The sequence below is a fragment of the Phyllobates terribilis genome, unplaced genomic scaffold (assembly GCF_046119375.1).
Source record: "Phyllobates terribilis strain yellow unplaced genomic scaffold, ASM4611937v1 Scaffold_9__5_contigs__length_417890890, whole genome shotgun sequence".
NCBI lineage: Eukaryota > Metazoa > Chordata > Amphibia > Anura > Dendrobatidae > Phyllobates > Phyllobates terribilis.
Window position 1 is genome coordinate 91074437 of NW_027362769.1, and position 144179 is coordinate 91218615.

Genomic DNA, 144179 nt, shown 5'->3' on the forward strand with positions numbered 1-144179 from the left:
GATTCACAGATCATTGCGAATCTTGCACCTGCTCAGGTGCACTTTGCCCTGCCCTACTAAGAACTTTTTGTTTAGCAACAGTCTTGCGTGGTGAGCATGCATACAGGCCGTAGAGGTTGAGTGCATTACTTATCGTTTTCATTGTAGCAACTATACCTGCTGATTCCAGGTCTTTCTGTATCTCTCCACAGATGGTCCTTCGCTCGTGGACAACTCTTCTGATAATTATTTTACTCCACTGTCTGAAATCTTGTGGGGAGCACCTAGTCATGGCCAATTTATGGTGAAATTATGTTCTTTCCACTTGTGGATTATGGCCCCAACAGTGTTCACTGGAGCTTTCAGTAGTTTAGAAATTCTTTTGAAACCAATGCCATCACTATATTTTGCAACAATAAGGTTGTCAAGGTCTTGAGACAGCTCACTGGTTTTATATCCATAATGAGATATTTCTTGTGTGGCACTTTGGTAATGAGATACCTTTTTATAGGCCATCAGTTGAAGCAGCTGATATTATTTTTCACTAAGTGGCAGGTTTGCTTTGTAGTTGCTGATAGATTTCAGCTGGTGTCATGAATTTCCATGGCTTTTTGCACATCTCTTTCTTCATGTGTTCAATAATTTTTCCCTGTGTGATTTCTCATTGTGACACATATCTTCATAAAGTAGTAGTGCCCCTCCATTTGCCTCCACATAGTAATAGCACCCCCTCTGTGGCTCCATATAACATTAGTGCTTCGTCTATACCTTGGCAATTAAAAAATAAAAATAAACTCACATCATCTCGCTCCCATTCTTCATTCTCAACCGCTTTCTGCCATCTGTCTCAGGCTGACTTTAATAGTGTGACATCACCGACACACCACAAGTGGGGGGGCAGTCACATGTGGCGCTTACATTGAAAACTATGCTGGAAAATTTGCTTGCAATTTGTGACTAAAAGTCCAACAAGTTTGGACTTTTTGTGACTATTGTGTTGCAAACGTATCTTGCCGATTCTAGAAATGCAGCCATATTTACAATTACTTGCAATGTCACAGTGCTGCCTTGTGTTCTTGGTGTTGTGTGATGTGTAATCCTACATTGAACAGAATTTTTGCATATAATCGGATTGCCATGCAGCCTTCATTTTTAAAGAAGCACTCCCGTTAGATTTTTATATTCCCTAAACTTGTGTAATTGTATATGTAGTGTAGGTGCATTCATGCAATCACCGATCACCTTCTTCACCAGTGTCCCCACTGCTCCTGTCCTCTACTGAGTCATGGATCACCCTGTGCTCTATGTGTGTCATGGGTGTATCAGGTTTGACAGACAGTCTGGATCCGGCTGTAGAAGATCACTGCACTTGGTCTTGCAAACACCTTCATGATCCTTTCATCATCCCTCCCTCTCTAGGACCCAGCAGTGATCTCCACCTTCTGTTGCTAATTAACACACCCTTGCTGGATCTTTAAATACCCTCACTTTCTTCAGAGAATCGCTGGTGATAGACTAAATTCCTCTGTTCAGGTCTGGAATTCGAGCTAGATTCTTCTTGGAGTTCCTTTGTGGATTGTAGTTGTGATCTCTCTGGTGTCTTCTCAAAGCTAAATGTGCTCACCCCTCCCTTATTAGGGCCTAGATCTAGGGATAGCTAGGGCTAAGGTATCTAGCTCGGTGATAGGTGCGGAACCTATTTAGGGATGATAGGGGAGTCAGGGTGTTGTTAGATCTGCCTAGGGGTCTCCATTCTCCCTTTCCCTAGTTGCTGGCCTTCCCCCCTTTTCCGGTAATCGTACCCTGGGTCCTTCCCATGATTAGCATGACATTGTGTGAGGCAGAAGTAATTTTTACATTGTAAATCTATGAAGCCCCTTTCTGATGCTCCATAGGCTTACACTGTAAAAAACATTTCCTCCTTATGCATTGGCCCCAATTCATCAATGCAATTTTGCCAAAATTCTCATGTAAATTGCTCTGAAAAAAATCGTAAAATGTTTGCGCAACCCAGAGTTGCACGAAAAATTAGCGACTTTTGGCATTTCCACATCAGCCTCTCCCAGCTACCCCAAAATAGGCTGAACTGGGGCATGGCGTGACGCTACAGCTCATCTAATTCATGACAAGCTGTGGCATTCTCTACCCCAGAAATCTTATTGCAGTCCTGGAGTAAGACTTCAAGCTTTGCGCAATAAGGCACCTGAGGAGTGGCCAGTGCCTCCTTGTGCCCAGCCAGAAATCTTACTCCAGTCCCTGACTGGAGTAAGGTTTCTGGAGTAGAGAACGCTACAGCTTGTCATGAATTAGACTTAATGAATCAGAAGGTTCTGACTCCTACTCACCCCATCATCAAGACCGTTGAGAAAATTGCCGGTCTTTATGAATTGGGGCCATAGAGAGCAGTGTGCACCGGCAAGTTGAACCAGAACTCTGATAAACCGGAGAAGACTAATCGGTAAGTATATTAACATACCGACACTATACTGCCCTAACATTTAGATGGGTTTATATGACGACCGGCCGTGGGGTACTCGGTGCCGGGTCGGTCGTTGCTAGGGGAGATGTCACAGTGGCGGTGATCCGGTCCGTGACCCGGGGCGGTCAATAAAAGGGGATATTTACAGGGGAATTAAAGTTCTTATATACAGTTCATGACGGCACCTGTGGTATGCAGCTAAAGGGAGCCGCCGCTGCGGAGCAGGTCCTCTGGAGCTGTTGTTAATGCAGCACAGTTGGTTTAGCTCTCCACAGGTAGAGTTTAGCTGAAGGGCAGTGTAGATGTTGCTATTATGGAAGTAGCACTCGTGGTGCAGTGTAGTGCAGGGGGTGATGGCGCAGCAGTAATAATTGACAGAGACAGTGGGGTGCAGTCTTCCGGATTTACCCACAGTTCTTACTTTGCTCCTGGTTACAACTGCAGATCATAACTTCCCACGTCGTTACTGCGTTCACCGGGCAAGGGCTCAGCCAACCCTCAGATACCTCCGGAGTACATAACGGGACCCCCTTCTGTGTGTTCCTTCTGGTCGTCTCCCTGCACCTCACACCTAGTGTCCCAATCCAGTGACCGCGGACCTTGCCGGGCGACGTCTTCTCTGTCCCCTGGGTCCTCTATGGCCAACTTTTCGGTGAGTTATATGTGGTTTTTGGGATGCAGCACCTGAAATGCTGCACCCTCCGGTTACCTAGTTGAATATTGCAATTCTCACTAGTTAGGGGCCGGTTCCATCTGCGACTTGATCCCTCCACCGCCTGGTAGACCCGGGCGTACTGGTGGCCTCCAGCACTGCCCATATCCCTGGGATCCTTTCGCCACTCCTGGAGCCTTTCTCCTGCTCTTCTCTCTCTTCAGTCTTGGGCCTCTCTGGCTAGGCCCTCCTCCTGAGCAGAGCTCCTACAGAGCTCCTGCTCCTCTCACTGTCCTCCTCTGACTGAACTCTCCTCAGACTGGACTGAACTCCCAAGATGGCTTCCCTCTTTATACTATTCCTAACAAGTGCTCCCCTGATTTACTTCCTCCACCCACACCCACTACATGGTTCCCCCTACTTTGGTTCCCCCCACTCCAGCCAGGGACAGGGCTCAGCAGGGAAGCGACGCATCTTGCGCCTCCTGCTGGTCTGGAGTAGTGGAGCATTGGATGCAGGTGTTAGGGTCCCGGGCAGTACTCCTTCCTTACCTGAGAGTGAGATACCACACCTCTGGGTGAGATGCAGTACCTCTGTGGCGACTGAACCCGCAGGGGTGCCACATTTACAGAGTAAAAAAAATATTGGGAGAGCTTCTTTAAATATCAGTTTCATATACAGTATCGCATAGTAATTACTTGTACAATAAATCATTTGCTTATTGATTTGACAACCACAAAAAAATAATTTGGCTGTTACTGCTCGGTGTTCGCCGAGTATTTCTGAGGTTGCTCGGTGGGAGCTTGGGTCTCCTCCCTGCATGTTTGGCGCTCTTTACAGAGCCAATGAACATGCAGGGATTGCCTGCCACTCACTGTAATGCCGCAGCCATGTTGGTTGTGGCATTACAGTGATTGGCTGGCCGCACAGCGTCATCAGGTCTATATCAGACCTGGCGCTGACATGCTTGTCACAGTCACTCCGGAATCAGACAGTGTAGGGAGAGATGCTGCTGAGCTAGGGAGAGATTTGCTTGTTTCTAGTTAGTGTAGGTGTACCAAACTGTATTAGAGACACTTATCCACCTCAACAAACAGTCCTCCTGAGGACTAATCCATCTGCAGAGATATCTGGCAGGCAGTGTATATAGGCAGGCAGGCAGGGTATATAGCAGACTGCAGTGCACATAGCACAAGAGGCTCCATTCCAGTTTTGTCTGCTGCTGTTAGATATTTCTAGAAATAGGCCCAGGTCCAGGGCCGGCTCCAGGTTTTTCTGGGCCCCGGGCGAAAGAGTCTCAGTGGCCCCTTTAATACATACCACGATTCATGATGCACAGATACCGCAGAGAAATATATATAGTACAATGCAAAGATTTCACTTCTTACATTACATGAATGATATCTATTGTAAATTCCACAATAGCTCAGAAACCGGCGAATCGCTCCACACAGAATACTGGCCCCCATATAAGGCCTGATACGGAATACTGGCCCCCATATAAGGCCCCATACGGAATACTGGCCCCCATATAAGGCTCCATACGGAATACTGGCCCCCATATAAGGCTCCATACGGAATACTGGCCCCCATATAAGGCTCCATACGGAATACTGGCCCCCATATAAGGCTCCATACGGAATACTGGCCCCCATATAAGGCTCCATACGGAATACTGGCCCCCATGTAAGGCTCCATACGGAATACTGGCCTCCATATAAGGCTCCATACGGAATACTGGCCTCCATATAACGCTCCATACGGAATACAGGCCCCCATATAAGGCTCCATACAGAATACTGGCCCCCATATAACGCTCCATACATGATACTGGTCCCCTTATAAAGCTCCATACAGGATACTGGCCCCCTTATAAAGCTCCATACAGGATACTGGTCCCCTTATAAAGCTCCATACAGGATACTGGCCCCCATATAATGCTCCAGACAGGATACTGGTCCCCCTTATAACACTCCATACAGGATACTGGCCCCCATATAATGCTCCATGCAGACTGTTACTCCCCACATAATGCCCCATACAGGCTGTCCCCCCCCCTTATAATGCTCCATGCAGGCTGTTACCCCCCACATAATGCCCCATACAGGCTGTCCCCCCCTTATAATGCTCCATGCAGGCTGTTCCCCCCACATAATGCCCCATACAGGCTGTCACCCCCCTTATAATGCTCCATGCAGGCTGTTACCCCCCACATAATGCCCCATACAGGCTGTCCCCCCCTTATAATGCCCCATGCAGGCTGTTCCCCCCCTTATAATGCCCCATGCAGGCTGTCACCCCTCCTCTTTATAATGCCCCATGCTGGATGTACCCCCCCTCTTTATAAGGCCCCATGCAGGATGTCACCCCCCCTCTTTATAATGCCCCATGCAGGATGCCACCCCCTCTATTTATAATGCCCCATGCAGGATATACCCCCCCCTCTTTATAAGGCCCCATGCAGGATGTCACCCCCTCTCTTTATAATGCCCCATGCAGGATGTCACCCCCCCTCTCTTTATAATGCCCCATGCAGGATGTCAGCCCCCCTCTCTTTATAATGCCCCATGCAGGATGTACCCCCCCCTCTTTATAAGGCCCCATGCAGGCTGTCACCCCCTCTCTCTATAATGCCCCATGCAGGCTGTCACCCTCTCTCTCTATAATGCCCCATGCAGGATGTCACCCCCCCTCTCTTTATAATGCCACATGCAGGATGTCACCCCCCCACTCTCTATAATGCCCCATGCAGGATGTCACCCCCCCTCTCTTTATAATGCCCCATGCAGGATGTAACCCCCCCCATATTATGCCCCATGCAAGATGTCACCCCCCCATATTATGGCCCATGCCTCCATACATTTAAAAAAAAAAAAAAAAATACTCACCTCCCTCCTCCTCACCCGCTGCAGCTGCTCGGGTCCGGACTCCAGCGTCGCTGGCGTCTTTCCGCTCTGCGCTCCCTGTGACGGCTCAGGGGAGCGCGCGGTGGAAAGACATCACCGCACTCTCTGACCTGAGATATCACAGGGAGCGCAGAGCAGGAAGACGGCGGATCTGAGGAGGCACGGGGAGAGGTAAGTATCCGGCTGCTGGGGCCCTGAGCAAGCGGGGGAGAAGGGCGAGCGCTGACACCGCTCTCCTTCGCCCATAGCCCAGCAGGGTGTGCGACCACCAGTGGGCCCCCCTGCCTGCTCAGGGCCCCGGGTGCTGACGCCGGCCATGCCCAGGTCTCAGGGGCCAGGAATAATTTTTTTGGGGATCTTAATCCTCATTATTTGCTTAAAAAGCAATCCAGAGAACACCGTTGTTCTGCGCCATTTGCTTGTTGGCACTGCAGAATACAGCCAGGTCCTTTCCATATTACAGCGCTAAAAATCCAGCTATTTAAAACTGTGGTTTGCCCGTCACACGGAAAATTGCCCTGAAAATACTGCCATTTCTGGCCTCCATTAAAAATTTGTTTCAGTGTGTCAGTGAAGCAATTGACACCAGTTTGCTATTCAAAATAGTTACCTACAGGCCAGGTATTTAAAACTGTGTTTTCTCCGTCACACGGATCACATATGCGTTTTCAGAAAATACTGCCATTTCTGGCCTCCATTAAAAATTTGTTTCAGTGTGTCAGTGAAGCAATTGACACCAGTTTGCTGTTCAAAATAGTTAGCTTCAGGCCAGATATTTAAAACTGTGGTTTGTCTCTCACACGGATCACATATACGTTTTCAGAAAATACTGTCATTTCTGACCTCCATTAAAAATTTGTTTCAGTGTGTCAGTGAAGCAATTCACACCAGTTTGCTGTTCAAAATAGTTACCTACAGGCCAGGTATTTAAAACTGTGTTTTCTCCGTCACACGGATCACATATACGTTTTCAGAAAACACTGCCATTTCTGGCCTCCATTAAAAAAAAATTTCAGTGTGTCAGTGAAGTTTTTGACACCAGTTTGCTGCTCAAAATAGTTACCTACAGGCCAGGTATTTAAAACTGTGGTTTCTCCGTCACACGGATTACATATAACTTTACTCCAAATTCAGCCGTTTGTAGTGAGCGTGAAAGATATTGTGCTCCATTTAAAATGGGCAAGGCGTGTGGCAAGGGACGGGGAACTGGACGTGATGGTGATATTGCATGCCGAGGCCGAGGCCGTGGGCAAGCTGAAATTGTGCCACAACAAACACCCACATCTTCTCGCCTGACCTTCTTGTCCCAATTCCTAGGGGACCGCAGCACACCACTATTGAACTCAGAGCAGTGTCAAAAGGTTGTTGGTTGGATAGCGGATAATGCTTGCAGTCACTTTGCCACCACCACCACCACCCTGTCTTCCACACGGTCAAATCTCAGTACCCGTGAGTCTGGACTGCATATACAGTGGTGGCCAAAAGTATTGGTACCCCTGCAATTCTGTCAGATAATACTCAGTTTCTTCCTGAAAATGATTGCAATCACAAATTCTTTGGTATTATTATCTTCATTTAATTTGCTTGCAAGGAAAAAACACAATAGAGAATGAAGCAAAAATCAAATCATTGATCATTTCACACAAAACTCCAAAAATGGGCCAGACAAAAGTATTGGCACCCTCAGCCTAATACTTGGTTGCACAACCTTTAGCCAAAATAACTGCGAACAACCGCTTCCGGTAACCATCGATGAGTTTTTTACAATGCTCTGCTGGAATTGTAGACCATTCTTCTTTGGCAAACTGCTCCAGGTCCCTGATATTTGAAAGGTGCTTTCTCCAAACTGCCATTTTGAGATCTCTCCACAGGTGTTATATGGGATTCAGGTCTGGACTCATTGCTGGGCACCTTAGAAGTCTCCAGTGCTTTCTCTCAAACCATTTTATAGTGCTTTTGGAAGTGTGTTTTCGGTCATTGTCCTGCTGGAAGACCCATGACCTCTGAGGGAGACCCAGCTTTCTCACACTGGGCCCTACATTATTCTGCAAAATTTGTTGGTAGTCTTCAGACTTCATAATGCCATGCACACGGTCAAGCAGTCCAGTGCCAGAGGCAGCAAAGCAACCCCAAAACATCAGGGAACCTCCACCATGTTTGACCGTTGGGACCGTGTTCTTTTCTTTGAATGCCTCTTTTTTTTTCCTGTACACTCTATGTTGATGCTTTTTCCCAAAAAGCTCTACTTTTGTCTCATCTGACCAGAGAACATTCTTCCAAAACATTTTAGGCTTTCTCAGGTAAGTTTTGGCAAACTCCAGCCTGGCTTTTTTATGTCTTGGGGTAAGAAGTGGGGTCTTCCTGGGTATCCTACCATACAGTCCCTTTTCATTCAGACGCCGACGGATAGTACGGGTTGACACTGTTGTACCCTCGGACTGCAGGGCAGCTTGAACTTGTTTGGATGTTAGTCGAGGTTCTTTATCCACCATCCGCACAATCTTGCGTTGAAATCTCTCGTCAATTTTTCTTTTCCGTCCACATCTAGGGAGGTTAGCCACAGTGCCATGGACTTTAAACTTCTTGATGACACTGCGCACGAAAGACACAGAAACATTCATGTCTTTGGAGATGGACTTGTAGCCTTGAGATTGCTCATGCTTCCTCACAATTTGGTTTCTCAAGTCCTCAGACAGTTCTTTGGTCTTCTTTCTTTTCTCCATGCTCAATGTGGTACACACAAGGACACAGGACAGAGGTTGAGTCAACTTTAATCCATGTTAACTGGCTGCAAGTGTGGTTTAGTTATTGTCAACACCTGTTAGGTGCCACAGGTAAGTTACAGGTGCTGTTAATTACACGAATTAGAGAAGCATCACATGATTTTTCAAACAGTGCCAATACTTTTGTCCACCCCCTTTTTTAGGTTTGGTGTGGAATTATATCCAATTTGGCTTTAGGACAATTCTTTTTGTGTTTTTTCATTGAAGACAAATTAAATGAAGATAATAATACTAAAGAATTTGTGATTGCAATCATTTTCAGGAAGAAACTGAGTATTATCTGACAGAATTGCAGGGGTGCCAATACTTTTGGCCACCACTGTACCTCACCCTGATCCTCCTTCCTCCCACCATGCCGAGTGCCCAGAGACAACTGATCCAACACTTGGACATTCCGAAGAGCTGTTCACTTTTCCATTTATAGATTCGGGCCTCTCGCCCGGTCCACTTGAAGCAGGGCAAGAGGAGATCGCATGTAGCGATGCCCATATATTTGAGCAGCCATGGACGCACGAAGGCGAGGATGGGAAAATGTCACAAGAGGTGGACAATGATGAGACACAATTGCCACAAAGTCAGGAGGAGGACCAGAGTGCGGAAGTGGAAGACGAGGTGGTGGATGATATAGTAACTGACCCAACCTGGCAGGAGGACATGCAGAGCGAGGACAGCAGCACACAGGGGGAGGGAGGCAGAGCACCCCAACAGGCAGGAAGAAGCAGTCTGGTGGCCGCAGACACAAGGCAGGCAACCGTTCCCCGTAACACCAACATGAAGGAAGTTGCCAGTACAACTGTTAGGTCTTCCGAAGTCTGGTTGTTTTTTAAAGACTCTGCCGATAACCCCAAAAAGGCCATTTGCACCACCTGCCAGGCCAGCATCAGCAGGGGTGGCAAAACTACCAGCCTGACCACCACCAGCATGATCAGGCACATGGCAGCAAAGCACCCGACTTTGTGGGCCGAACCCCAGGGTCCAATAACAGTGTCTGAAGGTGGCACCACTGCTTCTTCCGCTGTTGTGCATGCAAGCCAATCCCCTGTCCATGGTGCATGCGAAGATGCCTCCTGCCCTGCACCTGTCATTGCACACTCTCAAGTAGCAGCATCAGGAAGCACGTCCACATCCTTGTCCCAGCGCAGTGTTCAGTTGTCCATACCCCAGTCCTTGGAACGCAAGCGCAAATACGCAGCCAACGCCCACAGGCCACACTACTAAATTCTCACATTTCAAGACTGCTTGCACTCGAAATGTTGCCTTTTAGGCTCGTGGAGACAGAAGCATTCTGCAACCTGATGACGGCGGTCGTCCCTCGGTACTTGGTTCCCAGCCATTACTATTTCTCTCGGTGTGCCGTCCCCGCATTACACAAGCACGTGCCCTCAACAACGCTGTTACTGGGAAAGTCCACCTAACTATGGACACATGGAAAAGTGCTTGTGGGCAGGGACGATACATCTCACTGACGGCACACTGGGTTAACATAGTGGATGCCGGGACCCAGTCGGACCTTGGGATGGAACACGTCCTCCCAACGCCAAGGATTGCAGCCCCTAGGTCAATCAGGGTTTCCCTCAAAGTCTACAGCTCCTGCACCTCATCCTCCTCAGCCTCCTCCTCCTCTTCAGCCTCCAAAATGACCACATCAGTCACAAGCTGGAAGCACTGCAGCACTGCCTCGGCCAAGCGGCAACAGGCTGTGCTGAAGTTAATATGCTTAGGTGACAAACCGCACAATGCTGAAGAGTTGTGGACATCTCTGAAACAGCAGGCAGATCTGTGGCTCACACCACTGAACCTACAGCCAGGCATGGTCATGTGTGACAATGGCCGGAACCTGGTGGTGTCTCTGAGGTGAGGCGAGCTCACACATGTACCATGCCTGGCCCATGTTCTTAACCTCATGATTCAGTGGTTTCTCAAATACTACCCGGAGCTGCCGGATCTGCTTGTTAAAGTACGCCGCCTGTGCGCCCATTTTAGAAAGTCATCTACAGCTTCCGCCGCCCTTGCCATGTTTCAGCAGCGTTTGCCGCTTCCGGCTTACAGACTGGTGTGTGATGTCCCCACGCATTGGAACTCTACATTGCAGATGTTGGGAAGGATTTGTGAGCAGAAGAGGGCAGTTGTTGCGTACCAGCATCAACAAGACCATCGGTATTCAGTTCAGACTCCACACGTAAGACCTCAGGAGTGGACATGGATGTCAGACATCTGTACCATCCTCCAAAACTTTGAGGACTCCATCAAGATGGTGAGCGGCGATGATGCCATAATTAAAGTCGCCATTCCGCTTCTCTGTCTTCGGAAATGCTCTCTGCTCACAATCAAAGAGGATGCATTGCAGGCGGAGCACGATGAGATGGAGCAAGGAACAGTACAGGGTGATTATACACAGCCCAGCCTCATCTCATCCCAACGTGGATTGGGTGACAATGAGGAAGAGGAGGAGGAAGAACAGGAGATAGTTTCATGCGCTATAGACGGTACTATCTGCACAACTATCATACCATCTGTTCAGCATGGATGGCCAGAGGACAGAGAGGAGGAGGAGAAGAGCATGGTCAGTCATCCTCTTGGAGAGGACACGAAAGTCTTGCCTGTTAGCAGTCTGGCACGCATGGCTGAATTTATGTTACGCTGCCTTTCGCATGACCCTCGCGTTCTCAAAATTTTGGATGACAGTCATTACTGGTTGGTGACACTTCTAGACCCACGCTACAAGGAGAACTTTATATTTCTTATTCCTGAGGCGGACAGGTCTACAAAAATTGGGCAATACCAGAAGGCCCTTGTTGCGGAACTATTAAAAAAATTCCCATCTGAGAACGCTGGCGGCAGAGGTCACAGTTCGTTGGACAACCAAGGAGTACAGGCGAGAGAGACACAACTTCAATCCAGCAGAGGCAGGGGAACACTGTCAAAGTTCTGGAAGAATTTTCTCAGCCCCTCCCATCGCACAGGCCCTGAGGCGCGGGGTACTCTCACAAGGAGTGCAAAGTTTGGGAAGATGCTGAGGGAGTACCTTGCCAACCGTACCACCGTCCTCCATGATTCCTCTGTGCCTTATAATTATTGGGTATCCAAGCTGGATACATGGAATGAACTGGCTTTCTACGCCTTGGAGGTCCTGGCCTGCCCTGTCGTCAGCGTTTTATCAGAGCAGGTTTTTAGTGCCGCTGGTGGAATTATAACTGATAAGCGCATCCGCCTGTCAACTGAAAATGCTGACAGGCTGACTCTTATAAAAAATGAACAAGGACTGGATTGGGCCAGACTTCTCAACACCACCGAATGATAGCAGCGTAACATAAACTCAAATCCAGTGTCTTTTTTTGGGAGGTGTATTCCCATGCACCTCTTCACACCCACACATGTGTATACGCTTCCTGATTTGGGCTATTTGCTCTTGTCCTCCTCCTTCTACTCATCCTCATCTTCCACCACCATATCACCAGGGTGACCATGGTCCACGATGCAACACCCACATAATTTTTTAAAGGGTGTTTATGATGCCCATAAAAAAAAATGTTTATACAGTATGTTCATGTATAGCCCCCAGGAGTAAATGTTTGTCAGCCCATACACTTAGTGCACGGGGATTACAAGTATAGGAGACCCGCTCCTTTCTAATGGGAACATTTTTTATGAGGCCCTCCTCCACGTCTCTACCAAGGGGCATTGGAGTGCCTCCCAATTTTTGGCAGCCCTTGCATTCACTGCATAGGCAAACACAATGGGATACCCACTTCCTAATAATGAGAACTTTTTTTTTTTCAGGAGGCCCTCCTCTACGTCTCTTCCAAGGGGCATTGGAGTGCCTCCAAATTTTTGGCAACCCTTGCATTCACTGCATAGGGAAACACAATGTGAGACCTACTTCCTAATAATGGGAACATTGTTTTCAGGAGGCCCTCCTCTAATTGTCTTCAAAGGGGTATTGGGGTGTGTCAACATTTTCAAATTGGTATTGGGGTGCATCCAAATTTTGGGCAGCCCTGCCACTCACTGCATACGCAATAACAGTATAGGAGACCCACTCTTTAGTAATGGGAGCAATAAAACATAGCCTTCTGATGGCTCTCTAAGAATAGTAAAGGCAACCTGATGGCCCTATAAAAATAGGCTTTGTGACTTTCAGAGTCCATCCTTCATAAATGAAACACGATGTGTCTGATGATGTGTCACACACCACATGGCCAGAAAAGGTTGTAAAATGTTAAAATGACATTTCCTGGTGAATGCATTTGTCACGGTTGAAAGCAATGCAAAAGTGCAAAAACGCATCAAAAACGCTAAGTGTGAACATAGCCAAAGGTGTGGAGGAGCATTTTTGTTTTTGGTTATTTATTTTGCTTTATATATAAGTCATTACCGTGGAAAGGATGTTCCTTAACATATTTCCCTGAAAAATCCATTTTGGTTTCGTTATTGTATGTTCTATTGTGAGTCCGTAAAAGTGGCGTAATACCTCTGACAACGTTGTTGAGAGCACTGACCTGGGAGTCAGAAACGCTTCAAGGGGTCTTCCCCATGCTGTTTCCATGTAATTTCAGCACTGTTCCCATCGATTTGGGCAATTTTTAGGCCCTCTGCAGACCGCCAAGGGGAGCCGCCTGAAAAATGCTCGAGTTTCCCATAGACTTACATTGGGATCGTTGCTCGGGTCGAGCACCTGAGTATTCCAATGTGCTCGACCCGAGCATCGAGCACCTGAGCATTTTAGTGCTCGCCCATCACTAGCTGTTACTGTCAAGCATAGAGATACAAGGATTATGTCATCTATACATGATGTAGATATGCCGCCTTACAGCTCCTGACTTACATTGGGAAATTCCACATCTGTATCATACATGTGGTGGCGATCTATGTAATGGGTTGAATCAAGTTTATGAGCAGCAGTATATACTGTATCTGACACTTAAGAGTCAATATACATATAATTATATGTTCCCTGCAGCTTGTAATCTGAAAATGGGTCCTGCATAGTAACTTCTAGGAATTTTAGATTTATTGTAAGCATGCAATTTACTATGAACAGTCCAGCGACTTAAAGGGAAGGTCATACCTAACTTGTTTTTTAATAATTAGAACCAGAAAGTGATACATATTCTTTTTTTTAGATTTGTTTTCATTTTCTTATTGTAGAATTCTTTATTCTTCTTCTGTATTATTAAGTGCGCAGCCATATTGCATGAGCATCTGTTGACCACTGTTTGCAATTAGCGGTATGCCTCACAACACAACCATAGACACAACCATAGACAGCAGTAGACAGGATCGGACTCATTGACTTCTATGGGAGTGCCTTCAAAAATTTGAAGTTTTCTAGGCATTTTTTTGTGAATTGTGCAGGGAGGGAGAGCATGTGAGCTGTAACCATCACTTATTGTAAATCGGGGGATCTTGTGCTTTATATATCCATCTATCTATCTATCTATCTAGAGTGCCTTCAGAAATTATTTATATGATACGTCAGACCCACAAACGTACATGTTTTATATTTTTTAATTTGGATTTTATGTGACATACTAACACAAAGTAACAAGTATTTGTGAAGTATAAATGAAATGATATATGGTTTTCTAATTATTTTTATCAGACTGACCCCTGCAGTCTGATACCCCTAAATAAAATCCCCAGTGACCAATTGCCTCCAGAAGCCACATAATTAGTAAATAACATTCACCTTATAAATAGTGCCAGCCTAATGGGGGCAAAGACGAATTTGTTTGCACTTTTTCATTTATTCAAAGCAGGTATGATTTTTGTATATGGTTAATTCACTGCAGGTATATTTTTATGTATACTGTTTATTCACTGTATATACATACAGTGTTCATAATTAGTGTTGAGCCACCCCCGTAGTGTTCGAGTTCGGTTCGGTTCGTCGAACACCCGTGTGTTTGCCGAACTGTTCGTCGAACTGTTCGTCGAACACCTTCGAACACCGTTAAAACCAATGGCAGGCAAACAAAAACACATAGAAACACATAGAAAACACCTTCAAAGGTGTCCAAAAGCTGACAAACTGCTCTGAAGACACAACTAACACATGGAAAAGTGACAAGTACATATAGTCATGCGAAAAGAAAAGAGGTGGAGGAGTAAAAGGAGGGGGAGACACAGATATAGGCATGTAATGCCCTTCTAAAATCCAAAAAGTGAGAAGCCGACACGTTCAGTCCGCTCCTGCCCGTGCCACCTCCGTGTCGGCGGGTTTGTGCCAGAGCCGCGGTGAACCCTGACGGCCAGCCCCCCTCTCCCAATACTGGTGCCTGTTCGCTGGTGGGTCGAGCGAGCCCCCCTGTGGTGGAGGCAGCTCTTAGCTTTTTAATTTAAATTGTCTCTCTAATTTGAATGAATACACTTTAAATCCATTTACAAGGATCTATTGGAGGGCAAGTCTCATGCCAGCAGCCGCGTAATTCCAGCTCCAGTAGCGTCCACTAAAGCTGCTGCAGTTAAAAAGCTTTTATAAGGATCGAGCTCGGCTGTCCACCGCAAGGCATCCTACTGCCAGTCCCAGCCCCTATGCCTTGGGGTGCCTCCTGATGCTCTTCACTGAGTATCCCGTGGTCCCGAAGCATTTCCTTTGAAAAAATTAAGTGTCAAAACTACAGGTGGTGTAGCTTGCTTAACAGTCGGGATAATCCGCTGACTAGCAGACACTGCTACTAGGCACAAAGTATTTCCTGGGCTAGATGCAGTTAAAAATTTGTAATTAGATACTCTCGTTGGATGCTGAGAAAGCATTCCATAGAGTCTCCTGGCATGCCATATATGATTCTCTTAAAAAGCTTGGGGTAGGGGTCTAGGGGACCCTTTTATAGCCAAAATCACGGCCCTGTATCGCAATACGTCACCTAGGCTGAAGATAAATGGAACTGTATTACCCTGAGGGCTCGGTTGCTACAGAGGTATTGCACCTCACCCAGAGGTGTGATATCTCACTCTCAGGTAAGGATGGAGTGTGGATCAGGACCCGACACCTGCATGCATTACACCACATAGCCGTGGGGCAGGGCGACCAATATGCCCCTGAGATGGGCACGACAGTCCCTGTCCCTGGCTGGAGTGGGGGAAGGGAACACTGAGGAAGGGGAACCCTGTAGTGCAGGAGCAGAGAGGAAGCAGTTCCTGGGTGCATTGAGAAGGGAGTATAAAAGGTGGGCACCATCTTAGTTCAGTGCAGAGAAGTCTGAGCAGAAGTGGCAGGGAGCAGGGGCTCTGCATGAGCTCTGCTCCGGAGGCGGGCCTAGTAACAGAGGCCCAGGCCTGGAAGAGGGAGAAGGAAGGAAGAGGAGCGGAGAAGGCTCCAGGAACGAGGAATGAAGGGATCCCAGGGGTGCGGACGGGCGAGTCGCCACCGCACACCCGAATCCACCTGCGTGGAGGGGTCAGGCCAAAGGGGGAGACCGGTCCCCGAAACTAGTGGAGGCAGGAAACGACCCTCAGCTAGAAACCGGAGGCTGTGACATTTTATGTGGCGCAGCCCCTCGCTACACCCGCTAGGAAGGCACCACATAGGGTCAGGGAAACTGGCGCCAAGTTTACCAAGAGGAGGCCCGAGGCAGCCGGACAGAAGGGTTGGTAAGAAAGGCCAGACAAAGGACACACAAAGGGGGTCCTGTGAAGCGCTCAAAAGTTATCTGGGAGTTGTCTGAGCCCCTCACCTGGTGAGCACAGTACGACGTGGGCAGCCGTTACCTGCAGACGTGGTCTGGATAATAAGAACTGTGAGTAAAGGCCCTGGACTGCATCACTGACTCCGTGTCGTTACTGCTGCTGCCCTGCACCATCACCCCCATCCTCCGCATACACTGCCCTGAGGCTATACTCCTCCCGTGGGGAGTTATGCTACGCTCTGCTGCACCCACAACACCAGCCTCAGCGGTCTGCCCTGGAGCGGCGGTTCACTCTGACCGCAATCCACGGGTGGCGTAGTCGGACATTTAAACATCAAAACCACATAAATAGTTCCGCCACTGGTTTGACCGCCCTGAGCCACGGAACCGGGTCGCCGCCACGGAGACTACAACCACCAGCATCCACCAAAAAGGGTCCGGCTCCGGGTGTCCCAAGGCCCAGGGGGCGCGTCAGAACATTTTCATCACCTTTCACAATCACCAATGGGACAAGGCAGGGATGTTCTCTGTCCCCTCTCTTATACATCCTAGTGACGGAGCACCTGCTCTCATCAATTCGCCATAACCCCAATATTAGGTGGATTGAGGTGGGAGGCACCGAGTACAAGTGCTCTCTATTTGCTGATGATGTCCTAGTATATATCACTCAATCACATATATCCATCCATGCTGTTATGGCTGAAATAGATCACTTTGTTACATGGTCAAATTTTAAAATCAATGCAGCGAAGTCTGAGGCCCTCGATGTCTCCCTCCCCAAATCCATATAGGATTCCATCCAGTCCAACTTTCCCTTTGCCTGGCCCTCACAGGGTATCAAATACTTAGGAATTCCTATTCATAGAGACCTCTCCCATCTATGTTATCTTAATTTTGGGCCCTTTATTGAACAACTCCATACAGACCATGGTTGGCAAGTTAGAACTGTAAGATTCACTACGTGAACCACTGGTGTTTTGTGGAAAAGCACATGTACACTGTGTTCCAAATTATTATGCAAAAAGTGTTTAGGAGTGATAAGGGAAGAATTTGTTTGTTTGTCAGTTAAACTCATTGATGGTGATGTGTGTCAGGGCTCTTTATATCACTGTAAGCAATTGCAGACACCTGTGCTAATTAGTTTGGCAGGTGTGTCCAATGAAAGGCAAGACTACTTAAGAAGGCTGTCTCACATTATTAAGCAGTCTACATTTTCTGCCAAAATGGGAAAGAAAAAGGATGTGTCGGCTGCTGAGAAGCAACAAATTGTGGAGTGTTTAGGTCAAGGCATGACTACAATCAACATTGTGCGATGATCAGGATGAAGTGTCTTGGCAATCAAGAAGTATGTAGCTGATTCACAGTACACACGTGTGCGTGCTGATAAGGGCAAATTGAGGACTCTTTCCTACAAGCAATTACGTCAGGTTAAAAGAGCAGCGGCAAAAAAGCCTTGTCATAGCAGCAGACAAGTTCTTGAAGCTGCTGGTGCCTCCAACGTCCCCCGAACAACAAGATGCAGGGTCCTTCAGAGGTTTGCAGCTGTGCATACGCCATCCTGTCGACCTCCTCTATCCACTTCACACAAGCAGAAACGGCTCCAGTGGGCCAAACATTACATGAAGACTGATTTCAAAACTGTTTTGTTCACGGATGAGTGCCGTGCAGCGCTCGATGGTCCAGATGGATGGAGTGGAGGATGGCTGGTTGATGGACACCCCACGCAAACACGGCTACAGCGCCAACAAGGAGGAGGTGGAGTAATGTTTTGGGCTGGAATCATGGGGAGAGAGATTGTCGGCCCCTTTAGGATCCCTGAAGGCGCTAAAGATGAACTCCATAATGTATGTGGATTTTCTCAAACAGCACTTCCTGCCATGGTTCAAGAAGAAGAACTGTGTATTTCACAGCAAGATCATTTTTTTTGCATGATAATGCACCATCTCATGCTGCACATAAAACATCTGCATCTCTGGCTGATATGGGCATAAAAGGGGACAAACTTATGGTGTGACCCCCATGCTCCCCTGACCTCTACCCCATTCAGAACCTCTGGAGCATCATCAAAAGGAGTGTCTATGATGGCGGGAGGCAGTTCACATCTAAGCAACAGCTCTGGGAGGGTATTCTGTCCTCATGCAAAACAATTGAAGCAGAAACCATCCAAAACCTGACAAATTCAATGGACGAGAGAGTTCAGAAGCTCCTTTCGAACAAGGGGTCCTATGTGAAAATGTAACATCACCTAGAATAAAGTTTTGAGTTGAAAACTGTTTGATTTCAGTTTCTAATAACCTGCTAATGCTTATAATTTCAAAAATGACCATTTTTTTGTCTTTATTAAAATGAAAAGGTTGATCGAAAAGTTTGGCGGATCTAAGAGTGTGGCAACCCAGTAGTCATGATTACTTCGAATTCTGACAATATGAGGGTCATGTTGCAGGTAGTGCAGCAAGAAGGCACTTATGTGTCTTGCGCATCTCGGAGCCCCAAAATTATTTTCCGGGCTAGATGCAGCTAAAAATTATTATTAATTTTAAATCTGGTGGAGCTTAGTATAGATGGCCTAATAGGATCAGTGCTGCACATTGCTACAAAGCCCAAATTATTTTCCAGCCAAGATACAGATAAACATGATTAGTAATTTTAAATCTGGTGGAGCTTATTATAGATGGCCTAATAGAATCAGTGCTGCACACTGCTACAAAGCCCAAATTATTTTCCAGCCAAGATACAGATAAACATGATTAGTAATTTGAAAGCTTAAAACGGTTGGTAGGGTGATTTTAACCAATCATCCATCTTTTACTCTCCCCAGGATGACACAGGGGTAGAAAAGTCGTTTCAGATCCATGATTTGTTCATCTTTATGAACGTGAGTCTGTCTACATTATCAGTGGAGAGCCGCGTGCGCTTATCTGTCAGCACACCACCAGCAGCACTGAACACACGTTCAGACAGAACGCTGGCTGCGGGGCATGACAAGATCTCCAAGGCGTAAGTGGCTAGCTCCGGCCATTTATCCAGATTGGAAGCCCAAAAAGAGCAAGGGTCCAGTGACACAGTCATGGCTTCAATGTTTACTTGGAGATACTCCTGTACCATCGTCTCTAGGCGTTGACTATGTGTCAGACTTCTTGTCTCCTGTGGCCTTGCAAAGGATGGGCTAAAAAAGTGGTGAAATGATTGCGCAAAATTGATGTTACCAGCAGATACTGTGGTTCTGTTATGGTTTGAGTGCTGAACACTTGACGGTCCCACGGTTGGCAAGTTGGAACTGTGAGATTCACTACGTGCACCTCTGGTGTTTTGTGGAAAAGCACATGTAAGATTCTGCAACAGTCTCTGCTGATACTCCTGCATGCGTGCATCCCTTTCTATGGCAGGAATAATTTCTGCAAATTTACTTTTGTACCGGGGATCTAACAGTGTGGCAACCCAGTAGTCAGGATTATTTCTAATTCTCCCAATTCGAGGGTCATGTTGCAGGTAGTGCAGCAAGAAGGCACTCATGTGTGTTGCGCATCCAGGAGCACCAAGTCCCTGTTGTGTTGGTGGCGAGGTAACAATCATGCTTCCTTCCTCTGTCCTCTCCCCCCAACCTCGCACAACAGAAATGTGATCAAGGTCTCCCTCATCTGATGAGTCTTCCATCAGTTCGTCCTCCACTTCTTCCTGGGCTCCTGCACCTTCCTCACTAGTTTGGCTGCTACCATGCGCCCTGGTAAAACCATCTCCCCCACCCTCACATGCCTGCCGCCTTGGTGCTGCCGACCGTCTGGACCTTGCAGATGTTAGCCCTTCCGCAAACAACTCCTCCTCCTCTACTTCCTCCACCTCCTCTTGTGCCACCACCTGACTCCGAATTCTGTTTAACATGTGCTCCAGCATGTAAATCACCGGAATAGTCATGCTGATAATGGCATCGTCAGCACTAAACATCTTTGTCGCCATTTCAAAACTGTGCAGAAGGGTGCATAGGTCCCTGATCTGAGACCACTCCTCCAGCGTGATTTGCCCCACGTCTGGATCTCGTTGGCCCAGGCTATACGTCAGAACGTATTGCACCAGGGCTTGTCGGTGCTGCCACAGTCGCTGCAACATGTGCAGAGTTGAATTCCACCGGGTAGGCACATCGCATTTTAGCCGGTGAAGTGGCAGGCCCAACGACTTCTGTAGAGATGTAAGTCGCTGAGCTGCGGGATGCGAACGGCGGAAGTGAGCACACAGCGACCGTGCCCTCTGCAGAAGGCCATCTAGTCTGGGATAGTGGGCTAAAAATGGCTGGACAACCAGGTTCAACACGTGAGCCATACAAGGCACGTGTGTGACATTGCCCCGGCGAAGGGCCGCACCCAGGTTTGCAGCTGTTAGAACCTTGCTGTTAGGTTTTTTTTCCTTTGCTGGTCACATGACCTTGTTGGCCTATTTAATCCTGCTCCGCCCTTCTGGCTTTGCTGGACTTCATTGTATATCTACTTTCTAGCTAGCCTGTGCTCTGTATCTAACTCTGTTAGTTTGCTTGGTCTACGGACCTCTATGTTCTATCTATTTTGTTTGTTCGTCTGTCTGCTACTATTTCTGTTAGGAGGTGTCCCATATTCCTCCCAGTCCTTAGTACTTGTAGGGATTCCCTCCTCACATCTATAGGTCTCCGTACAGACTAGATTAGGACTTTAGCAGGTCTGATCGCAGGATCAGGTTCCCTGTTACATCGTAGGGATTCAGCTGAGTCTTATAGTAGGGACAGATCTCCTCTCTTTCCTTAGCTTTGGTAGCAGAACATAACAGTAAGTCCAGCCTGCAAATTCTCTAAGGAAAGATTTTTTTTTTTTTTTTTTGTTCCATCATGGTGTCGGTTCAGGATTTGGCTAAACACCTGCAGGGACTCTCTCTGGAAGTGGCCGAGCTCCGTCAGCACGTGAGTAACTGTCCTGGAGCATATTTCTTGGAGCCTAAGGTATGTTTGCCGGATTTATTTTTTGGTGAACATCGAGAATTTTTTTCATTTAAAAATGCTTGCTTATTGTATTTTCGTTTGAGACCCAAGTCCTCTGGGGATGAATCCCAGCGCGTAGGGTTCATAATGTCACTTTTGCGCAAAGAGCCTCAGGAGTGGGCCTTTTCTTTGCAACCTAGTGATACATGCTTCAGATCAGTGGATAGTTTTTTTTCTGCTTTAGGACTATTATATGATGATCCTGACCGTGTGGCATCAGCTGAGACTGAGTTGAGACGTTTAAAACAAGGATCAGGTAATGTCGAAAAATATTGTACTCATTTTCGTCGTTGGTCCACTCAAACAGGGTGGAACGATTCTGCTCTGAAAAGTCTATTTCTTGCTGGGCTCAGTGAAAGGGTTAAAGACCTGCTAATTGCTTATCCTACACCTGAGGATTTGCAACAGGCTATGCAATTAGCTATACGGGTGGATAGAAGACTGCGTGCTAGGGTTAATGAGAGCAAATCCTCTGCTATGTCAGTTTCTGGTTATGATAATGTGTGTACTAACAGTGGTGAACCGATGGAGATTGGATCGGTGGCACCTCGCTCTCAAGAAAAAGACCGTCGTTTTTCAGAAGGCTTGTGTTTCTATTGCGGAAAATCTGGTCATTTGATTAAAGGCTGTGAGCTTCGTATGAAGAAGGAAAAAAAAAATGGTCAGTCACGCCCGTATTGCCTGTTTAAATTCCAAGGGTGTATTTTTAGCTGCTTCCACGATTGCTCAGGAAAAATTAATGGAATTTCGGGTGTTTGTTGATTGCGGGTCTACACTGAATGTAATTGATGGGGGATTCGTGGAAAAACTCAATTTAAAACCTGAACCTTTATCATCCCCCATTGCTGTGGTTTCTGTGGATGGCTCCCCTTTGAAGAATATTACTCTCAAGGTCAGTGAATTTCCACTCACTATTAATGGTGTTCACCATGAGAAATTGGATTTGGTAGTGTTGAATAACTTGCCTTCTCCAGTAATATTGGGTTTGCCCTGGTTAAAATTTCACAATCCTGTACTGGATTGGTCTACCAGTGAAATTAAATCCTGGAGCCATAAATGTTATGACAAGTGTTGTAACGGGCGTATTGCAGCTTTGGATAGGGGAGAATTGCCTGTTCCTATTCAGGATTTTTGGAGAGTTTTCTCTGAGAAGGAATCGCAGGTTTTGCCTCCCCATAGAGACTATGATTGTTCTATTGAATTTGTCCCTGGAGCGACTCTTCCTAAAAGTCGTTTATTTAACCTTACCATTCCTGAGAGGAAGGCTTTGGAGGAATACATACAGACAAGTTTGGCCGCCGGTCACATTAGGCCCTCTAAGTCTCCTGTGGCGGTTGGATTTTTTTTTGTAAAAAAAAAGGAGGGCGGTTTACGTCCTTGTCTGGATTTTCGTGAGATTAACAAAATTACGGTACGCAATCCTTACCCACTGCCATTGATTCCTGATCTGTTTAATCAGTTATTGGGGGCCAAGTGGTTCTCTAAAATTGACCTTAAGGGGGAATACAATCTGTTGCGCATGAAGGAGGGTGATGAATGGAAGACTGCTTTTAACACTCCTGTGGGTCATTTTGAGAATCTGGTTATGCCTTTTGGTCTTACTAATGCTCCTGCATTTTTTCAGAATCTGATTAATGACATCCTTAGACCTTTGATCGGTAAAAATGTGGTTGTGTATTTGGATGACATTTTGATTTATTCGCCAGATCTGGAGTCTCATTGGCGGAGCGTGCGTGAGGTATTACAGTTATTAATGGACAATTCGCTTTTTGCTAAGCTGGAGAAATGTGAGTTCGCTGTACAGAGAATTAGTTTTTTGGGCTACATTATCTCCAGCAAAGGTTTTGAGATGGATCCGGTTAAGGTTCAGGCTGTGCAGGAATGGCCTAGGCCTATTGGTTTGAAATCGATACAGAGGTTTTTGGGTTTCGCCAATTACTACAGAAAATTCATAAAAAAATTTTCTAGTATTGTCAAACCTCTGACTGATCTCACCAGGAAAGGTGCTGATGCGGTTCAGTGGTCTTCTGAGGCCATTGAAGCTTTTGTGTATCTCAAGGAGAGGTTCACCTCTGCTCCCATCCTTATGCAGCCTGATGTTACTAGGCCGTTTTTGGTTGAGGTTGATGCTTCCTCTGTGGGGGTTGGCGCAGTATTGTCTCAGGATAACGGGGATGGATTACATCCCTGTGCCTTTTTTTCAAAAAAATTTTCGGAGACTGAACTGAATTACGATATTGGTAATCGGGAATTATTGGCTATTAAACTCGCATTTGAACACTGGCGCCACTTCTTGGAAGGTGCGGAATTTCCCGTTCAGGTTCTTACGGATCATAAAAATCTGATATATCTTGATGCTGCCAAGCGCCTGAATGCCCGTCAGGCTAGGTGGGCACTGTTTTTCTCGCGGTTTAATTTCTCCGTTACTTACATCCCTGGTACTAAGAATGTTAAGGCGGATGCCTTGTCTCGCAGTTTTTCTCCCATAGTCGGTGCTGAGAAAGAGGAAAACATTTTACAAGAAGGTGTTGTGATAGCTGCTTTAGACTCCGTTTTGGAAGATGAGATTCTTAAAGCTCAGGAGAATGCCCCATCTAACACTCCTCATGGGAGGTTGTTTGTGCCTGGGACCTTTAGGAGAGATTTGTTTGTTGAGTGTCACGAATCTCGGTTGGCAGGTCATCCCGGAATCTCTGAGACCAAGAGACTGGTGGGTCGCAGTTTTTGGTGGCCTGGATGGCAGAAGGAAGTCATTAAGTGGGTGCGCCAATGTACTATATGTGCTAGATCTAAGTCCTCACATACTCCTGCTGCGGGGTTGCTTTGTCCTTTGGAGGTCCCCAGTGCTCCTTGGACACATTTGGCTATGGACTTTATAACTGACCTTCCCTCCTCTGAGGGTTTTACTGTCATCTGGGTGGTCGTGGACCGTTTTAGCAAGATGTGTCACTTGGTTCCCTTCGTCAAACTGCCCTGCGCTAAAACTCTCGCTAAGGCCTTTGTCAAGGAAATTGTCAGACTTCATGGCGTTCCTACTGACATTGTTTCTGATAGGGGTCCTCAGTTCGTGGCTCGTTTTTGGCGTGCCTTTTGTGACAGGTTGGGAATTCATTTGTCGTTTTCGTCCGGATATCATCCTGAATCTAATGGCCAGACAGAAAGGAAAAACCAGGATGTTGAGCAGTTCTTGCGTTGTTTTGTGGCAGACAATCAAGAGGGGTGGTCTGAGTTTCTGCCACTTGCCGAATTTGCTCTGAACAATCATACATCTTCTTCTGCTGGTTGTTCGCCTTTTTTTTGTTGTTCTGGGAGACATCCGTCGTTTGGGTCGTTCTCCAAGTTGGGATCTGCCGTGCCTGAGGAGGAGAATTTTTCCGGTGATTTGGAAAGAGTTTGGACGGATGTGCGTGGTAATCTTCAGGAGGCCAACAGAAAATCTAAAGACTACTTTGATAGGAAACGACAGGAGGTTTTGTTCGCTGTTGGTGACATGGTTTGGTTGTCCTCTAGGAATCTGCGGTTGAGGATTCCTTCTAAGAAATTGGGTCCCAAGTTTGTAGGGCCCTTTAAGGTGCTTCAGGTTGTCAACCAATCTGCTGTTAGGTTGGAGGTTCCTACCTCCTGGAGAATTAATCCGGTCTTTCATGTCTCTCTGTTAAAAAAAGCTGTTGTGTCGGATGGTGACGCCTCTGCCTCTGTTCCTCCGGTGGTGGAGGACGGGGAATATGAAATTTCTCGCATCCTTGACTCTAGACGGTATAGAAGTAGTTTGCAGTATCTTGTGGCCTGGAAAGGTTTCGGACCCGAGGATAACTCTTGGGTGAGGTCAGATGATGTTTCCGCGTCCAGACTTATCAGAGCGTTTCACAGGAGATTTCCTGATAAGCCTGGTCCTAGGGGATCCGGAGGATCCTCTTAGAAGGGGGGGTACTGTTAGAACCTTGCTGTTAGGTTTTTTTTCCTTTGCTGGTCACATGACCTTGTTGGCCTATTTAATCCTGCTCCGCCCTTCTGGCTTTGCTGGACTTCATTGTATATCTACTTTCTAGCTAGCCTGTGCTCTGTATCTAACTCTGTTAGTTTGCTTGGTCTACGGACCTCTATGTTCTATCTATTTTGTTTGTTCGTCTGTCTGCTACTATTTCTGTTAGGAGGTGTCCCATATTCCTCCCAGTCCTTAGTACTTGTAGGGATTCCCTCCTCACATCTATAGGTCTCCGTACAGACTAGATTAGGACTTTAGCAGGTCTGATCGCAGGATCAGGTTCCCTGTTACATCGTAGGGATTCAGCTGAGTCTTATAGTATGGACAGATCTCCTCTCTTTCCTTAGCTTTGGTAGCATAACATAACAGCAGCATTGTCGCACATGGCCTTCCCTGGTTTCAGGTCCAGTGGAGACAACCATTCATGAAATTGGTTCTCCAGAGCTGACCACAACTCCTCAGCTGTGTGACTCACATTTCCCAGACATTTCAAAGTAAAAACCACCTGATGACGTTGAGCCCTACTGCCAGCATAGTAAGGAGGTGTACAGGATCCCTTCTGCGCAGTTAGAAAGCTTGTGGCATGACCAGACAGGCTTTGGGTGCAGGTGGAAGACCGAGAGGAGGTTGAGGAGGCAGAAGCAGTGGAGGAACTTTGACATAAAGAGGATTGACGCACAACTCGTGGGGACGGCAAGACTTGGACAGCAGCCCCTTGTCCTGCTGTCACCATAGTTACCCAGTGCCCAGTCAGCGACATGTAACGCCCCTGTCCATGCCTACTCGTCCAAGTGTCTGTGGTGAAATGCACCCTGTCACACACAGAGTTTCTCAAAGAAGCGGTGATGTTGTGTGCGACATGCTGGTGGAGCGCAGGCACACCTTTCTTTGAGAAGTAGTGCCGACTGGGCATCTGGTACTGGGGCACTGCGACGGACATAAGGTCTCGAAAATCCTCTGTGTCCACCAGGCGGAAAGGCAGCATTTTTGTAGCCAAGAGCTTGCAGATGGTGAAATTCAACCTCTTAGCTTTCTCATGGCTAGGAGGAAATGGTCTTTTACTTGTCCACATCTGAGGGACCGAGGGCTGGCTGTTGTGCTTAGACGGGGTTGATAAGGGTGTTCCCTGCAAACTGCCGGTCTGTGAGGAAGATGCAGGCGGACATGTTAGGTTGCCTTGATCCAAAGGTGGTGCTATCGATGTCGGACTGCGCTCAACACCAGCTGGTGTTACCACCTCCAAAGAAAATGATGACCTGCCAATCACGCTGACTGTTGCGGGTAAAGAGGTGGCAGGTCTGCGCCCCAAAACAGGTGTGACTGCTGTCCCCCCAGTCACAGAGGATGAAGAGGCCGCGGATGCACAAGATATGGCAGACGGTGGTTGGCCCGGCCGGCTAGGCCGCATTGTAGCACACTGAGCTTCCCACTGCAACTTATGCTTCATGTCCATGTGCCGGTTCATGCATGAAGTACTCAAACTATGTATTTTTTGGCCTCTACTTAGCTTTTGCTGACAAATGTTACAGATAACACGAGTTGGGTCATCTTTATCGATCTGAAAAAATGCCCAGGCTATGCAAGGCTTAGCACCCATGTGACCTGAAGAGCCACCACGACTTGTGGTGAGAGGCAGAGTTGTGTTTGAGGATGCAGTTGTTGACGTGCTTCCAGTACTACGTCTCTGTCCAGGAAGGCGCAACCTGACCTCGTCGTCACTAGCATCTTCCTCCACCTCCTCTGCTGACCTCATCTCTTGGCTGACTGTGGGTTGACAGTAAGTGGGATCTCCAACCTCATCATCATCACCCTGTGCGTTATCACACCCGTCGTCCTCAGAGCCAACCTGTTCCTGCCCTGACAAAAAACTAAAGTTGTCGCTCCAATCAGGTATTTGAGTCTCATCATCGTCTTCCTCATTGTCTCCACCAACAGGAGTTACAGTTTGGGAATGAGGGTCTACATTATGGTCAGAACCTTCTGCGTCTGGTCCTGGATCCGACTCATAAAGATTCTGGGCATCAGTGCAGATCATTTCCTCGTCTGGATTCACAGAAGCGCTGGAGTCGACCTCTGATTCCCAGGCTATAGTATGAGTAAATAGCTCTGCAGACTCAACCATCTGTTCTACCTCATACTCAGACGGAGATTTGGGAGCTGTGAGGAAGCAAGTGCGATTGGGGTGACACCTTTGAGGACTGGAGTATTTGTGATATTGAAGTTGATGTGGAGGAGAGCCCACTTAAAGGAGCACTTGATATCCGTTGAAGCACCTGCTGTTTTTGTGCCTCATCTGGAATTTGTAGCGATTGGCGTGGCCGTAAGAAAGGGATCTTATCACATTGTTCGCTAAAAGAAGTAGACATTTTAGTTTGGCTGGAAGATGGTCTTTCTTCTGCAGATGTTACTGTTGCTTTAACACCTACCCCACGGACACAACCTTTTTTCCCCTTCCCAACACGCCTATTCTCCTTTCCACCAGCAGCAGGCCTTTTTCCACTCATTTTGGTGGTTAACTAATTCACAACTCTGGAGTTGTTTGCACAAAAAAACAATGGATGGGAACCGAGCAGAGCTGAGTGGCCAAACTGTGGTATTAGGCCAAAACTATTGGCTGGGTTAGATGCAGAAAAAAATTATATTCAATTTGCAACCTGATGGAGGTCAGTATAGATGGACTAATAGAACAAGTCCCACACACAGCTAGAAGCCCAAATATTTTTTCAGAGGTAGATGCAGAAAAAAAAATATTCAGTTTGCAACCTGATGGAGGTCAGTATAGATGGACTAATAGAGAAAGTCCCACACACTGCTAGAAGGCCAAATATTTTTTCAGAGCTAGATGCAGACAAAAAATTATTTTGAATTTGCAACCTGATGGAGGTCAGTATAGATGGACTAATACAACAAGTCCCACACACTGCTAGAAGGCCAAATATTTTTTCAGAGGTAGATGCAGAAAAAAATTATATTCAGTTTGCAACCTGATGGAGGTCTGTATAGATGGATTAATAGAACAAGTCCCACACACAGCTACAAGCCCAATATTTTTTCAGTGGTAGATGCAGAAAAAAATATATTCAGTTTGCAATCTAATGGAGGTCAGTATAGATGGACTAATAGAGAAAGTCCCACACACAGCTAGAAGGCCAAATATTTTTTCAGAGCTAGATGCAGAAAAAAATTATATTCAATTTGCAACCTGATGGAGGTCAGTATAGATGGACTAATAGAATGATGCTATGCCCAAAAGATTTTACTTCACTAGGTGCAGTAAAAAAATTGGTATTCTATACACAGGTGGTATATCTTGCAACACAGATAGGCTACTCCACTGACTAACACACTCTGCAATAGGCCAAAAAGGATTAGCTTTGCTAGATTCAGCCAAATGCTGTGAAAAAAACTTGCACAGCACTGACACAGACCTGCCTGGCAAAAACTGATAGGAACTGATGTAACCTAGTCCTGAAAAGGACTCCAATTACAATTAGTCTTTACTCCCACAACCTATCTATTTAAGAGCACAGACCTGCCTGATAAAAGTCGCAGGAAATGCTGTAACCTAGTCCTTAAAAGGACTGCAATCACAACTATTCCCTACTCCCAAGCTATCTGTAGATTTGTGCGAAAATTGGCTTGAAATTAACAAGGTATAGCGCACACAGCAACAGCGGTGCCGTCTAACACGCAGCTGCAGCAGTGAGAAAATGGTGGCGACGGGGAAAATGGCTTGGTCTTATAGGGCAAGGACATGTGACATACACTGCCAATGACACATGCCCTTGCTTGTGTGAAAAAAAGCACTTCGCTCCGTGTGTGCGCTGCTGATAGGCTGACAGATTGCACCTCCCCACTGCAAATGCGGGAAAGAGAAAAAAAAATGGAGATCTTCATTATTCCTGCAGAGATCCATCCCCTGCCCCTCCCCCCACCCCACTGTACACTCAAACTGCGTATTAACATTAATTTTCATCATTACTGAGAAAAAATCCAGTTATGATTTTGGTGCACGAACAGTTATCGAACATAACCTCGAACAGCCGAATTTTTCTCAAATCGTTCGTGTTCGCCGAACGGCTCGAACACCGCCCAAAACAGCTCGAATTTGAGATTGGCGAACAGTTCGAGTAGAACAACGCTCATCTCTATTCATAATAAATTACAAATTACTTTACAAAGTAAGATTTTAATCAATATCTCACTGAACACCAGAACAATTGACTGAGTTTCATAGAACATTTTTTTAACCGATAATATTTTACTAAAACTAGTTGATACAAAAATGAAAACACCCAGCAGCAAAATCTAGTATTTTGTATGACCTCCATGTTTTCAGGACATCACCAAGTCTTCTAAGCATGGAATGAACAAGTTGGTGACATATTGCAACATCTATCTTTTTCCAATCTTCAAGAACCACCTCTCTTAGAGCCTAAATGCTGGACGGAGAATGATGCTCAACTTGTCTCTTCAGAATTCCCCATATGTGTTCAATTGCAACAGACTCCTTAAATGTGTGTTTTGATTATTGTCATATTGGAAAAGTGCACATCTACCAAGGGCACGGATTAATGGCAGCATCTTCTCTTTCAATATAGAGCAGTACATCTGTGAGTTCATGATACAATCAATGAAATGTAGCTCCTCGATACCAGCAGCACTCATGCAGCCCCACATAAGACACTGCCATCACCATGATTCACTGTAGGCACCACAAATTTTTGTTTGTACTCCTCACCGTTCTTATTATCTTCATATTTTTCAGCATGGGCTCTGACAAATTGTAAACAGGCTTTTTTGTGCATGGGCTTTAAGATTTGGCTTTCTACTTCTTCAGCTAACTGCAATTAACTTGCATTTCAATTTTCTTCAGCCCTTCTCATCAGGAGATGTTCCTGTTTAGGGGTTAGGCTGTGTGCCCACTATGCGTTTTTTAAGCGTTTCCACAGCGGCAATTCCGCTGCAGAAACGCTTAAAAACGCTTGGTAGAAGGTCTGCCATGTTCCCAAATGATATTCCGCATGTGCCGTGCACATGCTGTGGAAATTTCCGCTGCGGATTATCATTGCGGAAAAATCCACAGCACTACCAATTATTTTGCGGAATCAGGGCGTTTTCGCTGCCATTGACTTGCATTGGACCGCATGGATTCCACATCACTGCATACCTGTACATGCGCATTCCATGTGTTTCAATGTGCGGATGGTACCCGGGTTTGGAGAAGAGGAGACTCTCCTCTGGACCCGGGTACCATAGTACCTGTAAAAAAAAGAATGAAATAAAAAATATACATTATACTTACCTTCTGATGGCCCCCGGTGTCCTTAGCGATGCGTTCTGGCTTGCCGGCAGCTCGCGATAGTCTAAAAAGGACCTGCCATGACGTCATTTAGTCATGTGACGGGTCACGAGACCGCTGACGACGGCAGTCGCGTGATCCATCACATGACTAAATGACGTCATGGCAGGTCCTTTTAGTTCACCGCGAGCGGCCAGCAAGCCAAAATGCATCGGATAAGGACACCGGGGGTCATCAGAAGGTAAGTATAATGTATATTTTTTATTTTTTACTATTCTTTTACGGTCACACTATATAAATCCATGCCGGTTGCATGGATTTATATAGTGTGACCAAGTTGTCAAGCACTTTCCAAGTGATGCTAAAATCGCTTGGAAAGCGCTTGACAAAACGCATGTGGAAATGCATGCAAAAATGCTTCATTTCCGCTTGTCCCTGGCAGGAAAAACGCATGTACAATCCGCATGTACAATCCGCATGCATTTTTTCTGCCAGGGAGATGCAGAAGCGCTCAGGAAAAATCCGGAGCATTTCTGCATCATGGGCACATAGCCTTAACTTCCATGGTCGGCTTGGATGTCTCTGTGAAATGGTTGCAGACCATTTTTGTTAAAAAAAAAAAAGATCACTTTTGCTACAGCATTCTGACTGATAAGTAAAGCTTTGCTGATCTTCATGTAGCCTTCACCTTTCTTGTGCAAAGAAATTATTTTCTATCTCAGATCTTGTGACATTTCTCTTCCATTCGGTGCCATTGCTGGCAGCATGAAATGGGAAGGGGTTTTCTTTAACAAGAAATGCCCTTTTTATATGTACATGACACTCGGCTCAAACTCTGATAAGAGTTTGAGCCGAGTGTCATCTTAGTGTGATCCGAATCTCTCGCATGACAGAATTGAAGCACAGTTGAGAAGAAGATCGAGTACTTAATTTCTCCATCTTCTCCATTGTCTGTGTCTACGTAAATCGGCCTTCACTCACACCCATAGACTTAAATAGGTGTGGGTGCTCCAATTTCGTCGTAGGTGTATATTTATATATACAGTATATATATATAGTTTATTCATGGCTGGTATTTTATATTTATGTACACTGTTTATTTGCTGCTGGTATGTATTTATGTATGCTGTTGATTCACTGGTGGTATAAATTTTCATATACTTTCCATAGTGATGCCCAAACTGAGATTTTTTTTGTGTGGATTACTTACTAATGTTTTTTTTTTATTATTTTTGGGTAGGCACCATTTCAGTTTTTCCCTCAGGCAGCAGGAAAGCTAGAATCAGCTCTGGTCAGAGTCTATCTTGAAATGAAAAATAATCCTACAGTTCAATGTAGCTGTATAGTACATGTAATAAAAATATCTGATTGATTAAACCTGACCTTATATAAACCATATGTTCACCTCTTATGTGCTGTCTTACAAAGACCCCATGCATTTGGATTTCTTCAGCACACCTTTCTATAAATGTAGCAATTGGAATATTATGAATTCAGAAATAATGAAAACGAGCCACAGATGAGCACAGAGTAATATATATTCTCAGACTTTTCAATAAATAATTGCACACACATCAATAATCTCAAAGTATTAAGATGACAACACTATCATACGTAAATGAACTAAGTTTCATTCCACAGTGAAGACATCAGAAGAAGCTAAGGGATCCCCAATGATGAAATAATGAAGCAAGAAATAGTAACTTCAGATGTGTCTGGAGCAGAAGAAAAAATTTGCCTAATGTCTCTGAATATAAGGTAAATAATTTGTGTATAGAGCAAATAGATGATGCATTACATGAACTGAACAAGAAAATCTATATACATACAAACATGGTCCACTCTCAGGTCTTGAGAAGACATTGTACTTAGAGAGATGAAGACGGTGGCTGGAGCAATACATTTTCAGAAAATGAGGATGTCAATGGGGACAAGGTTATACTACATCTCATTAAAGAGAATCTTTCATTAGGTTTTTGCTACCCCGTCTGAGAGCAGCATGATGTAGGATCAGAGACACTGATTCCAGAGATGTGTCATTTACTTCACTGGGTGCTGTAGTTTTTATTAAAAACTTTTTTATCTGCTGCAGATCTAGGAGTTCTCTGAATGCTGAGCTCTGTATAACCCCGCCCACACCACTGATTGGCAGCTTTTTATGGATAAGCAGAAAGAAACCAATCATAGATGGGGGCGGGGTTTAACTACCTGGCAGCAGGCTAAGTAGTACTCTACTGATAATCTCCTGCTGGTAAAAAAAGGGATTATATAAAAAATGTACTGAGCAGCCCAGTAAGTGATACATCGCTGGAATCGGGGTCTCTGCCCCTACATTATGCCTCTCTCAAATTAGGTAAAAAAAAACTACATTTTTTTTTACATAAAAACATTACTTAGCTAGGGTCTTGTCATGTTGAGGTCTTATCGAGTCTCCCTACTCCTTTCTTCCATGACACGATACAGTAATGTCTTGATCCACTTGGTCATCTTTATAATTTGGTCACATGCTTTTTCATGAGGCTCCTCACTTCCAAAACTCCCCAAAAATGTGTCCAAGATTCAGTCATCCCTTCCTGGATCACTACAACTCTCACAGATTGCAATAGACGTGTGATCCTTTCTATTGACGTGTCTTCTTCGGAGCTGACGATTGATATTGGCCCTGTTAGAGATTGATACATTGAAGTGAATACTGATATAGGGAAGCATTGCAGAACAGTGAAGAAAATAAAGGACCACTATTTATATGAACTGTTCTGGGCAGTATATTCGAACCAGTTGTACTCGTAACTATAGCGGGTACTAAATATTAGAACTATTTCATGGACACTACCAGGTGGCTAATTCGACTTTTTGGTTAATTTTGAACGGAGGACCAACACTATACTGATGTTAGCATAGAGTTGAGCAAAAAAGATTTTGCTGCCTTGATTCAGCTTCCAGTCCGCTCATCCGTGGCTGCCGGATCAGGGCAGTCTTCACTTGGTATCCTTGGCCTGGCAAAATGGGTTTCTCTTGTGGCTACTAGGCATGTGATGATGTGATGGGGCCTCGTAAGTGAAGGAGGAACCTAAAATGTTGGGCTGAGAATACTGACGTGAAGACTGATGCCAGACCAGGCAGCATAAATCTTCGTGTTAATGCTGTGGGGGTAATAATATTTGCCCTACTCTACGTCAGAGGCTAAATGGCGGAAAAATAGCAGCACGGTAGCACCCGTGTGTAGGTACTCAGTGGCCTGGTGTGAGTAAATATTGATATTTCAGGATACAATATAGGGTTAATTATAGAGAGGACAGGATGGTTCAAGACACTACTGTGTGCAGATGGAAAGTGTGCATTGCACTGGAGGAAGTAGTCAGGAGAGACCCCTAAAGTTGTGTGACCCCAGAAAAATAAGAATTCGGAAGGAAGACCAATCCATTAGTGTTAGTGAATTTTAAAGGGATTGTCCAGGCAAAGTAGTTTTCAAGAACATTACATGAAACATAAGGAGCACATTCTGTGTGCAGCATTTCAGAAAAGTCTTCTTTGTCTTTGGATGCGTTCTTTGATCACAATCACCGATCCTTAGAGGAATTTAGGGGAATTCTGTAAGAATTTAGTGCAAATGATCTTCAGTACCCCGCAGCAGCCACTGACATACATAGCTCATTGAAACCTATTAATGGATTGTATGCTGTAGACTGTAACAAGAGTTTTACCTTCACTATAGCATCAATTAAATCATAACCCTATTAAATATGATGAGAACATGCTAATTACCTAATCACTAAATCACAAACCCATTTCGGATTCATTTTCACATTATCATTTCATTCAAAACAGCACAATAAATACATGGAACAGCAGCAGCGTAATCCTTCACAGACATATTGACTTGCCATTTTCCTAAAATTACTCTGTTTCCCCTAGGAAAATTGAATGCATAGTCTTTTATCAAAAAATATGGTGCATGCATGTGCTGCTGTATGAACACCAAAAGTTATGTCTATATACTCTGTATACTGAGCCCAGCTAGTATGTTTGTAATGGCCAACTATTGTAACATCATCTCTCAGCATGCATGTACTGCAATACATTAGTTATACATCGGAGCGTATCTGCCTGCTGTAAGCAGATAGTTACGTGACTGTGATGGCTCAAGATGGCGCTACATGGAATAACACGCATGAATCCTTAAGCATTCGTTAAGCAGCTTTGGCAAATCCGGCATGTATCGCACAGGTAGTGGAGTCGGGACGATGACAGAAAATAACAGAATGGATGGCTGTGGGCCGAAGAGTCAGAGAAGGAAGTCATGGGAGGAAATTACAGCGTGCCCATCCCGGTAACCTCAGACGTCAGCCTGGAAAAAAAAGCATGAAAAGAAACAGATGGAGTTAAAAAGATCAGAACACAGACACACCAATTATACCCCTTTAAAGAGGACCTATCACCAGGTCAAAAGTGGCCAACATTTGCTCTTACTTTATTCTCGCTACTCCCCTGAGTTTTTTTTAATCCGCCATATGTTTCCAGAGATATCGGCATTTTTAATTCAGTGCTAATTTTTAGTACTAACCATGGGGGCGGAGTTCACATGATTCCTCGGGGGCGGGTCTTCAGGATGCTCTGCATAATAACTCTGTAAGACACACCCCCTTGGTAATGACCATTAAAAGCAGCACTGAATAAAAAGAAATATATCTCTGTAACCATATGAGGGATTTTTTAAAAAAATACTGAATACTCAGGGGAGCAGAGGAAATAAAATAAGACTCTTCCCCAATAGATATTAGTGGAGATAAGGATCCAGATCCTTTTGTTCTCTAAGAGATAAGCCACCGCCAGAGATGATGATAGCTTACTTACTTCTGCGCGAGAGCTTATATGGAGAATTGCCCTTACAGGCTCTCATTTCCTCCGGATGTACAGTATGTGATACGTCCGAAGGCAAGGAGAGTGAAGCCAGCACTGATTGGCTGCAGGGATCACGTGACATTGCGATGGGAGAGGCAGTGTCGACACTGCTGGAACAGCTCCAGCACTGGAGGTGAATATTCAGTAGGTGTTATTATTTTATATGGGAGAAACATAGGCATTAAGACGTGGTTGTCCAAGTAGTGGACAACCCCTTTAAATAATTCTCTGTACACTGCTGCGTCTCTTCAATAAGAGGCCATGTCCTTCCTTAATAGTGTGTTAGAGTGTAGACTTACCAAATGCTGAGCTGATTTTGAGAAAGTGTTTTGTGTGTTCATGTTTCAGTCTATTGCAAAAACTTAAGAACATCCAACTTACATACAACTTATGCCCGATCCTCTTCTCTCCGCCATTGTGAGCCGCAGATCTGGCCTCTTCACTTCAGCCCAGTCCAAGGCTCAGAGGTCACTGTGTGTGGTAAGGCCGCTACTTTGTGACATCTAGATGTGCATTGCGACCTTATGACGCTCAGTGACCATCTGAGGCATAGATGCATCTGCAAGTCCTGCCCTATAGTGAAGAGGCCGGACCTGTGGAGCATGGGAATAGAAAGAAGAGGACCGGATGGCGGACAGCGAACAGTGGGGTGGCCGGAAAGTTGAGCAATAAGGTTTTTGAGGGTTTTTTTTGCTGGTACTGCTCTACTTGACATACAAATTCAGGTTACGAGCAATCCCGCAGAACTAAACCTATATAGCTCAGGTATTGTCTATAAAAATGAAATGTAAAAACCCTGTATATTTTAGGTCTCTTTTTTGTATATGGTCATTCTCTGTCTCCATGTTTGATGAGTGTGAAGGTTTTCTGAAAATTTTACGGAGAGCCCTACAGTCAAATAAAGGGTTAGTGCATGAAGGAGAGGAAGATTCCACCTTACTCTATTATATACAGAATTATAAAGTTCATGTATTCACATTTACAACTGATTTATGCAGAAAATAAAATGATAATATTACATATTAAAAACAAACATTGTTACTGTCCCACATCTGTGCTTCATTCCAGACGCCTTCTGTTTCCTTTTATTTTTGTTTGTTCCAAATTAGCAGTGATATAATTCAGTAATGAAACATTTATCAGTTCTAGAAAACTAGAAGTTCTTGAGAAAATGACATAACACAACTGTATTGTTTATCAGCAGAAAAATATCTGGATTTAATTAGATTATCTGTTTTGGTCACAGTGTAAAGATTTTATTGTTAAACTCAGCATCACCTTATAACAAGGGGTACTCGCTTGTCCTCATTCTATCACTAAACCTAAAGACAATGGGAGAATATGATACTGGATACCCGTTAGAGAGGATCTGTCACTTACCATAGATATGTAGTTTCACCTGATCTTAAAGAAGCACTCCTCCTTCACCCATCAAAGTTTTTATCCTCTTACTATATTGCAGTCATCATATTATTCAGCATTGTGTACTTACAATTGCTCGTTCTGCCTTTCTACCAGCTAATTCTTCTCTTTTCCATTAGGTCTATGATATCACGCAATTAAAAACTGCCTAGTTGAATCCTTCTAAGCTCTATGGAGAAACAGGAGGTCAATTTTCCCTGTATGAGTCATGAGTCACTGCAAAAGTCCCTGGCAGGGGGAGGAGAGAGTAGCTGGGTCAGGAATTGAAGAGGGGAAATGATAAATGCAAGGACAAGAGACTTCCTGTTTCTACAAAGAGCAGAGAAAAGAGAAGAATTAGCTGGTAGAAAGGCAAAATGAGCAATTGTAAGTACACAGTGATATATAATACGATGATTGCAAAATATTAAGAGGATAAACATCTTTGATGGGAGGAGTGTTTCTTTAATGCCGTTCTTCTGAATTTGGTGTTTTTTAATTCATGTGCCCCTCCAGTCCTGAGATATGGTGCCTTCTTCCTTTTTACACCCTGTATGTAAATATGGTTTTGTTAGCCAAGGGGACGTGATCCTCAAGGAGACGCCCATAGAGAAGAGTTGAGGATGATGTCCCCTTGGCTAACAAAAATATAATTACATGCAGAGACTAACAGGCACATCTCAAATAGATGGGCACAGGGATGCCAGATTCGGGAGAACAGTGGCATTTACACCAGGTAAAAAAAATGACATATTTAAGACAAATGAAACATATGCGGTGGGTTTCTGAATTTTTCCCCACCTGCATGCACTTTCTATGATTCATTTGGTAATTGTTCCAATGATAACTACCATAACTAATTTGGCAAGTGTGCTATCAGGTTTCCCCTACCTTTCTATTCTGATTTTTTTGTGTCTTGTTCTCTTTTCTGATATTTATTTTTAACATGTCTATACTTAATCTTTTACGAGTGAATATTAAATATGTATATTAGATTTGTATTATTTGCCTTGCACTCATTGTATTGTATGTCTTATATATAACCTTATAGGTAGATGTGATAGGTTAAAAGTTATGTTTCATAATTTAAGAATTTAAAGAGGTATTCCCATCTCCAAGATCCTATCCCAATATGTAGTATGTGTAATAAAAATAATATTAGCAAATACCTCCAATTAGAAATGTAGTATAGTATTTTTGATTTGCTATGCCTCATGTGCAGGCATTGCAGGACCTTAGGTATCCATGGTTACGTCCACTGATAAAGTGACAGTTAACTAGCTGCTAGTGGTCGTAACCATGGATACCTAAGGTCCTGCATTGCCTGCACATGAGGTAAGTGGCATAGCAAATCAAAAATACTATACTACATTTCTAATTGGAGGTATTTACTAATATTATTATTATTACACCTACTACATATTGGGATAGGATCTTGGAGATGTGAATACCACTTTAAGTTAACAAGTTTAATCAATTTGCATTTCCAACAAATTGAAACAACTTTTCATGTCCTGGCTGATCTTGTTAATGTTATTTAGAGTTATCCAATATATTGCATTATTTTTAAAGGGAACCTGTCAGTATGAAAATACAGTCCAATCTGCAGGCAGCTTATTATGGAGTAAAGGTAGCTGAATAAAGTAATATATTGTTTTGTGAGAAAAGATTCAGTATAACCTGTGCTTTCTTCATTTAAACCTCTACTCTTTCAGGGATTTTCAGTCCAGTGGATGGTCCTATCAGTGATTGACAGCTTTCTTTGTATAAGTGCATCGAGAGAAAACTGTCAGTCACTGATAGGACCGCCCACTGGACTAAAACGTCACAAAGTGTAGAGGTTTAAAAATCAGGTTATAATGAATTCTTTCTCACAAAACTATATATCAATCTACTCAACTCCACCCTCTCTATAACATGGGGCATGCAGATAGACTGCACTTTCATGGTGACAGGTTCCCTTTAAGCTTAGGTTTAGTTTATAGTAAAAGCATGACTATTTTTCCCTAGTTTTACAAAAATCTTGACACCATGTAAAGGAGTGGAGAAGCTATCGACAGCCCTCCTGAAGATCCTATAGTAATATATTGCATTGTCCTGTTTTATATGTTGTTTAATCTATTTTCTGGCCTGCAACACTTAGTTAGCCTGCGGGGAAGGTTAACAATTGGGCCAGCCCATGGTTGGAGGCGTTATGTGGGCAAAGGAACTCAGTTCCTGTTTGTCAGGCAGTTATTGGAAAGTACAGACCTAGCATTGATTACGGGTGTTGTGTGTGAATAAAGGAAAGGAGACCATAATCAGATAGCACGTTCGGAAGTGATTAAGTATCAAGTGGCAGAAGGATCCTTTATCTCAGGCAAGTGGGGGCTACAGCAAGTGTTATTTATACTAGATAAGAAGGTAATGTGTAGCCAGACCTAAGGATCATAGTGAAGACTGGCCCGGCTGGGACACTTATTCTCCTAAGGGGAATATGAACAGGTGCGAAGATGCAGCCACACACTTAAGGGGCGTGTATCCCATACAATTGGAAAGTTCAGAATATCTCTAAGGGGCCGGAACAACACCCCTCGAGTGAAGTGAGGTCTTCAGTGGCGAATGCTAAAGGTAACAGCACACACACCCAGTCAGGAGACCCCTTCTTCTGTAGTGTATGGGGATACAGAAGAAGCGACCCTTGGCCAGGGTGTCTGCCGGCATTATAACTACATTACACAATACCAGAAATATTACCTGGCATTGATGAGGTACTGAGCAAGGCTGATGTTAGCTGGGCTTCCAGTGATAGTGATCTGACGCTCCGCTGACCCCTCCATGGCGCTGGCTATTTTGATTTGTGCTCCAGACATCTGTCGAATTTCATTGATTTTGGTCCCTTGGCGTCCGATGATGCAGCCTATTAGCTGAAAAATTAGAAAAGCTGCAACATATCCAGGCATGAAAGAGGACGGGAACATAAATTGTCATAATTCATTTTATTACAAGGATTGTACTACTGCATTCAGTACAATACATTATATGGGGGATACATATAATAAAATATAAAATGAAGGAAAATAGAAAGAACGCATACAATGAGTAATTAAGAAAAATCAAGATTGATGTAAATACTGAAACCATCAATTATTCTCAATTGTGTTTTTTATATATATATAATCTGAATTTGTTAACATGGAGAAAGATTAATGGAGTTTAAATCCATGTCACAGATAATATTTTGAAAATGGTCAGATATGACAGCATCAGTTGGCTTATAATATATATCATGTCATCTAACTGTAAAAACAAATGGTAGTGAGCCCTCAAGTCATCAGTCCAATTGGCACATATTGGTGATTTGCCTGATTTCACATGAACTCCCATTTGTTTGGTTACGCAGTAATTATTTTGTGTTAATTCTTAAAATCGTGAAAAAAGGACGTCAGCAATAAGGTGTCATACTCACATCATTTGGTATGGTGAGTTCATGAGTACTTGCCTGGGAACTGGCATCCATACCTAATATGTGAAGAAATGGTATTAGAGTAAAGTCATTATTTCCAAATATCCCAACTACATTGCTCCCATTTGTAGCTCACCTGTTCCTTCTCCTTGCTATCTCCTACTTCAGATCACAATTTCAACTTTGGGCTCTTGTCATTTGTCAAATTTGTTCATATTTTCCAACATTTTTCTAACTTCATTTTCAAGAAAAGTAGCCAAATTCCAAACCAATATTAATTATGTACAATAAAAAATTATATTGTGGTCCCGTGTTAGCCAGAAAAATCGATGTAAATACTTTTTATGCCCAAAGATAAAAAAAAGTATTCTCGGAGTGATCCCTTTATTGGCTAACCAGAACAAAATATATATTTGCAAGCTTTCAGAGTACAAATGCTTCTTCTTCAGGCAGGAGTACAAAAAAATCCTGCGTGAAGAAGAAGCCTCTGTATTCCGAAAGCTTGCAAATATATATTTTGTTCTGATTAGCCAATAAAGGTATCACTCCGAGAATACTTTTGTCATTTTTGAGCATAAAAAAGTATTTAAGCCAATTCTAAGAATGCTCTCATTTTCTCAAGTACTTACCTGAACTAAACATGAGTGTTTGTAGATATTTGAGTCATATTTATGTCATTTTTAAAGAGTACCTGTCATATGTCAAAAGTATGTATTTTTTTTTTACCTGGTGTAAATGTCACCGTTCTCTTAAATCTGGCATGATTTATTTTTTTGTTCCTGTGCCTCTCTCAGAAATTCCTGAGATCCTGGCCCCTCTTCCCTTTATATAAATATAGTCTTTCTAGCCTCCTGGGCATGGTCCTCAGAAAGACTCCAATAGTGAAGAGTTGAGGACCATGCCCACAAGGCTAAAAATACTAGATTTACATACAGAGGAGAGAGGCCATATATCAGGAATGGATAGGTGCAGAAGTAAAAGAAAAACAAAGATTCAGAGGAGCAGATTTTACATCAAGTAAAAAAAAATAACATTGAACCCCTAAACTACTGGTATCTCTACAGTACAGGAGCTGTTGTAGCATTGCACTGAAATTGTAGCATTCCTGTCTTTTCCATAGAGTAATCCAATTGAATATAAATTACTAATTATACTGGAAGAACTTCCATGCCAGAAAGGTCTTCCACAGCTCTATGAACTCTACTTGACCAGTAAAGGGTCTTCAGGAGCACACCGTTCTCCAGCCTTCTGACTTCCTTGTTGCTGGAGGGCAGGCTGATGATAGGTGAGGGCCACGGGCTTGGGGTTTTAAAGGACTGATAATTGCAGATCTGATTCAGGAATGGACAGGCAGGAGGAAGTGAGAAACACTGTCAGACTTATCTTGCACAGCTCAACATCTCATGGGGAAAGTGAGCAGTGATTTACTGCTCAAGCAGATGATGGATGGTGACCAGGGGCTTGGCATTTTGCAGGACTGATAAGAGCAGCTCTGAGTCAGGAGCTGACAGGCAGGAGGAGGTAAGAAACACTGTCAGACTTCACTTGCACAGCTCAACATCTCATGGGGAAAGTGAGCAGTGATTTACTGCTCAAGCAGATGATGGATGGGGACCAGGGGCTTGGGATTTTGCAGGACTGATAAGAGCAGCTCTGGGTCAGGAGCTGACAGGCAGGAGGAGGAGATCAACACTGTCAGACTTCTCTATAGAAATGAATAGACTAGAGAGAGGTGACTGGGATCTCAGGAGTTGACTGTCAGATCCCAGCATTTAATGTAGCTACTGCATATGTTCAGCTATCTTCCGGTGGTCAATCCCCTTGGCAATGAGTTATCAACAATGTACGATTAAAGCTCTCCCGATAGGAGAAGGACAGCAGATAGAAAAGGCAAGTTATTTACAAACTTGCTTAATTTCATGCTTTCAAACCATGTATACCTATTTATTATTATATATATATTATTATATACAGCAGGGGCAGATAGAAATCGAAGATGGTCCTGTGCAAGAACTATATGGGCCCTTTGCAGTCCAATAGTTCTTTAAAATTCACCCCTTTAGGTCTCTGTGACAAAGGCTGATTGCAGATTTGGAGATGGTAGTGGGCCCCCTTATCTCTTGGGCCCTTGTGGACCTGCACAAGTTGCACCAATGGTATGTCCGACCCTAATATACAGTGTATTAGTCAATTGGGTTAACCTATACATTTGACCTTACTTTCAATAAAGGGATTCTCTAAATTAATTATTAAAAATTAATTTAATAATTTTAAATAACCACGTTTCCTCATAGGAGATAACAGAGGGACAACCTTTATTAGCTACATTCAAAAAAGGCTACCGAGAGTGTGTCTTTTTTCAAACTTTGGAAGACTAAGATAAATCTGTGCCTTATACCTACAGTCCATTAATTTATTGGGGAACTCTGTAATGCTGCGTCTTCCATGGTGGTGCTGAAAGGGGAATTGAACACTTGAAAGGTTTCCATGTAGAATTTTACTAATTGCTGGGGATCCCAGCAGTGAGATAACTCCAAATTTGACAAATACTTTATTTAAAGTTAAAGTGGTTGTCCGAAATAGAATTTATTTTTTTTTGGGGGGGGGCATGGATAGGCTTAAAATAAAAATCAGTGGCATACTGACCTTCCAGCGCCCCCTCGGATCCAGCTTAGGCCTCTCTGGAGGTCTGTGCCAGCTCTGGAAGCAATGTCTGCTCTATTTGGGAAGGCAGGGGACTGTTGCAGCCTGCAAATGGCTGCAGCGGTCAGGTGACTACAAGACTATGTCATCTCATGATCTCCTGTGCTTGGAGACCTACTGTACTTAACATATTGAATTATTTCTCATGTTCCTCAAACCAGTCCTGTACATTTTTGCAGTATGGCACCTACTAAAAAAAGACCACTGCCATTAGGGAATACCTTTGCTATGAAGTGGTGTATTTGGTCTGTACAACGTTTATGTAGATTGCACATCCACTTGAATGTCAGAACCCAAGATTTCCTAGCAGAACATTGCCCAGAGCATCATATAGATTACTCATAGTGCACGTGGTACCGTCACATTGTAGCAACCTGAGGATTCGGCTGCTACAGGGGTATTGCACCTCAACCCAGAGGTGTGATATTCCACTCCCGGGTAAGGATGGAGTGTGGAACTGAGCTCAGTTAGCTGCATGCACTACACACATCCCATTTCCGAGGAACAGACCGATGGTACTCCCACTAGATAAATGTGCAGGTACAACAGAGTCTGTTCCTGGCTGGAGTGGGAGGGGGGTGGAACATCCCAGTAGTGTAGGGGCAGATAGGGGGAGCAGTCTGGGTAGTGCTAGGAGCTCATTGGGTGCTGGTCACCTGAGCTCACACATAGAGGGAGTATATAAGGTGGGCACCATCTTAGGACAGGGTCTTTGCAGAGGAAGAGAGCAGAGGAGAAGAGCAGCTCCAAGGCCCAGAGAGAGAGAGGAGAAAGAAGGACCCAGAGGGGGAGAAAGAAGGAACTCCAAGAGCCCAAATTAGACCAGAGGGTGAAGAGTTGGCAACAGGGTACCGGATCCCAAGCTGGCAGAGGCTACAGCACACCTTAGCCAGGAACCGGAGGTCGTGGGCAGGACCGATCTGCCACGATCACCCACCAAATCCACCCGGAAGGCAGACCAGGAATAGGGTCAGGGAACCCAGAGACAAGGGTTTACCACCAAGAGGCCCGAGGGAGCCGGACATAGGTGGATCCCTGGTGGGGAAGGCCAGAGAAGAGGACAGGACAGAAAGGGAGCTCAGGACCACGCTCCAGAATCACCTGGGGGTTGGCCGAGTCCAGGACCTGGTGGACGCAGCACGGCTCGGGTGGTCACTTAAGGCCGGAGTGACCAGAACAACTGCAGTAAGTAAACAAACCCTGAACTGCACAGCCCGACTCTGAGTCTCATTTCCATCCCCGCTGCACCACCACAACCCCCATCCTCTGCAACTGACCCCCTGAGGCTATACCCCTCCCGTTGGGGGTTATACTACCTGGGCTGCACAAACACCATCAGCCTCAGCGGACCCTGCTGCAGCGGCGGCCGTAGTGACCGCAATTCAACGGGTGGCGTAGTCGACATAAAGAACTTTAGTAACATCAGTAAGGACTGCCACACACTGAGCTTGACACCCTGGGCACGGACCGGGTCACAGCCACTCGGAGACTACAACCCCCATCTGATCCGGCTCCGGGTATCTCTAACAGCACTGGCCCAGGGGGCGCGTCAACTTTGGCGTAGTCGGCAGGATTACGTGCCCGCAACAACCGGGTACTGCGTGCCTGAAGAAAAGTACATCGTTACCTTAAAAAGAAGTCTCCTGCCGGTTCCAGAGGGTCCCCGCCATCGGGCCCCATCACAGGTCGTTTCCCGCCGGTTGTCCGCCATTTGCAGCTTTTTCCCGCCATCCATGGAGTTTCCCGCCACTGGGAGACGATTCCCGCCATTTCCGATGATTTCCCGCCTTGGAAGAGCGGACGCCATTATGGGCGTGCCAGAGGGTGGCAAGAGACCACCTCCCATCGTGGGCCAGGTCGAAGAATGGCGCCAAAAGCGGAAACTGCGCCCACCAACAGAGACTGTGATGCTGGAAGTGTCCATCAGCGTAAGAGAACTGCCCCTGGAACTGACAATCACTAAGTTGCCCCGGGACCACCCTCGATGTGGGCGGAGACAGAAGAAGAGAACAAAGATGGGTGTCGCCTGGAGCAGTCTGGAGAGAGCGCACCCGGAGACAAGACGTCTGGAAGAGAGTCCAGAGAGAGCCTCCCCGGAGATGGAGGGAGAGCCAGGCAGCACCGACCCAGCGGTCAGGAGCCTGATGCGGGCCGCCACTCCAGGCAGCACCGACCCAGTGGTCAGGAGCCTGTTGCAGGTCGCCACTCCAGAAGGCCTGCTGGAGATCCTAACACAGCTCCCCCGAGACCGGGAGTGTGTACAGACCGCGCTGGAGGGCCTCGCACAGAGGATGGCCCGGGTACAGCGGGAGACGTTGGCGGAGTGGAGCCGAGAGATGGCCCAGCAGACCGAGACTCGTCAGCGGAGCACGCCACCCGAGACGAGGAGACAGATCGCCTCTGAGGATGGCGCAGGAGGACTGAAGGCCGGAGACGGCGCCGAGAAGGGAGCCGAACGAATGGAGGCAGGTAAAGGGGACGTCACTACCCCGAGCCGGGAAACCGCGTGCCTGCCCCAGCTCCCCGTCGCAGAGCCCGAAGTACCCCCTGCCGTGCCCGTCGCTGCAACGTCACCGCCGCAGACTAGGCCTCAAACGGAAGCCGCGACCCCTGTGACGTCACACGCCTCGACCCCGAGCGTGGCCAAGCAGGAAGTACCATCGGCCTGGTCGCAAGGCCTAGTACCCCCGGGCGCCGCAATACCAACAGCGCCCCCTACCTCCGCGGAGCCCCCGGCCTGGTCGCAGGGCCGAGTAACCACGGGCGTCGCCGTTCTTACGGTGCCCTTTTCCTTTCGCGTGCCCCAAGCCTGGTCGCAAGGCCTGGTCAACCCGGGCGCCGCTACCACCACGGCGCCCATAACACCTAAAGTACCGCACCTGGGTGAGGACCTGTTCGCCCAGCATACGTGCCCGGATGGGCAGCCCTTCGTATGGCCCCAGGAATACATCCAGCTGGAGCTGCAAAAAGCAAGGGCCATGTGCGAACCCCTGATCCCGGCTCCAAAGCCCATGAAGAGGATCTCGCCCCCGCTGGAGGAGGCACAGTTCGAGTGGGATCCCACCGGAGAAGACCTCATGGGGTTCACTCAGGAGACTCGGGCAGCCGCAGCGGAGCGTGCAGAGTGCTGCCGCCAGCAGCTCAAGGTCTTTGAGAGGGAGCGGAGAGAGAGGCGGGTCCGGGAACAACAAGCCCAAATAAGGAGCGCGGAGCAGAAGAGCCGGACCAGGAGAAACCCCCGTGCAGCGCATGGTCCCCGTACCATCGGGACTGTGATAAAGTTCAATCTGCAGCATGGGTGGGGTTTCATCAGGGATCACCGCACCCCAGGCGACGTCTTCGTGACCAGGAGAGACGTTGAGTCCCACCTACCGGAGGGACACAGAGGTCGTGACCTGTATGTAGGGGACGAGGTCACCTTCACCCGGCACAAGTGTGCCAAAGGACCCTACGCCCTCCATGTGCATCGCCTGACGGAGGAGGAGCTGCGGTGTGTGGAGGAGCAAGAGGACCCGGACGGGTCTGAAACTGAAACTGTCCACAAAGAAAGAGCAGGAGGACGCCGTCGTTGAGTACGGTAGAGAGAGACTGTATAAAGTTGCCCGTCGGGGTACCAAGAACTGTTACTTAGTTAAAATATAGTCCCCGTTGGGACCAGCCAAGAGTGAACTGTTAACCCCGTGTGTCCCTATTCTCACTGACCGAGGACTGAGAGCGGTCAATCCTCCCTAATACCTGGCCGAGGACTGAGAGCGGCCATATCCCCTTGTATATAGTTGCGCTTCCTAAAGCGCCCCCTACCGGTTTTATAGGAAACTGTTTTATTCCAAAAGAGACTGTCGCACTTTACCCGGTCACAAGTTGCACCGTGACCGGAGGAGCCAGAAGCAAGAAAAGTCTACGAGAGTGTTATTTATGAAAAGCTTTATATGAAAAGTTTATGCTGATAATATATGATGTTTGATATGTTGATGTTTTATGAAAAATAATTGTATGTTTTGGATGTTTATATCTTACAGCCCGAGGACGTGCTGTGATTTACCAGGGGGGAATGTAGCACCCTGAGGATTCGGCTGCTACAGGGGTATTGCACCTCAACCCAGAGGTGTGATATTCCACTCCCGGGTAAGGATGGAGTGTGGAACTGAGCTCAGTTAGCTGCATGCACTACACACATCCCATTTCCGAGGAACAGACCGATGGTACTCCCACTAGATAAATGTGCAGGTACAACAGAGTCTGTTCCTGGCTGGAGTGGGAGGGGGGTGGAACATCCCAGTAGTGTAGGGGCAGATAGGGGGAGCAGTCTGGGTAGTGCTAGGAGCTCATTGGGTGCTGGTCACCTGAGCTCACACATAGAGGGAGTATATAAGGTGGGCACCATCTTAGGACAGGGTCTTTGCAGAGGAAGAGAGCAGAGGAGAAGAGCAGCTCCAAGGCCCAGAGAGAGAGAGGAGAAAGAAGGACCCAGAGGGGGAGAAAGAAGGAACTCCAAGAGCCCAAATTAGACCAGAGGGTGAAGAGTTGGCAACAGGGTACCGGATCCCAAGCTGGCAGAGGCTACAGCACACCTTAGCCAGGAACCGGAGGTCGTGGGCAGGACCGATCTGCCACGATCACCCACCAAATCCACCCGGAAGGCAGACCAGGAATAGGGTCAGGGAACCCAGAGACAAGGGTTTACCACCAAGAGGCCCGAGGGAGCCGGACATAGGTGGATCCCTGGTGGGGAAGGCCAGAGAAGAGGACAGGACAGAAAGGGAGCTCAGGACCACGCTCCAGAATCACCTGGGGGTTGGCCGAGTCCAGGACCTGGTGGACGCAGCACGGCTCGGGTGGTCACTTAAGGCCGGAGTGACCAGAACAACTGCAGTAAGTAAACAAACCCTGAACTGCACAGCCCGACTCTGAGTCTCATTTCCATCCCCGCTGCACCACCACAACCCCCATCCTCTGCAACTGACCCCCTGAGGCTATACCCCTCCCGTTGGGGGTTATACTACCTGGGCTGCACAAACACCATCAGCCTCAGCGGACCCTGCTGCAGCGGCGGCCGTAGTGACCGCAATTCAACGGGTGGCGTAGTCGACATAAAGAACTTTAGTAACATCAGTAAGGACTGCCACACACTGAGCTTGACACCCTGGGCACGGACCGGGTCACAGCCACTCGGAGACTACAACCCCCATCTGATCCGGCTCCGGGTATCCCTAACAGCACTGGCCCAGGGGGCGCGTCAACATCACCTGTCCATCCACAGACCAGTATCAGTAGAGGCCGCCTTTTCCATCGCTCAATGGTCCAGTTCAGAAGCTCCTTTACTAATTTTAGGTACATTTGGTTGCAAACATTGTTCACTACGGGAACTCTGACTAATCTGCGGCTACTCAGCTTCTTAGACAACAAGGTGTTTTGCAATTTGCCTTCTAACACGTCTCTATTGTAGCCATCATTGCCTTTGTGAGCAATTTGTGCTACATTAACTCTTCTGTGTGATTGGACGAGGTGGGCTAGCTTGTGTTCCCCAAAAGCATCAATGAGCCTTCAGTACCCATGACCTTGCTGTTGGTTCACCAGTTTTTTTTAATCTACTACCGATTTCATAATTAAAACCAATCAATTTTAAAGGGGACCTGTCATGTCCCCAAACACTATTAAACTGCAGATATATAGGGTAAATCTGCAGGTTATGCGCTCCAATGCTGTCCGTCTGCTTTAATGAAGGTGTGGCTACAGGAAGGAAATTAACATTATTCCTCCCAGGAGCCACCGGCTTTCAGTCATAGAGGCGTGCCTATGCAGCTTCAGTCACTGCACAGTACATAGTGAGTGGTGGCTGTATTCACGGCCTAGAACTTTGATTGACAGCTCTGCTGGTTATCTGTGAAGAGTTGCAATGCTGTGATCGGTGACTGAAGCCATTACGGCACACCTGTATGACTGAAAGATGGTGGCTCCCACAATAAATAAGCTTATTTTTCTCCTGGTAGCTTTCAGTTATTCACCTGCAGATTAACCCTACATCTGCAAGTTAATAGTATTTTGGGATATGACAGGTTCCCTTTAAGAACTGAATTTCTACTTTCTGCCTCATGTATGCCACCCATTGACAGGTACCATTGTCACAAGATAATCCATGGTATTCATTTAGTTTTCATGTTATGACTGATTGATATACAGGTGCTTCTCACTAAATTAGAATATCATCAAAAAGTTAACTCATTTCAGTTCTTCAATACAAAAAGTGAAACTGATATATTATATAGAGTCATTACAAACAGAGTGATCTATTTCAAGTGTTTATTTCTGTTAATGTTGATGATCATGGCTTTCAGCCAATGAAAACACAAAAGTCATTATCTCAGTAAATTAGAATACTTTATAACAACAGCTTGAAAAATGTTTTTAAAATCCGAAATGTTGGCCTACTGAAATGTATGTTCAGTAAATGCACTCAATACTTGTCCCGGGCTCCTTTTGCATCAATTACTGCATCAATGTGGCAATGTGGCATGGAGGCGATCAGCCTGTGGCACTGCTGAGGTGTTATGGAAGCCCAGATTGCTTTGATAGCAGCCTTCAGCTCGTCTGCATTGTTGGGTCTGGTGTCTCTCATCTTCCTCTTGACAATACCCCATAGTTTGCTGGGCAATCAATCACAGTGATACTGTTGTTTTAAAACCAGGTATTGGTACTTTTGGCAGTGTGGACAGGTGCCAAGTCCTGCTGGGGAATGAAATTTCCATCTCCAAAAAGCTTGTCGGCAGAGGGAAGCATGAAGTGCTCTAAAATTTCCTGGTAGACGGCTGCACTGACTTTGGTCTTGATAAAACACAGTGGACCTACACCAGCAGATGACATGGCTCCCCAAACCATCACTGATTGTGGAAACTTCACACTAGACCTCAAGCAGCTTGGATTGTGGCCTCTCCACTCATCCTCCAGACTCTGGGACATTGATTTCCAAATGAAATGCAAAATTACCTCTCATCTGAAAACAACACCTTGGACCACAGAGCAACAGTCCAGGTCTTTTTCTCCTTGGCCCAGGTAAGACGCTTCTGGTGTTGTCTATTGGTCATGAGTGACTTGACACAAGGAATGCGACACTTGTACCCCATGTCCTGGATACGTCTGTGTGTGGTGGTTCTTGAAGCAATGACTCCAGCAGCAGTCCACTCCTTGTGAATTTCCCTCAAATTTTTGAATGGCCTTTTCTTAACAATCCTTTCAAGGCTGCGGTTATCCCGGTTGCTTGTGCACCTTTTTCTACTACACTTTTTCCTTCCACTCAACTTTCCATTAATATGCTTGGATACAGCACTCTGTGAACAGACAGCTTCGTTAGCAATGACCTTTTGTGGCTTATCCTCCTTGTGGAGTGTGTCAAAGACTGCCTTATGGACATCTGTCAAGTCAGCAGTCTTCCCCATGATTGTGGAGCATACTGAAACAGACTAAGGGACCTTTTTAAATGATTAGGAAGCCTTTGCAGGTGTTTTTTGTTAATCATTCTAATTTACTGAAATAATGGCTTTCGTGTTTTCATTGTCTGCAAGATATAATCATCAACATTAACAGAAATAAACACTTGAAATAGATCACTCTGTTTGTAATGACTATATAATATATGAGTTTCACTTTTTGTATTGAAGTACTGAAATAAATTAACTTTTTGATGATATTCTAATGTAGTGAGAAGAACTAGTATGTGTGTATAGTTCATAGAGTCAGGGCCCTGGGAATGCTAAGCAAGCCAGCAATCACACAACGAAGGAGCAAATCGCTTATTAGGTGTATCATTGTTCTAGGCAATGCATTCTCATGTCAGTCTGTCTAAACAGGTTATTAAACAATTTAGCGCCTATGTCATTTAAGGGTTGCGATCAAGCTGCCTACATGCAGCCCTGCTTTTGTGCCGCCTTATCTTGGCTTTGAGTAGTACAGCATAGCTGCACTTAAGATCCTTTAAGGGAAGAAATGTATATATAAATAGCTATATAGTCATGTAGGGGATTTAAGCCCTATAAAATCATAATAGCACTTTTAATTCAAATGCAAATAAGATGTTTTGGTGCACCATAACGCTTCTCAATTTGCACTTTGAGGACTTCCCCCACTTCTTATTGACAGCACTTGCTTGCCACGAGCAAGTGCTGCCTGACCTCAGCCCGTGCATCTGCATGTGTGCACTGACACTGCCTGAGCACAGCCGTGCACACAGCTCCTCAGTGCTGATGCATCCACAGTGTGAGCGGGTGTGTCCTCCGTGATGGCTTCTCTCTCTTCCGCTTGCTACACTGATACACCCAGAAGCGTAACGAGGTGCTTCAGAGAGGAGAAGAAGAAATGTTATGCATGCGGCTCTTGACTTCATTTATTCTGACCTCTCTTACACTCTGAAGCCGCTTGCTCACTACACTTCCAGAAATCTAAGTGTAGCAAGCTAAATCAGTATGTGTATGCCAACACTGACACTGTGTCAGTGCTCGCCTACGGACATGCAGATTAAGTTCAGATAGTGCTGGCTCTCGGCAAGAGAGCTCTGTCAATCAGAAGCGGGGTAAGTCCCCAGAATACCAATTGAGGGGGCGTAGCGGTGCATTGTGCCCTTGATCATGCCAGTCGTGCACTGGAGCACCCTTATTTGCACTTAAACTAAAAGTAATTTTCACAGGCACTATACCACTAAAATCCACAGTGCTAGTATGATTTCTATTAGGGCTGAGTTCCCTACATCACTGTTTAATTTCATATGCATTTTGAGGGTGACAGACTCGCCTTAAAGGGAATCTGTAATCAGGTTTTTTATACCTCATCTGAGAGCTGCCTGATGTAGGCAAAGAGAAGCTGAATCCAATGATGTATCACTTATATTACTGGGTGCAGCCATTTCCACACAATCTGAGGTTTTAGATTTAGAATCAAGCAGAGCTGAGAAAGCTAACCCCACCCACACCACAGCTTACCCCGTCCTCACTAGGCTCTGTATATACAATGTCCATAGACCGTGATAATCTCTTAGTGATAAATCCTTCACAGCTAGTAAATAACAGCACACACTTTCACAAGTGACACATCCCTGAACTCTGTGGTTCAGCCTCTATCTCTTACTGTCTTCAGATTACATACAGTGGGTACGGAAAGTATTCAGACCCCTTTAAATTTTTCGCTCTTTGTTTCATTGCAACCATTTGGTAAATTCAAAAAAGTTCATTTTTTTCTCATTAAAGTACACTCAGCACCCCATTTTGATTGAAAAAAAAATAAAAATGTAGAAATTTTTGCAAATTTATTAAAAAAGAAAAACTGAAATACCACATGGTCATAAGTATTCAGACCATTTGCTCAGACACTCATATTTAAGTCAGATGCTGTCCATTTCCTTGTGATCCTCCTTGAGAAGGTTCTACTCCTTCATTGGAGTCCAGCTGTGTTTAATTAAACTGATAGGACTTGATTTGTAAAGGCACACACCTGTCTATATAAAACCTCACAGCTCACAGTGCATGTCAGACCAAATGAGAATCATGAGTTCAAAGGAACTGCCCAAGAAGCTCAGAGACAGAATTGTGGCAAGACACAGATCTGGCCAAGGTTATAAAAGAATTTCTGCATTACTCACGGTTCCTAAGAGCACAGTGGCCTTCATAATCCTTAAATGGAAGAAGTTTGGGACCACCAGAAGTCTTCCTAGACCTGGCCATCCAGCCAAACTGAGCAATCCTGGGAGAAGAGCCTTGGTGAGAGAGGTAAAGAAGAACCCCAAGATCACTGTGGCTAAGCTCCAGAGATGCAGTAGGGAGATGAGAGAAAGTTCCACAAAGTCAACTATCACTGCAGCCCTCCACCTGTCGGGCCTTTATGGCAGAGTGGCCCAACGGAAGCCTCTCCTCAGTGCAAGACATATGAAAGCCCGCATAGAGTTTGCTCAAAAACACATGAAGGACTGGCAGACTATGAGAAATAAGATTCTCTGGTCTGATGAGACAAAGATAGAACTTTTTGGTGATAATTCTGAGTGGTATGTGTGGAGAAAACCAGGCACTGCTCATCACCTGCCCAATACAATCCCAACAGTGAAACATGGTGGTGGCAGCATCATGCTATGGAGGTGTTTTTCAGCTGCAGTGACAGCACGACTGGTTGCAATTGAAGGAAACATGAATGTAGCCAAGTACAGAGATATCCTGGATGAAAACTCTTCCAGAGTGCTCTGGACCTCAGACTTGTCCAAAGGTTCACCTTCCAACAAGACAATGACCTTAAGCACACAGCTAAAATAACAAAAGAGTGGCTTCAGAACAACTCTGTGCCCATTCTTGACTGGCCCAGCCAGAGCCCTGACCTAAACCCAATTGAACATCTCTGGAGAGACCTGAAAATGACTGTCCACCAACGTTCACCATCCAACCTGACGGAACTGGAGAGGATCTGCAAGGAAGAATGGCAGAGGATCCCCAAATCCAGGTGTGAAAAACTTGTTGCATCATTCCCAAGAAGACTCATGGCTGTACTAGCTCAAAAGGGTAGTTCTACTCAGTACTGAGCAAAGGGTCTGAATACTTGTCACCATGTGATATTTCAGTTTTTCTTTTTTAATAAATTTGCAAAAAGTTCTACATTTCTGTTTTTTTTTTTGCAGTCAAGATGGGGTGCAGAGTGTGCTTTAATGAGAAAGAAAATTAACTTTTTAGAATTTACCAAATGGCTGCAATGAAACAAAGAGTGGAAAATTTAAAGGCGTCTGAATACTTTCCGTACCTATTGTAGCAAAAGCCTGCTGACAGATTCCCTTTAACCTATTTTTTAGTCCACTGTATGCGATTTATCGTCTAGTAAGAAACTGGAATATTTCACTTTCAGTATTACCATTTTCTGATGATTCAGTGCGTTTCTTATCAATAAATTTGTTATATGATTACAGAAACAATATCTTGTTCTCATTCAGCAAATGCTAAATCCTGATTTTTACAGATTGGGTCAAATTCCTAACATTTTAGGGTATGTGCACATGTTCAGGAAAATTCTACTGCAAATCCTAATGTGTTGGCAGGAAAAACTATGTGTAAAATACCCTTGTTTTTGTCGCATTTTTTACATGCATTTTTGTTGCAGATTTTTCCCCATTTATTAGTATGGATGAAGTTTGCATAAAAAATGCTCCAGATTTAAATCTGCAAGTAAAAAATTGGCAACATGTGCATGAGACCTTAGGAATCGCATTCACTTTGCTGGCACTAGGAGATCGTTCCGGTTTTGTGACAAAACTGCGCAGAAAAAATGAAACAAAAATGCATCGTGTGCACAGACCCTTTTAACTAAAATGAATGATTCACCTTAATTAGACCATTCATTTCTGACTTAATTTTCTATCTAAGCAAAATAACGAGATGATTCTCATACGAACCATATCGGATAGCAAAAAGCACAATAAGTCACTCACAATAACCAGAGACCTAACCAGAGACTCTATACACTGCCAAATTCTATTCTCTAATGATCACATTTTGTCCAGTCACTTCCAAGCTGAGTTTCTGCTGAAAAATACCACTAACAAATAATCAGATTTCACATCTGGAATCTCCACAATAGGACGTATCTGATGCTGATTCTGCGGGAACATGATCATGACTGTTTTGAATTGTAGAGAAAAAAAACTTATTTATGGAAAAAAAAACAATGAAGTGAAGTTGAATTGTTGAAATATTTTACTGTGAAATGGTCAGGCTATTTATTAATAAAAAAAACTTTTTTTTAATAAAAACTGAAAGAGGACTCGTCACTTGCCATCAATATGTATTTTTTTTTTACCTGGTTTAAATGTCTTAATTTTGAATATGGGGTTGTTTTTCTTTTGTTTCTGTGCCTCTCTGCTCCTGAGATATGGACCTCTCTTCCCTATATGAAAATCTAGTCTTTTCAGACAAGGGGGTGTAGTCCTTAACTCTATATGGGAGTCTTAACACCCAGTTGGCTAAAAAAACAAAAACAAACTAGATTTATATTCAGGGAAGATGGGCCATATCTCAGGAATAGAAAAGGCACCGGACCAAAAGTGAAATAATGCCATAATTCTGGAGAACAGAGGCATTTACACCAGATTAAAATATTATATATTTATGGCAAGTGACAGGGCCTCTTTAGAGAGTAACCGTCATTTAAATTTTTATTTTATAAATCAATAGTACACATGAAACTTTGGAATATATCTTATCAGAGAAATCTGCTTCTTTCATCTGCAGGACTGATCTTTCATTCTCTATTAATGGGTAAAAGGTGTAAAATCTGTATTCGTTGAAGACAGACTTTCCCATTACTGAGTTAGGAGATGGCAGTTGGTGCTTTTAAAATTCTACGGAGAGGGTAGGAGGGAGGAGCTAGAAGCAGATACAGACATTCTGCTGCAAGTTCTCCTGTGTAAGGGATCATCAGGTGAAGTAGATCTGCTAAGCCTCTGGTCCGGGTGGGCACACGAGCCCCAGGCGTTGGTGCAGCTTCCAGAGGACACCGTGGGGACTAGGACTAACTAGAAACTCAGGAGCAGATGGACAAATGGAGGGGAACCCAGCAAGGATGGATGCAAGTTGAAAAACAGTAGTACAGATAATGGAGCATACCAGACAATGAACACTAGAGTCTCAATGATAAGACACAGTTGTGTGTGTCAATGGGCTTTAAGGCCCCGTCACACTAAGCGACGCTACAGCGATCCCGACAATGATACGACCTGTCAGGGATCGTTGCTGCGTCGCTATGTGGTCGCTGGTGAGATGTCAAACAGTCAGACCTTCCCAACGACGCAGCAGCGATGCAGCGACCCTTAACGATCTGTATAACGATGCACGCCTATGTGTTTCTGTGTCTGAGTCGTTAACAAGGTCGTTGGTAAGGTGTCAAACAAACCGATACATGCTACCCAGCGGGGCTTCAACGATCAAAGAAATGTCCAGACCATTCCGACACGACCAGCGATCTCACAGCAGGGGCCTGGTCGCTGCCAAGTGTCAAACGTAGCGAGATCGCGCTGAGGTCACTGTTGCGTCACAAAACTTGTGACTCAGCAGCGATCTCGCTAGCAATCTCGCTTAGTGTGATGGGGGCTTTAGATAGGTCTAGGGAGACAATGTCATAGATCTTCACTGGATCACAATCTGCAAAACTCAACATGGAGCACTACAGAGAGCAGCAGACCCAAGAGAAGGAAGCAGAGCCCGCGGTACTCAGGACAGGTGTGTAACATCCTGAAAGTACAGTTTCCAGTTCTCTATAGAACTTTATGAGCACCAACTGTCATCTCCTATCTCAGTTATAGGAAAATTTGTATTCACTAAACACACATTTTACCCGTGAATTTAGAATTTTGAGAGTGAATGATCAGTCCAGGAGGAGAAAGAAGCAGAATCCTCTGATAAGATATATTACAAAGTTTCTTATTTATATATACAGTTAGGTCCATATATATTTGGACAGAGACAACATTTTTCTAATTTTGGTTCTAGACATTACCACAATGAATTTTAAACAAAACAATTCAGATGCAGTTGAAGTTCAGACTTTCAGCTTTCATTTGAGGGTATCCACATTAAAATTGGATGAAGGGTTTAGGAGTTTCAGCTCTTTAACATGTGACACCCTGTTTTTAAAGGGACCAAAAGTAATTGGACAATTGACTCCAAGGCTATTTCATGGACAGTTGTGGGCAATCCCTTCGTTATGTCATTCTCAATTAAGCAGATAAAAGGCCTGGAGTTAATTTGAGGTGTGGTGCTTGCATTTGGAAGGTTTTGCTGTGAAGTAAACATGCGGTCAAAGGAGCTCTCCATGCAGGTGAAACAAGCCATCCTTAAGCTGCAAAAACAGAAAAAAAACATCCGAGAAATTGGTACAATATTAGGAGTGGCAAAATCTACAGTTTGGTACATCCTGAGCAAGAAAGAAAGCACTGGTGAACTCATCAATGCAAAAAGACCTGGGCGCCCACGGAAGACAACAGTGGTGGATGATCGCAGAATAATCTCCATGGTGAAGAGAAACCCCTTCACAACAGCCAACCAAGTGAACAACACTCTCCAAGAGGTAGGCGTATCAATATCCAAATCTACCATAAAGAGAAGACTACAAGAAAGTAAATACAGAGGGTTCACTGCACGGTGCAAGCCACTCATAAGCATCAAGAATAAAAAGGCTAGACTGGACTTTGCTAAAAAACATCTAAAAACGCCAGCACAGTTCTGGAAGAACATTCTTTGGACAGATGAAACCAAGATCAACCTCTACCAGAATGATGGAAAAAGAAAAGTATGGCGAAGGCGTGGTACAGCTCATGATCCAAAGCATACCACATCACCTGTAAAACACGGTGGAGGCAGTGTGATGGCTTGGGCATGCATGGCTGCCAGTGGCACTGGGTCACTAGTGTTTATTGATGATGTGACACAGGACAGAAGCAGCCGAATGAATTCTGATGTATTCAGAGCCATACTGTGTGCTCAGATGTAGTTTCATACTACAGATGGACAATGACCTAAAACATAAAGCCAAAGCAACCCAGGAGTTTATTAAATCAAAGAAGTGGAATATTCTTGAATGGCCAAGTCAGTCACCTGATCTCAACCCAATTGAGCATGCATTTCACTTGTTAAAGACTAAACTTCAGACAGAAAGGCCCACAAACAAACAGCAACTGAAAACCACCGCAGTGAAGGCCTGGCAGAGCATCAAAAAGGAGGAAACACAGCGTCTGGTGATGTCCATGAGTTGAAGACTTCAGGCAGTCATTTCCAACAAAGGGTTTTCAACCAAGTACTAGAAATGAACATTTTATTTACAATTATTTATTCTGTCCAATTACTTTTGGTCCCTTTAAAAACAGGGTGGCACATGTTAAGGAGCTGAAACTCCTAAACCCTCCATCCAATTTTAATGTGGATACCCTCAAATGAAAGCTGAAAGTCTGAACTTCAACTGCATCTGAATTGTTTTGTTTAAAATTCATTGTGGTAATGTCTAGAACCAAAATTAGAAAAATTTTGTCTCTGTCCAAATATATATGGACCTAACTGTATATGCATATATATATATATATATATATATATATATATATATATATATATACATATATATATATATAAAATCAAAATGATGGTTACTCTTTAAGTAAATATAGGATTCTTAGGATGGATCATTATTGAATGTGTGATTGATACGAGAATGATATGTAAAATGTGTCTCCACCACCTTCCAACCCTTTATATTTGGTCCACAATCTTCCAGTGTTCTCCTAACTTAATTAAGGTGCAGATTTTACATGAAGGTCATCCACCCAATGAACTTTAGGTTAAATAGTGGAGACTCCTACTGTATGAAATATATCTATTTCTGATATGAATGTTTTACCTGCTGACTGGCCCATCAAGTTTTGAGCTTCTTCAGAGGAATGTAAGGGCAGCTTTTCTCCTAAGGAGAAAGAAGAGATATATTGAACGTTCTTGCCCTTGAGGATATTAATCTTTTGCATCATCTAAAAAAGCTCATAAATTGATGAGAAAATGGAATAAATCCGGCAATACTTCTAAATACAGATGACTATGTCTATCAAAGAACCACCAGAAGTTATCTAAGCCCAACCACTTATTATTAGAGTGCAAGCTGATGGAGTTATCAGAACGTTACTACGTACAGTGTATTAAAAAAAAAAGAAATTAGTGCATAAAAAAATAATAAATGAACAAAAAAGTGAAATGCCTGAGACGTGAGAAGAGAAAAGAAGGAAGACTCTAGAACGGGAAAGTTGGGTACGTACCAGGGAAAGCAGGGGTGGTCTGTCCGAGGGGAGTAAAGGGGGTTTGCTGCATGGCCAACTGGTGGAGCTTGGTCAACTGCTGAGGGGTAGGAGGGACATTAGAACTAAGAAGGTTATTGTTAGAGAGTACAAGAAGTCACAGGCACAAGAAAACAGAGTCAAATAATAAAAGAAAACAAATCACCAGGTTGCCATGGGACATACACACACAATGTAGAGAAGAAAAGAGCTTGGCCCGAAATGGCAAGAAGCATATGACCTGACAAGCCCTCCTTAAAGGGGTTGTCCATTGAAAACAAGTTATCACCTGTCCACAAAATAAGTGATTACTTACATTGGTGGGGATTGAAGGGGGAATTTTTATCCCCAATGGGACACTTTTATTCTTGCTAGCAGCAGGTGGGATGCCCGACTATCGCTCTATTCGTTCTCTTTGGAGCTGCTGGAAAAAGTCAAGTACAAAGCTAAGCAGCTCGATAAAGAATGAGTAGAGCAAAAATCACATATAGGCACCGCTGCTTCATTCTAATGGGGATAAAACGACTCTGTTCTGCCGATTGGTGCAGGTCCCATAGCTCAGACCCCCACCGATCAACAAGTTATCACCTACCCAATGGATAGCAGATAACTTTTTTTTTTTCATTGGACAACCCCTTTAAAACTTTGACGAAATTGACATATATTTCTGTGATGGAGCATATATTCTTCATGTTAATATCATGGGGCATTCTTTTTTTATGTTCATTTGTGTTGAATTTATTTATTTTTTTTGTCATTTGTTGGAAAGTCATTTTTCCTTTTAACCATTCATGCATTTTTGGCAAGTCTATGATTTCTATCTACATAATATCTATTGATGCCAAGCAATATAGGCTACCATAGAATGGCATCACGGCAACTAATCTGTACATATTTAAAACAGCAAAAAATAGAAGAATTCTGCATGTCCTTATGGAAGGCTGAAGTATTCAGTATTGTTATCATGCATTAGAAGATGTCAATCCTTTATGGGATGTGTACACATTATACGCATTGGCTTCACCATACAGGTTAATTATGACATTTTTGTTCAGAATTTGGATTGTGTTTCTCTTTTAATCTGTGTAAATTTTTCAACCATATGAGAAAAAAATAATAAAGTTATGAAGCGTAAACCTGATGGAGCCAAGTCCTCTTTCCATTGTGACGCACGTTCCATGGCCGCCCATCGAGTAACAAATACAGAGCTCCCATCTCAGACATATTAATATTATGAGCTAATATTAATTATCAGTAACATCAGCATGCTGGGGAAGAAAGTGTGAGGAAGAGGAGGGTGATAGAAAATGAGAGATAAAAACTCACATCAGGGTGGGGGATTGCGTACTGTCCTTGGATAGAATAGGCCTGAAACAGAAGGGGAAATAAAGTCAGAGTGGTATATAGATATGGAAATATAGTCATAGCCAAAGAGAAGAAGACCATGGATGAGTCCTACATGACCCCGGGAACTACAATGAAACATTTCACATCTATTTCCTAATGTAGAATCAAGCATGCTCATACTGGTCCAGAAAATCTAAGAATAAGACTATGTTCACACATCATGTTGTTTTCAGCATTTTTTGATGCAGTTTTTTTATGCAAATTTTCAGCTTCCTTTTGCAGTACCAGCAAAGTCTATGAGAAACCAGAATTCTCTGTTCACACATCATGGGTTTTTTTTGTTCAGGATTTTGTGCCGTGCATCGTTTTTTTGGAAAATAGAGCATGTCACTTATTTCAGCGATTTTTCAGCATTTTTTTTCACCCATAGAAAGTAATGGGTGGTGAAGAAAACGCATCAAAAACGCACCAAAATTTGTATCAGCGTTTTTACAGTGTTTTTTTCAGCGTTTTTGATGCCAAAATAGAATGGAGTTCTTTTTTTTTCACAGAACTTTATGTACATGCATAAAAAGAGACAGAAGGACAGTGAAAAAAAACGCATCAAAAACACATAAAAAAGCACCAAAACTGCAATACAAATCCTGAACAAAATGCCCTTGAAGATCAGGTTTTGCTACAGAAAACCGACGCAAAAAAAAACATGATGTGTGACCATAGCCTAAGACAATGTGAGAATGACAAATGTTATCAGTAAGACTGCCAATCACATGCACAATATGTGCGGCTCAGTATGGCCACAACTTGGCTAAAAGTTGCCACTGATTGCAGTCATTGAGGGATTCAATGCTATTGTGCAATGTCATGCAAGAAATAGTCAAACTCCAATGGAAAGCAATGTACACTCAAAATGAATACAACTTTTCCAATGATGAGAAAAGAAAGTTGCACAACTCCATGACCATGCAAAAGTTGTCATGTTTGTGGAGTCCCACAAGTTCTAAATGAAAAGATCTTCCATGAAGCTGAATGGGACAGTAATAAATGTTTTAAGAGATTTCTACAAGTTAAATCTAGATTTATATATCTATAATAGAATAAAGAAAATGTGATCTTGATGAAAGAAGGTAGAGCTAACAGAGTGCTCTATAATTACGCTCATTCCAGGGAGTATACTGTACTGTAGTGACATCTAGTGTTTACTATAGTGTATTACAGTTTTCTGTTTGTCAGAAAAGTGACAAAATATAGAGTTGGGGGAATCTTTACATGGATTGCGTCATCAAAAATTGACCCATTGTCAAAATCAGGTTATGATAAGTGTATTTCTAAAAAAAATAAAATAGAAATATATACATATATGTGTGTTTGTTTTTTTCCGGTTATTTTACATATAATATGTATTAAAAAAAATCTTACAGTTTTCACATTGGCCTCTGGAGCTATTCTAGACTCACACTTCCTGTTATTTTAGGTAATTCATATATACATTAGCAGCAATAAGGTGACTCAGATCATATCTTTTGTATTGATGCATCTAATGAGCGAGTGCAAAGGTCATTGTGAAAGGAGGGGGAGCAGGTGAGCTGTGACATTGTTTATTGTGATTGGAGAATAGTGTCTTATCAGCTGTGTATGGGAAGTGTCACCTGTCATTCTAATCCTACCTCTGATGATAATGAGACTTCTGAAAACTGTTCAGTAAAGAATAGAAAGTAGGAGTCTAAAATAGCCCCATTGATCAGTGTGAAAATTGCAAGATTTCCATTGTGTTTAATATAGATTGAAATATGAAAAATAATCATTGTCAAAAAATATTTAAAAAAGACATTTAACACAAAACCTGATTTAAACAATAGGTCATTGTTTGATTATACATTTCATTTCAGTTCTATAGGGATAATGTTTGTTCACTTTAATGCAAACTATTTTATATATTATTTTTTTTAAAAAGACAAATACTTTATACCCACTAATAAATTTGTCATTCCTCTTTTTTTTCCCTATGGGAATGTTGTTACTATGTAAGTAATTAGTAATAAATAATTCATGAATATATCTTTGATCCATCAGTAAAATAAAGACTCTGCTAGACTCGATTCTTTCTACTTCACACATTGCTCATGAGTTGAACTGTTCTAAACATCTGCGGATAGTTACAATCTAGATGTCATTAAGATAACAAAACTATTAAGATTAGTCCCATTAGTTCCCTAATTATTTTGCATGCAACCATGGCACTAAATTTACCCAACCATTCATGCAGAGGATGAGGGATCATTAACTTTAAGTCACACGGCCAGACCATTTTAGCAAAATACGGTATGCTGTATAAGGCCCCATGTACATGGGAAAGTCAAAAATTGATAGAGATCATTCCAATATCTTACTGGAATCATTCTCATTCTCTACTTTATAGACATCACATTAAACAAATTTTTCTGTTGTCTGCATTATGTATAGTCATAGAGCTAATGATCCAGTCTTGATGAGTGATAACTTGAAGGATGAGAAAACATGCAAGAAAATTTTTGCAAACTAACGGGCAGAGGCTGGTGCTGCAGCAATAGGCTGAGGTTGGCAGTGGAGGCACCCAGCGGATCCGCTCTTACCTGACCACCTGCAAAAATGACAGGGGCGGAGGCGGGTTTTGGACGGTAAGGGATGGTGGCACCTTTTGGTGGGGACTAGGAAAAGGGATAGGAGAGGGAGAGATAATATTAGAGTACCCCTCTTATAAAAATAAACAACAATAGCCACTTGGTGAAAAATAACATAAAACTACAGATCCTAAAATAATGTAACTATCGATGTACCAAGTGTAAACACTGTTTATATCCGTCTGAAATTAAAGGGCTGATCGGTGGGGATGTTGAGTGTTGGACCATCACCAATTTTATATGATCATATGATTACTTTTCCTAAGGATAGGTCATCAATATAAAAGTCCTTTAATTTTTCTTCAACTACCACTTTAGGATTGCTTGGTCGAGCATTGATATTTTTTTGATAAAGAAAGTTCAACTTGTTTCATTAATTGTGTTATCACTAGTGATGAGCGAGTATGTTTTGTTAACCCTTTCGCCGCGTATACTCGACCGAGCACCGAGTATTTATAGCGTGCTCGGGCTTTAAGTTTTCCTCGCTCCGTGAACATGATTTGCGACTGTTTGACAGATTTAATACATGTGAAGAATGCTGGAAAAACAGGCATTCCTCACATGTATTAAATCTGTCAAACAGTCGCAAATCATGATCACGGAGCAACGAAAACTTAAAGCCCAAGCACGCTATAAATACTTGGTGCTAAGCCAAGTATACTCGGCGAAAGGGTTAACAAAACATACTCGCTCATCACTAGTTATCACTCATGATATATGTGTCCTATATTGCTTCCATGAATGTAGCCACCATATGAGCTGCTGGAGTCGTTTTGTAGCCAAGAGGTTCATAATCTGTAACGGGTCTGGGAGGCGGAACCTCTGAGCTACTATACAAGGGGGCGGTCCTTGTAAGGGAGCGGGTGGCGACCAGGGTAGACGGGCAGGCAGTCACAGCAGGTGACTGGGACAGTCTCTGAATGAACGGACAGGAGGTCACGGCAAGTGACCGGAGCAGTCTCTGGATGAACGGGCAGGAGGTCACGGCAAGTGACCGGGGCAGTCTCTGGAAGAACGGGCAGGAGGTCACGGCAAGTGACCGGGGCAGTCTCTGGATGAACGGGCAGGAGGTCACGGCAAGTGACCGGGGCAGTCTCTGGGTAAAGGATTGGTACGACCTGTGGCGGCAGATGATAGACGTGAGCTCCCAGGTGAGCAGGCGAGAGTCTCTGGATAAACGGGTGGTCACAGCATGTGATGGCGGAACCTCCAGGAAGACCAACAGACAGGTAGCAGATGAGCGCTCCCAGGTGAGCGGGCAGGAGTCTCTGGACAGGCGGGTGGTCACAGCACGTGACGGCAGAGCCTCCTGGTAGGCTAGCAGACAGGCAGCAGATGAGCGCTCCCAGGTGAGCGGGCAAACTGGTCCTTAGACAGACTGACAGGAGTTGGAAGGCAGACCGTCGGACCTCAGGCAAGCAGGCAGGTAGAAGATGTGCGCTCCCAGGTGAGCGGGCAAGCTGGTCCTTAGACAGACTGACAGAAGTTGGAAGGCAGACCGTCGGACCTCAGGCTAGCAGGCAGGTAGCAGGATATCAGGCAGGAATTAGACAGCAGACTGGCAGGAATCTGGCAGGTATCTGGCAGGTAACTGGCAACGGGACCTGAAGGCTGAAGCAGAGTAGTGAACAGTGCTACAACATTGCTCGGGCACCTCCATTTTGGAGGAGGTGCCTTTTATATGGGAGGTCCTCCGGCAATTGGCCGGGGACTCCTTAGGAAGGCGCGCGCGGTCCCTTTAAGAGAGGGGGAGCGCGCGCGCGCCCTAAGCACACTGCCGGGGAAGGAGCGTGTGCCGGAAGCAGCGGGGAGAGAAGCGCTGGAGGACGCCGCGCCAGGAGCGGGGAGGTGAGAGGGATGGCGTCTCTGCCTAGAACGGGGCAGAGACGCCGATGCTACAGTACCCCCCCTTTAGGCCCCCTCTTTTTTTGGCCAGAAAGAAATTTCTGAAGGAGAAGCGGGGCGTTGATGTTCTCCCTGGGTTCCCAAGTTCTCTCCTCAGGACCAAACCCCTTCCAATCTACCAGAAAAAAGGTTTTTCCTCTTACCCTCTTGGAGGCCAGAATACTCTCTACCTCAAAGATGTCATCAGCGGAAACCGGAGCAGGAGGGGCACCTGGATTTTTGGAAAAAAAGTTAAAGACAACAGGTTTGAGGAGAGATACGTGGAAGGAGTTGGGGATCCGTAGGGTGGCCGGGAGTTTTAATTTGTAGGCCACAGGGTTAATTTGCCTGAGGACTTCGAAGGGGCTGATGAATCGAGGACCCAACTTGTAGGAGGGTACTTTGAGCCGCACATGTTTGGATAAGAGCCAAACCTTGTCTCCCGGACGGAATTGGGGCGGATCCAGACGTCTCTTATCAGCATATCTCTTCATCCGCTCAGAGGAGAGAAGAAGAGCGGACCTGGTGCTCTCCCAAATAGTAGAAAATTCGCTGACAAGAGACTCCGCAGCAGGGTTGTCCACAGAAACGGAGACAGGAAGTGGAATCCGGGGATGTTGGCCACCGACTATAAAGAACGGGGATTTGGAAGAGGACTCGCTCTCATGGTTGTTATAAGAGAACTCGGCCCATGGTAAGAGATCCACCCAGTCCGAGTGGTGAGCATCAACGAAGTGCCGGAGGTAGCTGGACAAGATCTGATTGATCCGCTCCACTTGACCATTGGACTGAGGGTGGTAAGCGGAGGAGAAATCCAGGGTAATGTCCAGCAGCTTACATGTGGCTCTCCAGAAGCGAGAGGTGAACTGAACCCCACGATCCGACACGATGTGGAGGGGCAGACCATGGAGACGGAAGATGTGGCGGATAAAGTCTTTAGCCAGCTCGGGTGCAGACGGAAGACCAGGCAGGGGAATGAAGTGGGCCATCTTAGAAAAACGGTCAGCGACAACCCAAATGACAGTACAACCGGCAGAAACTGGAAGGTCGGTGATAAAGTCCATAGCGATGTGTTGCCAAGGAGCAGCAGGTACGGGAAGGGGCAGGAGATGGCCGGCAGGTAGATGTCGGGGAACTTTGTTACGGGCACAGGATGAACAGGCCGCGACGAAGTCTACCACGTCCTTACGCAGGGTAGGCCACCAGTAATGCCGGGTAATAAGTTGGAAGGTCTTCTTTTGGCCAGCATGGCCAGCTAGTTTAGAAGAATGTCCCCAGCGAAGAACCCTCTCCCGATCTGGCACAGCTACGAACGTCTTACCGGGTGGAAGACGAGTCAGATCCAAGGGGGCCACATTCATCACCTTGGAGGAGTCGATGATGTGCGTAGGTTCCTCCTCTTGATCGGAGGACAGGAAGGACCGGGACAAGGCATCAGCTTTGACGTTCTTGTCCGCCGGACGGAAATGAAGAATGAAGTCGAAGCGGGCAAAAAACAACGACCACCGGGCCTGGCGAGGATTGAGTCTCTGGGCATTTTGGAGATATGCCAGGTTTTTGTGATCCGTGTAGATAATTACCGGGTAGAGAGCCCCTTCAAGCAGATAGCGCCACTCTCCCAGTGCCAATTTGATGGCTAGCAATTCCCGGTCTCCAATGGAGTAGTTGCGCTCCGACGAGGAGAAGATTTTGGAGAAGAAGCTGCACGTTACCATTCTCCCGGTAGAAGACTTCTGGGTGAGCACCGCTCCGGCTCCGGAGGAGGAGGCATCAACCTCCAGGTAGAATTGTTTATTACAGTCCGGACGGTGCAGGACGGGAGCAGAGGCGAAGGCTTTCTTTAGGGAAAGGAAGGCCTCCTCGGCTTCAGGCGACCATGTCCTGGGGTTAGCCCCCTTACGGGTAAGTGCAGATATGGGAGCAGTCCGAGACGAGAAGTGTGGGATGAAAAGACGATAATAATTAGCGAAGCCCAGGAATCGCTGTATCGCCTTCAAACCTTCAGGACGAGGCCATTTTAGAACGGAAGAGAGCTTCTCGGGATCCATTTGCAGACCTGTTTGGGAGATGACATAGCCCAAGAACGGAAGGGAGGTCTGATCGAAGAGGCACTTCTCGTATTTGGCGTAAAGGTGGTTCTGCCGAAGCCTAAGCAGGACCTGACGAACATCCCTCCGGTGTGTGGGGAGATCCGGAGAGAAGACCAAGATATCGTCCAGGTATACCACTACGCAGGAGTACAGGAGGTCACGGAAGATGTCGTTGACTAGTTCCTGAAAGACCGCGGGAGCATTACAGAGACCGAAGGGCATCACAAGGTACTCGTAGTGACCGTCCCGGGTATTGAATGCCGTCTTCCACTCGTCTCCTTGACGGATACGGACCAGATTATACGCTCCTCATAGATCCAGCTTGGAGAAGATCCTGGCGCCTTTGAGACGGTCAAACAATTCGGAGATGAGTGGCAGGGGATATTTGTTTTTTACCGTGATGAGATTGAGTCCTCTGTAGTCAATACAGGGACGTAGCGAGCCGTCTTTCTTTTTGACAAAGAAGAATCCGGCTCCAGCCGGGGAGGTAGATTTTCGGATAAATCCCCTAGCCAGATTCTCTTCAATGTACTCAGACATGGCTCGGGTCTCGGCTGCAGACAACGGGTAGATACGCCCACGGGGAGGAGTGGTGCCAGGTACCAGGTCGATCGGGCAATCGTATGGCCTATGGGGTGGCAACTTCTCAGCTTCCTTCTTACCGAAGACGTCCGCATAGGGCCAGTAGGGAGCCGGGAGACCAGGTAAGTTAGCTGGAGTAGGCTGAGGGCGAAGTGGACGGACCGGGACCAGGCAGGTCCTATGGCAGTCAGGGCCCCATCAGAGTACTTCACCGGACCGCCAGTTCAATACGGGTTCATGTGTCTGGAGCCAAGGTAGACCTAGCAACAGGGAGTGAGAAAGTCCGGACAGCACATGGAATGAGATCTCCTCAGAGTGCAGCATTCCCACCTGCAGGGTTATGGGTTCGGTGACGAGCAGGATGGTCTCCGAGAGAAGTCTTCCATCCACGGAGGCGACTGACAATGGTTCAGCCAAGGACTTGGTGGGAATATGGTATCTCTCTACCAGAGACTGGGAGATGAGGTTTCCAGCAGCTCCAGAATCCAGATGGGCGAGTTCAAAGAGACGGTTTTCTCCCCAAGCAATAGAGACCGGTAAGGTCAGAGACGGAGAGGGCTTACTTTTGTCTAGGACGACCTCTCCGAGTGGTCCTAGACACTGGCGTTTCCCGGTTTTTCCGGGCAGGAACGGATGAAGTGCTTCATACTGCCACAATAGAAACAGCTTCCCTCGGCTCAGCGAGATTCTTGGCGAGAACCGACCATCTTGGTCTGGTCGACCTGCATAGGCTCAGGAGAGTGTAGCTGAGGAGAGACGGAGGGAGTGACGGGTTTCTGAAAAGTAGGAGCTAGACGTGGAACCCTCCTCTCACGGGTGACCTCTTTGGCATGCTCCTGGAACCGCAGGTCAATCCGGGTGGCAAGAGTTATAAGGTCATCGAGAGTGGTAGGAATGTCCCGACCGGCAAGTTCATCTTTAATACGGCCGGACAGACCCTCCCAGAAGACGGAAACCAGAGCGTCATTATCCCAGGCCAGCTCCGAGGCAAGGGTACGGAACCGTATGGCATATTGGCCCACGGTGAGACTTCCCTGACGGAGGCGTAGCAGAGATGATGCGGATGAGGTCTTCCGTCCGGGTTCGTCGAAGACTTTCCGGAAAGCCGTGAGAAAGGCAGGCAAGTCGGACACCAGGGGGTCTCCTCTCTCCCATAGAGGATTTAGCCAGGCCAGGGCCTCCCCGGTGAGATGGGACATGATGAAGGCAATTTTGGCCCGGTCGGAGTTAAACTGGTGAGACAGGAGTTCAAAGTGCAGGGTGCACTGATTTATGAAGCCCCGAGCCTGGGCGGAGTCGCCTCCGAAACGAGGAGGTGCAGAAAGCCGGGGTCCGGGGTAGGATACCATGTTATTAGTGGGCAGTGGAGCTGCCGGATTGCGAGTCATGGCACTGGCGGTGGTTGCAGGCAGAGCAGTCAGAGTGTCCAGGCGAGAATTGACATTTCGCAGGTGACCCAGGATGGACTCCTGTTGGGACCTCTGACGGGACAGTTCATGACACAGGTCCGAGAGCGAGGGAGCTTGGGTGCCACTGGGTTCCATGGCCCGAGCAAACTGTAACGGGTCTGGGAGGCGGAACCTCTGAGCTACTATACAAGGGGGCGGTCCTTGTAAGGGAGCGGGTGGCGACCAGGGTAGACGGGCAGGCAGTCACAGCAGGTGACTGGGACAGTCTCTGAATGAACGGACAGGAGGTCACGGCAAGTGACCGGGGCAGTCTCTGGATGAACGGGCAGGAGGTCACGGCAAGTGACCGGGGCAGTCTCTGGAAGAACGGGCAGGAGGTCACGGCAAGTGACCGGGGCAGTCTCTGGATGAACGGGCAGGAGGTCACGGCAAGTGACCGGGGCAGTCTCTGGGTAAAGGATTGGTACGACCTGTGGCGGCAGATGATAGACGTGAGCTCCCAGGTGAGCAGGCGAGAGTCTCTGGATAAACGGGTGGTCACAGCATGTGACGGCGGAACCTCCAGGAAGACCAACAGACAGGTAGCAGATGAGCGCTCCCAGGTGAGCGGGCAGGAGTCTCTGGACAGGCGGGTGGTCACAGCACGTGACAGCAGAGCCTCCTGGTAGGCTAGCAGACAGGCAGCAGATGAGCGCTCCCAGGTGAGCGGGCAAACTGGTCCTTAGACAGACTGACAGGAGTTGGAAGGCAGACCGTCGGACCTCAGGCAAGCAGGCAGGTAGAAGATGTGCGCTCCCAGGTGAGCGGGCAAGCTGGTCCTTAGACAGACTGACAGAAGTTGGAAGGCAGACCGTCGGACCTCAGGCTAGCAGGCAGGTAGCAGGATATCAGGCAGGAATTAGACAGCAGACTGGCAGGAATCTGGCAGGTATCTGGCAGGTAACTGGCAACGGGACCTGAAGGCTGAAGCAGAGTAGTGAACAGTGCTACAACATTGCTCGGGCACCTCCATTTTGGAGGAGGTGCCTTTTATATGGGAGGTCCTCCGGCAATTGGCCGGGGACTCCTTAGGACGGCGCGCGCGGTCCCTTTAAGAGAGGGGGAGCGCGCGCGCACACGCCCTAAGCACACTGCCGGGGAAGAAGCGCGTGCCGGAAGCAGCGGGGAGAGAATCGCTGGAGGACGCCGCGCCAGGAGCGGGGAGGTGAGAGGGACGGCGTCTCTGCCTAGAACGGGGCAGAGACGCCGATGCTACATAATCACATCCAAGTGCCCCTTCTAGTTATGCCTCTGGCTGCAATGCAATGGTTTTCTTCCATTTGGATACTAGTGTCACGGGTTTACTGTGACAGAGAGGAGCCAGAAGACCGCAGCCTCTGAGTTCACGTATTCCTACATTGAATAGAAGCAGTCCTCCCTCTTACTAAATGCTGCTGGTTTCTTTCAGCATTGATGACTTAAACTTCTTAGCTTTGAGTCTCTGTAGCTTCCTTCTTGGAAGTTCTCAGCTGTGCAGTAGCCGCCACTTCCCTTTCCTATATAGTCTCTGCTCTGGCAATCTGGATTCGGTGTCTGGTAGAGGCATTTAAGGAGAGTTGTTCTGTGACTGTTGCTTGTTGTTTTGGCTTTGTGCATAGTCCCATCTTCTTCCATTTTTGTTTACCTTCCTTTAGCTTCCTTCCTTTTTACCTTCGGTGTTTTCCCTCTGTTGTCTGTGAGTGCATATTTTGTATGCTTGGTATTTTCATTTATCCCTGTACGTCCTTTCCTTGTTTGTCTGGTTTGTGTATTTACATACACTATTCTTCCCCACTGCCATGGGTGGAAGAGGGAACAGATAAGGGCTGATTCAGAAGAACAGCAAGGTACATGGCCCCAGCATCTTCACCATCAAAAGTAACCTGGAGAGCAGGGATAGGTAGGGCGCCCCTAGCGTTAGGGACACGGCAGGACCCCTGGTCCTGTGTTTTCAGTCAACAGTATCATGACAACTAGTGTGGCCCTTGGAATCTTTTATAACCAAAACAGCAACAAATCTTAAGAATTCCTACAGGACTTTTAGGATGTGAGGTAAATTTATATCAGTCAGTTCTGTATATAGAATAAACTTTGACACTTGGTAACTGAGTACAACATTTCTGTTTTTATGACCATGTCAGATCAATATTCTTTAACAGAAATGTTCAGAAAGGAGATTATAGCATAAAACCCCCCAAAAATGTGTATATTATGGAAATTCTTTATGGGGAAGACAATGAATTGCAGATTAACTGGGCATCCGCTTCTGTATAGATGCTTTTGCTTTAGGAATACCGTCTGTGATTGACTTACTAAAGCTGACAATGTAAAGTCGGTTTACTTGAAAAGATGATATTTCAACTGAAGATATAACTGAATGTTGTCACAATGAATTCTCAATGGCCATGATAAAAAACTAAGCAGCAATGTGTTATTTCCCAGTACCTTAGGGATCCTGAGTCAGGGTACTTGAGGTACTGAGAAATAACACATTGCTGCTTAGAAGGAACAATTTAATGTAAGAACATCACCTTTAACACTACATTGTAGTATTTGTAGTCATTTATTAAGATACATATTTTAAGGAGAAGTTCTCATGAAATCTAAACATCTTTTAATAAATTCGAAAGGCAAGTGACTTGTAGCATCAGACTGGGGGGTGTGACACCGGAGGTAACAGCTTTCACAGCTAGTAGTTTGGGAAAGTATGACTGTGACAATTCATGCTCTTGCAGTTCTGTGCACTTGTCCACGTCACAGATGATTGCATGAACCATGACCCGTTGAAACTAGCACTGTCCGGTTCAAAAAATGGAAAGCACTAGTGCGTGCAGCAATTTCCAATGGATTTAAAATTTCTCATGTGAACTACGACTTATATTGATCAACGTTGTGCACACTGACCAGAAATGTTTTTGTCTGATGTAGCTTTCATCTAATCCCTGCCTCCGTTTCTTTGCACTGATCATTTTGCTTCTGCTACGTAGCGAATATATTACTTGTGGTCCAGATAAATAGACTGCTGTTATACACCTGCAGATCCTGCTTGGTTGACGCTATACTGTAACTACATTATTACAGGGGCACTGTCCCTCAGGATGATAAATCTGAGGGACATAGTTTAGTGTTTTTCTATTAAGACTGGTGTTGGATATGTGTGGATTGGTGTGTATACATTACCGCTACTCCGACACACTGTACCTCCAACATCACTACACAAATCTGCTTCACACATTGGATAATAGCATCAGGGGTCCCCGAAATTGTAACTGCGCGCTCTGTGGAGTTAGGCAGCATGTCCCCAGCCACCTGCACCTGAGCTCCTGTAGACTGCACAGAAAAAGAGAATGAATTATAACATAAGACTGGCGGGATCACTTTCCTATATTGATCCTTCTGCCTTCACGATCATGATGTCCCATTCTAATCCTAATGTCTTTTTAAAGGGAATCTGTCAGCGGGTTTTTGCTACCTCATCTGAGAGCAGCATAATGTAGGCAAAGAGAAGCTGAATCCAAGGATGTATCACTTAGATTACTGGGTTCAGCCATTCTGACACAATCAGAGCTTTTGGATTTAGAATGAAGCAGAGCTGAGAAAGCTAACCCTGCCCACATCACAGCTAACCCCGCCCTCACCAGGCTCTCCATATACAAAGTCCATAATTAATCTCTTACTGATAAATCCATCACAGTTAGTAAAACAACAGCACACACTTTGACAAGTAACACATTCCTGAACGCTGTGTTTCAGCCTCTATCTTCTGCTGTGTTCAGATTACATAGGGAAAACCTGCCGACAAATTCCCTTTAATTACTTTAAAGAGGACCTCTCACCAAGTCAAAAGTGGCAACTCTTTGCTTTTGTTTTATTCCCGCTTCTTGTTTTTTGTTTTTTTTATAAATCCACATACAGTACAAGAGACAAGGATCTTTTTATTTAGTGCTGCTTTTCAAGGTCTTTACTAGTGTTGAGCGAATTTGTTCGCCATTTCAAATTTGTGTTCGTGTTCAGGGTTCCGACTTGTTCGCGCCAAAAAATCGGCTCCTCCCATGAACATCCCTGATTTGCCACGCTGTCAGGCCGATAACATCTGCGTGACAGCGTGGCAAATCAGGAATGTTCATGGGTGGAGACGATTTTTTGGCGCGAACAAGTCGCAACCCCGAACAAATTTGCTCAACACTAGTCTTTACGAAGGGGGCATTGGTCAAAATATTCTGTGGGGTGTTTCTTTCGACTCTTCTGCATTACTGCCTTGTGAGAACCTCCCCCTTGGAAAAGACCATAAAAATTAGCACTAAATAAAAAGGCCCATATCTATGGAATTGTACCGTAAATTTAAAAAATACAATTCTATCGAGCAGAGGGAGTAAGATAACAGCAAAAACTGGCCACTTTTGACCTGGTGACAGGTCCTCTTTACACAATTGATTAATAGTTTAGAAGAGCAAATAATACAATTAACATCCTAAAATGAGACTTGATGAACTAGCTCAGCATTCCCTCTGCACATACCTCTCTAATTTCTTTGATCTTGGAACCACCTTTTCCAATCAGAGATCCACACTGACTTGCCGGAACTACAAGTCTTAAAGTGACAGGAGGTTTGCTGGTTGCAGTACTGTTACTCATGGAATTTATGATGTCCTAAAAAGAAAGAAAACATCTAAAACTGTAGAGTACTAAATAATTATCAGAATACATAATTTCTTGATCATGAATATATTGTTGTTAATTTTTTAGAAGATATATAATGTAAAAAAAAAATACTTAATTTCATATATAGCTCAATGTGCTACACTCAATATTACTCTTTTAAGCCTAATCCCCAGACTGACGTTTTCTGAGGGTTCACTTACTTCTGCATATAAAATCGGAGAGTGCAATGTGAGAAAAAAATCGCATTGCACTCACACCAATGTTATTCAATGAGGCAGTGTTCAACTGTGAGTTTCTCCTCACCTAGAATTGGAGTAAGGAAAAAATTGCAGCATGCTGCGTATGGCCACGTAAAATGGCCAAGACTCATCAATGCAAGTCAATGAGTGTGAGAAAAAAAATTGCGCGGCACACAGGGGCCAATATCCGTGCATCTTCCCAGCCCATTAATATCAGCCTGCAGCTGTCTGATTAGCCTTTGCTGGTTATTAAAAATAGGGGGAATAAACGTAATTTTTTGGGGAGTCCCCCCGTTTTAATAACCAGTAAAGGCTAAGCAGACAGATGTGATCTAATATTAATAGCCTGGGAAAATGCATGGATATTGGCCCCTTCCCATACTATTAAAACTAGCCCCAAGCTGTCTTCTTTCCCTTAGCTGGTTATTAAAATTAAGGGGGACCCCACGCTATTTTTTCTTTTATTTATTTATTAGCTAAAAACAAGTGCACAAAACTACACACTCAAAGCACAGATTACATATTAAAAGCTACTAATACTAATGTAAAATTCTTACCTCTTCAAACTTATAAGCAATCATAGCGAAAGCCTTGAAAATAGCATCAGTTGGTCCAGTGATGGTAACAATCCTTTCAGGGCAATTCCCTTCTGAAATGTTAATCCGTGCTCCACTCTAGGTTATAAGAATTTATTTTTAATAATGACATAAAAAATGATGGAATCTAAAAAGTGATTTAGGATCACTGAATAATGAACCTAAACAATGGACTGGATGTTCGTGTCTACAAGCGATTAATAAAGAGAATTATCCAAGGCTTGTAACAATAAGGTGGAGTCAGCTCAATACCACAAATAGAATTAAGATCGTCCTTCTTTCCCTGATGCTCTGTAATCTCTAGCTGGTATCATCGAGTGAACTTATCAAATAGGGAAAAAACTCAATGCGGCATTATGGGAAAGGTTCAAAACTTTGCCTTTATTGTACAACCATCTCAATAAAAATTCAAAAACCAACTAGGGAATGAAAAAACATACCTATAGCATCCCTACGCATTTCAGACTCCTAAGAGTCCTTAATCTACTGATTCTGAGGATTAATCCTCAGATTAAGAACTCTTAGGAGTCCGAAATGCGTAGGTAAGCTATATGTATGTTTTTTAATTCCCTATTCGTTTTTTTTATGAATTTTATTGAGATGGTGTAGCATCGGCGTCTCTGCCCCCTGCCAGGCAGAGACGCCGTCCCACTCACCTCCTCGCTCCCCGCTCTGCGTTCTCCAGCGCTCCTCTTCCTGCTGCCGGTGCGCGCAGCTCCCCGGGCACTGTGCTTAGGGCACGCCATCCTAAGGAGTCCACGGCCAATAGCCGAGGATCCTCCCATATATAAGGCACCTCCTCCAAAATGGAGGTGCCCGAGCAAAAGTTGTTGCACAGTGTTTCTGACCTCTGCTTCAGCCCTCAGGTCCCGCTGCTAGCCTGACTACCAGTCTTGCCCGCCGCCTGTTACCTGACTGTTACCTGCCTGTTACCTGCCGTGCCTGACAGCCCGCTCACCTGGGAGCACTTGCCTGTTTCCTGCCTGTTACCTGCCGTGTCTGCCAGCCCGCTCACCTAGGAGCACTTGCCTGTGACCTGCCTGTTACCTGCTTGTTACCTGCCGTGACTTCCCGGAGGCTCCTGCCGTCACTTGCCGTGACCACCTGGAGACTCCAGCCGTCACTTGCCGTGACCACCTGCCAGCCCACCTAGAGACTTCTGCCGTCACTTGCCGTGTCTACCTGATAGCCTACCTGGAGGCTTCTGCTCGCCAGCCTGCCTGCTGTGCCTACCTGCTATTCCGGTCAGTCCCTGCCATCTGTACCGTGGGAGTCACCTGCTCCCTTACAAGGTCGTCCCCAGAGTAGTACCTGGTCCCTGAGCTCGGTCCCTCCCTGGTCACGGAGTCGTTAGCCGCTGTACGACCAGGGTCAGTCCGAGTTGATACTTAGTTACGCCCCTCTGGGTCCCTCCTTGCACCGCAGCACAGAGGTTCCACCTCCCGGACCCGTAACAGATGATTATTCAATAAAGACAAAGCTTTTATTAGCGGATTAAAGACTCTTAGGCTACTTTCCCACGATGAGTTTTTGGTAAGTTTTTGATGTTGCAGGTTTTCTGCAGCATTTCTGCACCCATTTAGTAAGATAGGTTACTAACATTTTTTCATAAATATGCAACGTCAAAACTCATTGTGGAAACATAGTCTTAGAAATCCAAAACACGTAAGGCTGCAATGTGTGTTTTTTCATTCCCTATTTGGTTGTTATTAATTTTTATTGACATGATTATTCAATAACGACAAAGTTTTTACTTTTTCCCAAGGTACCAGATTGCAGCTTTTTTTCTCTGTCTAAGGCTGCATTCACATATGTCCATTGCAACCGGCTCAATTTTTGAAGCCTGATACAATTCAGCTGGTTTACATGTGATGCAAAAATGCATTAGTTGCTTTTTGACCATTTATTCCCAGACAACAGTACATGAGACACTGTGATCTGGCCTCCAGGCCCGCACCTGTATCGGGCACCAGGTAGGAATGATCCCATTGCAAACAAAGGGATCAATTCCCTCATCAGTTTCCCTCTGCCATTTTTGTTAAATGCTGGATGGAAATGAGGGCGCAGCAGCAGGTATACTTGTCCTGGCCTTATATAAACATCTTTTCTGAATGAGGGGATGTCCCACTGGCAATCAGCTGATCACGGTGGGTTGGCAGCTAAAATATCTCGCAGTAAGACTTGATTGAAAGAGCACATTTCTAGTGCAAACATTTCTCTGTCTAATAGGTGACGTCCGTCTTGGGAAAAACTCACCTCTGTGATGTACATAAATCCTAATAGGTTTCTTATTTTCATCTGAAAAGCTACATATTTACATTTCTCTTATTTCATTCATATCGAAATACTGTACATCCTCCTTCTTAATTGCTAAAACACTCAACAGTTACAGTGCCTACAAGTAGTATTCAACCCCCTGCAGATTTAGCTGGTTTGATAAGATGCAAATAAGTTAGAGCCTTCAAACTGCAAACGAGAGTAGGTTTTATGAACAGAAGCATAAATCTTACAAACCAAAAAGTTATGTTGCTCAGTTGAATTTTATTAAATTTTAAACATAAAAGTGTGGGTCAATTATTATACAACCCCTATGTTTAATATTTTGTGGAATAACCCTTGTTTGCAATTACAGCTAATAATCGTCTTTTATAAGACCTGATCAGGCCGGCACAGGTCTGTGGAGTTATCTTTGCCCACTCCTCCATGCAGATCTTCTCCAAGTTATCTAGGTTCTTTGGGTGTCTCATGTGGACTTTATTCTTGAGCTCCTTCCACAAGTTTTCAATTGGGTTAAGGTCAGGAGACTGACTAGGCCACTCCAACACCTTGACTTTTTCCCTATTGAACCAGGCCTTGGTTTTCTTGGCTGTGTGCTTTGGGTCGTTGTCTTGTTGGAAGATGAAATTACGACCCATCTTAAGATCCTTGATGGAGGAGCGGAGGTTCTTGGCCAAAATCTCCAGGTAGGCCGTGCTATCCATCTTCCCATGGATGCGGACCAGATGGCCAGGCCCCTTGGCAGAGAAACAGCCCCACAGCATGATGCTGCCACCACCATGCTTGACTGTAGGGATGGTATTCTTGGGGTCGTATGCAGTGCCATCCAGTCTCCAAACGTCACGTGTGTGGTTGGCACCAAAGATCTCGATCTTGGTCTCATCAGACCATAGAACCTTGAACCAGTCTGTCTCAGAGTCCTCCAAGTGATCATGAGCAAACTGTAGACGAGCCTTGACATGACGCTTTGAAAGTAAAGGTACCTTACGGGCTCGTCTGGAATGGAGACCATTGCGGTGGATTACGTTACTTATGGTATTGACTGAAACCAATGTCCCCACTGCCATGAGATCTTCCCGGAGCTCCTTCCTTGTTGTCCTTGGGTTAGCCTTGACTCTTCGGACAAGCCTGGCCTCGGCACGGAAGGACACTTTCAAAGGCTGTCCTGGCCGTGGAAGGCTAACAGTAGTTCCATAAGCCTTCCACTTACGGATGATGCTCCCAACAGTGGAGACAGGTAGGCCCAACTCCTTGGAAAGGGTTTTGTACCCCTTGCCAGCCTTGTGACCCTCCACGATCTTGTCTCTGATGGCCTTGGAATGCTCCTTTGTCTTTCCCATGTTGACCATGTCTGAGTGCTGTTCACAAGTTTGGGGAGGGTCTTAAATAGTCAGAAAAGGCTGGCAAAAGAGATCTTTAATCCACACATGTGAAGCTCATTATTCTTGGTTCCTGAACTACTTCTTAATACTTTAGGGGGACCAAACAGAATTCTTGTGGTTTGAGGGGTTGAATAATAAATGACACTCTGAATTAACTTTTTACGTTTTTTAAAAAAAAAAAAAAAATTTGCTGCAGTGCATTTCCCACTTCCAGGCTGATCTACAGTACAAATGTGACAATGCCAAGTTAATTCCGCATGTGTCAACCAGCTAAATCTGCAGGGGGTTGAATACTACTTGTAGGCACTGTACATATTATACAACATCAAATTCCAAAGCTATAAACTAGACTCCTCTGGTGCTGCACATATCTTCTGGAATGCTCTTCCTCTGCAGTTCTGCTTGCTTGATTCTTTCCGTAATCCTACAGACTTTAATGGACAGGACACTGTGCTTAGAGAGGTTGTCCACTACTTTTACATTGATGGCTTACCCGTAGGATAGGTCATCAATATCTGATCGGTGGGGGTCCGACACTTGGCATCTTGTCCGATCAGCTCCTAACATTGGCGGCGGCCACCGTCCGGAAGTACTTACTTGCGGAGCTGGCCGTCTATTTGTAGTGGCTACCGCAGGGTACTACACATCCACCTTCTATTGATTTGAATAGGAGACGGATGTGCAGTACCAAGCCTTGGCCACTACAAGTAGACGGTCAGCTCCGCAAATAAGTACTCCCGGCCACCCTTAACAGCTGATCGGACGGGGTGCAAGGTGTCAGACCCTGGCCAATCAGAATTTGATGGCCTATCCTAAGGGTAGGCCATCAATGTAAAAATGGTGGACAACCTCTCTAATAACATTTATACTAATTTGTTTCATAATAAAGATGAACAGTCCTATCACAGTGTGGCGCCCCTGAGGGTTCGACCGCCACAGGGATGCTGCACTTCTCTAATGGAGTGTAGTGTTCCTCCTCTGAGGTAAGAACAGTGTGATGGTCAGGACCCCACCTCCACATCCAACACCACACTTCTCCCACCAGAGGGAGCTAGAATGCACTAGGTGCTGCCCCTGCTGGAAGTGGGAGACTGGGGAACCAAGAGATAGGGGAACTATTTAGTGGGTGAGGGTGGAGGACTCACATTTTAGTGACACTTAATAATTCATATTTAATACACAGCCATCTTGGTTCATGGTCTTTTGATGTCTTTTGATGTATTTTGATGTCTTTTGATGTCCTTTTGATGGTTCTTTGACTGTTCCTCATCGTGACCTCCCTCCCTGAGCGTGGATCCTGTGAGGAACGGCGACACGGCCCTCGTACCCCGGCCTTTGGGTCGAGGGGCAGGCTGCAGATAATGTATGTCTCAGCCCAGTCAAGGACCATGACCAAGAAGGCCCGGAGCTTAGGAGTGTAGCTCCACCGCAAATGGATCCCAGGGAGGATGCAGACGGAGCGGTATACGCCACCTGTCCTCGCCAACCTGATATATTCAGAGGGATTCCGGCTTCAAGAGGGGTACCGGCCCCCGACACCCGACCTTGCTACTCCACGTCCTGGTCGGGAAAGTCCGGTAGGCCCTGAGGATCCCACCGGGTATCGGAAGGAGCGGAGCTGCCACTCGTACCCTTTTTCTGAGAGAAGTTCAGAGGGAGACCCGGCCTATCTACACACACACAGACAGGAAAGGACCCGGTCTGAAGTCTAGGAACTCTCTGGTGCAGGGTCCTGATTGAACGCTGGACTTACTCGAAGGTTGTCGGACCCCCCGTCTCTGGTGACCGCAGAACTCTGTGAGGAGCAGGGAGACGCCTTCCTAAATGCCATCTCCATCGTGAGTAAAAACCCTGGAAGTTAACCCCTATGGCCTCCGCACTCTTTATTCTGCATTACACCGCGCTACGCAGCACCAGACCTCTTAGACTACTATCCCCCCATCCTGTCCCTCTGCCCTGAGGCCCTGCTCCACCTGTGGGGAGTAGTAACAACGACGGCTGCCATAAAACAATGCCTCGGCGGACTGCAGCAGCGCTGGTGGCCTTCAGCAGGTGCCACAGGTGGCGTAGTCGAGATCCGCCACTCAACCCGGATAAGCCCATACCATCCTTTTTAAAGTGCGACGGCTCTGGGCACGGAGCGGGTCCAGGCCACTGCTGCACCCCATCGACAACAACAGGACCCGGCTCCGAGTCCCCATCTCCCAGGGTATGGCTTTCGAGTGTCACACAACTTGGCGTAGTCGGCAGGATCGTGTGCCCGCAGCAAAGGAAGGATTTACCCATTGCTACCGGGTACTGTGTGCCTTACACCTTAGACTGTCGTTTTCACTCAAAATGGCGCCTGCCCAAGAAGAACAGGCGCCATAATGCTGTGGAAAGATGGCCTTCTAATACCTCCCATCGTGGGCTGGGCTCCCGCATGGCGCCAAAAGTGCGGACCGCCCCTTCCATCAGAGACTGTCCGCGGGGTAATGCCCGTCAAACCGGATGGGCTGAAAGAAGGCGGGCCTGTCAGCATACCGCCCAGGAACCGCCCCAAAAGAGGAGGAAGAAGAAAAACAACAAGGTGCGGCCATTGCGGTTGGAGTTTGGCGACCTTCAGGAGCGGACATGGACGCTGCTGGAGCGCAACAAACGGAGCCTTCCGTACCCAGTCCAGGTCCTTCCCTTGGCAGGGAGCGAAGCGGCACCAGACTCACAGCGGGAGATTTAGCATTTCTCCACTAGGAAGCCCCGGGTCTTGCACGGAGACTGGATGAGGCCCAGAAGGCGGCGTCTGCTGCGTGGCGGGAAGACATGCTGCTGCGCATCCGGACCCGCTGCCAAGGAGCTGAAGCTCAGGGGCAAGCAGTGACTGAGGTCGCGAGTGGCATTGAGGCGGGTGAGTGTACTACCCCTGCCACGGCTGCTGAGCTTACCGTACCCATAGTGGACCTCATGGCCGAATATCTCCTGCCCGGCGCGGTCACCTGGGAGCAGGTCTTTGCCCCGGAACTGCCAGCTTCAGCTATAGGCGGAGACCTGCACTGCCGCCCAACTCCCGAATCGGAAGTGCCTGAGGCTGCTGGGGTGTCCACCGACCCCAACCCGGACTGGTCCACGCTTCAGAGGACCCGCAGCAACCCCTTATGACACCGCTACCCGCATTGACAGTCACCTGGCCGGATGCTGAAGAGTGGGCCTGGGACAACCAGAGGGGGGATCTGATGGGTTTCCCCCGGGAGACCCGGGCTGAAGCGCAGAGGAGGAGCGAGCGGTGACGTGAGCAGATTCTCCAACTCACTCGGGAGCAACGCCAGAGGGAGATCCGCTGCGAGTGCCTCGAGGTGCCGGCCAAGGCTTCAAAGTCCCGGGCCCGACAGGAAGAGGCAACCCGTCCAAGTCCCCGAGTGGAAGGGCAAGTCGTCCGCTTCCACCATGAGGCGGGGTGGGGGTTCATAAGGAGTTCCCATTTTCAGGACGATGTCTTCGTCAGCAGGCGGGACGTCAAGCCGCGTCTGAAAAAGGGACACCCTGGCTGGAACCTCTTCCCGGGTGACGTAGTTACCTACACCCGCCACCATGGGGTGCGGGGGTGGTACGCCCTGGATGTCCACAAGGTGTCTGGGAGCGATGCCCCCTCGCGCTCAGCCTCAGAGGACCGGTCAGCCTCCGTCGGGAGGAACGAGCCTTTTCCCAGGAGGGAACCCGAGAGTTAAGCAGCCCCGGCGGTTGTAACCTGTTCAAAGTTACCATGTTGATGTTTATGTTTTGATTTGTTTTACCCCGGTTTTAAGAGAAATTGGTCCCTGCGGACTTGCAGCAGACAGACTCTTACCCTGTAAATAGTTTGCATCTGTTTTGGTGCTCCTTATTGGTTTTATATAAAACCGCGGATATTTCTACCTCAGACCTCAGAAGAAAAACCTGTCAGGGTGGCTCTCCTGAAGGTCCAACTCGGGATCTTCATGCCCTGCAGCCACCCCAGGGCCCACGTTGGGGGTTTGGGACAGGTCCCTTGCGCTTCTGAACTAATTCTTCGTCCTTGCACTTTAACCCGTCTGTCTGTGCATAAATGTCTTTGGATAATGCTAGCACTTTTAGAATTTTATACTTTTATACCTTTGTACTTTTATATTATGCAATCTGTTTGTAACGTTTAAGAAGAAGTGCCTCCCATAAAGGGAAGATGGTTTACTGTTATATGAAAAGAAAACTTTCCTAGGTGTTACTCTTTTGCAGCCCGCGGACGTGCTGTGTTTCACCAGGGGAGAATGTGGCGCCCCTGAGAGTTCGACCGCCACAGGGATGCTGCACTTCTCTAATGGAGTGTACTGTTCCTCCTCTGAGGTAAGAACAGTGTGATGGTCAGGACCCCACCTCCACATCCAACACCACACTTCTCCCACCAGAGGGAGCTAGAATGCACTAGGTGCTGCCCCTGCTGGAAGTGGGAGACTGGGGAACCAAGAGATAGGGGAACCATTTAGTGGGTGAGGGTGGAGGACTCACATTTTAGTGACACTTAATAATTCATATTTAATACACAGCCATCTTGGTTCATGGTCTTTTGATGTCTTTTGATGTCTTTTGATGTCCTTTTGATGGTTCTTTGACTGTTCCTTATCGTGACCTCCCTCCCTGAGCGTGGATCCTGTGTGGACCTGCAGAGGACGGGGACACGGCCCTCGTACCACGGCCTTTGGATCGAGGGGCAGGCTGCAGATAATGTATGTCTCAGCCCGGTCAAGGACCATGACCAAGAAGGCCCAGAGCTTAGGAGTGTAGCTCCACTGCAAATGGATTCCAGGGAGGATGCAGACGGAGCGGTATACGCCACCTGTCCTCGCCAACCTGATATATTCAGAGGGATTCCGGCTTCAAGAGGGGTACCGGACCCCGACACCTGACCTTGCTACTCCACGTCCTGGTCAGGAAAGTTCGGTAGGCCCTGAGGATCCCACTGGGTATCGGAAGGAGTGGAGCTGCCACCCGTACCCTTTTTCTGAGTGAAGTTCAGAGGGAGACCCGGCCTATCTACACACACACAAACAGGAAAGGACCCGGTCTGAAGTCTAGGAACACTCTGGTGCGGGGTCCTGATTGAACGCTGGACTTACTCGGAGGTTGTCGGACCCCCCAGTCTCTGGTGACCGCAGAACTCCGTGAGGAGCAGGGCTGGTGGCCTTCACCAGGTGCCACAGGTGGCATAGTCGAGATCAGCCACTCAACCCGGATAAGCCCATAACATCCTTTTTAAAGTGCGACGGCCCTGAGCACGGAGCGGGTCCGGGCCACGGCTGCACCCCATCGACAACAACAGGACCCGGCTCCGAGTCCCCATCTCCCAGGGTAGGGCTTTCGAGCGTCACACAACTGCTTCTTGCTGCTCTAAGAAATGGCAACATGAAATCGGTGAAGGTGACAGAATTAAAGGTGAATCGAAAAATGTTTCTTTTCCCAAATTTTTTTCTACAGATTTTGATCAATTACAATTTGGCAAAGTACAGTACCTGCATGTCAATTTCATAAAAGAGAAAATAGAAGATTAGACCCTGAAAAAGCTCTCACTTGAAGTAGATCCAAATACTGGGATTGTTGTACACTTTGCTCTCTCATCCATTGGAGCATTTCGATGTAAGACACAACAGATGTCCTCACATTTTTTCACTGGCTCCAGGCAGATTTTAATATGTAAATTACTGCAGATATATGCATTTTCTTTTTGCATTCATTTGCATTAAAGATTTATTTCATTATCCACCACTGTAAGACTCAAAATAAAATATAGAAAAAAATATGAATAGAGAATTTTGTGCTCAATGTAGGCAAAACCCAAAAAACATGTCAGATCTATATCCAGCCAGGCAAAATTATTTTGATAGCACTACTTTACTGATCCGCCAACCAGTCTGCGTGAGAATCTCCCAGGGTTTCCTGCAGGTCTCTTTTTTCTGTACTTTCTTCTTAACCATAAATGTAACTGCTTCAGCCAATGACTGACTGTCACAGGTCAACGCTGCAGCCAGACACTAGCTGCAGACGTGCAGTCACCTATGTAGAGCAAGAAGTGGAGACTAGCGGGGGACCCTGGAAACATCAGAACCAGTACAGCTAGGGATTGGGGGAACCGAGATTTTCTGATACTACTTACCTCTTCCCTCATTTTTTTTACAGTTTCGCCTTTCTAAAGAAAACAAAAAAAGATTGATATTACCAATTTTTATAAAGTTTCACTCTTACACATGGTTGATCAATCTTAGAGGCAAAGTATTTGCTTTTCATCAAGGACTGTTAAATCATATACGTTTTGTATTATGTAGGGTAAAACCAAGTCCGAAAATTTGAATCCTCATTAAATTCAGTCTTTTACTTTACAGAATTGTTTTTCTTCAGTGTAGATCTGTAGCTTTTTACTATTATTTTTTACATTAGTGTAATATGGAATATATCAATAGATACGACTGTGCTATAATAGGATGGAATTTTTTTAAACTAAATTGTCAATTTCACCACCTGAACTAAAATCCCAAGAAGTAGCTCATTGAAGCAGACCCTTAAAGTAAAGGTTTAAGGTTTGGAGACACACTTAAGCTGGCCTGACACATTAGATTAATGCCACCCAAACCAGCTGATTATGGTGGGACCGGTCATCTAATGTGTATGAGGGCCTCCTAACCTCCAACAGATGGGAGATGTCAAGGGAGAGAAGGATTAGGCAGTTGGATTTCAACATGTCCAATCCTTTTATTCTCAGTGAAGTTAAAGTCAAGGGCTTACTTTCCTTTCAGAGGAAAATGCTGTTCATTTCTGGATATTTTGCAGCATCCTTCTTGTTCTTAACAAGTAAGTGTTTATTTCCATTCATTTGCAGTGGTCATTTCAAGGGCTGACATTCCACTGGTGCAACCTGTGTAGCTGCACAGGGGCCCAAGATATAAGGGGGCCACTATCACCTCCAAAGCAGCAAACATCTTATTTTGCAGACACATTATTGGACTGCAAAGGGCCCATATACTGTTCTTGCACAGGAGCTTCTTCTGTCTGTGTCCACCTCTGCATCATTTAGTATACTGCACTTATCTAATGATCCGAATGAGAGTGTTTATATGGACTTTTTCACTTATTTTTCAACCTTGTAATTACCCTACATTTTCTGTGCATTTTTTAATACAAACATAGATACATAAAGAAATATTTCTAAATGCATTTTTTTCAATACACAGATACATAAATAAATGTTATTTGAAATGTTACATGAAATGGTTCTTACCTTGCCAATTATGCTTCCAACTTCCTGTATCAAATAAAAATTAATATTAGTTCATTTTAAAGATAAGTATTGTAAATATCTTGAATTAATTATGCCTATATCATATGTAATTACAACTAAGTCATGGCATATATAATAGGACTGCTAATAACCAGGGGTACATGGACTCATAACTTTCCTTGCTAGATGGCAATAAGCCAGCAAATTAGTTAATTAGTGCCTTAGTTGCACAAATGCCATAGATTATCCCATTCAAATAAGCAAAATTTATTAAAATGGTTAAAATGGGGGACTTTTTTTTTCAGATAACCAAATATCTGTAATGATGTATGCAATCTGTAGAATGGCTTTCTGGTGGCGGCTGCGATACTTAGACTTTTACTGTTGGACAATTATAAGAGATGATCTGATGCAGGAGTACAAGAGACAAGCAGAAAAGAGTTGTCACTGAATAAGGACCAAATTTTGTAGTGCAATTTCTGTAGCTGTTTATAATTCGCAATAGTGTTTAAACATGTTTTAGTGATTTGAATTGTTGTTAAGTTTCCGCTAAATAAATATCAGAAAATTGGCGTAACAAAATATTCTGCATCTTCATATTTGCAAAACTAATAATGTTTCAAAGTACTGAAACATTTATGCATTAATTACAATACAGACCAAAAGTTTGGACACACCTTCTCATTTAAAGATTTTTCTGTATTTTCATGACTATGAAAATTGTACATTCACACTGAAGGCATCAAAACTATCAATTAACACATGTGGAATTATATACTTAACAAAAAAGTGTGAAACAACTGAAAATATGTCTTATATTCTAGGTTCTTCAAAGTAGCCACCTTTTGCTTTGATGACTGCTTTGCACACTCTTGGCATTCTCTTGATGAGTTTCAAGAGGTAGTCACAAGAAATGGTCTTCCAACAATCTTGAAGGAGTTCCCAGAGATGCTTAGCACTTGTTGGCCCTTTTGCCTTCACTCTGAAGTCCAGCTCACCCCAAACCATCTCGATTGGGTTCAGGTCTGGTGACTGTGGAGGCCAGGTCATCTGGCGTAGCACCCCATCACTCTCCTTCTTGGTCAAATAGCCCTTACATAGCTTGGAGGTGTGTTTGGGGTCATTGTCTTGTTGAAAAATAAAAGATGGTCCAACTAAACGCAAACCGGATGGAATAGCATGCCGCTGCAAGATGCTGTGGTAGCCATGCTGGTTCAGTATGCCTTCAATTTTGAATAAATTCCCAACAGTGTCACCAGAAAAGCACCCCCACACCATCACACCTCCTCCTCCTTGCTTCACGGTGGGAGCCAGGCATGTAGAGTCCATCCGTTCACCTTTTCTGCGTCGCACAAAGACACGGTGGTTGGAACCAAAGATCTCAAATTTGAACTCATCAGACAAAGCACAGATTTCCACTGGTCTAATGTCCATTCCTTGTGTTATTTAGCACAAACAAGTCTCTTCTGCTTGTTGCCTGTCCTTAGCAGTGGTTTCCTAGCAGCTATTTTACCATGAAGGCCTGCTGCACAAAGTCTTCTCTTAACAGTTGTTGAAGAGATGTGTCTACTGCTAGAACTCTGTGTGGCATTGACCTGGTCTCTAATCTGAGCTGCTGCTAACTTGTGATTTCTGAGGCTGGTGACTCGGATAAACTTATCCTCAGAAGCAGAGGTGAATCTTGGTCTTCCTTTCCTGGGGCGGTTCTCATGTGAGCCAGTTTCTTTGTAGCGCTTCATGGTTTTTGCAACTGCACTTGGGGACACTTTCAAAGTTTTCCCAATTTTTTGGACTGACTGACCTTCATTTCTTAAAGTAATGATGCCCACTAGTTTTTCTTTACTTAGCTGCTTTTTTCTTGCCATAATACAAATTCTAACAGTCTATTCAGTAGGACTATAAGCTGTGTATCCACCAGACTTCTGCATAACACAACTGATGGTCCCAACCCCATTTATAAGGCAAGAAATAGCACTTAGGAAGTGAAAACCATTTCCGGTGACTAGACTCTTGAAGCTCATCAAGAGAATGCCAAGAGTGTGCAAAGCAGTCATCAAAGCAAAAGGTGGCTACTTTGAAGAACCTAGAATATAAGACATATTTTCAGTTGTTTCACACTTTTTTGTTAAGTATATAATTCCACATGTGTTAATTGATAGTTTTGATGCCTTCAGTGTGAATGTACAATTTTCATAGTCATGAAAATACAGAAAAATCTTTAAATGAGAAGGTGTGTCCAAACTTTTGGTCTGTACTGTATATGTAGCAGTAAAAGGAAAACTCTTTGATACCAGAGAAATAAGAGCAAACTAAAAATGTTCATTGTCAGATTTTAATTCATCAGGTCAAAATCATTCAGAAACGGCTCATTTCTTAACTGAACCTGACAACTTTTGAAAATATATAGAACAGAGTAATCAGTATGTATTATATGTTTTGGAGCTCGCAGAACTATGTCAATTTGGTATTTTAACTCCCTGGGTTATAGTAGGCTGATAATTGTGATAACCACAATAAAACATTAAGGTCTCAATTTATCAAACCAATTTCACCAGAATTTCTGGAAAAAGTCGTAAAATCTTAGCGCTACTCGGAGTCGTGCAAAAATTTTGCAACAGTTGACATTTTCTCCCAGATTCGCTAAAATGGGAGGAGCTGGGGCGGACTGGGGAAAGGTAGAAGTGTGACTGCCACAACTGTGTCATTTCCTATGGCAGAAATCTTACTCCAGTCACTGACTGGAGTAAGATTTGTGGTGAGGTGCAAGCGAGAGCATGACATTCGTCGGACACTCCAGATTCATGAACATTCATGCACCACTTCATTAATCAGGAGCATCTGACTCCACCAGACCCCCTCATCAAGACCAGTGGAGAAAATTGGAGGTCTTGATGAAACGGCGCCTTAGTACCTATAGTGTAGTTGTCAGAAATGCAACAGAGAGCAGTATGAGGGATAAACATGATGCAGTAAAATTCACTTGAAGGATTGTCCTTAGCAGATGTTTTAACCACTTACTTTTCCGTGCATTAAAAGACGAATTGTCAAGGTGACATTTAAACCTCCTTCTGAGACTTTAGACTCCATTATGTATGTGAGGAATTGCAGTTCTTTGGGTCACCTGCATCGGAAAAAGTACAAATGAATAATATACAGCGAAACAAAGCTAAAATTAAGACTAAGATATCTGTATAGTATGGTATACGACTTGTTCACTATACAAAACTATTGGTTTCGCCAATAGTTCACAAAATGTGCACATTGCTTTCCATTAAAGAAGCACTCCTCCCATCAAAGTTTTTATCCTCTTAATATATTGCAATCATCATATTATATGGCACAGTGTACTTACAATTGCTCATTTTATTATTATTCATTATACATTGCTTTTATTCTGCAGCACTTTACAGACATTAATCATCATTGGCGCTCACAATGTAGTTTCCCTATCAGTATGTCTTTGGAGTGTGGGAGGAAACCGGAGAACCCGGAGGAAACCCATGCAAACACGGGGAGAACATACAAACTCCTTGCAGATGTTGTCCTTGGTGGGATTTGTACCCAGGACCCCAGTGCTGCAATGCAACTGTGCTAACCACTGAGCCACTGTACTGCCCTTCATTGGGATCAGTCATCAATACCAGACACCCCGCCGACCAGACATTCCATGAACCTGTGGCAGCCGGATATGCTTATTGGTGGAGCAGAAAAGAACAGATCTGTCACCTACTGTACTTGTTGGCCGCAATGGGGTTTTACAGACCCACCCCTATTCATTTGAATAGGTGCGGATGTGCAGTACCAGCATCGAAAACAGCTGTTTGTCAGGTGTACTGGGTGTCGCATATCCACTGATCTGCAATTGATGCCCTAAAGACAGCTCATCAATGCTAAAGCACCAGACAACCAATTTAAGGGATTTAGTAACTCTAATGTTCCACTGAGTCTGCTCTTTAGCCTGAATAATACTGGAGAAGTCTTTTGTGGTTTGGCTCTCACACCCTGTTTGTGTATTATTCGAGGAAATTTTGTAAATCAGTTTTCGGCTTCTCCTAGAACTACAGTAAGAAGTATGATTAGCAAAAATAGCAAAATTAAAGGAAGAAAAACCCACAGCAATACAATACAAATGAATACAATTTAGGACTTCTGACATTAATTTGGCAAATAAGACAAAACTTAAAGGGCTTTTCCCACAAACAAAAGTTGATTTTAATCAATAGATTTTGGAATAATAATAAGTTCCACAATTGGATGTGTTTAAATAAAATGTTCTTGTGCTGAGATAATCTTATAAATGTGTCCCTGCTGTGTACTGTGTAATGGCTGTGTCTGACTGTACAGGAACATAGTCTATCATACCACATCTCCTGGGCAGGGGAGAAGCAAAAGAGTATACAGACAGGACAGCACGGGATCACAGCTGATTCTTTTTGTGAGGTAAAGCATTTCCCTGACTGTTTTTAAACAATGTTTTACTTCAAAGAAAGAATCAGCTGTGATCCCGTGCTGTAATGTCTGTATACTCTTTTGCTTCCCCCCTGCCCAGGAGATGTGGCACGGTCAGACACAACCATTACACAGTACACAGCAGGGGCACATTTATAAGATTATCTCAGCACAGGGACATTTTATATAAACACATCCAATTGTGGAAGTTATTACTATTCCAAGATCTATTGATTAAAAAGAACTTTTGTTCATGGGAAAACCCTTTTAACTTACCTAGCATTTAACTCAGCTGCTAAAATCTACAGAACTATTAGCATTCAAAAGCTGAATTTGTGGTTGTTCTCTGTCTTTTCTCTGGTTAGCGTCTGTCATTTGTCATTACTACAGCATGAAAATGACCAAGCGTAAGCGAAGGCATTTTTAGGGTTGCCACTCTGCTTCCATGTACAGCACAGCACAGGGACTTTTTAGACAAGACGACTGTAGCAAATCTACTGCTTCAATTAACAGACTGCAGAAATACGTTTGGGACATCTTCACAAATACAGTAACAGATTTGTTACAGAAATTTATGTGATTTTTTTTTTTTTTTACAAATCTTAATCAGTTTACTAAAACTCTACCGAAATGAAGCTTTATAGAATGGATTTTGAGAACTTGATGATAGTTTTCCTCCAAAGAAGCCGATTGAGAAAAATTCTACAAAGTAACAAAGTATATTCAGTGTTTATAAATATGTTTCAAAGCGATACTTCTTTTTCCAGAACAGGTTTATAAACCCCTGTTTGCTGACCTAATTCACACTGCTTCTAAAGAATCAAGCAATGTTAGTACCTCCGGCCTTGGAGGTTTCTGTCATACTTTTGGGATCATCTCAATTTGCCTGTCAAGTCTTTTGTTCGGTTCTCCTTTTCTACTTGTTTTGTGATTGCTTGCATCCTTATTTTGTGTCCTTTCCTAAGCCCCTGGCTATCAATCGCGTTATTGGGCTTTTCTAAAGAGAAGTCCTAGATAAATTAGGATATCAAAAGCCACAAACTCAATAGGAAGCCAGATAGTTTTAGGTGTAAAAAAAAAATTAGGATGTCAAATCCTTTTACCTTCCACCCTGTGCCCTTATTGTATGTGAAGATATGTCAGGACTGTAACATGATTGGACTTGACACTGACTCTGTAATTCTGACCTGTGATCCATTTAAATACCCATCACAGGTTTGGTGGTCTGTGCTATGGTCATGATCATGGCTTACGTGATTAGCTTTTTATCCTGAGAAATAAGCCTTAGATCTCGGGTTTTTTGATACACATTGTTCTCTAATCTTCTGCCGTAAATTTCTGCTAAAAGGGGGCAACCAGAATTTCTATATATAAGCCCATTGACAATGGCATATTATGACTAATGCAGCTGTCAAATTACATATATCCCATTTTGTTGAAATAGTTACTATTGAGATAAAGCATTATATTGTGTTATTGAAGGTTGTTGTACCAGTCCTTTGACTTAAATCTATCTTGACTGTCTACATGGTTATAGAAAATAATCTGAAAATAATGGACAAATAAATAGGTTTTCTGGCATATGTTGGCCTTCAAACTCCACGATTGCCACCAAGGAGAGCAGAGGTGCTTTTGTGACCTCCATTTTGTGACCCCCATTTGCATTGTGCTCTTTTTAATAAGGCCCAATATCATGTATTCTTTGGGTCCCAATATGTTTATACTTTGTTGACATAGAAAGGAAACCAAATGATGCGGAACTATGAACAGTTTACATTGTTTGGAAAAATCAGACTAAAATAGATCTTACAAAAACTGGAGGAAACTGAGTACACGGCATAAATAGAAAAAGCTTTATTGAGAATAGAAAAGTCACATTAAAAAGCGTACATTTCTCAAATACATGTGAGTTGCAGAACATGTCAGAGTAGAAAAATAAATAGGAAAATGGCCATGGTCACACTGCAGCAAAGGAGAGGAAGGTACCCATAAAAATAAGTAGTCAGGAAAAAGTCCTAATACAGACTACAAATAAATAGGTCCTCCCAAAGCACAGGGCTAACAAGACCTATATAAATAGTAAAGCACTAAGTTAGGAGCAATGAGTATATTACTCAAAAAGCCAATGGCAATCTGGATATACAATGTATACATGTATAAACAGCTTAAAGCATCAGACATTGAAAAGATATCCAAGATATATATTACATTAGATGTGAGTAACTCACCAGTTGCGGGCCCCACACTTGCTCGCTCCTGCTCTGTCGGTTCACTCCCTTACCTCTCCCTACGGCTCTTTCTTTCCCCCCTGTTTAGAGCAATTGTTGGTGTTCACACTGGTGAGTTACTCACATCTAATGTAATATATATCTTGGATATCTTTTCAATGTCTGATGGTTTAAGCTGTTTATACATGTATACATTGTATATCCAGATTGCCATTGGCTTTTTGAGTAATATACTCATTGCTCCTAACTTAGTGCTTTACTATTTATATAGGTCTTGTTAGCCCTGTGCTTTGGGAGGACCTATTTATTTGTAGTCTGTATTAGGACTTTTTCCTGACTACTTATTTTTATGGGTACCTTCCTCTCCTTTGCTGCAGTGTGACCATGGCCATTTTCCTATTTATTTTTCTACTCTGACATGTTCTGCAACTCACATGTATTTGAGACATGTACGCTTTTTAATGTGACTTTCTGTTCTCAATAAAGCTTTTTCTATTTATGCCGTGTACTCAGTTTTCTCCAGTTTTTGTATTTACCTTTGAGTAGGCAATCTCTCATGGTTATGGAGTATAAGTTGTATCTCTTCTATATCTCCTATCCATGATGTTGTGTATGTTGGCCGATGTGTTTATAATAAAATAGATCTTAAAGCAATAAATCAATCAGGAAAGAGATATCACATAGGCATTAATCAATAAGAGAAGAGATATCACAAAGGACGCAGATTACATCCAGCACACCACACGCTGACAAAGACATCATTAATTCCCATGTCTGCATCTCCTGAGTAAATGTTTCCAATTGACTGAAAAAGTGGGTCATGTGCTGGAGCGGTGAGATCTATCAGGGTTATTGGATTACTCACGCTTCACGTTCCCCGGTACTGCCGGGAACACAAGTCTCTTCTTACCCATCTAAGAAGAAAGCGAGATGTAGAAACTAGCCTGCACTTATTTTATCCATGAAAGATAATTTAATATTAATTCAATAATTGTAGAACACAAACAGACAAGGTGGACGAGAGAATAACAATATCTTCTCTTAATTAAGGACTAAAATTAAAAGCCTTGTTTGGGAACACCAACTTTATTATAATATATATTTAGTAAAACTATATCAACAATGCTCCATAAAATATCAAAAGATTATTCACCTGAGGACTGACAATTTATCTTACAGTTGACTTTTAACTTTTGAAAATGAATTAATTTTGTAAATTCGTAAAAAAAGGAACCGGTGTATATATATATATATATATATATATATATATATATATATATATATATATGTATATATATACATATATATATATATATATATATATACACTGCTCAAAAAAATAAAGGGAACACTTAAACAACAGAATATAACTCCAAGTAAATCAAACTTCTGTGGAATCAAACTGTCCGCTTAGGAAGCAACACTGATTGACAATCAATTTCACATGCTGTTGTGCAAATGGAATAGACAATAGATGGAAATTATTGGCAATTATCAAGACACCCTCAATAAAGGAGTGGTTCTGCAGGTGGGGACCACAAACCACATCTCAGTACCAATGCTTTCTGGCTGATGTTTTGGTCACTTTTGAATGTTGGTTGTGCTTTCACACTTGTGGTAGCATGAGACAGACTCTACAACCCACAGAAGTTGCTCAGGTAGTACAGCTCATCCAGGATGGCACATCAATGCGAGCTGTGGCAAGAAGGTTTCCTGTGTCTATCAGCATAGTGTCCAGAGGCTGGAGGCGCTACCAGGAGACAGGCCAGTACACCAGGAGATGTGGAGGGGGGCGTAGGAGGGCAACAACCCAGCAGCAGGACCGCTACCTTCGCCTTTGTGCAAGGATGAACAGGAGGAGTGACTCGCCCCCTGGGCCATGGGGCACTCGGAGCCGGGCAATAGGGAGACGATGGGGGTAGTAGTGGCGACCCGGTCCCGTGGCTCAGGGTGGTCAGACCAGTGGTAGTCTATGATGTGCTGTAGGTAATGTCCGACTACGCCACCCGTGGATTGCGGCTACTATGAACCGCCGCTGCAAGGCAGACTGCTGAGGCTGATGGTGTTTGCAGCTGAGGTAGTGTTACTCCCCACGGGAAGAGTGCAGCCCCAGGGCAGTGTAGAGGATGGTGGGGGTGATGGTGCAGAGAGTCCCAGTGCCGGTAGTGCTGGAGGAGCAAGGAGTACACAGACAACGTACTGCAGTCCAATGTCTTTTACTCACAGTTCATATGCTCCGGGTCACTTCAGCGCAAGCAGTGACCACCCAAGCCGTGCGGTGTCCACCAGGTGAGGGACTCGGTCAACCCCCAGGCACTTCAGGAGTATGGTTCAGAGCTCCTTCCTATCCTTCCTTCGGCTCATGCCCCGCCAGTGACCAAGCTTTTGTCCAGCTCCCGTGGGTCTATGCGGGCAAACGTGGGCCCCGTTTCCTGCTACCCTATATGGTATGTCTTCCTAGCAAGGTTTAGCAAGGGGTCGCACCAAGTGATGGTCACGACCTCCGGCTCTTGGCTGAAGATTATTAGCTTCCACCAAATTGGGATCCGGTACCCTCTTCTTGCCTGACCCGTGACCCGATTCACGTTGGTCCTTAGGGTCCCTTCCACCTTTTTGTTCCTGAGCCCTTCTGTTTCTTGGCCACTTCTTTCCCTTTCCTGTTCCTTCTCTTCTCCTCCGTTCCTTCTCCTCTCAGGCCCCGGCCTTTTCTCTACGCTTGCCTCTGAGCAGAGCTCCTACAGAGCCTCTGCTCCCTGTCTTCTCTTCTGCGTTCTCCACTGAACAGACTGAACCTGAACTGACCCTCGATCTAAGATGGTGCCCACCTTTTATACTTCCCTCTAGAACATGAGCCCAGGTGACCAGCAACCAATGAGCTCCTACCTACGCTCAGGAACCGTCCCCTCCTGCTACTACATCACCGGGTTTTCCTCCCCCCTCTCCACTCCAGCCAGGGACATGGTCTGTCGTGCCTGCATTACTGTCTAATGGGAGCACCGTTGAGCTGTCCCTCGGAAATGGGGTGTGTGTGTGCTGCATGCAGCTACCTGAGCCCTGGTCCATACTCCATCCTTACCCGGGAGTGGAATATCACACCTCTGGCAGAGGTGCAATACCTCTGTAGCGACCGAGCCCTCGGGGCGCTACAGGAGCACTGCCAGAGCCCTGCAAAATGACCTCCAGTAGGCCACAAATGTGCATGTGTCTGCACAAACGGTTAGAAACCGACTCCATGAGGGTGGTATGAGGGCCCGACGTCCACAGATGGGGGTTGTGCTCACAGCCCAACACCGTGCAGGACTCTTGGCATTTGCCACAGAACACCAGGATTGGCAATGCCGCCACTGGCGCCCTGTGCTCTTCACAGATGAAAGCAGGTTAACACTGAGCACATGTGACAGACGTGACAGAGTCTGGCGACGCCGTGGAGAGCGATCTGCTGCCTGCAACATCTTTCAGCATGACCGGTTTGGCAGTGGGTCAGTAATGGTGTGGGGCGGCAGTTCTTTGGAGGGCCGCACAGCCCTCCATATGCTCGCCAGAGGTAGCCTGACTGCCATTAGGTACCGAGATGAGATCCTCAGACCCCTTGTGAGACCATATGCCAGTGCGGTTGGCCCTGGGTTCCTCCTAATGCAGGACAATGCCAGACCTCATGTGGCTGGAGTGTGTCAGCAGTTCCTGCAAGATGATGGCATTGAAGCTATGGACTGGCCCGCCCGTTCCCTAGACCTGAATCCGATTGAGCACATCTGGGTCATCATGTCTCTCTCCATCCACCAACGTCACGTTGCATCACAGACTGTCCAGGAGTTGGCGGATGCTTTAGTCCAGGTCTGGGAGGAGAACCCACAGGAGACCATCCACAACCTCATCGGGAGCATGCCCAGGTGTTGTAGGGAGGTCATATAGGCACGTGGAGGCCACACACAATACTGAGCCTTATTTTGACTTGTTTTAAGGACATTACATCAAAGTTGGATCAGCCTGTAGTGTGTTTTTCCACTTTAATTTTTGGGGTGACTCCAAATCCAGGCCTCCATTGGTTAATAAATTTGATTTCCCTTGATGATTTTTGTGTGATTTTGTTGTCAGCACATTCAACTTTGTAGAGAACAAAGTATTCAATGAATCAATGAATTTCATTCATTCAGATCTAGGATGTGTTATTTTAGTGTTCACTTTATTTTTTTGAGCAGTATGTATATATATAGTACAGACCAAAAGTTTGGACACACCTTCTCATTTAAAGATTTTTCTGTATTTTCATGACTATGAAAATTGTACATTCACACTGAAGGCATCAAAACTATGAATTAACACATGTGGAATAATATACTTTACAAAAAAGTGTGAAACAACTGAAAATATGTCTTATAGTCTAGGTTCTTCAAAGTAGCCACCTTTTGCTTTGATGACTGCTTTGCACACTCTTGGCATTCTCTTGATGAGCTTCAAGAGGTAGTCACCGGAAATGGTCTTCCAACAATCTTGAAGGAGTTCCCAGAGATGCTTATCACTTGTTGGCCCTTTTGCCTTCACTCTGCGGTCCAGCTCACCCTAAGCCAACTCGATTGGGTTCAGGTCTGGTGACTGTGGAGGCCAGGTCATCGGGCGTAGCACCCCATCACTCTCCTTCTTGGTAAAATAGCCCTTACACAGCCTGGAGGTGTGTTTGTGGTCATTGTCTTGTTGAAAAATAAATGATGGTCCAACTAAACGTAAATCGGATGGAATAGCATGCCGCTGCAAGATGCTGTGGTAGCCATGCTGGTTCAGTATGCCTTCAATTTTGAATACATTCCCAACAGTGTCACCAGCAAAGCACCCCCACACCATCACACCTCCTCCTCCATGCTTCACGGTGGGAACCAGGCATGTAGAGTCCATCCGTTCACCTTTTCTGCGTCGCACAAAGACACGGAGGTTGGAACCAAAGATCTCAAATTTGGACTCATCAGACCAAAGCACAGATTTCCACTAGTCTAATGTCCATTCCTTGTGTTCTTTAGCCCAAACAAGTCTCTTGTTGCCTGTCCTTAGCTGTGGTTTCCTTGCAGCTATTTTACCATGAAGGCCTGCTGCACAAAGTCTCCTCTTAACAGTTGTTGTAGAGATGTGTCTGCTGCTAGAACTCTGTGTGGCATTGACCTGGTCTCTAATCTGAGCTGCTGTTAACCTGCGATTTCTGAGGCTGGTGACTCGAATAAACTTATCCTCAGAAGCAGAGGTGACTCTTGGGCTTCCTTTCCTGGGGCAGTCCTCATGTGAGCCAGTTTCTTTGTAGCACTTGATGGTTTTTGCAACTGCACTTGGGGACACTTTCATAGTTTTCCCAATTTTTCGCACTGACTGACCTTCATTTCTTAAAGAAATGATGGCCACTCGTTTTTCTTTACTTAGCTGCTTTTTTCTTGCCATAACACAAATTCTAACAGTCTATTCAGTAGGACTATCAGCTGTGTATCCACCAGACTTCTGCACAACACAACTGATGGTCCCAACCCCATTTATAAGGCAAGAAATCCCACTTATGAAACCTGACAAGGCACACCTGTGACGTGAAAACCATTTCCGGTGACTACCTCTTGAAGCTCATCAAGAGAATTCCAAGAGTGTGCAAAGCAGTCATCAAAGCAAAAGGTGGCTACTTTGAAGAACCAAGAATATAAGACATATTTTCAGTTGTTTCACACTTTTTTGTTAAGTATATAATTCCACATTTGTTAATTCATAGTTTTGATGCCTTCAGTGTGAATGTACAATTTTCATAGTCAGGAAAATAGAGAAAAATCTTTAAATGAGAAGGTGTGTCCAAACTTTTGGTCTGTACTATATATATATATATATATATATATATATATATATATATATATATATATATATATAGGGTGGTCCAAAAGTAGGTGAACAGAACGTGTAATAAGGTTATGAAGGTTATGGAACAGTCACAGGAGATAAGCATCTCGAAATTCTAATGAATCACATTGTTCCCCAGTTACAGCAACAGCCTAATTCAAATTACCTTTATTTACATCAAGATGGGGCCCGTCCACATTATTCAAGAGTAGTCCGCAAGTATCTTGATGAAAAATTTCCTAATAAATGGATTGGCCGAAGAGGCCCACTTGATTTGCCGGCACTTTCACCAGACTTGACCCCAATGGATTTTTTCTTTTGGGGAGTAGTCAAGGACAAAGTTTATAGTCGAAAACCAAAAAGTGTCAGTGATTTGAAAAATTACATGAGAGATGCATTTCAAAAAATTAATAGCCAAAGAGACCTGTGCAAAAAAGTTTGTTGAAATGTAAGAGGCAGACTTCAAAGCTGTGCAAATTGTAATGGAAAACAGTTTGAGCACCTGCGTTGATAAAATTTAATGGCTTTTGTATTATTGTTCAGAATAAAATTTAATTGTCAATCTTATGCTTGTAGTAAATATAATTTTAGATATAAATCAAAATAAATGTTATAATTTTCTGGCCACCTACTTTTGGACCACCCTGTATATATATACAGTGCAGACCAAAAGTTTGAACACACCTTCTCATTTTAAGATTTTTCTGTATTTTCATGGCAATGAAAATTGTACATTCACACTGAAGGCATCAAAACTATGAATTAACACATGTGGAATTATATACTTAACAAAAAAGTGTGAAACAACTGAAAATATGTCTTATGTTCTAGGTTCTTCAAAGTAGCCACCTTTTGCTTTGATGACTGCTTTGCAGACTCTTGGCATTCTCTTGATGAGCTTCAAGAAGTAGTCACCGAAAATGGTCTTTCAACAATCTTGAAGGAGTTCCCAGAGATGCTTAGCACTTGTTGGCCCTTTTTCCTTCACTCTGCGGTCCAGCTCACCCTAAACCATCTCGATTGGGTTCAGGTCTGGTGACTGTGGAGGCCAGGTCATCTGGCGTAGCACCCCATCACTCTCTTTCTTGGTCAAATAGCCCTTACACAGCCTGGAGGTGTGTTCGGGGTCATTATCCTGTTGAAAAATAAATGATGGTCCAACTAAACGCAAACCGGATGGAATAGCATGCCACTGCAAGATGCTGTGATAGCCATGCTGCTTCAATTTTGAATAAATCCCCAACAGTGTCACCAGCAAAGCACCCCCTCACCATCACACCTCCTCCTCCATGCTTCACGGTGGGAACCAGGTATGTAGAGTCCATCCGTTCACCTTTTCTGGTCCCCACAAAGACACGGTGGTTGGAACCAAAGATCTCAAATTTGGACTCATCTGACCAAAGCACAGATTTCCACTGGTCTAATGTCCATTCCTTGTGTTCTTTAGCCCAAACAAGTCTCTTTTGCTTGTTGCCTGTCCTTAGCAGTGGTTTCCTAGCAGCTATTTTACCATGAAGGCCTGCTGCACAAAGTATCCTCTTAACAGTTGTTGTAGAGATGTGTCTGCTGCTAGAACTCTGTGTGGCATTGACCTGGTCTCTAATCTGAGCTGCTGTTAACCTTCGATTTCTGAGGCTGGTGACTCGGATAAACTTATCCTCAGAAGCAGAGGTGACTCTTGGTCTTCCTTTCCTGGGGCGGTCCTCATGTGAGCCAGTTTCTTTGTAGCGCTTGATGGTTTTTTCAACTGCACTTGGGGACACTTTTAACGTTTGCTCAATTTTTCGGACTGACTGACCTTCATTTCTTAAAGTAATGATGGCCACTCGTTTTTCTTTACTTAGCTGCTTTTTTCTTGCCGTAATACAAATTCTAACAGTCTATTCAGTAGGACTATCAGCTGTGTATCCACCTGACTTCTGCACAATACAACTGATGGTCCCAACCCCATTTATAAGGCAAGAAATCCCACTTATTAAACCTGACAGGGCACACCTGTGAAGTGAAAACCATTTCCGGTGACTACCTCTTGAAGCTCATCAAGAGAATGCCAAGAGTGTGCAAAGCAGTCATCAAAGCAAAAGGTGGCTACTTTGAAGAACCTATAATATAAGACATATTTTCAGTTGTTTCACACTTTTTTGTTAAGTATATAATTCCACATGTGTTAATTCATAGTTTTGATGCATCTCACTAAATTAGAATATAATCAAAAGGATAATTTATTTCAGTTCTTCAATACAAAAAGTGAAACTCATATATATAGTCATTACAAACAGAGTGATCTATTACAAGTGTTTATTTCTGTTATTTTTGATGATTATGGCTTACAGCCAATGAAAACACGAAAGTCATTATCTCAGTAAATTAAAATAATTAACAAAAAACACCTGCAAAGGCTTCCAAAGCGTTTAAAAAGGTTCCGTAGTCTGTTTCAGTAGGCTCCACAATCATGGGGAAGACTGCTGACTCGACAGATGTCCAGAAGGCAGTCATTGACACACTCCACAAGGTCCCAGAGTTCTAATTTTCATTTGGAAGTCAGGGTCCCAGAGTCTGGAGGAAGAGTGGAGAGGCCACAATCCAAGCTGCTTGAGATCTAATGTGAAGTTTCCACAATCAGTGATGGTTTGGGGAGCCATGTCATCTGCTGGTGTAGGTCCACTGTGTTTTATCAATACCAAAGTCAGTGCAGCCGTCTACCAGGAAATTTTAGAGCACTTCATGCTTCCCTCTGCCGACAAGCTTTATGAAGTTGGAAATTTCATTCTCCAGCAGGACTTGGCACCTGTCCACACTGCCAAAAGTACCAATACCTAGATTAAAAACAACAGTATCACGGTGCTTGATTGGCCAGCAAACTCGCCTGACCTTAACCCCAAGAGGAAGATGAGAGACACCAGACCCAACAATGTAGACGAGCTAAAGGCTGCTATCAAAGCAACTCGGGCTTCCATAACACCTCAGCAGTGCCACAGGCTGATCGCCTCCATGCCATGCCGCATTGATGCAGTAATTGATGCAAAAGGAGCCCCGACCAAGTATTGAGTGCATTTACTGAACATACATTTCCGTAGGCCAACATTTCGGATTTTAAAAACATTTTTCAAGCTGGTGTCATAAAGTATTCTAATTTATTGAGATAATGACTTTTGTGTTTTCATTGGCTGTAAGCCATAATCATCAACATTAACAGAAATAAACACTTGAAATAGATCACTCTGTTTGTAATGACTCTATATAATATATGAGTTTCACTTTTTGTATTGAAGAACTGAAATAAATTAACTTTTTGATGATATTCTAATTTACACTGTGTTCCAAATTATTATGCAAATAATATTTTCTCAGATTTTCCCAAATTACCTATATGAATTGCAGTCATTGTAATTTTCCAGTCAAATAACTATTAGAGTACAATTGAAAGGTTTTTGTACAAACTGCCTATGATAACAGTATATTTTAAAAAAAATAAAAAACTCAAACTGCACTCAAAATGCATGTTCCAAATTATTATGCACAGCAGAGTTTTCAACCTTTTCATTTTAATAAAGAACAAAAAAATGGTCATTTTTGAAATTATAAGCATTAGCAGGTTATTACAAACTGAAATCAAACAGTTTTCAACTCAAAACTTTATTCTAGGTGATGTTACATTTGTACATAGGACCCCTTGTTCGAAAGGAGCTTCTGAACTCTCTCGTCCATTGAATTTGTCAGGTTTTGGATGGTTTCTGCTTTAATTGTTTTGCATGAGGACAGAATACCCTCCCAGAGCTGTTGCTTAGATGTGAACTGCCTCCCGCCATCATAGACACTCCTTTTGATGATGCTCCAGAGGTTCTCAATGGGGTTGAGGTCAGGGGAGCATGGGTGCCACACCATAAGTTTGTTCCCTTTTATGCCCATAGCAGCCAGAGATGCAGATGTGTTATGTGCAGCATGAGACGGGGCATTATCATGCATGAAATGATCTCGATGGTCCAGATGGATGGAGTGGAGGATGGCGGGTTGATGGACACCCCATGCAAACACGGCTACGGCGCTAACAAGGAGGAGGTGGAGTAATGTTTTGGGCTGGAATCATGGGGAGAGAGATTGTCGGCCCTTTTAGGATCCCTGAAGGGGTAAAGATGAACTCCATAATGTATGTTGAGTTTCTCAAACAGCACTTCCTTCCATGGTTCAAGAAGAAGATCTGTGCATTCCGCAGCAAGATCATTTTCATGCATGATAATGCCCCGTCTCATGCTGCACATAACACATCTGCATATCTGGCTGCTATGGGCTTAAAAGGGGACAAACTTATGGTGTGGTACTCATGCTCCCCTGACCTCAACCCCATTGAGAACCTCTGGAGCATCATCAAAAGGAGTGTCTATGATGGCGGGAGGCAGTTCACATCTAAGCAACAGCTCTGGGAGGGTATTCTGTCCTCATGCAAAACAATTGAAAGCAGAAACCATCCAAAACCTGACAAATTCAATGGACGAGAGAGTTCAGAAGCTCCTTTCGAACAAGGGGTCCTATGTACAAAAGTAACATCACCTAGAATAAAGTTTTGAGTTGAAAACTGTTTGATTTCAGTTTGTAATAACCTGCTAATGCTTATAATTTCAAAAATTACCATTTTTTTGTTTTTTATTAAAATGAAAAGGTTGAAAACTCTGCTGTGCATAATAATTTGGAACATGCATTTTGAGTGCAGTTTGAGTTTTTTATTTTTTTTAAACTATACTGTTATCATAGGCAGTTTGTACAAAAACCTTTCAATTGTACTCTAATAGTTATTTGACTGGAAAATTACAATGACTGCAATTCATATAGGTAATTTGGGAAAATCTGAGAAAATATTATTTGCATAATAATTTGGAACACAGTGTAGTGAGATGCACCTGTATATATACATATATATATTAGCTCCCTATTTTTTCTATATTCTGTATATAAATAATTTTTAAACTCAAAATAAATGCAAAAAAAGAGAAAAAAACGTTGTCCACATCTGTGTCCTGGCTTCTGCTTGTAACTGTTACGGATCCGGGTGGTGGAACCTCTGTGCTACGGTGGAAGGAGGGACCAGAGGGGCGTGACTAGGTATCAACTAGGACCGACCAAGGTTGTACGGCGGCTCAATCGACTCCGTGACCAGGGAAGGACCGAGCAGAGGGACCAGGTGCTACTCTGGGGACCGACCTTGTATGAGAGCAGGTGACTTCCACGGGTCAGAAGGCAGGGACTGACTGGTACAGCAGATGAGCACGGCAGGCAGGCTGACAGGTGATCCGGGCAGACGGACAGGCAGGCACGGCAGGTAACAAGCTGGAGCCTCCAGGTAGGCTGACAGGTAGGCACGGCAGGTAACAAGCAGGAGCCTCCAGGTAGGCTGGCTGGTAGGTACGGCAGGTAACAAGCAGGAGCCTCCAGGTAGGCTGGCTGGTAGGCACAGCAGGTAACAGGCAGATGCTTCCAGGCAAGCAGGCGGGTTGAGCCCATAGACGGACTGGCGGACTGGACCGTAGGCAGACTGTCGGGCTGGAGAGTAGTCAAGCTGGCGTACAGGACTGGTAGTCAGGCTGGCTGACTGGACTGGTAGTCAAGCTGGCGGACAGGACTGGTAGTCAAGCTGGCGGACAGGAGTGGTAGTCAATCTGGTGGGCAGGCAGGACTTGTAGTCAGGCTAACAGCGGGACCTGAGGGCTGAAGCAGAGTTTAACACACAAAGCTACAACCTTGCACGGGCACCTCCATATTGGAGGAGGTGCCTTTTATAAGGGAAGTCCTCCGGCCATTGGCCGGGGACTTTTTAGGACAGTGCGCGCGGCCCCTTTAAGAGGGAGGGAGCTCGCGCGTGCCCTAAGCACAGAGCCGGGGAAGCTGCATGCACCAGCAGCAGCTGCAGGGAGGCCAGAAGACGCCGGAGCAGGACTGCGGTGGTAAGGGGGATGGCATCTCTGCCGGGCAGGAGACAGAAACTCCGATGCTACAGTAACGGAAGCAACGATGCAGTGCCAGATCCGACAGACCCTATTTTTTTGTAAATTTGAGCTTAAATAAAGATAATAGAGCCTAAATAAAAAAAAATCCTTTATACTTATTCTTCCTTTAGGATATATTACTAACTTTAGGTAAACAAAGGTATGTGTCATGCGTCTGAGTTCGAATCCTTGAGCCTATGCTTTGTGGTCGGCTTCTGTGTTCACTGAGCCACAGGAGATACACTTTTTCTCCAGGTGTTTAGTTTCTGTTATCCTTGCTTCAGTCTTATTTAAGGTAACAAGTGTTTTAATTTACTAATTTGTCTGCACTATCACCTTTTGGGTGCGGCTTTATATACTTTCCCCACCTGGTATTTCCTGCTGGTGATAGTCTCATTTGGATCTCCAGCCATGCTGCTGTAGGTTAAGCCAGTTAGTGAAAGACCAGCTAGGTTTATCTCTCTGCTGTTTATGTTCTTTACCCTGCACCAGTAGGGTATCTATCAGGGGGAAGGGTGTGGCCGCCCTGGGCCCCACGCTGTGAGCTGCCCACCCAGAGCTATGATACTTTTAAATGTATCAGCCTGCACCGATAGAGTTGAACTCTGTGGCAGAGCAGGGAGACACAATCTCCCTGCACTGCCGCTGGGGGGCCCCACAAGGTCAACTGTGTCGGCATCGGCCGATACAGTTTAAAGCGATGGAAGAGGGAGCGTCAGCTTCCTCGGCGCCTGATGTCTCAGCGCAATGACGTCACTACGTGGCGTCATCTACGCTGGGATGTGCGACGCTTAGAACTCAAGCTGCGGATACCGGATCAGTGGGTAACAAGGAAGAGAGGTGAGTATTGTATTTTGTTATTTTTTTAGAACATTGCGGTGGCCATTAAATTGTATTGAGGACTATGGGGGTACATTATACTATATGGGGGTGCATTATACCATATGGGGGTGCGTTATACCCTATGAGGGTGCATTATACTATATGGGGATGCATTATACTATATGGGGGTGCATTATACCATATGGGGGTGCATTATACTATATGGGGGTGCATTATACTGAATGGGCTATGAGGAAGCATTATACTCTATGGGGGTGCATTATACTGAATGGGCTATGGGGGTGCATTATTCTATATGGGGGTGCATTTTGCCATATGGGGGTGCATTGTACTATACGGGGGTGCATTATTCTGAATGGTCTATGGGGTGCTTTATACTATATGGGGGTGCATTATACTGAATGGGCTATGGGGGTGCGTTATACTATATGGGGGTGCATTATACTGAATGGTCTTTGGGGGTGCTTTATACCATATGGGGGTGTATAATACTATACGGGGGTGCATTATTCTGAATGGTCTATGGGGGTGCTTTATACTATATAGGGGTGCATTATACTGAATGGACTATGGGGGTGCATTATTATAAATGGGGGTGCATTATACTGAATGGGCTATGGGGATGCACTATACTGTATTGGCTATGGGGGTGCATTATACTATATGGGGGTGCATTATGCTGTATGGGCTATGGGGGTGCATTATACTGTATGGGCTATTGGGGTGCATTATGCTGTATGGAGGACTATGTGGGGGCTTTTAAACTATATGCAAGCAATTACACATTGTGAAGGTTTGTGTGGGGTCCATCATGATGTGTGGGGGCCATTATACAGTGTGGAGAGGTATGTGGCAACTATATTGTATGTAGGCCCATTATACTGTATGGAGGGCTGTGTGGGGATCACAGTTGGGCGACCATACTGTTTTGGAGTCACCATACTTTTCCGGGACAGTTGTGGGGTGGGATACAGTAGGGCCATTATACTTTACAAATGTAATGAAAGAGGAATCTAGGGCTCCAGTAGGAGGAAAATTAGAGGGCAGACAGGAGGTGTAGTAATAGGGCCACATACGGCAGCAGCGGATCAGCATTGGGGTATGATAACTGTACTGTAATATCTTATATGTTCTGCAGTACTGGTATCTACCACTCTCCCTGGCACACCAACCTGACTAAAGAACTGAGGCGGGCCTCCAGGGTTGCTGAGCGTAGATGGAAAAGGTCCCACTCCAATGAGCGCTTCATCATATTCAAACAGTCCCTCACTACTTTCAGGTCCACACTGCAGCAAAACAAACATACTTCTCATCTCTCATATCTTTCCTGTCTCACAACCCTAAACACCTATTTAACACTTTAATTTAATTCTCTCCTCCATCCCCCAGCGCCTCCTCCCTCTCCTCTTATCTCTGCCAAAGACTTTGCCTCATTCTTCAAGCAGAAGATTGACACCATCAGACAAAGATTTTGCCTAAAGTCCCCCCAGCCCCTCCTCACATCTACTCAATCCTCCTTCTCCAAAACCAGCTTCTCCACCATTACGGAAGATCAACTTTCCTCATTACTCTCCAAATCACACCTCACCACCTGTGAACTTGACCCTATCCCGTCCCACCTCATCCCCAACCTTACCTCTATCTTCATCCGAACCCTAACCCAACTTTTTAACCTCTCACTAACAACTGGTGTCTTCCCCTCATGCTTCAAACATGCCTCGATCACACCCATCCTCAAAAAGCCCTCCCTTGACCCATCCTGTCTGACAAGCTACCGCCCCATATCACACATCCCCTATGCCTAAAAACTACTGGAACAACATGTCCACTTTGAACTGTCCTCCCACCTCTCCTCCTGCACTCTCTTTGACCGCCTCCAATCTGGCTTCCGACCGCACCATTTTACTGAAACTGCCCTGACTAAAGTCACCAACGACCATCTAACCGCCAAATTCAAGCAACACTACTCTGTCCTCCTCCTCCTGGACCTGTCATCTGCCTTCGACACAGTGGACCATTCCCTCTTACTACAGACTCTCTCATCTCTCGGCATCACAGACTTGGCCCTATCTTGGATCTCTTCATACCTAACAGACAGGACATTCAGTGTTTCCCATTCACACACCACCTCCTCATCTTGCCCCCTATGTGTCGGTGTCCCCCAAGGTTCAGTTCTAGGACTCCTGCTCTTCTCCATCTACACCTTTGGCCTAGGACAGCTCATAGAGTCTCACGGCTTTCAGTATCACCTCTATGCTGATGACACACAGATCTACCGCTCTGGACCCGATATCTCCTCCCTACTAACCAAAATCCAACAATGTTTGTCCACTATCTCATCCTTCTCTGCTATATTTCTAAAACTTAACATTGATAAAACAGAATTCATCATCTTTCCACGATCTCATTCATCCCCCCATCTGACCTTTCTATCAACGTCAATGGCTGTTCACTCTCCCCAGTCCCGCAAGCTCACTGCCTTGGGGTAACCCTGGACTCTGATCTCTCCTTCAAACCACATATCCAAGCCCTTTCCACTTCCTGCTGACTCCAACTCAAAAATATCTCCAGGATCCGCACAGTCCTCAACCACGAATCTGCAAAAACACTAGTGCACGCCCTCATCATCTCCCGCCTCGACTACTGCAACCTCCTGCTCTGTGGCCTCCCTACTAACACTATCGCACCCCTCCAATCTATCCTAAACTCTGCTGCCCGACTAATCCACCTGTTCCCACCCTATTACCCGGCCTCTCCTCTCTGTCAATCCCTTTACTGGCTCCTCATTTGTCAGAAACTCCAGTTCAAAACCCTAATCACGGCATATAAAGCCATCTACAACCTGTCTCCTCCTTATATCTGTGACCTAGTCTCCCGGTACGTACCTGCACGCAATCTCCGATCCTCACACGATCTCCTGCTCTACTCCCCTCTTATCTCCTCTTCCTACAATCGCATACAAGATTTCTCTCGTGCGTCCCCCCTATTCTGGAACTCTCTACACCAACATATCAGACTCTCGCCTACCGTGGAAACCTTCAAAAGGAACCTGAAGACCCACCTCTTCCGACAAGCTTACAACCGGCAGTAACCATTGCTCCACCATACTGCTGCATGACCAGCTCTACCCCCACCTACTGTATCCCATCCATCCCTTGTAGACAGTGAGTCCTTGCAGGCAGGGTCCTCTCTCCTCCTGTACCAGTCGCCATCACATTTTGTTAAAGATCATTGTAATTGTTTTTGCATATTATACCTCTTTTTTTCATGGAATAAATGGCGCTATAATAATGTATAATAATATGTCCCCATATGGCGGTAATATCCGTGTTGGTCTTTGTATAGAGATTTCTTTTAGCAACAGCGAGGTCATCTGCTGAGGTTATTCTACATCCACTATTAGGGTGCGCCACCAAAGCTTTAATCAGGGTTATGTAAGGGGGAAGACCGGGGTGTAAGTACTTTCAGAACAAGGGATCCGGAACTGCCGGGGCCGTGCCTCTTGTTGCAGGGGGAAGACAGACTGCAAGATAGGAGTCAGGTGACCGGGAAGATGGGGGTGTGTCCAGGGAGGGAGCTGAGGAGCCAGGTGACCGGGAAGGTGAGCTTGTGTCTAGGAAGAGGGTGGAAAAGGAGTTTTTGCACGGGAAAAGCGGCAGTGGACAGTGGGAGTCAAGCCCGACTAGAGGGAGAAGAGACGCAGGGTCTGTGGAGCCGAGCAAGTGAGGTGCACTGTTATGGACTAGGGTCTCAGTGGGTCAAACCGGAGACCGCCCTCTGCCGCAGAAGACGGAGCATTGTTTAGGCGGGTAGGCCGGAAAAAAGCCACACCGGCACCAGCCGGCAACTGCCTTGTCAGGAGCAAGAGTCAGCTAAGTGTAAAACTGCTGAATACAACCGTGTTCACTCTGCTACATCTAGCCCAACTGTGGATTGTCAGTTATCGCATATTACCTGCTACTTCCTTGTTGTCCCCATATTTCCCCTGTTACTCCCTTCGTGGAGATTGACCCTGTTACAATAAATCCCCCTTGTTTATTAACCCTGTACTGGCTGCTCTGTGTTTCTGTGTCACTGCATCTAAAGTACCTGTGTTACATTTACATGGTTAGAGGTTCCCCCCTGAACCAAACCCCTAGCTACGAGTCTGGTCTGCACCTATCTTCTGTTTCTTTTTAGGAAGTAGACAGCATAAATTTTAACGGTGCATACTTAATCCTTTATTTTGTATTCCGTAGTTTGTTTTACTCACTTTCTATTTCAGCACACTTTCCCTTCTGTAGGTAATTTACACTCTTCTCTGCCCTCCGCTTCTTTAGGAGGAACATGAAGTGCTTGACAGCATAGATACGAGTTGTCATCATCTAGTCTGAGGTTAGCACTATCTCAGCTCACGCAGGAATCACTAGGGACTGTGGGGTCAGGATCTCTAGTCTATACAGTAACCGGCAGCGTCAGTAGCAGTTTTTAGTGTGTTACACTAGTATGTATGTTCACATGTGGCAGATCTATTGTAGAAGTATTTCAGACTATCACATTAGTCTGAATAGGGTTGGTTGATATTTATGCAAATGCTACAAAAACAAGCCCATTTAAACATATGAACAGATGTAAAGTCATGAAATTTCTACATCAAACCTGCATTCATAAATGTCTGAACGTGTTCTAACTGAGTGAATTTGCGTTCCCTTGACATCCATGCACTAATTACTGAAGTTATTGAAGTAATTCCAAGATAAAGATGATACAGAGGAATCCATACTGCATAGTGTTGTGGCACCCCAGTGGTCCGGTTGCCACAGTGGCATTGCCTCCCTCAAAAGAGGTAATGCCATGCCTGGAAGCAAGCAGGGGTCCCCTAGTCAGGGATACTAAACATGCAACACTTTCCTGGCTCCAGACCAGCAAGGGGAGCTCCTCCCCTTGGCAACTGGTATCTGGGGGCGGGGTTAGTTAGTCTTAGTGTAAGGAGTTGAAGCGAGGACGTCGAGGAGAGAGGAGCTGGGGACTGGAGCTGCACGGCAGCTCACCCCAGAAGTAACGCACAGAAGAACCAGACACCGGAGTCCGAGGCTGTGGGGCACTGAAGGCCCAGCCGCAGAAACCAGAGGGCAGGAGATTGCTGGTCTCCTGGCCCCATCAGACGCCCAGAGGCTCAGCAGCACCGCAGTGTCCAGCACCGCCACGTAGGAGCGACGCACCAGCAAGGCCCGAGCTGCCAGCCATACGGGTGAGCACAGAAACGCCGCACTCAGGGACGAGGGCCACCGCACAGCTACAAGTAGCAGGGCCAAAAAGTTTAGTGGAAAGGGAAGGCCTCCAACTTCACCTGGCAAGGAGGATTCTTGACTTGCTTCCAGGCTGCCCGGACTCCCACTTCTAGCCAGTACTCTAGTCCCGACTTGTCTAATCAGCACCAGTAAAGACCCTGGGACTGCACTTCCTTGTCTCTGTGTTTCTTGCTGCACCATCAACCCCTGCACTACAACACCCAGCACAATCTGCAACATCATCTACACTGCCCTGAAGCTAGCTCTTCCTGTGGAGAGCCACACCATCCCTGCTGCAGTAACATCAGCTTCAGAGGACTGCTCCGCAGCGACGGCTCCCTTTAGCCGCATTCCACAGGTGGCGTCACAAACTCTATAAAAACTCTATAAATCCCCTATATATAACCCCTTTTATTGACCGCCCTGGGTCACGGACCGGGTCACCGCCACTGTGACATTCCCCCAGCATCCACCGGCCCGGCACCGGGTACCCCACGGCCCCGGGGGCGCGTCAACTTGGCGTCACGAACAGGATTCACGAAGCCCGGTATGACCGGGTCCTGTGTGCCATACACTTTATTGAACTGTGATATCACGTGGTTTGCCGCCCGCCGAGGGGGAAGAAAGAAGCCCCGATCCGGAACCGCCGGGTAAGAGATCCTTCCGCCTGCAGAGCAGCATACTGGTACGTCAGCAGACGCCCAGGACCTGGCTGAGGTTCACTAGGGGGGAGGAAGATGCCCAACATGGAGGAGGGTTCGGCCGCAGGCGCAGCCGCTGCCACTGTAATGCCGTTATCAATGCCATACATACCGGGGGCGGCGTGGTTGCCCCAGTACTCAGGGGAGTCGCACACCCTGAATGACTTTGAGAAAAGATTTGTTTAAAGTATACCCCCTGTCTGAGGAGCAAAAAGTCAGCATCCTCATAGGACAGCTAATCGGTGCAGCCCAGAGAGAGCTGAAGTCCTGGCCAGGCAGAGACAAAGGCACTGTAAAAGAAATACTGGCCCGGTTGAAGGAGACCTTTGACACCCGCACCGCAGCAGAAATTAAAATGAAGTTTTACGGGTGCAAACAATGGGTGCAGGACAGTGTACGGGACTATGCTCTAAACCTGCAGGAGGCGCTGCGGGCCATCAAACAGGTAGACCCTGACAGTGTGCATGATGAGGACAGATTGCTAACTGAGCAGTTTATTGAGGGGCTCCTGTCCAGCGCTCACAGGACACAGCTGCGCATTACGGCTCTGCAAAACCCTGATCTGGACTTTGTACAATTTAAAGACAGAGCCATCCGGCTCCAGGAGGTGCTGCATCCCACCGGCGCCCAGCTATCACCTACCACCAGGAGGTGGCATCCTTTTCCCCAGAACCTGTGGGGGCTGACGCGCAGACTCTGGACAATGACCCGTCTGCCGACCTGCGCCTTCAGGTCCAGGAGCTTGCCAAAAGTATGGCCACGTTAACCAAAACCGTGCAGGCCATGCAAGAGTCTCCAAAGGAAAAGATCCAGCTGGCTTCCAGTCCAGATGACGTCCCGTGGCGACGACAGAACAGAATTCCACCAATCAGAGGGAGGAACAGCGATTGCTACGACCAGGACGGACAACCCATCTGCTGCCGCTGTAAAAAGGCGGGACACTACTCAAGATTCTGCAATTTAAACGGGCAACACCTGGGGCAGAGGGCCAACCCCCAGGAGTAAGACGACCGGGCCCACAAAGCTGGCGAGACAAATACGTGGGAGGACGAGCGATCCTACCTGTCGTGCTTGATGGCATCCCAATGAATGCGTTGCTGGACACTGAGTCCCAGATGACCACGATGCCATATGTCCTTTATAAACAATACTGGACTGACTCAGACATTACCCACAGTCCAGATGAACATCTTAACATCTATGCCAGCAATGGTCAGCCCTTGCCTCAGGTGGGGTATAAAGAGGTGACCATAAAAGTTGGCAAAGTAGAATTGCTATCACAAGGAATGATTATTGTTGATAATGATCGCCGAGAAAGTCATCCCTTGATAACCTTAGGCACTAATGTGATAGAAAATTGTCTTGGAGAAATTATTGTTTTGTTACAACAGGTCACAGAGACTGCCAGTTCCAGTCAGCAGCGGGTTCTACAGAAAGAAATCAGAGCCCTGGTGAAAAGACAACAGGTAGAACTGTCTGGTGGAGAAATTGGCAGTGTCAGGATGAGTGATCCATTCTCCATTGCAATGCCCCCTAGGAGCGAAATGTTAATATGGTGTCGGGCAGCAATTGGTCTCAGGGGTCAAGATTATCAGGCCCTGGTAGAACCTGTATACTCTGACAGTAGGCCCACCATCTTGACAGCCAGGGGGGTAGTCGATGTCCGCAAGGGGAGAGTGCCGATCCGCATCCGCATCCTGAATTGTGGGGAGAAAGAGGTCCATTTACCCCGGTATGCTACCCTTGCTAAGCTATTTACTGTCAGTAACAACTCAATAAAGACAGTGGAAACCTTGCCTCCATCCAAACCGGCGGAGGATAATGGCTCCAAGGGGCAGATGGAGGATTGGTGTCAGAAGATACAAGTGGGCACTGACTCCACCCCTTTGCACCAAAAGCATGGAGTATACCGGGTGGTCCAAGAGTATGAGCGGGTCTTCAGTAAACACCCATTAGACTTTGGGCAGGTAAAAGGGGTCCAACATCATATCCCCACGGGAGATCATCCTCCCATTAAAGAGAGGTACCGGTCTGTACCCCCAGCTCACTATCAATGTGCCAAAGGAATGTTACGGGAGATGAAGGAGGCTGGGGTGATAAGGGATAGTTGTAGCCCCTGGGCAGCTCCATTAGTTCTCGCGAGAAAGAAGGATGGTACAATGAGGATGTGTGTTGACTACAGGCAGATTAACCGCATTACACATAAGGATGCCTACCCATTACCCAGAATTGAGGAGTCACTAGCTGCATTAAGATCTGCTAATTATTTCTCTACTTTGGATCTCACCAGTGGGTATTGGCAGGTTCCTGTGGCAGAGGCGGACAAAGAAAAGACCGCGTTTACAACACCAATGGGCCTCAGCAAGTTCAACTGCATGCCATTCGGGCTCTGCAACGCCCCAGGGACCTTCCAGTGGTTAATTGAGTGCTGCCTAGGACACAAGAACTTCAAAACTGTCCTGCTGTACCTGGACGATGTAATTGTCTACTCGAAGACATATGAAGACCACCTGGAGCACCTGGCCGAGGTGTTCGAAGCCCTATCTGGTTTTGGCCTGAAGGTAAAGCCATCCAAATGCCACCTGTTGAAGTCCAAGGTGCAGTACCTAGGTCATGTGGTAAGCGCTGAAGGTGTAGCGCCAGACCCTGAAAAAGTCACCGTAATCAAGGACTGGCCAAGACCCTCCACTATCAAGGAAGTGTGGCAGTTCCTCGGGCTGGTAGGCTACTACTGAAGATTTATCAAGGGTTTCACCAAGATAGCAGCACCCATGCAGGATCTCCTGGTAGGCCAGTCCAAGAAGGCCAAGAACCCGAAACCTCCGTTCAAATGGGGTAAACCAGAAGACGAATCCTTCACCCGACTGAAGATGGCTCTGACCGGAGACGAAGTCCTGGCCTACCCCGACTATGGCCAACCCTTTATACTCCATACAGATGCCAGCAACGTGGGATTAGGAGCAGTGCTGTCCCAGGTACAGCAAGGCAGAGAGCGAGTCATTGTGACGCGCCCCCGGGGCCGTGGGGGACTCCCGGAGCCGGGCCTTGTAGACGTTGGGGTAGTAGTCACCGTGGCGGCGACCCGGTCCGTGACCCAGGGCGGTCAAACCAGGGTAGTCTATGTGTATTTGGTTTAAATAGTCCGACTACGCCACCTGTGGATTGCGGTCATTTGGAACCGCCGCTGCGGAGCAGTCCACTAAAGCTGGTGATATGCGCAGCAAGGTAGTGTAACTCCCCACAGGAAGAGTGTAGCTTCTGGGCAGCGTGAGTGGATGATGGTGGTGATAGTGCAGTGTGTCGCGGTGTAAGAAGAATCACAGAGTCCAGATGATGCAGTCCCAGATCTTTTACTCACGGTTAAGCAGTTCCACTTACAGGGCCAGTGTAAGAGCCCACGGCGTCCTGTGCTCACGCAGTAAGGGGCTCGGTCGACCCTCAGGTATCTCTGGAGCATTTAGCAGGACCCCCTTCAGTGTGTCCTCTCTGGCCTCTCTCCTTGTACCTCACACCTAGCGGCACCTCTGTCCAGTGTCCTCGGGCCTTGGCGGGCGACGTGTGTTCCGTCCCCTGGCCCTATGTGGCTACTTTCCTAGTGGCTGGTGTGGACGGCTTGCTGTACTTGAAGTGCTGCAGCCTCCGGTTCCCAGTTGAGCCCTGTAGTCTCTGCTGGTTGAGGGATCCGGTTCCCTTCTTCTGGCCTGACCCCCCTACCTCCTGGCAGCGGCAGGCGTACGGGTGGCAGCTGCACGGCCCGTACCCCTAGGGTCCCCTCTCTCCTCATTCCTGGAGCCGTCCTGCTCCCTCTCCTTTCCAGGCTCAAGCCTCTTGGCAGGCCTGCCTGTGGAGCAGAGCTCATACAGAGCCTCTGCCCCCTGCCTGCACCTCAGTCTGACTGACTGGAACTCTACCACTGACTACTCCTCACTAATCTAAGATGGTCCCTACTTTTATACCTCCTACTCAGTGCTCCCAGGATCTACGTCCTCCACCCATCCACTACCTAGTTCCCCCTCTCTAGGTGGTCCCCCCCACTCCAGCCAAGGATCAGGGACAGTTGCGCTCTCCCGAAGGAGCATTGTCACCCTGTCCCCCGGAAATGTGGTGTAGTGGATGTAGTGTTAGGGTCCTGAGCCATACTCCTTCCTTACCTGAGAGTGGGGTACCACACCTCTGGGTGAGATGCAATACCTCTGTGGCAACCGAACCCTCAGGGGCGCCACAATTGCATACGCCAGCAGGAAGCTCCGGCCCACGGAAAGGAACCCCGACAACTACAATTCCTTCAAGGTGGAGTTTCTCGCCATAGTCTGGGCTGTAACGGAGCGCTTCAAGCACTATCTCGCCTCCTCCAAATTTACAGTCTTCACAGATAATAACCATCTGACGCACCTGGAGACTGCGAAGCTTGGTGCCCTAGAGCAACGATGGATGGCCCGACTGTCTAACTACGAGTTCACCATCAAGTATCGGGCGGGGCATAAAAATGCAAATGCTGATGCGCTGTCCAGAATGCCCAACTTGCCATATTGGGGAGAAGACCCGGAAGAGCTGGAAGAGATAGAGATACCCGCTTTCCATCATCATGGGGTGACCCAGTGCTCCCACTGTGTAAGGGACAAGTGCTCCACCAACAGATAGGCCACGTTCAACCCATTGCCCCACCATGGATGGGCAGAAACGCAGGATAGCGACCCGGCTGTCCGCCTAGTCAAGGAGTTGCTGACGCAAGCTGACTCATACCCTGACCCAGATGCTCCACAGGAGACCCAACAGATGTGGAAGGAGAAGGGCAAACTGTTCATCTACGAAGGAAAGCTGTGTCGAAGAAGCATCAACTCCTGGACACACAAACTGGTCAGGCAGGTGGTAGTCCCGAGGCGGGATGTATCCATGGTCTTAGCAGAGTATCACGATGTAGCAGGACACTTCGGGTGGAAGGCAATCGAGAGATGGTGTCGAGAATGTGGTCCATGCAACCTGAGACGAAAAGACCGTGACAGCCAGAGGGCTCCCCTGCATCCCATCATCACCAAACAGCCAATAGAACTGGTAGCCTTGGACCACGTGAAGCTAGCCCCAAGCAGGTCAGGCTATGTCTGCGCTCTAACCATAGTAGACCACTACTCCCGGTTCCTGGTAGTAGTGCCAGTAAAAGACCAGACGGCTCAGACGGCAGCCAAAGCGTTCCAACAGCACTTTTGTCGCCCGCACGGTTACCCTGAACGGGTGCTTACCGACCAAGGTCCAGCCTTTGAAGCAGAGGTGTTCCAGGAATTATGTAACTTGTACGGCTGCAAGAAAATAAGGACAACGCTGTATCATCCCCAGACCAACGGGTCGTGTGAGAAGATGAACCAGGTGGTAATAGACCTGTTGAAGACGTTGCCCCTTGAAGAACGAAGCCTGTGGCCAGAGAAGTTACCAGATTTGGTGGACCTCTATAATCACATCCCGGTGAACTCCACCAACTGTACACCCGCTTACCTGATGAGAGCAAGACCTGGTAAGCTACCCATTGACTTGGACATGGGAGTCCTAACACCAGAGACGACTTCACCAGATGCGGATTGGGATACAGAGTGGCAGCAACAATACCGCAAAGTGCAAGAGTGTGTTGAAAGAAGTTTGTCCCAGACAAGACAGAAGCAAGAAAAGACTTACAATCAGCACGCACCTGCCGTTCCCTTGTCACCTGGAGAACAGGTACTTAAAAGAAAAAGACGACTGCACAAATTAGATGACCAGTGGGAGGTTGAGCCATACACCGTCCTACCCTCGAACTACGATAACACCAAAGTGTGCCTCATCAGCAAAGATGGAGGGGAAACTTTAGTGGCAGTCTCCAGAGATCACTTGAAGATATGTCCTGAACAGCTGAAACCCACAGCAGAAGATCAAGACAACTCTCAGCCCACAGAAGGAGTGGAGGAAGTGGTCCAAACAGTACTCGGAGAATTTCATCAGCAGCAGATCAGGAGAATCAACCCTTTGCTAGCAGTGAACCTGTCGTACCCATGGTGAGCCAAAGAATTCGTAGGAAATTACCCAGCCTACCAGTGTTACCTCAGACTACCTGTAGTGTAGTTCACACTGAACCCACCACACCAGTGGTAGACACAAGGGACCAGGGTAGAGCAGTAACTACCAATGTACTACGTAGATCGACCCGGAGTACAAAAGGGCAGCTCCCTGCCCGTTGGAGAAACTAAAATGTAAAGAATTAAAGTATAAGAGAACTAAAATGTTTGCTGTATATAGCTACCCGTAAGGGTAAAGCAGAAAAGTTGTGTTTTCAAAGTGAATTGCAAAAGTTGGTCATGTGTGCATTTAGTTACCCGGTAAGGGTATAAAGACTTGTGGGTTATGGACGGTGAATAACCAAAGAACTTTCCATTGTAAATAGTTGCACTTATTAGAGTGCTCCCTATTAGTTTTATGATTACAACAAATGACCTCAGATCAAAAACCCGTTTGGCGTGGCCAAAGACGTGGTCCAACACCTGGATCATCTATGCCCTGCAGCCACGCCCAGGGCCTACGTTGAGGGTTTTCGGACGGGTCCCTCATGTTGCTCAAAATTGCACCTCACTAAAGAAGAATGTTATTAACAGTGTTTTAAAATATTTTGATAACCAGTAACGTTCAAGAAATGTTAAATTCATAATCTTGTAATGTGAACTGTTATTATTATTTGTTAATTTTGAAAAGCATCCTCAGTCCGGGAGTACTGAAATTAACTAGGGGGGAATGTGGCACAACAGGGGTCCGGTTGCCACAGTGGCATTGCCTCCCTCAAAAGAGGTAATGCCATGCCTGGAAGCAAGCAGGGGTCCCCTAGTCAGGTATACTAACATGCAACACTTTCTTGGCTCCAGACCAGCAAGGGGAGCTCCTCCCCTTGGCAACTGGTATCTGGGGGTGGGGTTAGTTAGTCTTAGTGTAAGGAGTTGAAGCGAGGACGTCGAGGAGAGAGGAGCTGGGGACTGGAGCTGCGCGGCAGCTCACCCCAGAAGTAACGCACAGAAGAACCGGACACCGGAGTCCGGGGCTGTGGGGCTCTGAAGGCCCAGCCGCAGAAACCGGAGGGCAGGAGATTGCAGGTCTCCTGGTCCCATCAGACGCCCGGAGGCTCAGCAGCACCGCAGGGTCCAGCACCGCCACGTAGGAGCGACGCGCCAGCACTCCTGCACTACAACGCCCAGCACAACCTGCAACATCATCTACACTGCCCTGGAGCTAGCTCTTCCTGTGGAGAGCCACACCATCCCTGCTGCAGTAACATCAGCTTCAGAGGGCTGCTCCGCAGCGGCAGCTCCCCTTAGCCGCATTCCACAGGTGGCGTCACGAACTCTATAAAAACTCCATAAATCCCCTATATATAACCCCTTTTATTGACCGCCCTGGGTCACGGACCAGGTCACCGCCACTGTGACATTCCCCCAGCATCCACCGGCCCGGCCCCGGGGGCGCGTCAGTGTGCAAAGGCACTTTAAAGGGAACTAAGGGTAGGGTCACATGGGTGGGATTTCATGTATATTTAGCACTTAGACCACTTAATGCTAAAAAACAAAAGCTAAATACTAAACAAGAAAACTAAAATTACACAGAATCCATCATTTTATTAATACAAAAATGACTTAAAAAACAATTACAAAGCCATGATAAAAATAGTTCGGGAGAGCACAAGAAGAAAATAATATATAATAATAAAATATAGAATAATAGAGGAAATGGATATATAATAATAGAATATATTACAAATAACTAACACCATAAATAGTTACATAAAGGTACACATCTACAAAAGAGATGCAGTAAATCATAAAGATATACTATAGGAATAATCTATATTGATAATGAGATACAGTTTAATGCCGACCGAGAAATCTATTTTAAAAGGGCACATACATAATGTGAAGACCAGCCCAAAATTGGCCTGTAAATGTAACCTGTCTAATAATGTCTGACTAAACTCAATTAAATAGATTTTACTGAATAGACAAGTACCTATGGACTGATCATATCGGTAGGTGTCATCTTGATCCCCAGCCATGCACTCTGACGTGCGTTTCGCGTGATGCTTTCTCAGGGAGTATTGCTTTTCGTTTTTGGGTGCCTGAGTATTTGAACGTTTTGTTCCTCATTGCATGTGACGCACCCCTGGGCCTTCGTCGCGCGGCATCGCGCGCACGGGAGCTTACCCGGAGCCGGATCTGTTGAGGGTTGTAGTCTCGTGGCGGTGACCCGGTCCGTGCCCAGGGAGTCAAACTGAGCGGCGATGTATTAGCGGTAGATGTTGGACGACTACGCCACCCGTTGAATGCAGCGAAGGAGCTGCCGCTGCAGGGCAGACTGCTGAGGCCGGTGGTAGGATTGTGCAGCGTGATAGTATCACCCCCAACGGGAGGGGTATGGCCTCAGGGCAGCCGACGTGGATGATGGGGGTAGCAGGAATCACTCAGAGACGATGCGGTGTAATTCAGGGTCTTTACTGGTGATAAAGATAGACCCTCCCGGAGTACTGGCTAGCGATCGGGGCCTGGTCAGTCCTTGAGCAGATGGGATCTCCCCTGGCCAGGCGGAGTTGTAGGCCTCCCAAACTGACTGTACTCTTCTGGCTACCTTGCTAGAGGCGGGTATAAGTAGCCCACGTCCCTGAGTGTACCGTGTGGTGCTCACCCGTATGGCCGGTGACTCGGGGCCTTCTAGTGGCGTCCGCTCCACGACGGCGGTGCTGGTCCCACGCGTGTGACCATGCCTTCGGGTTTCTTGGCCAGAGGACCTGAAATCCCCTGCCGGGCGGTTTCTGCTGCTGGGTAAAGATTAGTCCCCACAGCCTCGGACTCCGGGTCCGGTGATAGCTTCTCAGTCAGGGCGAGCTCTGCAGCTGCCAGCCCCTGACTCCTTATAGCACTGCTCCCACAGAGCTCCTGATGTTCTTTTCCTAGATCTGCTTCTCTTCTCTGTCTCTACTTCTTCTCTACTCTCTAACCCTGCCTCAGCCCTAGGTTTATATAGGGGAAGTTCTTCCCCTCCCAGGACTGGGCAGGAGGTGTGGCATGCACAGGATCCCTGACCAAGAGACCTCCCACCTGCTCTCAGACATAACATTGCTGTTACTGTGGAAACCAGACCCCTGGGGTGCCACATTCCCCCCTAGTGAAATTTAGTACTCCGGGACTAAACATATTTTTAGAAAAACATAACAAGGTATAAACAATAATAATACAATAAGAAAAACACATAAAGATGGTTACGGCGTGTCCGCAACCGGGTGCAGTCTTTGAAGAAAACAAAGGTGTCCATTTCACCAAAACAGGGAGACGTAACCAGGTAGGGGTCTGTCCTGCCCCGAGTCCTTAACAGTCTTTTAGTCCATTCCTGGGTTACGCTCCAACCAATTGTACAAGGATTCCCGGTAAATCCACCAAGGACTCCTAAAAATAACTAGAAACACATAATTATTTACAAGTAACAGACAGGTGACCACAAATAAAACAATTTAAACACTTCAAATCCTCCAACGTGCGGGTAACTGGCCTCTAGTGGCCCTAGTGGACCTACGGTGTTGACTGTCTGGCCCTGAACTACAGGGTGTAGGAGCTGTCAAGGGTAAACTGGGCAGCTGTCTACGGGCTCTTTGGCTCACTAGGGGTACGGCAGGCTCACTATGAGCAGAGGGTTGATCCTCCTGTTCTGCTTGTGTGGAGTCTGCTGCCTCCTGGACCGGCTGCTCTTCCAGCTCTACCTGTTGCTCCGTAGGCACTTGGGATGCTGGTTGGAGGAACGTGAGGACGGGTACCACAACTGCACCATTGACTTGAGTCCAGGATCGAGGGAAGTCTCCGAGCACAGTACTAACCATATCTTCCCTTTCCTCTACGGGTCGAGGGTCTTCTTGCTCTCCTTCTGGGTTCCGTAGCTGTTCGGGACACTTCTTCAGGTGATCCCGGGATACAATGGCTGTGGTTTCCCCTCCGTCTTTACTGATGGTACAAACCTTTGGGTTGTCGTGGCTTGAGGGCAGTACGGTGTACGGGTCCTTCTCCCACTGGTCGTCCAACTTGTGGAGCCGTCTCTTCCTCTTCAAGACCTGCTCTCCGGGTACCAGGAGAACAGCGGGAGCATACTGGTTGTAATTTTTCTCTTGTCTTTCCCTAGCGAGACAGAGACTTCGCTCCACGCTCTCCTGTACTTTCCGGTACTGCTGCTGCCTCTCTGTGTCCCAGTCTGCTTCCGGTGAAGTGTCCTCGGGTGTCAGGACTCCCATCTCCAGGTCAACAGGTAGCTTACCAGGCCTTGCCCTCATTAGGTAAGCCGGGGTACAGTTGGTGGAACCTACAGGGATGTAGTTATATAGGTCCACCAGGTCGGGCAGCTTCTCAGGCCACAGACTGCGTTCTTCCAGGGGCAACGTTTTCAGAAGATCCATTACCACCTGGTTCATTTTCTCACAAAGTCCATTAGTTTGCGGATGATAGGGTGTCGTCCTTATCTTCCGGCAGCCATACAGATTGCAGAATTCCTGGAAGACCTCCGCTTCAAAGGCAGGTCCCTGGTCCGTCAGCACTTGGTCCGGGTACCCGTGTGGACGGCAGAAGTGCTGCTGGAAGGCTCTAGCTGCTGTTTGAGCTGTTAAGTCCTTAACGGGGACGACAACCAAGAACCGGGAGTAATGATCCACAATGGTTAACGCGTAGACGTAGCCACTTCTGCTTGGGGTCAGTTTTACATGATCCAAGGCTACCAGTTCCAACGGCTGCTTGGTGACAATGGACTGAAGGGGGGTCTTCTGACTGGCACGGTCCTTCCTTCTTAGGTTGCACGGGCCACAGTCTCTGCACCACCTCTCGATGGTTCCCCTCATGCCTACCCAGTGGAACCGCCCGCGCAGCAGGAACTCCAGCTTCTTCCATCCGAAGTGTCCAGCCCCGTCGTGGTATGCCTCCATCACCATGGCTGCGTCTCTTCGTGGCACCACTACTTGCCAGATTAGTTCATGCGTCCGGGAGTTAACCATTCTGTGGCACAACTTCCCCTTGTAAAGGAACAGTCGACTCTTCTCAGCCCACAGTTGTTTGGCTTCCTCCGGAGCGTCTGGGTCAAGGCGGGCATCTGGCTGAGTGAGCATCTCCTTCACCAGTCGGACGGCAGGGTCACTGTCTTGCGTTTCCTCCCAGTTGTAGTGAGGCAAGGGGTTAAACGTAGCGGCTTGCTTACTCCTTACCCGATGGGAATACTGGATAGTCCCATGACGGTGGAACGCGGGGAGTTCGACTTCTTCCAATCCCTCTGGATCTTCTCCTACGTCCGGTAGGTTTGGCATCCTGGACAGGGCGTCCGCGTTGGTATTGGAGCGTCCTGCCCGGTATTTGATTGTGAACTCGTAGTTGGACAGACGGGCCATCCATCTCTGCTCTAGGTCACCGAGTCTTGCCGTGTCCAGGTGTGTCAACGGGTTGTTATCCATGTACATGGTGAACTGGGAAGAAGCGAGGTAGTGCTTAAAGCGTTCGGTGACTGCCCACACCACTGCCAGGAACTCTAGCTTAAATGAGCTGTAATTCTCAGGGTTTCTTTCGGTGGGTCGCAGTTTTCGACTGGCGTAAGCGATTACTCGTTCTTTCCCCTGCTGGATCTGGGACAGTACGGCTCCTAGCCCGATGTTACTTGCGTCGGTGTAGAGGATAAAGGGCTGGCTGTAATCAGGGTACGCCAGGATTTCATCCCCCGTGAGGGCCATCTTCAGCTGGCGGAAGGACTCTTCTTCTAACTTCTCCCATTTGAAGGGCGCCTTCTGGTTCTTGGCCTTCCGGGACTGGCCTATCAGGAGGTCCTGCATAGGAGCTGCCTTTTTGGTGAAACCGGGGATGAATCTGCGGTAATAGCCTACCAACCCGAGGAACTGCCGCACTTCCTTTACACTGGAGGGACTTGGCCATTCCTTAATTGCGGTGATCTTATCAGGGTCGGGAGCCACTCCGTCAGCGCTCACCACGTGTCCCAGGTACTGCACCTTTGGTTTTAGGAGGTGACACTTGGAGGGTTTTACCTTTAGGCCGTAGTTTGCCAGAGCTTCGAACACTTCCGCCAGGTGTTTCAGGTGGTCCTCATAAGTCTTGGAATATACGATGACATCGTCCAGGTACAACAGGACCGTCTCGAAGTTTCTGTGGCCCAGACAGCACTCCATTAATCGTTGAAAGGTTCCTGGTGCGTTACAGAGTCTGAACGGCATGCAGGTAAACTCGCTAAGTCCCATCGGGGTGGTGAATGCGGTCTTCTCCCGGTCCGCCTCTGCTACAGGAACCTGCCAGTACCCGCTAGTGAGATCCAAGGTAGAGAAGAAGTTAGCAGATCTTAAAGCAGCCAAAGACTCCTCTATCCTTGGTAAGGGGTACGCATCCTTGTGTGTGATACGGTTGATTTTCCGGTAATCTACACACATCCTCATGGTGTTGTCTTTCTTTTTGACTAAGACTAGTGGAGCTGCCCAGGGGCTACAGCTATCCCTGATCACCCCAGCCTCCTTCATGTCCCTAAGCATCCCCTTGGCGTGTTGGTAGTGTGCAGGGGGTACGGGTCGATACCTCTCTTTTATGGGAAGATGGTCTCCCGTGGGGATGTGGTGTTCTACCCCCTTGACTCGCCCGAAGTCTAACGGGTGTTTACTAAACACTCTCTCGTACTCTTGAACCACCCGATAGACTCCCTGTCTCTGGTGTGAGGGAGTGGAGTCAGTACCCAAATGTAGTTGCTGACACCAGTCCTCCATTGTTTCCTTAGAGCCGTTACTTTCCTCCGGGGAAGATGGAGGCAAGGGTTCTACGGACTGTATGGAATTTTGATTGATGGTATACAATTTGGCTAGCGTGGCATACCGGGGCAGGTACACTTCCCTCTTCCCGATATTTATTATGCGAACGGGCACCCTCCCATGGCGTACATTGACCACCCCCCGTGCTGTCAAAATGGTGGGCCTACTGTCTGAGTAAACTGGTTCTACCATTGCCTGGTAATCTCTACCTCTCAGACCAATAGCTGCCCGGCACCAAATCATCATTTCACTTTTTGGGGGCATGGCAATAGGAAAAGGGTCACACATTCTTACGCTACCAATCTCACCACCGGAGAGTTCTATCTGTTGCCGTCGCATCAGTGCCCGGATCTCTTTCTGGAGCACTCGCTGCTGGCCGGAGCTGGCGTTCTTGGCAACCTGCTGTAAAAGGAAAATCACCTCTGCAAGACAATTTTCAATTACATTAGTTCCTAGAGTTATCTTTGGGTGACTCTCGCGCTTGTCAATGTCTACAATGATCAGTCCCTGTGCCGCCAATTCGACTCTACCGATTTTAATGGTCACCTCTTTAAATCCAATCTGTGGCACGGGCTGACCATTGCTGGCGATGATACTCAAGTCGTCGTCAGGGTAGCGGGTGATATCCGAGTCATTCCAGTACTGCTTGAAGAGCACGTACGGGATAGTGGTAACCTGTGACCCGGTGTCCAGTAGGGCACTCATGGGGATGCCATCCAGTACCACGGGCAAGACTGGACGTCCTCCCACATATTTGTCGCGCCAGTTCGATGGGCCTGATGATCTTTTTCCTGGGGTTTGGCCCTCTACCCCAGGTTGTGCCAGTTTAAAGGACAGTACCTTGCCATATGTCCGGGTTGATTGCAGCGGCGGCAGATGGGTTGTCCGTCCTCGTTGTATCGGTCGCTGGGTCTTCCTCTGGCCGGTGGGGTCCTCCTTGGTCGACGCCACGGGATGTCCTCCGGTCCGGATGCCAGCTGGATCTTCCCTGGAGTGGAAACCTGTAAAGACTGCACAGTTCGGGTTAGCGCGGCAACGCTTTTAGCTAGCTCTTGGACCTGATGGTGCAGGTCTGGAGCCGGGTCATTGTTCAAAGCCTGCGCATCAGCTCCCACAGGCCCTGCCGACAAGGGTGCCGCCTCCTGGTGGTAAGTGGTAGTGGGGCGTCTGTGGGTCACAACGCCACCTGGTGCCGGTTCTCGGAGCACCCGGATGGCTCTGTCCTTGAACTGTGCAAATCCCAGATGAGGGTCCTGTAAGGCCATTGCCCGCAACTGGGTTCGGTGGGCATTGCAATATAAACCCTCTATAAATTGTTCAGTCAACAGCCTGTCCTCGTCTCCCACGCCGTCAGGGTCGGTCTGCTTAATGGCTCTCAGGGCCTCTTGTAGGTTCAGGGCATAGTCCCTTATACTCTCGTGTGCTCGCTGCTTGCACCCGTAGAATCCAAGCTTGATCTCGGCTGAGGTGCGGGTATCAAAGGTGTCCCTCAGCCGGGTTAGTATCCCTGCAACAGTCCTTCCCCCAGGTGGCCAGGACTTTACCTCCCTTTGGGCTGCCCCGGTTAATTGGGCCACCAGGATGCTCACTTTTTGCTCTTTTGTGAGGGGATACACCTGGAAGAGGCTATCCAGCTTTTCTCTAAAGTCATGCAGGGTATGTGACTCCCCTGAGTACTGGGGTAGCCAGGCCGCTCCCGGGATATAGGGCATGGTGAAAGGCATGACTGCAGCAGCGGTGGCGCTGGCGGGGGTTGAGGCAGTGAAGCTCTCCTCCGTATCCGACATCTTCCTCCCCCCTAGTGGACCGTGGCCTACCTTGCGATGATCCTCTTCCGTAGGCCGCGGCTCCGCAGTGGATTGTCAGGGTTGAGGACCTTCCGTCGCGCTCCTGTGACGTCGGCGTCTGCTGGGCTCCTTCCAGGACCTTACGCAACGTCCGGACGTGAGGCGGGGCTTCAGTTCTCGCGCGCTTTCGGAGTCCACGCCCCTCTTCTTCCCGCGCGGCGTCTTCAAGATGGCGTCCAACGGCGGGAAAACTCCACGGATGGCGGGAAGAAGGCAGAAGATGGCGCCGGATGGCGGGAAAACTTCGCGGATGGCGGGAAGAAGACAGAAGATGGCGCCGGATGGCGGGAATCTTCACCACTGGTAAGTTTGAACAGTCTTTTTCAGGCACGCAGTACCCGGTGGTTGCGGGCACGAGATCCTGCCGACTACGCCAAAAGTTGACGCACCCCTGGGCCTTCGTCGCGCGGCATCGCGCGCACGGGAGCTTACCCGGAGCCGGATCTGTTGAGGGTTGTAGTCTCGTGGCGGTGACCCGGTCCGTGCCCAGGGAGTCAAACTGAGCGGCGATGTATTAGCGGTAGATGTTGGACGACTACGCCACCCGTTGAATGCAGCGAAGGAGCTGCCGCTGCAGGGCAGACCGCTGAGGCCGGTGGTAGGATTGTGCAGCGTGATAGTATCACCCCCAACGGGAGGGGTATGGCCTCAGGGCAGCCGACGTGGATGATGGGGGTAGCAGGAATCACTCAGAGACAATGCGGTGTAATTCAGGGTCTTTACTGGTGATAAAGATAGACCCTCCCGGAGTACTGGCTAGCGATTGGGGCCTGGTCAGTCCTTGAGCAGATGGGATCTCCCCTGGCCAGGCGGAGTTGTAGGCCTCCCAAACTGACTGTACTCTTCTGGCTACCTTGCTAGAGGCGGGTATAAGTAGCCCACGTCCCTGAGTGTACCGTGTGGTGCTCACCCGTATGGCCGGTGACTCGGGGCCTTCTAGTGGCGTCCGCTCCACGACGGCGGTGCTGGTCCCACGCGTGTGACCGTGCCTTCGGGTTTCTTGGCCAGAGGACCTGAAATCCCCTGCCGGGCGGTTTCTGCTGCTGGGTAAAGATTAGTCCCCACAGCCTCGGACTCCGGGTCCGGTGATAGCTTCTCAGTCAGGGCGAGCTCTGCAGCTGCCAGCCCCTGACTCCTTATAGCACTGCTCCCACAGAGCTCCTGATGTTCTTTTCCTAGATCTGCTTCTCTTCTCTGTCTCTACTTCTTCTCTACTCTCTAACCCTGCCTCAGCCCTAGGTTTATATAGGGGAAGTTCTTCCCCTCCCAGGACTGGGCAGGAGGTGTGGCATGCACAGGATCCCTGACCAAGAGACCTCCCACCTGCTCTCAGACATAACATTGCTGTTACTGTGGAAACCAGACCCCTGGGGTGCCACACATGTGCCTTGGTATTTTTAGAGCTTGGTTTTATATCTGCTTTTAATATTTTCTTTTCAGATAGGTTATCTGCATTTTGTACCTATATCCGCATAAATTTGTATCCATTGAATGTAAATGTGGTTTCTGCAACCTGGATCAAATGCATCAGGAAAAAAAAATCCTGCAGATTCTACACAAAAAATAAAATTTTAACCGTATTGATCGACAATGGGTGCAAGTTCTTGGATGCATCTGCAGCAGTTAAAATGCAAGTGTACAGCACATCAGTCAGCCTTGGATGTTTGGTTCCAGAAAATAAAAATTTGACACATGAACATAACCTGATATTTCAGCACACATTTCAGATACCAACATGAGGATCTCCAAACTTTTAAACACTTTGCACTTCATTTTTTTGCAGTTCATTTCTGTTGTATCGTCTCTTTACAATTCCTTGTATTCGTGAATAGTAGTGTTCATTGTTCTGGTTAAATCCCCAATGATCAGCGCAGGAAACATTCCTGCTTTATAAATAAATAATTGTAACAAATTGTTCTGTTCACAACCATATGACATTGTAAATGGAGATTATATTTTACATGATACATAAATAATTTAAAAAGCCAGCAGTAAAGGTTCCCTGCACACATGAGATAAAAAAAAGGACAAACTGAGTGGATATACGGCCGAATGTTTGTGTAAAGCGCAACCCCAAGAGCATTATCATGATTGCCAATGGCAAGTGACCACAAACAGTAATAGATGACCTATTCTTTAGAGATTAGCTCCTGGGAGTCAGAGACATGTATAGCTGCTTGGATGATTATATTGCATCCAACCATTGACAAAAACAGTCACAATTTTTTGTTTTTAGTTGAGCATAAATATAATTAAGCTAATTAAATATCTAACCATAAAATATAATTTAGAACAATAAACATTGACAATGTTTTAAAATTAAAGGTTCCTACTAGTCGAAATTTGATGCTTCATATCATTCTCTGCCATTTCTTATTAAATTGAGCCTAAACCACGGGCAGCATGAATAAGAGCCTGGCTGCATAGTTTGAAGAGTTGAACTCTGTGTGTACATCGGGAGAGATGCCAATCACCTGGAGAGGGGCAGGGGAAGGTGGTGCCAGACTAGTCTTGTCTTTCCATATAGTCCCTGGCTGGCTTCACAATATATGTTTTCTCTGAAATGCAGGAGCGATTCAGAGAAAAATATGCCTGACTGCATTCATGCAGCCAAGTTCAGATTCCTGCTACTTGTGGTTTGGGCGGCATGAATCGACTGATAGGTTCTCTTTAAATTCTTTTCTAATGACTTGTGGTATAGGGGAGCTTAAATGGTATGGATCAAGATTAGAAGTTACCCCCTTTTCATAGGATAGAGGATATTTCGCAATCCTTGACTGTCTGACCACTTAGCCTGCCTACTAATCAGAAGAGGAGCCAGAGATGTAGCTAAGAGAAGGTCACTGCCATAGACTACCTTCAGCCATGGACTACCTTCAGCCATGGACTACCTTCGGCCATGGGCTACCTTCAGACATGGACTACCTTCAGCCATGGACTACCAAAGTGACCTTTGGGGACCAAGTTCCTGTGAATAATTTTGCTCAACTTTACTAGACTGAAAAGTAGACAGATTCATCAAACAGCATAAACCATTATCTGTAAAACCTACAACTATGACACATGGTCAGACGTAAAAAATCATTTATTCAATAGAAAAATCATAGAAACATTTTTTATTTTTTACAAAATGAATAGACAAAGAGGAAAAAAGTCTAGAGAAATGGATATTCTGAGGGCAGGCAGAAAAATTGTAAAGTATCAAAATCTATGCAAGACATACTACTAAATGCCATACTAGGGTCAAAAAGCTTCAATCATAGAGGAATAACAGTTAGATTTAAAGTGCATAGTGCAATAAATATACTCCCAAATACATATACATATATATATAAATAGTAAACTCATAAAGATGAGAAAATAATAGAGACACAGCAGCTAGGTAAAGAGGTATGTCAAAAAGTAATGTCACAATGTGAGAAATGTAGATAGATAATGAACTACCTGTGAGTCCCTCAGAATCCACGCAGATCCGACGCGCGTTTCGCCGTTTAGCTTTAACCAGGATATGGTGAGAGAAAGGAAGTAGGGTATATATATTCACTTTATTAGAGATGTATCACTTATTTTTTCTTTTTTTTTTTTCTTCTTCTTTTTTTGTTCACTATTTCATACGTATCAGTCACAGCAGCAGTCTTTGCGTCCCAGGGTGGCACGCACTAGTCACATTTACATACCTATTATCCAATCCCTGGCCAGCTTCCACTACGTATTTCTGTATACATCACTTCTGGTATTTGCGTTTCAGGGTGGCACGCATCTGTCACACCGACATGTCTACTATTCAGTCCCTCGGCCCGTTTCTGTTTCTATTTCTGGGTGTTCCGCATACGTCACTTCCTGGCCTGCGTTCCCGCATGACACGCACGCCAATACCGTCGCTTCTGGCAGACCGCGCTCCACGGAGACGCAATCCCCCGATGTGGCGGTGATTGGCTTATTAGGGCATAGCGCTATGTCAGCACACATTGTCATCTTCCTCCTCATTGGCCAATTCTCTTATATATACCCTGCTTCCTTTCTCTCACCATATCCTGGTTAAAGCTAAACGGCGAAACGCGCGTCGGATCTGAGTGGATTCTGAGGGACTCACAGGTAGTTCATTATCTATCTACATTTCTCACATTGTGACATAACTTTTTGACATACCTCTTTACCTAGCTGCTGTGTCTCTATTATTTTCTCATCTTTATGAGTTTACTATTTATATATATGTATATGTATTTGGGAGTATATTTATTGCACTATGCACTTTAAATCTAACTGTTATTCCTCTATGATTGAAGCTTTTTGACCCTAGTATGGCATTTAGTAGTATGTCTTGCATAGATTTTGATACTTTACAATTTTTCTGCCTGCCCTCAGAATATCCATTTCTCTGGACTTTTTTCCTCTTTGTCTATTCATTTTGTAAAAAAAAAATTTCTGTGATTTTTCTATTGAATAAATGATTTTTTATGTCTGACCATGTGTCATAGTTGTAGGTTTTACAGATATTGAGGGACACATAGTCACTAGTATTTGTTATTTTTGGATTTAGCATAAACCATTATGATAAATTTGGCGTATTGTAAGTGTATCTAATCTAAGATTGTACTGTCTACAAAGTAAACAGTATTGATAAATATGGCAAATTGTATTTAGTCTTTTCAGCCTGTTCTATCTGTACTTATTTAAAATAAATAGTTTCTCTAATGGGTGCTGCTCCGCTGATTTTGGAACAGCTTTTCTTTTTCTTCTCTGCGCCTCCATTTCAAAGTTATGCCCCCCCCCCCCCAGTAATAAAGATGCAAATTTTCCTTTGAACCAACTGGGCGTATACCATAGAGCAGCAATGTGCATGTTTGCTTTTTGTCCGTCGGCCAATCAAGACGTGATCGCGCCCACAGAAAAATTTAGCTAAAGGGAAAATTTCCATCTTTACTATCAGGAGGCATAACTTTAGAATAGAGGGTCACGGAGGAAAAAGAAGTTATGAATAAGAAGTATCACTTCGAAACGCGTCAATCAGGACTTTGAAATATTTCCCTTGGGACTTTCTCCTCGGATGATACATTTATCTCTTCTAAAGATGTGGATTTTCCTTTGAATTATGTTTTGATTGATGGAACACTAGTGGCATAAAGTTTGCATTTTCCTGAAGTGCTGGATCAACTCCCTTCTTTTTGAGAAAAAAGAAGAACTGTACCATAATCAGTGATGCAATACCAATTGGAGGGGGTACTCAATTTAAACAAAAAAAATCCAGTGAAAAATCCTCTTTAAATAATATTTCATGCACTTTTAGCAACACCTTTCCCAGAGTTGCCCTATTATGGGATGCATGGGCACTTTATTATAAATGTATGCTGTAGATAACACAACTATCCGGTACATCTTACTTATACACTAATAGAGCTTTACTTCAGTGCCGAAAATACTGTTTACCAATAGGAAATCTAGCTATCCATTTAGGGAGTCTTCATACACTTTGTGTGTAGAAATCATTCTTCTTCTCTACTTCTCAATCTGGCAAATCACATTAACCATTTTCAGTTCGCCTAATGGAACTTGTTCAGAAATGGCCCCTCGGGGGCCAAGACATTCTGTACAATTGTCAATTAGGTTCTTGCTTACAGAATAAGAAAAGCCTTTGTTATCTGGGACTGGGGTAATTCTGGATTTTCTATGCATATTCTAGTCTGGAGAATGGGAGTTTTCTTATATGGTGCATATTGCAGCATGATCGGAAGAGTTTCCATCACATTTATAGTAAATGGATTTACAGAAAAGTATACATTTTGACATTTAATAAATAAGCAATTAATAATGTAGCGCCTCAGAATCTTTTGCTGCAATCCCAAAGCTGTCTATATATACGTCAGTCTGGTCCCATGGTCCGGCTGTTTACGTATAGGATCTCATAACATATTTGCAGCCAAAACTCACAGATCTTGCTATTTATGCCTTGGGCGACATGGCAGGATCCCATGGGGCTCAATTAGTGCATGAAGATGACAGTCGCACACTATTCCATCTCCTTATCAGTTCAACTAAATATAAAACCAGTAATGAACTGCTTCCAATTTGTTGCTAATTATTATAGTAGGGAAATGTGACTTTTTGATTATTTATATTATTTTATATCAATATCACCAATTACATAAACATTAATTTAATGTAATTAATTTTGAGGATAATATATAGTTTTTAAAGTTTATTCTATTTTGTTGTTTTAACAGAAGCACCTTCGAACAAAGTTTTAGCTAAAGGGTCTGTAAAAAATGGTATTAAAGTATACATATATATATTGTTTTTGCCTGCAGCCATCACTAAGGGGAGCTGAGGAGCATACCACATACATGTTTTTTATTCATTTGAATGATTGCTGTATAAATCTAGGTAAAGTATGCTCCCAATCCCCCTGGATAGAATCATAGGATATAGAAAGAAATCAGGGGATTTGGAGATCTATATAAAAAAAACACAGTTGATTAATCCTATTAACATATATTATGAAATGAATCAGAACATAACGTTGGTCCTTTATGCTTTAAAAAAATATCAATAATGTTCAGAGATGTCATAATTACTAAAAATGGGGGAAGAGAATGTGAGCTAGGTTATGATGAAGTTACACATTGCAACATGACTTAGAGTAGACCTCATTCACACATCCGATTTTCACGTACGAGTGCTATTTGTGTTTTTCATGGATAGCACTCTTACCTGTGATAGTTTATGGGGCCTTCACATGTCAGTGATTTTGGAAAATCACAAAGACATGTCAGATTTTGATCCGAGGGTCGGATCAAAATCAGCAATGCAAGTAAATGGTTCCGTGAAAAAAATCAGATCATACTCGGATGACATCCGAGTGCAGTCTGATTTTCACAGGCTGTCAGAATGGAGGAGATGGAGAAACTTTTTTTTTTTAATTTCTCCACGCACATGAAAAATTGATGACAGTTGGACCACAATCAAACTCTAATCAGAATAATTGGTCTGTTTTTCTCGTACATGGAGAAATCAAATTTGTGAATGAGCCCTTACTGCTGCACAGAGAGATTTCAATGTCCACATACATTATGTGTGTTTTCTACATGTTAACTTTTCTATTTTATGCGCTAATTTTTTACATAGTCAAAGGTTGAATGTCACTGATATAAATATGGCCAGAAGAATGTGACCATTGTAAAATAAATAAAAAAGTTTTACTGACCTCTGTAGGGACACAGGTTGTAAAGTCCTGGTTGAGAGTTATGTGTCATCGAGCTGGCTAGCCTTGGTGATGTAAGTGTCAGAGATGAGATTTCAACAACAGTAGGTTGCTTAGAAGTTTTTAATGGGACTGGATTTTGGGTCCAAGTTTTAGAAACGACCAGAAGAGCTTGGGTGGGAATGGTTGCTCTCATATCTCCAGTCCAAGTTTTCCAGGTGGTTTATAAGGCAACTGAGCAGACTTAGAGCTGTCTGTGTGTGGGAGGAGAAAAGGACCCTTTTGTGCTAGTCAGTCTCTACCAGTGGGAGAGAGTGGACTTTATACTAAATGGGTGAGCCTGTATCTGCTACCTGAACTATTTTGTTTATTTTGTCATACCTTTGTGCCGAAAAAGACTGTTTCATTTGTGAGCTGTGATTGTTTATGGACTTTTAATAAACTGCTCACTGTTTGGACACAAGAACTGGATCCCTGGGTGTACTCTACCAGCTGTCAAAGAGAGTGAATCAATACCGTTGGTGTTTGAATGCGGGCAATAAAGCCCTAAGTAAACAAGGTGGAGGCAATACAGGGTTGGCCACGACCCCTCATGAAAAAGTAGGTTGGAGGATTCTTTGGAATCAAGAGATATTACACAAAGTTTGTCCCTAATTTCACTGTGACAGCAGCCCCTCTAACTGATCCCTTAAAGGGCACAAAATCGGTAATGCCTAAGTGCCTTTCGGAGGCTGAGAGGGCCTTCCAAGAGCTGAAACTAGCCCTCTGTAGGCAGCCTGTCTTGGTAGCACCAGACTACTCCAAGGAATTTATAGCCAAGACCGATGCATCGGATGTCGGGCTAGGGTCTATCATTCTCAGGAGGTCAATGGGGAGTAACACTCGATAATCTACTTGAGTAGAAATCTTTCTCAATGTGATAAGAACTAATCCATTGTGGAAAGAGAGTGTTTGGCTATCAAATGGGTATTGGATACTCTAAGGTATTACTTGTTGGGCCAACAATTTAGGATAGTGTCTGACCATGCTCCCCTAAGATGGATGCGGGAGAGAAAGGGAAACATAGTCTGGATATCTTGGTGGTTCTTGTCTTTACAAGATTTTAAGTTTCATGTAGAGCATAGGCCCGGGAAGCTACATGGAAACGCCAACACTCTATCAAGGGTTCACTATTTGATGATAGTAGGTGCCCAGCCTCCCAGTTTTGGACAGGTGGGGGGGTATGTAGGAAACCAGGTGGTAAAGTCCTGGATGGGAGATATGAGTCACTGACCTGGCTAGACTCAGTTATGCAAGTCCCAGAGATGAGGATCCAGCAACAGTAGGTTGCTGAGAAGTTTTTCATGGGACCGGATTTTGGTTCTTGAAAAAGTTTGTAAGAATCCCTCTATTTTAAATAATAGATGGAACCCTCTTTTAATTTTTAAGGAATCTTACATTGCCACACACATTGTACTTGTTCACAACAAAGAGCAAATACTTCTTCTAGAGTGATTAGTAGGGACTAAATGTAAATGTATACAGCGCACAACCCAGAGCTCTGCAGCTCATTTCATTTATTGAATCAGCTCTCTGTAAAATGAAAAGGGTTAAAAAGGAAGGCTTAGGAGAAGGTGAAGCATGAGTTATTATAAGTAGACTTTTTAGACTCTGTTAGCATTTAAAAGCAATGGACACCTATAACATTGTAAAAATGATTTATACATATGTTAGTGGTTACTTTTAGTTAATAAAACTGTGTTAAGTTTCAGTCTACAATTGTTATTCTTTAAACTATTTCCAGACCCCCTGATATGCACTTTCCAGCCTGATCCAAGGTTCAGATTTTGCTCTTATGGGAGTGTCTCTCTCGGTAATACAGGCTGGATGTGAACTCTGTGTGCATCCAGGGTGCTGCTGTCTTCACTTGCTTTCATTTATCAGCACAGCTCCAGTACTGCAATTTCCTCTGAATGTGCCTGATTTATCAAAGCTTTTTGGCCAGAATTCTGGCATAAAAAGCTTTGAAGTCACACAATTTTGGCACAACTTGAGGCTGCACTAAAATTTCGCAATTTTTCATGTTGTCATACCATTTTTACCCAGCTTTGACAAAATAGGTTGATCTACTGCAGGATAGGGCCATGGCGACCGCAGCTTGTCAAATTCATGACAGACGGGTAGGGTTGGCTATGCCACAAATCTTTCTCCAGCAGGGACTGCAGTGAGATTTGTTTCAAGATGCACATGGAGATGCGGGTACTTATCAAATGCTCTTGGTTTGGTTAAAGATGTGCGCCTCTTAATAAATCAGGAGCCTCGCACTCCAGCACGACCCCTCAAGACTGGAGCGAAGATGGTCTTGATGAATTAGGACCTATATGCTTTCCTCCTTTCCAGATTTTTTTCTGTGACCTCCCAGATCCTCTCTCCACTGTCCTCCTCTTCCCTCCTGCTATTACTAACACTGAGTGGAGGAAGGGAGAGCAGAGCTCCATAGAGTAGCATCTCTGATGGATCGGAAAAATGTATGTAAATCTCTAGGCTACAGAAATGACTTACAGATACTCTGCAGCAGGAAAATGGTACAAACATTTTAACAAAGATTATTTAAAAAGTTGCTTAACTTTGTATTTAGGCACAAAATAAGCATTAAAAAAATTCTGTGTGAAGATGTACATAGCCTTTAAGTGACAGAAGTTAAGCCCTTGGCAGCTAATAGGGCTGACAGGAATCAGTTTATTCTTGTGTCAAATATTAAATGCAGGAAAAGTTTGGGACACAAATGGTCTACAAAATCACAGCACCAGGCTTCTGTAAGGAAGACGCAGCTCGCTTAGAGTCTGGTGAATAAATTGTCATCTTATGTAACACAAGCCACAAGCTAATAGAATTGAAGATTTTGCCAGAGAAGTCTTTTAATAAAGAAGCACATACAAAAATACAGGGAGAGCAACTTTACAGCAGAACAGAATAATTAAATCGCATTGGCCGTAAACCAAGATGCAATGAACCAGGAGTTATAAAAACTGAACAGACACATCCATGTTTTACTGTATAATAATTATGGGTTTACTAACACAGCCAGAGGATCCGAGAGCACACTGTGTCCTGAGCTGACTTCTTAACATTAACGTTAGCCAGATATCATAGAATGGTCGAGTTGGAAGGGACCTCCTGGGTCATCTGGTCCAACCCCCTGCTCAAAGCAGGATTCACTAGATCATCTCAGACAGATGTCTGTCCAGCCTCTGTTTGAAGACGTCCATTGAAGGGGAACTCACCACCTCTCGTGGCAGCCTGTTCCACTCATTAATCACCCTAACTGTCAAAAAGTTTTTTATAATATCTAATCTGTGTCTCCTCCCATTTAGCTTCATCCCATTGCTTCTAGTCTTTCCTTGTGCAAATGAGAATAAAGATGATCCTTCTACAATGTGACAGCCCTTGACATATTTGTAGACAGCTATTAAGTCTCCTCTCAGTCTTCTTTTTTGCAGGCTAAACATTCCCAAATCCTGCAACCGTTCCTCATAGGACATGGTTTGCAGACCAGTCACCATTCTGGTCGCTCTTCTCTGAACTTGCTCCAGTTTGTCTATGTCTTTTTTAAAATGTGGTGCCCAAAACTGTACACAGTATTCCAGATGAGGTCTGACCAAAGAGGAGTAAAGACCGATAATGACTTCACGTGATCTAGACTGTATGCTTCTGTTAATACATCCCAGAATTGTATTTGCCTTTTTTGCTGCTGCATCACACTGTTGACTCATGTTCAGTCTATGACCTATTAGTATACCTAAGTCTTTTTCACATGTACTGTTGCTTAGCTCTATTCCTCCCATTCTGTATATGCTTTTTTCATTTTTATTGCCCAGATGTAGTACTGTTAAAAACCATTCTGTTGGTTGCTGCCCACTGCTCCAGTTTATTTAGGTCTTTTTGAATCCTCTCTCTCTCTTCTCTAGTATTAGCTATCCCTCCTAGCTTTGTGTCATCAGCAAATTTAATCAGTTTACCCTCAATTCCTTCATCTAACTCATTGATAAAGATGTTGAACAATACAGGTCCCAGGACGGAGCCCTGTGGTACCCCACTTGAGACATTCATCCAGCTGGATGTGAAGCCATTTACAACCACCCTTTGAGTCCGATCACTAAGCCAGTTATGAATCCACCTAACAGTTGCCTGGTCCATTGCATACTTGGTCATTTTTTCAATAAGGATGGTGTGAGATACTTTGTCAAATGCTTTGCTGAAGTCAAGATATACTATATCTACAGCATTTCCCTGATCCACCCAGTCAGTGATTCTGTCATAGAAGGAAATTAAGTTAGTCTGACATGACTTGTTAGTTACAAACCCATGCTGACTCTGGTTAATCACTTCATTCTTATCCATGTACTTACATACATGTTGTTTAATAATTTGTTCAAAGATCTTTCCTGGTATAGAAGTCAGACTCACCGGCCTATAGTTCCCTGGGTCCACCTTCTTCCCCTTTTTGAAGATAGGAACAACATTTGCTCTTCTCCAGTCTTCTGGGACTTCTCCTGTTCTCCAAGAATTTTCAAAGATTATGGAGAGTTGTTCTAAAATTTCTTCTACGATCTCCTTCAGTACTCTGGGGTGTAATTCATCTGGACCTGGAGACTTGAACTCATTCATGTTAGCTAAATATTCCCTCACAATCTTTCTGTTTACAGATAACTTGGATTCCTCTATTCCTTTAAAAGGACAGTGAAGATCAGTTGATGTTACATTTTCTTTCTGAGAGAAAACAGATGCAAAATAGGAATTAAAAAGTTCGGCCTTCTCAACATCCTCTCTTACTATTTCTCCATTTTCATCCTGTAAAAATCCTATAGCATCTTTGACTTTTCTTTTACTTTTGACATACCCCCAAAATCCTTTTTTATTGCTTTTGACATCTCTTGCAAGCCTTAATTCATTGTCAGCTTTAGCTAACCTGATACGTGCCCTACAGGATCTGCAGACTGCATTATAATCTTCTTTAGATATGCCTCCCTCTTTCCATTTAATAAACATTTCTTTCTTTCTTTTTAGCATGTGTTTAAGTTCTGTGTTCATCCATCCTGGTTTCCTTAAATGCTTCCCATTCTTCCTACTTTTCGGGATTGTTAACGATTGTGCTTTGAGAATCTCATTTTTAAAAATTTCCCATCCTTCCTGGACATTTTTGTCCTTAAGGACATCCAGCCATTGGATCCCTCCTATTCTCTTTCTGAGTCTCTTAAAATCTGCCTTTCTAAAATCTAACCTTGAAGTTTGAATCTTCACATGTCTTCCTCCTCTAGTTATCCAAAATTCTATAATAGCATAATCGCTGCCTCCTAGGGTCCCAGCCACCTTTACCTCCTCAACCATTTCCTCCCTGTTTATAAGGATTAGATCCAAAGTAGCAGATCCCCTTGTTTTCTCCCCTACCTTTTGGAAGATAAAGTTGTCAGCAAGAGAGGATATGAATTTGCTTGACCTGTTAGTTTTACTTGAGAGAGATTCCCAACAAATGTCTGGATAGTTGAAATCTCCCATGACCACTACGTCATATTTTTTGGAGAACTTGGTCATTTGATACATAAAGAGTTCATCCATATCTTCAGCTTGCCCAGGTGGCCTGTAGTAAATGCCTACAATGGTGTCCTTTCCGTTGTTCTCTCCTTGTATTCTTACCCAAACAGTTTCCACAGAACTCCCAGTCTCTGAAGCTTCAATCTCTGTGCAATTATACGCTTTTCTAACATACAATGCAACACCTCCTCCTCGTTTATCAAGTCTGTTTCTTGCAAATAAGTTGTATCCTTTTAGCCTTTTATTCCAATCATGTGTATCGTCCCAACAAGTTTCAGTGATTCCAATGACATCATATTCCTTTTCCTGCATTAGTAGTTCCAATTCTCCTTGTTTGTTGCCCATGCTTTGTGCATTTGTATAAAAACATTTTAGTTTGTGATTGGTTTCTCTTCCTCCCATATTTTTATTATTTAAATTGTTTTGTCTTTGTTCTTCCTTTCCACTTCCAGTAGCAGAGATCTCAATAGTATTTGTCAGCTGTATGGCTTTTTCTGGCCTTTTGCTTCCCTTCCCACATTGTTCTAGTTTAAAGCTCTCCTGATGAGTGTAGCAAGGCGACTTCCAAATACATGTTTTCCAGTCTTCGTAAGGTGCACCCCATCTCTAGCAAGTAGTCCATTGTATAGGTAATTCATTCCGTGATCCAGAAATCCAAATCCTTGTTGACGGCACCATCGGGGGCATTTATGCATATAGCATTTATGCATACTTTATCGAAGTGCCATAATTTAGCAAAGTGCCCTGGCAGTTAGAAAATGGCATTGCTAATATTCATCTTTCTTCTCTTCTTACAGGTATATATTTTTCACTGCTTGTGTGATCTGTCCTGAAAACTGCATTATATCTCCATGCAATGCTCTGCAGCCTATCAATTTCTGGTATATATTTTCACTGCTTGTGTGATCTGTCCTGAAAACTGCATTATATCTCCATGCAATGCTCTGCAGCCTATCAATTTCTGGTATATATTTTTCACTGCTTGTGTGATCTGTCCTGAAAACTGCATTATATCTCCATGCAATGCTCTGCAGCCTATCAATTTCTGGTATATATTTTTCACTGCTTGTGTGATCTGTCCTGAAAACTGCATTATATCTCCATGCAATGCTCTGCAGCCTATCAATTTCTGGTATATATTTTTCACTGCTTGTGTGATCTGTCCTGAAAACTGCATTATATCTCCATGCAATGCTCTGCAGCCTATCAATTTCTGGTATATATTTTTCACTGCTTGTGTGATCTGTCCTGAAAACTGCATTATATCTCCATGCAATGCTCTGCAGCCTATCAATTTCTGGTATATATTTTTCACTGCTTGTGTGATCTGTCCTGAAAACTGCATTATATCTCCATGCAATGCTCTGCAGCCTATCAATTTCTGGTATATATTTTTCACTGCTTGTGTGATCTGTCCTGAAAACTGCATTATATCTCCATGCAATGCTCTGCAGCCTATCAATTTCTGGTATATATTTTTCACTGCTTGTGTGATCTGTCCTGAAAACTGCATTATATCTCCATGCAATGCTCTGCAGCCTATCAATTTCTGGTATATATTTTTCACTGCTTGTGTGATCTGTCCTGAAAACTGCATTATATCTCCATGCAATGCTCTGCAGCCTATCAATTTCTGGTATATATTTTTCACTGCTTGTGTGATCTGTCCTGAAAACTGCATTATATCTCCATGCAATGCTCTGCAGCCTATCAATTTCTGGTATATATTTTTCACTGCTTGTGTGATCTGTCCTGAAAACTGCATTATATCTCCATGCAATGCTCTGCAGCCTATCAATTTCTGGTATATATTTTTCACTGCTTGTGTGATCTGTCCTGAAAACTGCATTATATCTCCATGCAATGCTCTGCAGCCTATCAATTTCTGGTATATATTTTTCACTGCTTGTGTGATCTGTCCTGAAAACTGCATTATATCTCCATGCAATGCTCTGCAGCCTATCAATTTCTGGTATATATTTTTCACTGCTTGTGTGATCTGTCCTGAAAACTGCATTATATCTCCATGCAATGCTCTGCAGCCTATCAATTTCTGGTATATATTTTTCACTGCTTGTGTGATCTGTCCTGAAAACTGCATTATATCTCCATGCAATGCTCTGCAGCCTATCAATTTCTGGTATATATTTTTCACTGCTTGTGTGATCTGTTCTGAAAACTGCATTATATCTCCATGCAATGCTCTGCAGCCTATCAATTTCTGGTATATATTTTTCACTGCTTGTGTGATCTGTCCTGAAAACTGCATTATATCTCCATGCAATGCTCTGCAGCCTATCAATTTCTGCTATATATATATTTTTTCACTCCTCTAGCTTTTTTATTCCATGATACTTAAAGGTCATCACACTTACTTTAAGAGTTTATGATCCATGCCGAGTTTACTAGTCTGTTTTTTTTTTTTTTTTCCCTGCACTTTATGGTCTCCTGTTGTCTTTTAAGCTAGTGATTGATTGTTAATGAGTTAAATCTGTGCAGATCTAAGCAGATACGTCCCTATATATTGAGACTTAGTTAAGGGGCAGCATTTATGCGGGGGCATTTATGCATATAGCATTTATGCATACTTGATCGAAGTGCCATAATTTAGCAAAGTGCCCTGGCAGTTAGAAAATGGCAGTTGGACAGGGCAGGAGACAGGTAAGACATGCAAGACAAACCAACAAACTTGCTTACAGGTCATCTTTTTGGCAAACAGTATTCACCATTTGTATCTGTGCCATTTATTTTCTGGTTGCTACAATCATCCACATTCACCGTTCTCCCACAAATGCGGCACACTTCATCCATATTAATCCCTCACTCCTCTCTTCTCCTATGTACAGTTGTCATGCTCTCTTCACAATGTTATACCACGCAGATCCATTCATTCCCACCATACAACGCAGGAAACGCTCTCACAAATCACTCAATCATCTGCTCACTCTCTGTATCTTCCTTCTATTAGTCGCAGGTGATATTTCTCCCAACCCAGGACCCTCCAGTAATAATAACACTAACTCTTTCCCTGTTACATTCAGAAACCCTGCTAATCTCATTAATATTCCCTGCATATCTTCTGTCTCATTCAACTGTGCCCTTTGGAATGCACGCTCAGCTTGTAATAAACTCTCTTACATCCATGACTTTTTCCTCTCTAATTCCCTCAACCTTCTGGCTCTCACTGAAACCTGGATCCAGCAGTCGGACACCACCGCCGCTGCAGCTCTCTCCTATGGTGGCCTACATTTCTCTCATACTCCGCGACCTGACAACAGATCAGGTGGAGGTGTTGGTCTGCTTCTTTCAACAAAATGTACTTTTCAGGTTATCCCCCCTGTACCCTCCCTTATCTTCCTGTCCTTTGAGGCCCACACAGTCAGACTCTACCGGCCCTTCTCCCTGCGAGTGGCGGTTGTCTATCGCCCCCCAGGTCCCCCCCGTCAATTCCTGGATCACTTTGCTGCCTGGCTTACAAATTTTCTATCCTGCGACATCCCCACGATAATCATGGGAGACTTTAACATCCCAATTGGCGATCCTCTTTCCCCATCTGCCATGCATCTTTTATCACTAACCTCCTCCTTCGGCCTTTCACAGCTTGCTAATTCTCCTACACATGAGGACGGGAACACATTGGACCTGATCTTCTCCCGGCTTTGCTCAGTACATGACTTTACTAACTCTCCCCTTCCACTCTCTGACCATAATCTTCTTTCATTCTCTGTCAAGAACTGTGACTCTACTCAAGACACTCCCACCGTCCACACTTATAGAAATTTACGCGCCATTAACACCCAGAAATTTATAAAAAGGTTGCAATCATCATTGGCCCCAATCTCCTCCCTCTCATGTCCCGAATCTGCATTGAAGCATTATAACAAAATAATGCTATGCGCCCTGGATGAAGCCGCACCTCCTACACAAAGAACAATTCGGCATAGACGGCGACAACCCTGGCACACGCCTCAAACACGTCTTCTCCAGAGGTACTCCAGGTGCGCTGAACGGCTGTGGAGAAAATCAAATCTGCCCCAAGATTTCCTCCACTATAAATTTATGCTGAAAACATATAACTCTGCCCTTCACCTCTCCAAACAAACCTACTTTAACAACCTCATCATCTCACTTTCCAATAATCCTAAACGACTCTTTGACACGTTTCATTCTCTCCTCAATCAAACAGCACAGGCCCCGACCACCGACCTCAGCGCTGACGATCTGGCTAACTATTTCAAAGAAAAAATTGACCATATCCGACAGGAAATTTTCTCCCAATCCCCAAATGTTATGCATGCTCCCCCCCGCCACATTGTATCTTGCTCATTTTCTGACTTCGAACCAGTCACGGAAGATGAAGTGATCAGGCTACTTGCATCTTCTCGCCCTACCACCTGCACCAGCGACCCTATTCCCTCACATCTCCTTCAGTCCCTTGCTCCAGCTGTCGCCTCTCACCTAACCAAAATTTTCAACCTTTCCCTCTCATCTGGTATCTTTCCCTCTTCTTTTAAACACGCCAGCATACAACCATTACTTAAAAAACCATCCCTCGACCAGAACTGCACGGCCAACTACAGACCTGTTTCCAATCTTCCCTTTATCTCTAAACTCCTGGAACGCCTGGTCCATTTCCGTCTAATCCGCTATCTCTCAGACAACTCTCTTCTTGACCCTTTACAATCTGGTTTCCGCTCTTTACATTCTACTGAAACTGCCCTCACTAAAGTCTCTAATGATCTACTAACAGCTAAATCTAATGGTCACTACTCCCTGCTGATTCTCCTGGATCTCTCTGCAGCATTCGACACTGTGGATCATCAGATCCTCCTCACTATGCTCCGCACTATTGGCCTCAAGGACACGGTTCTCTCCTGGTTCTCCTCTTATCTCTCTGACCGCTCCTTCTCTGTGTCTTTTGCCGGCTCCTCCTCCTCCCTACTTCCTCTTACTGTCGGGGTTCCTCAAGGATCAGTCCTAGGCCCCCTTCTTTTCTCCTTATACACCGCTCCTATTGGACAAACAATCAGTAGATTCGGTTTTCAGTACCATCTCTATGCTGATGACACCCAATTATACACCTCTGCTCCGGACATCACCCCTGCATTACTACAAAAGACCAGTGATTGTCTTTCTGCTGTGTCTAACATTATGTCCTCCCTCTGTCTAAAACTGAATCTGTCAAAAACTGAACTCCTCGTCTTTCCTCCCTCCATTAACCTCCCTGTGCCCGATATTGCCATCTCCGTTTGTGGCTCAACCATTACTCCCCAGCTACAAGCCCGCTGTCTTGGGGTCATTTTTGATTCAGATCTTTCTTTCACTCCTCACATCAAATCACTCGCTCGTTCATGTCATCTACATCTCAAAAACATCTCAAGAATCAGGACTTTTCTCACCTTTGACTCGGCAAAAACTCTTACTGTCGCTCTTATTCATTCTCGTCTTGACTATTGCAACGCTCTACTAATCGGTCTCCCTCTTACTAAACTCTCCCCTCTCCAATCCGTCCTGAACGCAGCAGCCAGGATCATATTCCTCGCCAACCGCTACTCAGATGCCTCTTCCCTGTGCCAGTCATTGCATTGGTTGCCCATCCAATATAGAGTTCGTTTTAAACTTATCACGCTTACCCACAAAGCGCTCCATGCTTCAGTACCCCCCTACATCTCCTCCCTTGTCTCAGTCTACCACCCTACACGTGCCCTCCGTTCTGCAAATGACTTGAAACTAAAATCCTCCATAATCCGAACTTCCCACTCCCGTCTCCAAGATTTCTCGCGTGCTGCGCCAATTCTCTGGAATGCACTACCCAGGACAGTTCGATTAATTCCCAATACCCACAGTTTCAAGCGAACCCTAAAAACACATTTCTTTAGACTGGCGTATCACCTAAACACACTCTGTCCATCCCAGCTTTCCCCCATATTAAAATCTTCTTCAACTTCGGGTTCAAACCAACCATGCACATAAAAGCCTCTGTCAGGACTGCACACATACTGGCTGGCGACCAGTCCATGTATTATT

At 45.4% G+C, this 144179-nt stretch overlaps 1 protein-coding gene across 8 annotated transcripts; it reads right to left on the reverse strand.

Moving 5' to 3' along the window:
• Positions 1–35024: 35024 nt before the first annotated feature.
• On the reverse strand, positions 35025–88475 carry PCBP3 (poly(rC) binding protein 3). 8 transcript variants are annotated; one of them, XM_073645641.1, is made up of 13 exons: positions 88407–88475; positions 85389–85412; positions 84270–84302; positions 74436–74552; positions 73496–73627; positions 72179–72307; positions 62947–63021; positions 60314–60355; positions 58970–59045; positions 58564–58623; positions 40465–40517; positions 39753–39922; positions 35025–35061 (listed from the first exon to the last, which is right to left on the reverse strand). In XM_073645641.1, the coding sequence occupies exons 1-13, from the start codon at positions 88473–88475 to the stop codon at positions 35025–35027; spliced, it is 1017 nt and encodes a 338-aa protein (XP_073501742.1). The 8 variants fall into 8 exon arrangements, with proteins under 8 accessions (XP_073501742.1, XP_073501741.1, XP_073501739.1 ...); XM_073645640.1 differs by having other exon boundaries at positions 58970–59048; XM_073645638.1 differs by having other exon boundaries at positions 62878–63021.
• Positions 88476–144179: the final 55704 nt, after the last annotated feature.

What these genes read in the sequence shown, in the direction of transcription:
- PCBP3 (XM_073645637.1), bottom strand. Translation starts at nt 88,475, where the DNA reads ATGGAGTCTAAAGTCTCAGAAGGAGGTTTAAATGTCACCTTGACAATT. An exon ending in TTGCTTATAAGTTTGAAGAG is followed by an intron (nt 73,628 to 74,435) that starts GTAAGAATTTTA and finishes CTTTCTTTTTAG; the next exon opens with GACATCATAAATTCCATGAG. An exon ending in CAGTACCTCATCAATGCCAG is followed by an intron (nt 35,062 to 39,752) that starts GTAATATTTCTG and finishes TTTTTTTTCCAG; the next exon opens with GCTGACGTCTGAGGTTACCG.